Source organism: Nyctereutes procyonoides, unplaced genomic scaffold (genome assembly GCF_905146905.1).
Source record: "Nyctereutes procyonoides isolate TBG_1078 unplaced genomic scaffold, NYPRO_anot_genome, whole genome shotgun sequence".
NCBI classification, from domain to species: Eukaryota; Metazoa; Chordata; class Mammalia; order Carnivora; family Canidae; genus Nyctereutes; species Nyctereutes procyonoides.
In genome coordinates this window covers 1,085,956-1,230,134 of record NW_026575045.1, presented here as the reverse complement: position 1 = coordinate 1,230,134, position 144,179 = coordinate 1,085,956, and the positions used below count along the sequence as shown (strand labels likewise).

At 39.8% G+C, this 144,179-nt stretch overlaps 2 protein-coding genes and 4 non-coding genes across 6 annotated transcripts; 1 reads left to right on the top strand and 5 right to left on the bottom strand.

Annotated features, from left to right (window-relative positions):
• Nucleotides 1–61,232: 61,232 nt before the first annotated feature.
• On the bottom strand, nt 61,233–61,334 carry LOC129509308 (U6 spliceosomal RNA). The gene has a single exon (XR_008664330.1). It is a non-coding gene; the product is annotated as a U6 spliceosomal RNA (small nuclear RNA).
• A 5,203-nt stretch (nt 61,335–66,537) lies between these two features.
• Nucleotides 66,538–69,229, bottom strand: RPS12 (ribosomal protein S12). The gene is made up of 6 exons (XM_055324724.1): nt 69,143–69,229; nt 68,980–69,030; nt 68,737–68,853; nt 67,583–67,685; nt 67,053–67,154; nt 66,538–66,630 (listed from the first exon to the last, which is right to left on the bottom strand). The coding sequence occupies exons 2-6, from the start codon at nt 68,991–68,993 to the stop codon at nt 66,568–66,570; spliced, it is 399 nt and encodes a 132-aa protein (XP_055180699.1). The 5' UTR covers nt 68,994–69,030; nt 69,143–69,229; the 3' UTR covers nt 66,538–66,567.
• LOC129509310 (small nucleolar RNA SNORA33) lies at nt 66,765–66,894 on the bottom strand. The gene has a single exon (XR_008664332.1). It is a non-coding gene; the product is annotated as a small nucleolar RNA SNORA33 (small nucleolar RNA).
• Nucleotides 67,238–67,314, bottom strand: LOC129509311 (small nucleolar RNA SNORD100). Its single transcript, XR_008664333.1, has one exon. It is a non-coding gene; the product is annotated as a small nucleolar RNA SNORD100 (small nucleolar RNA).
• Nucleotides 68,435–68,508, bottom strand: LOC129509309 (small nucleolar RNA SNORD101). The gene has a single exon (XR_008664331.1). It is a non-coding gene; the product is annotated as a small nucleolar RNA SNORD101 (small nucleolar RNA).
• Nucleotides 69,230–84,038: 14,809 nt separating the features above from the next.
• SLC18B1 (solute carrier family 18 member B1) lies at nt 84,039–108,052 on the top strand. The gene is made up of 14 exons (XM_055324667.1): nt 84,039–84,211; nt 85,281–85,420; nt 89,629–89,724; nt 90,391–90,464; nt 91,934–92,081; nt 95,090–95,246; nt 99,340–99,476; nt 101,120–101,221; nt 102,143–102,234; nt 103,558–103,653; nt 105,206–105,280; nt 106,547–106,640; nt 106,738–106,787; nt 107,019–108,052. The coding sequence occupies exons 1-14, from the start codon at nt 84,169–84,171 to the stop codon at nt 107,089–107,091; spliced, it is 1,377 nt and encodes a 458-aa protein (XP_055180642.1). The 5' UTR covers nt 84,039–84,168; the 3' UTR covers nt 107,092–108,052.
• The last annotated feature ends 36,127 nt before the right edge of the window (nt 108,053–144,179 follow it).

The window sequence follows — 144,179 nt, the reverse complement described above, 5'->3', positions numbered from 1 at the left end:
GAATCAGGCTAATCCAGGCTGTAAGGAATCAGGCTAAGATTGTGGCGGTGAGAAAAGGGAGGAAAGAGCAGCCCGGGTGACTCAGCAGTTTAGCGCTGCGTTCAGTCAGCCCAGGGTGTGATCCTGGAGACCCCGGCTCGAGTCCCACGTCGGGCTCCCTGCATGGAGCCTGCTTCTCCCTCTGCCTGTGTCTCTGCCTCTCTCTCTCCCCGTGTCTCTCAAGAATAAATAAATAAATAAAATCTTAAAAAAAAGAAAGAAAGAAAAAGAAAGAAAGAAAAGGGAGGGAAATACATTTGAATGTCACATATATTAGTGACAAGAAAGAATATTAAAAACAGAAGGGAGAAAAATAAAAATGAGTCGATTTTCAAACTTGAATAACCATGAAAATGGTTAAAATACAACTAAAAGAAATCCTAGTCCTAAACATTCTAAACTATATGCAGAGTGGACTGGTTGATAAGAATTTGGTCGTTAAACATGGAATTTACCTTGGACTACTGAAATTAGATTTTAAGAGTTCCATTTTTTCATCATTAAATGCTCAAATAAATGCAGGAGACGCCTTTGAAATTACCATGAGCTGTAGTAATCTGGGAATATTAGGCATAAATTATACTCATTTAAACAATGAACAGGGCCAAATGCCATGAATATGGAAAGATAGTGATGCTTCACTAAATCAACTCTGGGTGAGAATGAGCATATCAGAAAGCATCAAATATTGGGCCAAATCTTTCAGCAAACTTGTAGATTGTAACTATCTTGGGGTGATACACTAAAGTAAATGGTCAGTCTTATCCTCATAATCATAAAACCCACAATAAATGGACAAGAATTCATAAAACTGAATACAGGATGTTATCATTTATGACCATTTTGGATGTACCACATCGTATTTGAATACAATCGAAATCCATGTTTACAAAAATAAACATTTTAATCTGTATTTTACCTTTAATGACCAATTTCTATACACAATGATTTTCTGTAAAATTTATCAGTTTAATCCCTTTCTAGTTTTCAAAGTAGTACAGTCAAATATTTCCATTTTTTGGTTTTTTTTCAAGTTTAAATGAACTTATTTTCAATATCATTTTATAATATAAATCACCAATGAAGATTTAGCTACTTTATGGGATCCATAACAATATCAATTGCTACCTAAGCTGTTGTGGGTTTTTTGTTTTCTGGTAGTGTATGTGTCTGTTACTTGCTCAAGAACAATATCCCGGGCAGCCCCGGTGGCTCAGCGATTTAGCGCTGCCTGCAGCCTGGGGTGTCATCCTGGGGACCTGGGATCGAGTCCCACGTCGGGTTTCCTGCATGGAGCCTGCTTCTCCCTCTGCCTGTGTCTCTCGCTCTCTCTGAATGAATAAATAAATAAATCTTAAAAAAAAAAGAACAATATCCCATTTGATCCCATTTCGCGCATCTAAATTTCAGTTAGAAAAAGAATTGTGTGCAGATTGGATATTCATTCATTTTATTTTTGTTGATTACTTACCAAGACTACATTTTTTCTGAGTCAAAATGTCAGAGTAAAACCATCCTACAATGTTGAGACCAAAACTTTCTGCTTTGTATGATGAGACATCCAGAGAAGAGGCAACCAGCAATGGGAAACACTTTGTGAGTTATCTTGGACACAGGTAGTGTCTAGTGTAACAGCTTGCTTTTGCTAAAGTAACAGGAGTCATAATTTCTTCAGCAGCAAAAATCACCTCATTGGTCTGATTTTTAATTTTCAAATATTTTCTCATCATTTAAGAGCACCCAAACACTATTGATCTGGCAACAATAGGAGAAGCAATAAACTCTTACAAAACTTGCTTCATGCTATAATTTCCTTTTTTTTTTTTCATGCTATAATTTCCATCAGAAACTTCATCCTAATCCTCTGTGATTGTGTTACATGCTCTCCATAAAGACTCATTTACCCAGCCTAGATGCTTGATGACTTCTGGGACAACTCTACACTAATTATTGTATGAGCTCTGAATTCCACAGGACCAGGAAAAGTGCAAAAGTAAATTCATAGATTGCACTACTTAAGGATCAGCTGGGCATGGTTCATACTACAGTAAATTGTCTTAGAAATCTCTTTGCCCTACTTTCTGAAAACCTCCTAGCAAGCATAATGCTCTCTATGACTTTCACCATCTCAATTATTCACGTGTCACTGGTAAAACTTCTTGAATGTATTTCTCGTCTTTGAGACATAACAAGAGAATATAATGTTTCCCTAGTATGAAGAAATTGGTAGCATGATGGATGAAACTTCAGGAACATTATACTAGCTGGTTGTTTAAGCTTTAATAAAAAACACACTTGGGTCTTCCTTGCTAGATTTGAAACTTACCATGAATTTCCCTGCAAGGAAATTTAAATACCATTTTTGGTACATTTGGATTTTTAACTGTATAATTTACTCAGAAAAGTGGATATTTTCTAATGCTCACTGTTGTTGAATTTTTAAAAACCCTAGAATAAAAAACATAACTTGAGGGGCACCTGGCTCAGTCAGTGGAGTGTGTGACTCTTAATCTCAAAGTTGTGAGTTTGAACCCTACATTGGGTGTAGAGATATTTAAAAATAAAATCTTTAAAAAAATAACTTGTTTCTGAAGCTGTATACAGTATTTTTTTAAAGGTTTTATTTATTTATTCATGAGAAACAGAGAAAGAGAGAGAGAGGCACAGACACAGCAGAGGGAAGCAGGCTCCATGCAGGGAGCCTGACATGGGACCCATCCCAGGTCTCCAGGATCACACCCTGGGCTGAAGACGGCGCTAAACCGCTGAGCCACCCGGGCTGCCCTACAGTACTTTTTAAAATGTAATCCATATTTAAATCATTTCTCATCTCTCTTTTTTAAAAGTTATTGATTATGGCATCAAATGCTATTTTTAAAAGTTATTTCACACATATAGCAAGTGCTACATTTTAATCCAGGTGAAACAGTCCCTCTGTAACTCAATTTGTAATAAGTTCTTGAGCTGGTCAAAGCTTGGGAGTTGAGACAACCAAAATGAAATGTATTAAATTAAAAGAAGTGTTAAGTACAATTATAAGCAACTAAATGAAAAACAGTTTTTAAAAAACCAACCTGATAAAAATAAAAAAGGCCTTTAAAAAAGTATTTTTAAAATTTTCTTTTAAAGGCTTTACTTCTATTCTCCAAATCAAGCCTTTTGATCTGTGATGCAATTCTTGCTAGCTAAATGATACTACTTGTGATTTAGCCAATATTTGTAGTATTATGATGGGAACCCTGAAGTGTTCCAGATCCAAATACGATTCCAGAGGGCAGGAAGGATAATCATTTAGATGCCAAATCAGTGATGAGAACCAATCTTGGGCATTACAAAGTCATTCTTTCCATGTTTAATCCCAAGAAACATTTGAACAATGACTTTTCTTTGTTTGGCAACCATTTACATTAATTAAACCTTATTTAAGTTTAATTAATGGTCCCACCTATTATTTTAGTTCATGCCTTTCATACAGAGATCATAAGCAATTTCAATAAGTAAAAGATCAAGCAAAAGCGTTCATATAAAATTATTCACATTGGGTTCAAAATTATTAAAGATATTAGATGATCATTTTATCCAAATGAATATACTCGTTCCTTTAAAATACTTTATTTTAATGTGTAAAGATAAAAGAAATTACGTTCAACTTGTTAGATGATAATGAACATGCTGTTCACCAGCTTAAGTCAGCTCAGATCTAAGACACTTGTGGTTTTTTTCCCAATCAGCTCATACCCAAGAGGGATTGTCATGGCAGCAATTTGTTTCAGATTTACTCTGTCATATCAGCTATTGATGCTTGAGACCACCCTTATCTGAGGTAGAGAATGGAGCTTTTTGTTGAGAGGGGAAAAATGTTTATTATTTTTTAAACCATCTCATTTTTTTGTCTGACACAAGTAAGAGTGCTGAATATACTTCTACCAAACTTGAGTGCATTTTAAAGTACTGTTCACATGCACCTGTTTTATGCATTTTGGGTTCTGAAGAATTTTGATTCCACTGATTAGACTGAAAAGGAAAAGCAAAATTTCAAAAACCTTAGTTCTCCCCACTCAACATGAGAGAAACTTGGGCTGAGAACCAGGAAAAAATAATAAAGGAATGAGGTTTGGGATGAAATTTTTTTTAATTATATGACTGGATCTGCTGTGCCAGCATTTCGGGAATTTTTCTACTCTCAATTTAAATGTCATTTTATTTCCAAAAGCTTTGTATAAGAGCAGTATTTAAGTGTTTACCATGTAACACGTTCTTCAATGATATTTTCACCTTTCATCTGATCAATAATCATTCTCAAAATTTTAATCTAAGATAGTCCATGTTATTGCATATTAGCATTTATTAACTAGATGAAATTATTCTACTTTGACTTTCTCTTCTCTCCACCTATGGATAATTGTTTAAATGTCTGAATGCAGTTTTCAAATATGCCAATTCTATATATTTGGTATCTATGTTTAGCCTAAAAGTCAGTGCATAGTGACTAAGTGGTCAGGCTCTTGGGCCATGTATTAACTAGGTGATCTTGGACACAAAAGTTAACCCCTCTAAGTCCCACATTTCTCAGCCTCTAAGGGCAACAGATAATAATGCCTTCCCCATAATGCTGCGTGAGGATTATATATGATGCTATGATGATGTTTTTAAAGAGTTTAGCCTACTGCCAGGGGTGTGATAAACTCTCAATAAATGCAAGTTGCCTTTGTTACTTTTGTTTCATGTTGGTTTTACATCCACGGTTCAGAAATTTCTCTAAAGCTCCTTTGGCACATAGTAGGGAGTCTTAGATGATAATTAATTCATTGTTTCCAAAGAGGATGCTTGTTTTGATTAGAATTCCTTTGTTTGCAAACAACAGAGATCCATTTAAGGTAATTAGGCAAGAAAGAAAAGGAGGAGGAGGGGGAGAAAAGGGGAAAAAGAAAGAGAAGATTATAAGAAAGTACAGGAATGTCTCACCGAATCCAATTGCAGAAACGCAGCTATGCCTCCAGAAAGACCGAGTGGAGACTGGGAGGCTTCTGGGAGCCAGGGGATTGCTTTGTTTCCATTTCTTCACATTGGTTCTCTCAGCACATCCACTTTCTTCTCTCTTCTCCTTTCTTCTGTTTGCAGTTATATACACCTGACAAAAGTGACTATATCACACCAAGATCACACACCAACTGTATTCAGGAGACTAACCCAGACAGACACTGAGCTCTTTTGCATCCTAATGGATATTTCATCACAGCAACAATATGGTGACCCCAGCTTGGGAGCACATATCCATCTCTGAACGAATAAGTTGTGTCAGGGCCAGAGACTACCCAGGATATTCAAGCCTGCTTTGAGAGCACCTCTAGGAGTACATGCTAGAGAAGAGGGACCAGGGGGGATGACCAGACAGTGCCCACTACAGCATCAACTCTAATAATAGAAACCCAGTCTTGTATACTCTTATCTCCTCTAGAATGCACAGCCCTGTTGAGGGTTTGCAAAAATGTTCAGAAGTGGTTGATTTTAATTGTCATCAGTTTTCTATCCAGTCTTTCTTTTCTGTTCCTAGTGGACTTGAGGACATATTTCATACTTGAGGACGGTGACTCAATCACTTCCCTCAACCTGTGCTTCCCCAACTGAGTGATTCTCATATTCTCTCAGTGTTCCTCCTACTTGTGTCTTCCTAGTGTCTAAGAATAGTTTTTAAATTTTTGGTAATGGCTTCACTAGTGATTTCTTTCTTTTTAAAAAAAAAGATTTTATTTATTTATTTGAAAGAGAGAGAGCACGCAAGAGCACAAACGGGGAAGGGAAGAGGGAGAAGCCGACTCCTTCCCCGATGGAGCAGGGAGCCTGTCCCAGGACCCTGAGTTCATGACCTAAGCCAAAATCGGACACTTAACTGACTGAGCCACCCAGGCACTTGTCTTTTCACAAAAGAACTAAGAGGAGTATGTTCTGACTACAACTAGTCAATGCAGAACAGAAAGAAATTGCCTTCACTACCTACTCCATTTCTCAAACTGTGCTTGTATTTGTAACCATCTGCTTTTTTAATGCTCTCCAGAGGATTTTCTCCTATATTTGGACAGTCCCTAATTCTATTTGTGTGGTCAACTCGTCATCATCTTTGAGTAACTGAAGAGGAATTAGGGTTTATATCTCAAAGATAAAAAGAATCACACACTTACACATAAACACACAAACACACACACACACACACACACAAATCAAACAATGCTCTGCGGTAATATTGCCAGAGATTGTTATTCTGGGGTTGTTATGTGGGTAATGTGTAAAAGCAAATTAGTAGCTGGCAAATTAGATGATATACTAACAAACTTGAAAACAAGAATTCTCAGCATGAAGAAAGAGAGATGAAAATTCTGTAGTCCTGTGGAAACAAGCAGTATAAACTGAAATTTTATCATATATATGTGTACATGTGTCGTGTGTAATGTGTAATGTCTAGAGTTTACTTAAGTAATGTGGGAAAAGGAAGGTAAATTGGAGTGTGGTTGAAAAAAAATTGGCCATGAATTGATCATTATTTAATCTGGATGTTGAGTACAGAAGAGTTTCCATGCTGTGCTCAAATGTTAGATATATTTGGAATTAATAAATTCCATAATAAAATTTTTTAAAAGTGAAATTCACTATTCAACAAATTAAAATGCAGTGTGACGCAATGAACGAAACTCTACACAAAATGGTGAGAAACCTAACTGCGTTCTAGTCTCCTATTTAAAATATAGAGGGCAGCCCCGGTGGCTCAGCAGTTTAGCGCCGTCTTCAGCCCAGGGCGTGATCCTGGAGACCTGGGATCGGTCCCATGTCGGGCTCCCTGCATGCAGCCTGCTTCTCCCTCTGCTGTGTCTGTGCCTCTCTCTCTCTCGCTGTGTGTCTCTAATAAATAAATAATCTTTAAAAATAATAAAAATAAATAAAGAAATAAAATAAAGAAACAAGATGCAAGGCCTAGAGCAACTCATTTAACTTCTTAAGGTTTTGTTGATTCGTTTGAAAACATGGAATATCATTTATCAGCCTCAGAGTAGAGAATAAGCCAAATTTTCCACAGAGTTCACTTAAAGCCTTCAGGACTATTATTTTATAAACATCTCCAAATTCAAAGCAATTTTTATGATTGACATTAGATTTTAACAGTACAAACTGAAGTGTAATGAGCCATTATCCACTGTATTCAAGTATTAGCCCAAATTATTCATACCAAAGATTGGAAAAGCTTATACTCTTAACTAAAAAATATGGTTATCAAATAGCAGACCATTGTTACTTAATCACGAAATTAGGTTGCTGTTGGTATGTTCAGCTACAACCACTATTTCCTCAAAGTCCAAGCCTAAATTAGTAATGTAGAAAAAAATTTCAACAATATCTGAGCAATCTTCATTCTAATCTTAGAGTAATATAGTAATCATGACCAAATCCAAATATAATATAAAATATAAAAAATATTACAATGTACTCTTTCAGAGTGGCATTTTCCAGATCAAATTTATAAACATCTTTTTAAAAATCTCCATTTCATAAGATAATTATTAAAAAAACTCTCTTAAGGGCAGCCCGAGTGGCTCAGTGGTTTAGCGCCACCTTCGGCCCAGGACCTAATCCTGGAGACCCGGGATCCAGCTCCGCATCGGGCTCCCTGCCTGTGTCTCTGCCAATCTCTCTCTGTGTGTCTCTCATGAATAAATAAATAAAATCTTAAAAAAAAAAAAAAAGATACTCTCTTAAATCAGGCCCAAACTCACCCATAGAATGTGGTAAATGCTTCATCTTTCAAATTTCTCAATGATATATTTCTGCATCTGCTTGGATGGGTCTATAGAGGAAGACTTGGGTTATTGGATTTTCTCCTACTTAGTACATTACATTTACAATAATCAGGAAAATTTGTACTTTTCCAGCCATCTGAATTAAACAAAACAAACAAAAAAAAATTTAAGATTATCCCTCATTCACATACACACTCATTCAGCAAGCACACACATGTGCAAACATACACATTTTAGTTGTACTAAATTTAATGTGAAATTTTAGATTACAGTCTCATTTATTGGCAATTCTGGGAAAGGGTTTTAGCTTAATCCTCAGTTAATGAAACCCTTGCCAGTGAATTTCCTTTGTCAACACTGCATTTAATGTATAGTGCTTCATACCTGCTAGATCATCAAAACCCACAAAGCAATTAGGCTCAATTGGAATGCAAAAGTTGGAAGGAAGGAAATTTTTCTAAAATTTTACAAAATGATTATGCTCAGAAATTACACGGGCTGACTCTGTAAAAAAAAAAAAAAAAAAAAAAAAAAAAAAAAAACTAAAACTATTTTTCAGGGATGCCTGCATGGCTCAGCATCTACCTTTGGCTCAGGGCAAAATCCTGGGATCCAGGATCCAGTCCCTTATGGGGCTCCCTGCATGGAACCTGCTTCTACCTCGGCCTATGTCTCTGCTTTTCTCTGTGTGTCTCTCATGAATAAATAAATAAAATCTTTAAAAAAAAATAAAACAACTATTTTCCAGCTTCTATGTTTTGCTCTTAAAAGTAATGAATCCTTATACTTCAAACAAAATAAAACATTTCTTAGAAATCATGCCTGAGGGATCCCTGGGTGGCGCAGTGGTTTGGCGCCTGCCTTTGGCCCAGGGCGCGATCCTGGAGACCCGGGATCGAATCCCACGTCAGGCTCCCGGTGCATGGAGCCTGCTTCTCCCTCTGCCTGTGTCTCTGCCTCTCTCTCTCTCTCTCTCTCTCTCTCTGTATGACTATCATAAATAAATAAATAAAAGATTAAAAAATATTTAAAAAAAAAAAGAAATCATGCCTGATTGATATATGGTTCCTTAAAGAAATGCAATCAGGTCAAATACTGGCTCAGAGAAATCTGGCACAGCCACTGTTCCTTCTTTTGCTTTTTCAACCTACACTCATACATAGAAATGACTCCAAAAGTGTTACAGCAAATGCCTACTCAAAATTTAGGGAAAGCACATAGGATAACCAAATATTAAGGTTAAAGAAAGATATCATATATGATTTTTGCATTACCCATTTTCAAATAGATGGGCTATTATAACATTCAGTAAATACAAAATGCATATCACAAGGTCTCTTTGGAGGTATAGGAGGTATTTCCAGATTTAGCATTGTCTTTCAACATGATACCCCAGATTACAAAAGGAGAATTCCAGCTGAGGATGGTAACAATCACAGAAATAGGGATTACAGAGATCATAAAAAGCAACAACACATGGCTGTTGATGTCAAAAACCTATGATGAAGCTGAAATTTAAAATCTTTAAAGAATTATTTATTTATTTATTTATTTATTTATTTATTTATTTATTTATTTGAAAGAAAGAGAGCAAATAGGGGAAGAAGCAGAGGGAGAGGGACAAACAGACTCCACACTGAGTGCAGACCCCAACATGGGGCTTGATCTCATGACCCTGAACTACTGACCTGAGCTGAAATCAAGAGTCAGATGCTTAACCAACTGAGCCACCCAGGCATGCCTGAAGTTTAATTTATTGAATAGTATACAATATAGCTGTTTAATCATAAAGTATCATGAGAATTCCACTCTGAACGCTTCAAGAAAATAAATCCATAATTTCTACAAGGTATCATTTCAAAACAGTAAATCTCAATTTCTATTCAGAATAAACCAAGTACCTAGCTATAGGACCTAAAGTTTATAGGAAAGTGGTAAAATACTACCCATATTTGAATTTGGTCTGTTAGGGTAGCCCCAGAGGCCCAGCAGTTTAGCGTGCCTTCGACCGAGGCCTGATCCTGGAGACCTGGGATCGAGTCCCACATCGGGCTCCCTGCATGGAGCCTGCTTCCCCCTCTGCCTGTGTCTTTGCCTCTCTCTCTCTCTCTCTCTCTCTCTCTCTCTCTCTCTCTCTGTACCTCTCATGAATAAATAAAATAAAGTCTTTAAAAAAAAATCTGGTCTGTTAAAAACCTCTCTTTTTGTATTTCCATGAATGGTTTCCTTATTTGAAAGCTGTATGATATTAAAACACGAATTTTAAGTAGTCCAGCCAAGTACATTTTAGAAATTATTGAGTCTCATCAGTTTGATTATTACCATTTTTATCAGAAGAAAAACTAAGCAACTGCATAATTATGACCTTAATCCAAAACACTGTACAATTTTAGAGATATGATTACCTTGAGTGAACTTCTTCAAAGCTTGGCTACATATACACAAAATCCAAAACACTCAAAGAGCAGAAAATCCAGATGGAAGCCAAACCCCCAGATGTAGAAGAAAAATGTCTGTGAGCTCTTCACAGGAATTGGCTTAACCTCTTAGACAATGGTATTAGGTTTGACAACGCTATTCTGCCCCTTTAGAAATGAAACAAAATATTTATCTCTATGACCTCTGGTCTTGAACTTACCAGTTCAGCTTGTGAAGAAGGAATCTCTTTTATTTCCTCTAGCTGTACTAATATTAGTAAAAAACAAAACAAAACAAAAAAAACAAAAAAAAAACCCACAACTTTTTAGATTCATAAAAAGATGTCATGATAAATATGACTTTGACCTATTATATAATATCAATAGAAAGAAGAGGTTCATGTTCCTATGTTCACTACATATATTTATAGCAACTTATATTCCAATAAGGATATTAAATTTAAAAAAAGGGATCCCTGGGTGGCGCAGCGGTTTGGCGCCTGCCTTGGCCCAGGGCGCGATCCTGGAGACCTGGGATCGAATCCCACGTCGGGCTCCCGGTGCATGGAGCCTGCTTCTCCCTCTGCCTGTGTCTCTGCCTCCCTCTCTCTCTCTCTGTAACTATCATAAATAAATAAAAATTAAAAAAAATAAAAATAAATAAATTAAAAAAAACCTATTCATCAAAAGAGAAAGCAGATGGAAAGTGAAAGCCCTTTCTCCTGAAATATGTGTGTAAATAGTCTGTCATCACCTGACTCTGTCTGAAGGTAGAACTGTTTGTGACATATCAGGAGACTTCCCAATGTAATCAGAATATCCTGTCCTTTCATATAGCTGTTAAGAATGGAGTCAGAACTTTTTCCCTCCTTGAACTGGGAAAGAGGGAATGTGGCCCACTCCTTCTTTACAAGAATATTTTGGAATATATAATAATGCACTGATTTAAATCTTTGCAATAGGTGTTATAATATTAAGAGCCCCTGAAGAACCTTGAGATTTTGTGGAAGTAAATCTCCATAAATTATAATGAGGTCAATTCTCTCATATTTTGAAGGGCATGAGTGAAGGTTTATAGAATGAGATGGAGCAAAGGGAGTCCAGGCCTGGAGGCAGTGATTTTCAAGTGTTTACAACACTTCTGCTCCATTGACAGAGCAAAGCTAAACTTACAGTCTCTTTAAAATATGAGACTTAAGGTTATTATTACCATAGTGGGTATTCTCTCCATTCTTTTACTGCTCCCTGAAACCATTCTTTCAGTTTATAGATAAATTTGCAATATTTTAAAGAGAAAGGGAAAAAGTCACAAATAGACCAATTAAAGCAGCAATTTCAACAGATAGCACAAACACCATTTGGATGCAAGTATATACTCAGAGAAGAAAGTAAAAATTGGGATTTTGTAAAAGCATTTATTGGAGACCTGGAGGAGTGAATGAATGAATGAAGTTCACAAAATTGGCTCTAAGCTTTCAAATGACAGAAGTATAAATTCAAACATAATAAGTTATAAGATTCACCATCCATAAAATTAAAACATAACTATTTGGGAAAAGCACTCATTAAAGTGAGGCTAGAGAGAAAAGTTTCTGATAGATTCCCATAAGCAAGACTCCTATACACTGTAACAAACAGCATCTTTAATGTAGATGTAGGAACAAGGTTAATAAGGCCATCTTTTTAATAATCAAAGCTTCATGCCAAAGAACAATTCTATGAAAGCTATCAGGGTGGATCTGGGCAGAAGAGAGAGTAGCAATAAATGTTGAGCAAGACTGTGGCCCTCTGTGGCTCCATCTTGGGATGATATTTAAAATATCTATAACTGGGTAGACAACACATATATCAAGCAAAATTCCACTCATATTTATATAAACTCTGAAAATAATTAAGTGGCATTAATATATAGATTAAAATGTCTACTGAGTGCCAAGAGTTATTAAGCAAGAAAAATATGTAACTTTAATAAAGAGTTCAGAGGATGACTAGAATCTCAGTGAAAATATGACATTCCTTATATAATAGGAGAAATTTAAGATATATCTTAGCATTTATATAAGAACAAAACTTTTGCAATGATTCCAAAATTAGACAACAGAAAAAGAAGATAATGATGATTAGACTTGTCATCTATTAAAATCCATTACAAATCTATAATCATGAAATTTCTGTGGAACTCATACAAGATCAATGGAACAGAGACATATCTTGGAACAGATCCTAATTAGTATGTATAAGAACTTAATAAATGTTGGACAAAATTTTTGAAGTAAAACTTTTAAAATAAGTAAGAAATTCAAGAAATGTTTATAAACATTGCTGAAAGAAAATAAGCTATTTAGAAAGAAAAATGAGCTGAGATGGTTAGCAGTCACAACACAAATTCCAACTGGATATAAAAGTGTATCATTTTAAATAAAATGATACACTTCAAAAAGTAGAAAGTATAGGGGAAAGCCATTTAACTTCTTCATAAGAAAAGCCTATTTAAAAATTTGTAATCTTTAATAACTGAAGAAACACAAAATAGATACACTATGGAATTTTTATAAATTAATTTTTATTGGTGTTCAATTTACCAACATACAGAATAACACCCAGTGCTCATCCCGTCAAGTGTACCCCTCAGTGCCCGTCACCCATTCACCCCCACCCCCCACCCTCCTCCCCCTCCACCACCCCCAGTTCATTTCCCAGAGTTAGGAGTCTCTATGTTCTGTCTCCCTTTCTGATATTTCTCACACATTTCTTCTCCCTTCCCTTATATTCCCTTTCGCTATTATTCATATTCCCCAAATGAATGAGAACATACACTGTTTGTCCTTCTCCGGTTACTGTGGCCAAGTTAAAAAAGGGTGTTGCCTGAGTTCTTCTCTGGGATTTTGATGGAATCTTGTCTCACATTTAGATCTTTCATCTATTTTGAGTTTATCTTTGTGTATGGTGCAAGAGAGTGGTCCAGTTTCATTCTTCTGCATGTGGATGTCCAATTTTCCCAGCACCATTTATTGAAGAGACTGTCTTTCTTCTAGTGGATCGTCTTTCCTCCTTTATCGTATATTAGTTGAGCATAAAGTTCAGGGTCCACTTCTGGGTTCTCTGTTCTGTTCCATTGATCTATGTGTCTGTTTTTGTGCCAGTACCACACTGTCTTGATGAACACAGCTTTGTAGTACAACCTGAAATCTGGCATTGTGATGCCCCCAGATATGGTTTTCTTTTTTAAAATTCCCCTGGCTGTTTGGGGTCTTTTCTGATTCCACACAAATCTTAAAATAATTTGTTCTAAGTCTCTGAAGAAAGTCCATGGTATTTTGATAGGGATTGCATTATACGTGTAAATTGCCCTGGGTAACATTGACATTTTCACAATATTAATTCTGCCAATCCATGAGCATGGAATATTTTTCCAACTCTTTGTGTCTTCCTCAATTTCTTTCAGAAGTGTTCTGTAGTTTTTAGGGTATATTTTGAGAACCATTTGAATGGTAAATGGTTCTCCAACCTTTTATTTTCAGGTTGTAGGTGTCCTTCTGTCTAAAATGAGTCTCTTGTAGACAGCAAATAGATGGGTCCTGTTTTTTTATCCAGTCTGAAACTCTGCGCCTTTTGATGGGGTCATTAAGCCCATTCATGTTCAGAGTTACTTGAACTTCTTCTTAAAGGGGAGTTTTAAGAGTCCCCCTTAAAATTTCTTGCAGAGCTGGTTTGGAGGTCACATATTCTTTCAGTTCCTGCCTGTCTTGGAAGCTCTTTATCTCTCCTTCCATTTTGAATGAGAGCCTTGCTGGATAAAGTATTCTTGGTTGCATGTTCTTCTCATTTAGGACCCTGAATATATCCTGCCAGCCCTTTCTGGCCTGCCAGGTCTCTGTGGAGAGGTCTGCTGTTACCCTAATATTCCTCCCCATGAAAGTCAGGGACTTCTTGTCTCTTGCTGCTTTAAGGATCTTCTCTTTATCTTTGGAATTTGCAAGCTTCACTATTAGATGTCGAGGTGTTGAACGGTTTTTATTGATTTTAGGGGGGGATCTCTCTATTTCCTGGATCTGAATGCCTGTTTCCCTTCCCAGATTGGGAAAGTTTTCAGCTAGGATTTGTTCAAATACATATTCTGGCCCTCTGTCCCTTTCGGCGCCCTCGGGAACCCCAATTAAACGTAGGTTTTTCTTCCTTAGAGTGTCATTTATTTGCCTTAATCTGTCTTCATGGTTCTTTAATTGTTTATCTCTTTTTTCCTCAGTTTCCCTCTTTGCCATTAACTTGTCTTCTATGTCACTCACTCGTTCTTCCACCTCGTTAACCCTCGTCGTTAGGACTTCTAGTTTGGATTGCATCTCATTCAATTGATTTTTAATTTCTGCCTGATTGGATCTAAATTCTGCAGTCATGAAGTCTCGTGAGGCCTTAATGCTTTTTTCTAGAGCCACCAGTAGCTGTAGAATAGTGCTTCTGAATTGGCTTTCTGACATTGAAGTGTAATCCAGATTTTGTAACTCTGTGGGAGAGAGGGCTGTTTCTGATTCTTTCTTTTGAGGTGAGGTTTTCCTTCTAGTCATTTTGCTCAGTGCAGAGTGGCCAAAAACAAGTTGTATTGGAACACGGGGGAGTATCACTGGTCCCTCTAGCTGGTCTTCTGGGGGAGGGGCCTGTTGCGCTGATTCTCAGGTGTTAGCACTTGGGGGAGCTGCTCTGCCCCTGCCTGCTGCAGGGCTCAGCGGGGGTTGTTTACCCCGTGAGGTCTCAGGAGGAACAGTTGCAGTTGCTATGGCAACTCTGGAAGCCTGGATTTAGCCTCCGCAGGAACTACGGGGCTCGGGGCTCTCGGCTCTCCGTCCGCAGGGCCTGGAGGCTCCGGGGCGGGGCCGCTGATCTGCTCAGCTCCGGGCAGGAGCGTCCTCGCTGTCCTGGGCCCTCCCGGCCTCTGCCTGTCCCGGGGGAGGCCGGATCCTGGGCTGTGTCCCGGCGCCCTGTGCTCCGGGGCCTGTGTTGTTGGATTTGCGCTCCCGCCCCGCAGCTCCCTCCCTGGAGCCGCTCCCGAGCCCCTCCGAGCTGCTCCGGTCGGTAAATTGGATTTATGGATTTAAAAAATTAAGGAATGTAACAGACATTTGAGGGATAGTAGAAATGCAAGTAAGAACTGGTTATTAGATATCATGGAACTGTTCATTGTCTTGGATGAATTAATAGTATTGCAGTTATGTAGGCAAGTGTCTTTATTCCAAGAAATCACACAATAAAGAATGTATCAGGGGGATCCCTGGGTGGCTCAGTGGTTTGGCGCCTGCCTTTGGCTCAGGGCATGATCCTGGAGTCCTGGGATGGAGTCCCACTTTGGTTCCCGGCATGGAGCCTGCTTCTCCCTCTGCCTGTGTCTCTGCCTCTCTCTCTCTCTCTCTCTCTCTCTCTCTCTCTCTCTCTATCATAAATAAATAAGTAAATCTTTAAAAAAAGAATGTAGCAGCCAAGTGTCTGAGTCGTTCTGTCAAATAGTTCAACAATCACGAATAAATATCTCTCTTATACACACACACATATTCATGTACATGCATATATATGTATGTATCTTATTTATGAGAGAGAAAGAGAAGGAGAAAAAAAGTGACAAAATACTATTAGCCAGTGAATCAAAGTGAAGGATATAAAGGGCCCATTGGATTGTTCTTTAATTTTTACAAGCTTGTAAGTTTTTAAGTAGAAAGATGGAAGGAAAATTTTCTAGTAACAATAGACTTGAAGCTAAAAATGCATAGCATCTAAATGCAAAACAAGATAATGCTTCTGAATCATTTGACAAGTGGTTATACACTTAATAAATAAAAGATTCATAAAAATTAATAAGGAAAATATTAGGACCCTAAAATGAGCCAAGTATGTAAACAGATGCTCCTCAAAAGAATTCTAAGTGACTAATAATATAATAAATATATGAGAAAAAATTGTCAACTTCACTAGTTACAAATGAAAACAGAATGCTATTTCCCCCACAAAAGTTAACAGGTGTTTTTTGGGTTTATTTTGTTTTTAATGATTATACTCAATACTATAAAGGTGCAAGGAGAGACATCTTTTTTGGTCTATAGATTTGTAAAATGGAACATGTATTCTGGAAAGAAATTTAGAAATGGCTTCAAGAACATGAAAATGTACAACCTTTGACCAAGTAATTCTTTTTGTAGTAATTAATCCTATGGGAATAAGAGAAATTGGGACAAATATCATATCATTAAAATGTGCATTATTACATATTGCTGTTATAATAAAGTAAAATAAGAAACAACCTCAATGCCCCCTGTTAGGGTGAAAGTACACAAAATGTTTTACTACATAATACATCCATTTAGGACATTCTGACACTATTAGAGTGTTCATGAAGAGTTTAGTGACACAAGAAACTTCGTATTATAACAGTAAGTGGAAAACACAGGGTACCAAGCCACATATTCAGTGGCTAATTCTTTATTAGAAAAAAAAATGATATGGGGATCCCTGGGTGGCGCAGCGGTTTGGCACCTGCCTTTGGCCCAGGGCGCGATCCTGGAGACCCGGGATCGAATCCCACATCGGGCTCCCAGTGCATGGAGCCTGCTTCTGTCTCTGCCTCTCTCTCTCTCTCTCTCTCTCTCTCTCTCTCTCTGTGACTATCATAAATAAATAAATTAAAAAAAATGATGAAAAAACATTGAAAAAACGTTGAAACAGACAAAATATGAACAACTGGTACCTGTAGGTAGTGTGATTATCTATGTGTTTTTTTTCTATTTTTGTATATTATTCCATATTCTCCAAACTTTTCTCCATGAGCCACGTATGCTGCTAGTACAGTACAAATAAAGTTCATCTAGAAATGCTGGAAAAGACATTAATAAAAACAATGAAGAGAATCTTCAGAGTACTCAGGTAAACCCAAACCATGCTGGAATCTATTCAGTGCTAATTTGGTAATATAAATACATATTACATTAAAAGAAATGAAAACAAGCACTTGGGATGGACCTTGGTACCTTGGGGACCAAACATAACTTACTAAAAACTTTCCAAGCAAGTTGTCTTTTCCTGTGTTTTTATAAGAGTTTAAGTATTTCCTGGAGTTTTTTGCTTGCTTGTTTGTTATGTTTCATTTTCTTTTTAATTTTAGATAAAAGGAGTTGAAAGTTGAGTGAGTGTCACTGAGGTGGTAGGGGGAGTCTTGCACTGCTTTTACCTCAAATGAAGCCTTCTGAACACATAATTCCCCTCTGTATTACTCCGTACTTGTAAATTAGACACTTCTCTCAGCTAAACTCATCTTGATCAAATCATAATCAAGTCAATTATTTTAATATAATTTTTTCACTTAAAAAATCAATATACTGGGGAAAACATAAAGATAATTAATTTAAACTTTTTACATGTTTTTATTTTTCATCTCCAAATAAATGTAAAGACTTGAAGTGGAAAAGTCAATCATTTTCTTTGAACATTATTTCCCCACGCTTTCTTACATTCTTTTCAAGAATCTGCCCATCCCCCATCTCAGAATATTCCCACAGGACCCACTAACGGGGCAACAATGGGGGATGCCTGGGTGGCTCAGCGGTTTAGCACCTGCCTGTGGCCAGGGGTATAATCCTGGGGTTCCTGCATGGAGCCTGCTTCTCCCTCTGCCTGTGTCTCTGCCTCTCTCTCTATGTGTCTCTCATGAATAAATAAATAAATAAACCTTAAAAAAAATCACAATCTTTGAATTAAAAAAATAATAATAAAAAAATAAAGGGGCAACAATGCATGTGACCCAAACCCAAGCCATAGTTGATTGGACCATGAGGACGTCTAACCTAAGCAAGGTCTCCTTGAAGACTCTTTTCTGGGAATTTGCAGTTAAAACACAGGAGATTTTCTGAGGTTCCTCTACCTGTTAAGTTACCAGACTGGTGGTCAAAACTACCAATTCAAGATTTTGTTTGTTAATGAACCAACCAACAGAGCTGTCTATGGGGGAAACCAAGATGATGAAGTAGAAACACAAAGCAACATAAACAACGCAACTGGCACAAAGAAAAGGAGGTTGATTAAGGAGCTATGGTTTCTGAGGGTTTTCTAGTTCTTTGTTCCAGCACTCACTCAGGCTTAGCTACACATCCTGTCCATGTTTCCATAAGATATACCCGATGTCTTATTAAAATCCTCTCTCTCTGACACCTAACTCTGGGAAATGAACAAAGGGTAGTGGTAGGGGAGGTGGGCCGGGGCTTGGGGTGACTGGGTGATGGGCACTGAGTGGGGCACTTGGCGGGATGAGCACTGGGTGTTATGCTATATGTTGGCAAATTGAACTCCAATAAAAAAAAATCCTCTCCCTATTTATTTTTAAAAAATGAAAAACAAAAACGCACCCTCTTTATTTAAACTTTAGATGTTATTCTCTTGCTTGCAAACAAAGCATATGTACTTCTCCTTTCTAAATTCCACTGAAAGGCGGGTAAGGGGGCAACCCTCTTGGGTCCCCTCCCTCTTCAGGAGCTTTGTACTATTGTTCAATAAACTTTACTATCACTCAATAAACTTTGCTGCCCACAAAAACAAAACAAACAACAACAAAAACAAAAGGTGGATACGAACTTTTTTATCACCTTTAATAGATCAGGAGCTGTCAAATAATGGAACATTATATGACTGGTTACTAAAGCTCTGTAACTAGAACTTGGATCTGCTGATTTCAGTTCCTTTACTGCTAACTCTTCTCTATTCAGAGGTAAATACAGCCAGGGCTGCCCTAACAGCCTTTGAACATAGAAGACGTCTAGTCTATCTAACATGATGTGGCTGGGTAATTGCTACCTTTGGGTTCTGCTGTGGTGGCATCATATGCAAGGAGACTATAAGTGAACAGTTTAGGTGAAAACATCAGGACCATTTACTGGTCATTCTTCCATCACCTTTATACAAAAAAACTAAGGAAATTGAGTTTTGACATTAACTGTTAATCAAAGTGTAGTGCAGCTTCTATCTTAACTACAGCTCTAGTTTCAGTGTTGAATGGTACTTTTCATCAAGAGAAAAGCCAAAGAAAATGCTTTCTAATTGTAGTGTTACAAATGTCCTGTAAGTTCTATTAAGCATCTTCGATTCTATCCAATAAGGAAAAAAACAGCTGAAGTCAGCTAGAACCTATTCTGTGTTCTTCAATTTCTAAGAGTTTTATATAATTAAAGAAATATAGTTAATTTACTAATAACTATTGTAATAGCTACTATTTATTAAGTGCCTATATTGTGCCAAGCACTAGTCTAGATGCCTTGCAAACATTATTCATTCATTTATTCATTCAACTAATATTTATCTTATTGAGTATAGTATCTGACACTCGCTGCTCACATGTAATATTCACTGAGATTATAGCAATGAACAAAACTGTCCCTGCTCAAAAAATTTCTCTGAATTAATCATCACAATCACCTCACTGTTGTTACCATTTTGTTAAGAGGAAAATACCTGGAAAGGTTACATAATTTACCCAAGGTCACACAACTGGTGAGGAATAGCTTAGGTTTCTTAAAATCTCAGGCTCTTTCCATTTGATTACACTACCTTTCATTAAATCATTGACTATGGAAAGCGAGACATATTTATAGCCAGGATAACACTGCTGAGAAGCTGATAATCACTGATAATCCATGCCAGGACCTTCTCACATATATTAGTTCCTTGATGCATTTCCTATGAATGTAGATTACTTCCCAAAAAGTAATGCTACCATTGAAACCAATATTTCCTAAAAGACTTAAGCAATCTTTAAAATTCATCATTGGATTATCACTGCATTGGAATCCAAAATACTCCACAGTCAATACAAACAATTTTCTGGATGTTTAATATGAGATTAATGCAAATAATTTTATTAGATTAAATCAGGCTGATTTAGTTTTTAATTTAATTCATTTATATATATTGAGTGCCTGTTATTGCCAGACAAGCTTTAGGTGCTGCTATATAACAATGAAAAAAAATCACTACTCTAATGGCATTCACATATAAGATATATTTTGTCTAATGGTAGCAAGTGCAATAAAAATGATAATAATAAAGCTTAGAAGAAAGCTGAGGTGTAAAGGGCAAGAACTCATAACTTTAAATAAGCAGGTCTGGAAGACTTAATTTAAAAGCTGAAATATGAGAAGATTCCTAAAAGAATTGAGATAGTAAGCCACAGGAAGATACCAGCAAAGAACACATCAAGTTCAACGTCCCTGAGGCAGGCATGTCAAACCCATCAGGGGTGTCAGGATTAAAGAAGTGGCAGACACCAGATTATGTAGGGTTCCTTGAGGCCATCACGAGGAGTTTGCCTTTTACTCTGAGTGACATGGGAAGCCATTGGGGAATTTTGAACAAAGAAAGAATATTATGTCTTAATTTCTTGGCAGTATCCCTGGCTGTTATACAGAGAAAGGATCATAGGAAAAGATAGGGTGGAAACAGGGAGACAACTTGGAGGATGTAATAACTCAAGGTAAGAGAAGATGGTAGCTTCCATCAGGAGTAGAAGTGGCCAGATCCCTGGTTATATTTTTATTGTAAAGCCAGTAAGATGCCATCATATTGGATGTGGAGTTTGAGAGAAAAAAAGAAGCCAAGGATGACACCAAGTTCTTCGGCCCACACGATGGGCAAGATGGAATTACCATTTACTGTGGGAGGAGCTGAGGTAAGGAGTTTAGTTTGGGACGCGTTAAGTTCACTTTGGGGCATGAAGAAAGTATTCCAAGGACGTGAGCAAGTACATCAAATACTCCTGAGAGGGTGAGTGATATAAAGACCAGGAACTGACTGAATTCAACAATATGGAGGTCCTCAGTCTTCACTGACTTTGTCAGAACTGTTTTGGTGGAATGAAAGGAAGGGAGAGGTAGGGAAGGCCGATTAGTGTGGGCACACCAGGCATTGAGGCAGGATTGGAGGCCACGAGTAAAGTCAACTCTACTGAGAAATGTGTTTATAAGCAGAGACAATGAGCAAAACCTGAAGGAAAAGTGAGGTGGAGGAAGATTTTTCTTGTTAACAGGTTATGACTGAAGAAATAACATGTGTCTGTGTCAATGGAAATGACTCATTAGAAAGCAAAGTATAGATGTTCTTGCATAAGGTGAGAGGATGAGATAGAGTGAAGAAGTGGTTCTTAGAAGAGTAAACAGAGCATCCACATCAGTATGCATGCTAACATGATTGCAGTCACTCAATATATTACAGGATTTTTATAATTATTCCTATGATATTGTTATTGCAATTAAAAATGTTCAATTTGCCAAAGAAAAACTGCCTATTTTCTCACACAATATAAATTTAATTTGTCAAAAAAGATATTCTTGTTCAATTTTTATCACCACTTTTCTAACTATTCAATAATAAATAATTTGCATGGTTACACTAATGTTTGATGAAGTAGTGATGTATACAAGAATGCTGAGAGGCTCGCTGTAAATGAAAAAGGACATAGTATCCTCCTAGAATCTGCCCCCATGCTTCTCTGCTTGCTCCATGGCACATAGGTAATGAACGAGCTTTTAGGAAATCCTTGGATCTTATCTTCGGCCTCATCCACCTCCTACCCCACTGATGTGTCCTCTATCTTCAGTTAATTCTTGTCCTGTTTCTATTCTGCAGAGGTGGAAGTCCATTCTTAGTTGTCTCAATCTCCTCTTTTTCAACCTACCTCATTGGAAACTTTATACAGTGATATATGTCAACTGCCACGTCCACAGTGTTGCCTCTCAATTGCACTTCTTGCCTTTCTTAATACTCAATTGATGACAAAACATCTATATCGAAAAGTTCTGGAATCACCTCAATGAAGCATATCTAAAAGTAAGCCAATAATCTCTTGGTTTTGCCATTTGTGGCTATTCTGCTGGCCACTAGAGCTTGCAATCTCTGGGGTCAGGGTGAATTTCTCTTTTTATTACCTCCTCAAATGCAAATAGACAACAGAATGCTCTGATTTTTGTTGTTGTTGTTGTTTTAATGCAATTGCTTTTCCTCTCTTATTTTGCCCTCCAGTACTGTGGCCACTTCTCAGGGCACCACTTCTTACCTCCCACCTACAGTGATGTGATCACAACTTCTAAATGGGTTTCTGCCCTCAGTTTCTCCTGGAGCCAAGCTATTCTGCACACTAAATGCCTGGATAATATCATGAAAATGTAGATTTCATCATTTGATTGCTAAAGTAAAAAGCTTTAAAATAAAAAACTTTCAGCAGTATGTTCAAATCCCTCCATCTTGTGGGATTTTATTAATTCACCCTTACTGGTGCCATCGTATTTATCTTTCTCCATTTTATCCTATGCACAGTCTACTCACAACAGGCCAGTCTCTTTACTTTTCTTAGTACACATCAGGTGTTCTTTCCTTGAGTATCTCCCTGCCCAGGAGCTATCCATGTCCAGCACCTTCTTTGTGGTCCAGGTTCAAACACATGCTCCATGAATTTGTGTTTCAATTTCCTTTCTCACGCTCTGACTCCCCTGAGTTTGGCAGCAGCTTCAGCTTTGAGAATCAGGCCTTGAGTAAGCAAAAAAATTTGGGGCACCAGGATTTTGTCAATGACAGAAGTTACAATACAAGCAAAGCTATGGGAAAGACCCAGTGTCCCAATTCCACATTCAAATTCTGTCTAGATTTCAGACCAAAACCATTTCAGAATTATTTTAAAAGATTTATGAGGGGATCCCTGGGTGGTGCAGCGGTTTGGCGCCTGCCTTTGGCCCGGGGCGCGGCCCTGGAGACCCGGCGGCCCTGGAGACCCGGGATCGAATCCCACGTCGGGCTCCCGGTGCATGGAGCCTGCTTCACCCTCTGCCCCTTTCTCTCTGTGTGTGACTATCATAAATAATAAAAAATTTAAAAAAAAAAAAAAAAGATTTATGATACATTAATTATGGCCAATAAGAATTCCTGAGTTTCATATTTCACACCTTACTGAAAACAATCTCGTTATAATTACAAAGGTCATAGATTATTTTTGTTTTGAAGTTTTTTAACACAATCCCCCAAATCAAAGATAAATAAATACTTATTTTGAAAGCACAAGAATTTTATTGGGGGCTCTGTAAATACACATAATAATCTTAATTTTTTTAATTGGAAAACAAGTCACAGTTTTAGAAAGCAAAGGCTGAAGGATCCTATTTTGCAGGTTTTAAAGTTATATATTTTTTAATTAATCATTAATCTATCCTCTCAGCACTTTATCCTCAAGCTATGAATTTGACACTGAAGTGACATTTACTGTGTTATATTTTGACAGTAACAATAATGCACCAATTATTCTCTGTAAAACAGAAAATCTTGCTCTAACATTTATAATCTTAAAAGTATTAGCATTTATTCTCATCGTATAGAAGAAGTTGAATAAATTGTCCATATCACACAGATAGAAGTTCTGGAATTCAGATCAAGTCTGTGTGATTTCAGAAGCCAGCTGGAAACCATTAACTCACATCACTACCCATAACATAGTACTCCTTACTCATTCCACCAATCCAAAATATAATTTTGAGACACTTTTCTACCCGACCTAGGAAAAATTTATCCACAAAAGAACTACATTTAAAAATCTATTTTTTTCCTTATAGTAAATATTGCTCTATATAAACATATGGGTTATGTAGGATGCACTATAGACTACCCAAAAGTCAATAATTATAATATGTGTACATGTTCACTAATTGAGGCCCTGAGTTATAAATTGGTATGGTTTAATTCAATAGAAGGAAATTCTTAGTAAAAACATATTTTGAACTTCAAAAAAGTAGATGGATCCGGTGGCTCAGTGGTTGAGCGTCTGCCTTCAGCCCACCGCGTGATCCTGGGATCCAAGATGGGGTCCCACATCGGGGTCCCTGCATGGGGCCTGCTTCTCCCTCTGTCTGTGTCTTTGCCTCTACCTGTGTCTCTCACAAATAAATAATTAAATCTTTAAAAAAAATTAGATGGATCTAAAATAGTAATGGGACAAGATGAGGGGACAGAAAGACAGATGTGAAGAACATTAAGTAGAAAAGAAAGGACTTGATGCAAACCACAGAACAGGGGTTTTACTGGCCAAAGAAATGTCAGATTTGGTTGAGAGAGCATGAGCAGCTAGCTATGTGACCATAGAGACACATCTAGTGGAGTACCTGGGTGGCTCAGTGATTGAACATCTGCCTTTGGCTCACTCAGGTCTTGATCCGGGGTCCTGGGATCGAGTCTTGCATCAGGCTCCCTGCAGAGAGCCTACTTCTCCCTCTGCCTGTGTCTCTGCCTCTTTCTATGTCTCTCATGAATAAATAAATACAAAATCTTCAAAAACAAAAAAAGAGGTACATCTAGTGCCATCATGAGTCTTATAGTTACTCGAGTGAGACCTTTGTAAGGTGGTTTTTGAGAAACAAACTGCCCGTACATTTTCAATCAATTCTTATTTACATGAAGCAATGTGGTCTAGAACCTTGCTACTCAAAGTGTGGTCTAGCAGGAAGCAGCAATAACAGAATCCCCTGGTAGAGTGTTAGGAATACAGAATCTCTGGCCACGCCATTGACCCACTAAATCGGAATCTCCAGATGATTCTTAAGAAGCACTATTCCTGTGGTCTAACACTGATTTGCTTTGGTTATTTCCTTAGCATGTAACTCTAGGCAAATCCTCTCATTTCGAAACCTAAATTGTGATCCCTTTCACGAAGATGGCGCTGAAGGCGAAGAAGGAAGCCCCTGCCCCTCCCAAAGCCGAAGCCAAAGCAAAGGCTTTGAAAGCCAAGAAAGCGGTGCTGAGAGGCGTGCACAGTCACAAAAAAAGGAAGATCCGCACGTCACCTACATTCCGAGACCCAAGACCCTGCGTCTCCCAGGCAGCCCAAATATCCTCGAAAGGGCGCCCCCAGGAGAAACAAGCTTGATCACTTGCCATCATCAAGCTCCCCTTAACTACTGAGTCAGCCATGAAGAAAACAGAAGACAACAACACACTTGTGTTCATTGTGGATGTCAAGGCCAATAAGCACCAGATCAAACAGACTGTGAAGAAGCCCTATGACATTGATGTGGCCAAGGTCAACACCTTGATCAGGCCTGATGGAGAGGAGAAAGCATACGTTCGACTGGCTCCTGACTATGATGCTTTGGGTGTTGCCAACAAAATTGGGATCATCTAAACTGAGTCCAGCCAGCTATAAATGTAAATATAAATTTTTTAACCATAAAAAAATAAAATAAAGTGGGAAGCATCCCCCCTACTAATTCTGTGGACTGATAGAAGGAACAAAAGCAATGAACTGCATGAAAGCACTTTGAAATCTGTAAAGCACCACTAGAAGTCTCCCTCCCAACAAATGAGTAACGTTGTCCAAGGCAAGTCCAGGGCTCCTGGGCTGCTGCCTGGCTACCTTGGCCGCTTTCCTCACAGCTGCCTCTGCCATTTCTGTGTACAAAGCCTCGGGGAAATGTTTCATTTGGTAAAACAAATGCTCCGTTTTATAAAAATGTCATGGACCTGATTTACCTCTGGAGATTGATGAGGTGGTGCCTGACCCAGCCTCTCCAAATCGGGCCAAGGGATTTGCCATTGCACCTGAGCACCTGCCCCCACTTTGTGACATTCCTGGTTACTCCCTGCATACTCTTCCTGTCCCTCTGGGTGGTAGACTTCGGGGAGGCTGAAGGAAGCAGGCAAGGCAAGAGCTGGTATCTCCTGAGTATGGGCATGTCAGGTCAAAGGTTGACAGGCTCTCCATGCTCTCCAACAATGAATGCAAGAGGTTACCTAGTAGATCTTTCAGTCCCATTGAACACTGTCACCTTGGAACTTTCTAGCCTGACAAGCCTCCTTTAAATACAGTTTTTAAGTGACTAAAAGTTAAGATATTTGTTAAAAATTGTGTTTCACAGGTCCTGCCCTGGGAATGTTTAAGAAAAGGGGTTCAGAGGGCCACTTGTCGGTTAAGCAATCAACACTTGATTTCAGCTCAGGTCGTGATCCCAGGGTCCTGGGATCAAGCCTGGAGTCAGCCTCCATGCTCATCATAGAATCTGCTTGAGATTCTCTCTCTCCTTCTTCCTCTGCCCCTCTCACTTTACTCTGTGTGTGTGTGTGTGTGTGTGTTTATCTCAAATAAATAAATAAATAAATAAATAAATAAATAAATAAATTTTTTTCAAAAAAGGGGGTTCTGAACTCAAGTAAGTTTGGGGTGCTGCACCCCACCCTTCCTCCTGAAGGATCACAAAAAGAATCATATTTAACTTTGCCTAACCATGCATTTTCCAGACTTATTTGACTGTAAAATACTTGCAGTATTACCTACTAATATACAGCACTTGAAACAGTAGTTACATTAAGAATATACTTTGAATATTGCTGTATTTTTTTGTTATAATATTTAATGTAGTCTCAATAAGCACAGTCAACCATAGCCTTGTGCACTTTTATGGAAGTAAGCTATTCTAGATCAGAAGCTTCTCGACTACAGAAACTGTTTTTTTACTTTCTGGCATTTAGCATAGTACACAGCATTTAGCCAATTCTCAGTGAATGTTTCTTAAATTTTACAAAATCAAATAGAACCCATTTTTTTTTTTGCATGAGAAAATACACCCTCACTCTTCACCAAAATGTACATAAGAATACTGTCAACTTAGTCTTCTCCAACTGAGTTTCTCAACATTTGGAAAATATCATGTTTCAATATTTCTAAAGAACCAGAAAATACTTCTTTAAAAAGGCAGGAGCCAATGTTATACTCTATAAAATAGTGTGGAAGGTGAGCTATGAACAGGGCAGCCTCCAGGGACTTGGAATCACCACTAAAAGTTTATAGTCCTTAGTTATCAAACTGCTGGTAAAGCAGAAAATACATCCAGGGGGCCTCAATTGTTCTAAATCACAGCTGTTTTTCAGCATCACATCCCAGGCCTCTCTCTACTGTGTCCTGAGAGAGGTATATTCAATCTGCAAAGCTACCAGAAAAAAGAGGAATGAGGGGGTTGGTGAGTGGAGAGGAGAAATGTGCATTCTAAACTAAAAACAGAAACATGGATGCTTGTGCTAACACAGTTCAAGGAGAGAGCCCTAGGTATGCACGCATAACTTTGAAGTGACCCACAAACATCTCCCTTTAAAGAACATTCTCTATCTCGCCCAGATTGTGTTTCCCATAACGGCAAATAAAAGCCCTTCGGGCTCTGCTCAAGTGAATGATTTGCCACAGTCACAAAACCAAGTAGCTAAATATTCCTAGCAAGCTCAATGTATTTATTGAATCCTGCTTTTAGAGCTTTTTTCAAACCTTGGCCTTGAGAGGATGAGAGAAATACAACTTGGAAGCAAAAGTCCAGTTTTCTCGGGATCAGGTGGGGATTTGACATAAATTGTTCTAGTAACAAAATGCCCTTTGTTACAGGCCCAAGGAGAAGAAGAAATTGCTGTGAGCAAAAGCATTTTCTAAAGACTACCCCAAAGACCCTACTGGCTTCTCCTGACATCTCAGGGACTGCCACTCTATAACCTTCTCTCGTTTCCTTAACCTTCTAGGACATTGCTTTCAAATGCTTCTCTGATGCTACTAATAATCGAACAATATTAACTTAAGTCTCAAACACCATATTTGGTATCTCTTTATTATCTTTACAGATTATATCTTTATTGTCTTTTATAGATTACATTTATATATATTATCTTTATATATTACATTATATCTTTATATATTACATCATCAAACAATGGTGTTTTGAACTGAGTTTACAGATATACCTATTCTCAATATAATATTCATGGAAGACCAATTACCAAATGGTAAAGAAGAAAAGTCCAAAGGAAACTATTAAATATGCACTAAAAAAATGGAAGACCTGGAAAAGCTACTTCATCTCTTGAAACTTCAGTTTCATGAAGACTAATAGAACCTACCATATAGATTATCATAAGGATTAAAGAGGATGTATTTGAAATACTTGACCTCAGGGTGCCTGGAAGCTCATTTGGTTGAGCATCTGACTCTTGGTTTCAGCTCAACGTCTTGATCTCAGAATCATGGGGTCAAGCCCACATCTGGCTCTGAGATTCTCTGTCCCTTTCTTTGCTCACACACTCTCTTTCTCTAAATAAATAGATAAAATCTTTTTTTTAATGTTCTTGATTAAGCAGTAAAAAAATTTTAAAAATAAAATAAATAGAATATTTAGCCTCATGAATGTTAGCTATTACTATTAATGTTGTTTATTGTTTTTATTATCATTATTATTACAACTTTTACAATTAAAATTATTTTTAGTGGATCCCTGAAGACTGTTACTCAGTAGGGATGTACCTGTGTTATATATGGAGAAGTGAAGATATACAGCTAATGTCACAGCCTAAGCTAGAATGAGGGACAAGGTTTTCTGAGTTCTGGGCCTACTCTGAGTTCCATTCTGATCTCTTTTTCAAATTTAACCAACACTGACAAGTCAGCACCTCTGAAAGAAGAATATAGAGGAATCTAGCAACAAGTCAGTCACACCAGTTTCCTGGTGCCCAAAATTATGTGAGTCACTATTCATAAGAGAATTGGATTCATCCAAAACACTCAGCTTGAGTTTGAACATGTACATAAAAATTTATATAAAATACAAAATTATTAAATATATTATAAATTTATATTAAATATATATTACTCTAAGTCATACTCTAAGCAGGAAAAAGATTTTTTTTTTATTTTTTGAAGGTAGAAAGGAAAGATGCATATATTTCCCCCATACATGATCTTTGCTTTATTCTGCATTGTGTTAGGAAATTCAAATAAAAACAACAATATTCTTTTTTTTAAGATTTCTATTTGTTCGTGAAAGACACAGAAAAATTGGCAGAGACATAGGCAGAGGGAGAAGCAGGCTCCATGTAAGGAGTACGATGCAGGAGTCGATCCCTGATCCCGAGATCATGCTCTGAGCTGAAGGCAAATATTCAACCGCTGAGCCACCCAGGTGTCCCAACAATATTCTTATAATAAGAGTTTCTTATTTTGTTTTGTTCATGTTCAGTATCTATCGACCCTGAAATATGGGAAACTTTTGCACAATTATTTTGGTAAAATAAACACAAAGAACTTTCTGAGCTGCTTTATCATCATATTTTATATTCACTGGGATTTTCCCTAGGATTGGAGACCAAATAGCAAATCTTCCACTTGGTACATAAATCTGACTCATAATAAGTTCTCAACACATATACTTGTTAAAATAAAGAATAAACAATTTATTGTCAAAGTACCTGTAAGAGGACCTGTATATGATAGGTCCTTAATAATAAATGATTGTTGAATCGGAGTGTTACCACATCTGTACCAAATGATAGCACAGGATTGTAATTAAAGACTTATAAAACACTTGACCACACTCAAGCAGAGACCTTCCCAGATTTTTACTCCTATGCTGTGATAGGAAGGACCATACATACTCTAGGTGGCCCTTGAAGAGCAAAACAGATATAGCACATTTAACAGTATTTCTTTCTTTTTTCTTTTCTTTCTTTCTTTTTTTTTTAGATTCTATTTATTTATTCATGAGAGACACAAAGAAAGAGACAGAGACACAGGCAGAGGGAGAAGCAGGCTTCATGCAAGGAGCCTGATATAGGACTCGATTCAGGACCCTGGGATCACGCCCTGAGCCGAAGGCAGATGTTCAACCACTGGTCCACCCAGGCATCCCTGCATTTAACAGCATTTCTTTAGGGCAGGATGGTGATTAAAGACCTTCCCAAACACTTCACTTAGAAATACTGCCTGACCATCCTTATAATAACATTGCATTTATTAGGCTTTGAGGTTATGGTGTAAAGAATAATATTTCTTACCCTATATTACAAATGATGTAATATCTTTGGGTTAGAGACAAAAGTTATCTTGGGTATAGTTAAAGCAAATGTGTGTATATGCAAATGTGAATGTATAATGATTGATAGATATCATGTCCAACACATGTATTAGACATCCTTACACATCTTTTGAAAGTATTAATGTTGGAATGAGCAGAAAATTGACTAAGGGCTGAATACTAGTGTGAAAATTGAGTAGCGCTGGATGGAACCAGAGGGCAGGGGTTCTGAAAGACTAGAGAAGAAAGAGTGGATGCAAAACACAAGCACACAATGGAATTTTCTAAAAACAAAATAACTAGTAAAAATATAATCAAACCCAGAAAAGAGAATGGTAAAGTCAGAAGGATATCTGACGAACTAGCCAGGGTATTAGAAGGCTTCAGGTATCATCCTAAACTTGAGAATTAAGGCTGCTCACTACAAGCTCCGCCTGTATGAATTTGATAAGATTACTTGGTTGAAAGTATCCTAAATTAACTGGCCTGGTGGATTTTGATTATAGAAAACCTCTTGATAATGTCTTCCAGGATAAATTTGGAATAAAAATCACAGACGGTGTTGTATCTATTTCCAAGACCTATCATATCGTCTGGCATATAGTAGGCACTTAATAAATGGAAAGAATGAGGAATGTCACCCGGAGAATAGCACATTAAATGCATTAATAGCTGACCGAAATATATCTACCGATCAATGCCTTACTATGGTGTCTGTTGAGAGTGTCTGAGGGCAGAAACCATGTAACTAACATTCTTTGTCTTTGCATCCCAAGACTGAACAAGGGATACACAACAAATATTTTCAGATCAACCCAACCTGGAGGCATATGTCCAGGGGCTTACCACATTTTTAGCTATGATATGAATGAATACCTTAGAGGTTTAAGCTTGTCAAATGTGTGGATGATACAAAGCTTGAAGGATAATTATCATCACAGGAGGTGCTGTAAATACTTAATTCATCCACCGAGAGCCACCATGCATCTTAAATTCAGCAGTTCATGGAAACTATCAGAGCAGTATTAACTGAGCAGAGTCAGAACCATCAGAAGCAAGTAGATACAAAGGTCTTTGAGTGGAAACCATGTTGCCTGCTCTCAAGCAAGATGACTTGAGTTTTCCCCTCTGGATGCTATTTAAGCAGGTAATGAAAATTTGAAATAGAGTAAATGTGTAATGTATCTAAGCATGTCTGATTTAAAATTGTAGGCCAATTTGAAAAATAATGAAAAAAAGTTTTGACAACTTAATCTAAAGGCACATAAAGAAGCAGATTCATGACTGTGTCCAAAAAAATAACATTTGTTAAGTGGCCACCAAATAAAATGTGCTGAGGAACCACCTAATTAAAAAAAATTTTTGATTGTCCTCCAGTGTTGTTGAAATTATAACATAAATAGGCTTTGAAAAGACCCTTGGCTGGGAATGTACCAGAGGGCCATTTGGCACACTTGGAACCTGAGACAGGGACTCAAAAACTAAGAGACTCCACCTTGCATTTGGCAACCATTCTACTTCAAGCACATACAGCCTATCGGAAGGCGGGCTCCTGGGCCATGTTTCAGCAAAGATGCCCATTTTCATGTCACGTGAAGATCACAATAGTAAAGATGACGGCTTCAACTCCCACTTGTTTTTGGTTCAGTTTATTTCCTGCCATTTCCCACAGAATATAAGGATGTATTCAGAGGTAAATTTCTGTTAGAAATAGAAATTTCTGACATAGGCAGAAATGTGCAGAGTTAGATTTCTGACTAAGTAATTTTATCCTCTGTTTTCTGAAAATTTTCAGGATTTTCTCCAAGCTCATAATTTTTCTCGTACATTGTCATCTCAATGTGACAGCAACACGAAGGAATACAAAATTTGAGGGAAGGAAAATTAAAATATTATTTTAAGAGAATAAGGATTGCTATGGAAGAGTTCTAAGGAGTTTAGAAAAATAGTTCAGTGACTACCATTTGGTCAGATCATTTGCCAAAATGTTGACATGAGAGTTCCCTCAAAACTTGTCTAAGTTTCCAAAAATGTCAATGAGAAAATTGCTAAAAGAATAAACAATTAGTTCTATTGCATACTGTGAAGAATAAGGTCAACACCCACCATGCATATTCTCTGTTTATAGCTGGGTAGAATTTAAATTACTTTCCTAGCATTCCTACCTTCTTTTCAAGTATAAACTAACTCAAAAAATTAGGTAAAAATTGATGAGCTAGCAATGTTTCTCTGGCTGCCATACAGTATGGGCAATGAGTTCTAGACTCCAATTTATTGGTTTGTCAGAAAGTTTGGTTATTTTCATCAATTTAGCTTTACATTTAACATTCCTCTGCTTAATTGAAACCATGCAGACACATTTGGTTAACATCCACATTCCTCCGAAAGTATAAAGGGCACTTTGTTTAAAATTCTGCACAGTGTACCAGTAAGTTATATTTTTCTTGCAGTAACAATTAAACACGAAGTTGGCACTTAATAGTGAATCCTCTCTAATCCCCATTATCAATAAGTACAACTCAGCTTTAACAAACATCCAGTCAGCTCATGGGGGAAAGAGCATTACCCATAACTTTGTTTTAATAAACACTTGAATAAATGGTTTTCTGGGGACTAATCCCAGGGTTTTAAAACATGGCCTTTGGAAAATTATGACCATTTTAGAAGCTTATTTAGCTCCTTTTTCTACCTCTTGCCCTCTGGGAAGCCTGCCCCAAAGAGCTGGCAGGAGGGTAAGATCTGAGGGGTAAGCTGACAAGTGCTACAGCTGATTACAGCCTGTCCTTTCCTTTTCAATCTCATTCTGGGAAATTATTATGGATGGGTTTCTGACATGAGTTTAGAGAGTGTCACAGGTTTCTAGGATTTGTACTCTCTGCTTTGGCAATGTGATTCCAAGTAAGCCAAAGATACAATATAAGAATAGCTTGTAGAGCTAAAATACAACATGTTGAGGTTAACTAAAGAAAAAAAATGATGTCCAATCCCTTTTTCCTCTTAGGAAATATGCAAAGAATGAAGAAGGGGTGGGGAGAAGAAAGTGTGATCAAAAGGATGAATTAAAATGACTCCTGACTGGCAGTGCCAAGCTGGGTCATTAGAGATCAGTTCATAGCATCTGTGGAACGTAGAACTGCCCTCTGGTGTTTCTGGATGGTCATCTTTTGGTATTTTTATTGAGCACCTACTGTAGACCACTCCATTAGACACTGTTGCTACACCAGGTGCCATTTTCGTAGCCACAAGAGAGCTCAACAAGACAGAGCCTTGCCTCCCCTATCTTACATTCCATGCACGCCACACTCCAAAGCTGCCTCCTCAGATGCCTGTGTGGCCCATGTGGCCAAGCACTGGGGCCAGAACATCGTTGCTATTCTTGAAATCCCAGAGCCACAAGCAGGGAGGCCACACCTGATGTGAAAAAAGATACTAAAGCCTGAGGGGCTGAAGAAGTCAAGAGAGGTTCAGATGTCAAGTAGTGAGGGAAAGAGTCAGGGATGGTGCCAACTGCAAAGTTAGGAGACATGACAGGCCACCAAGAGAGTTCTCACTACAGAAGTCATCGGTTGGCCTCCTGCCTCTGACTTGCTTGTGCTTCCTCCTTTTGCACAAAACCAGAGCTTTTCTAGCGTGTAAATATGATCCTGTCACCAATCCTTAAAATAGTTTAAGTGACTTCCCATTCACTGTCAGGAAGATTAAAACAAAACAAAACAAAACAAAACAAAACAAAACAGGGCTTGCTGCTTTCTACCTCTGTACTCAATACTCCAGCCATCCCTAACGTCTCTCCCCTCACTTCTGTGCATTTGCCCATGCTATTCCCCTGAAAAGAATAATCTCCTGCTCCATCCTGCTCTTCCCACCTTCTTGCCTGAAGGTACTGGAATTTCAGGTCTTCATTTAAACATTACTTCTTCCAAATGACCTTCCCTGACTCTCTAAATCAGAGTTTCTCAGAGAGCAGGCCTGCAAAGCTTGTTTAAAATATTTTGGGCCCACTCTATGTTAACTGAACTAATTCTCTGGCCTAGGGCCCAAGAAATTACATTTTTCAGCAAGCATTTTGCTATGATAATATATCATAATGTTTCAAAATCAGTGACTTAGACTCCGGGATGATATAAAAAATAATAATAATAAACCATACAGCACAGTCACCAACCAATCAAAATGGACATAGTGACCAACCAGAAATTTGCCATGACCAGTCTGAGTGGATTCTGGCTATCGATCTCTCATATTTGCTAAAATGTACTAACAATAATCAGCTGCCCCTATGCTATGTTTCATTGTGTCTGCCCTTCCCCTGGCCAGGAGTATACTGGCTGATATTTGCCGAGCACTTCCTTTGTGCCAGGTATTGTTTTAAATACTTGTCTTCTATTAACTTTCAAAATAATCCTCTAGGTTAGGTGTCACTATTATTCTCGTTCGCAAATGGCAGAACTGAGACAGACCCCAGAGACATTAAGTAACTTGCCCAATGTCACATAGCCAGTAAGTAGCAGAGCTGCTTCAATGGTCTGGCTCCAGAGTCCCATCCTACATGGTACCAATCATGGTGTGTCTGAGGCTTTCTTTATTGCTAGTCTCATCTGATTTCCTTACTACACTGTGATCCCCACAGGGGCTAATCTGATACATAATAGGCTGTCAATAAATGGTGGCAAGTGAATGAAATCATGCTAATTTCACTTAAGATAAAGAGGAATGAGTGGGTATGAGGCTGAATGATTGTTTGGACTATGTCCTAGAGTTTTGAGGCATGCTTTCAAAGAACTTCCAGGACAAGGAGTTCCTTGGGAACTGGGAAGAATTAAGGTGTGGCAACCATCTGAAGCCACTGAAATTCCTGCACCTAAAAAGCACCAGACACCAAATTAGTTTTTCTGCTCTAAGCATTTTCATCCAAAGTGATGAAAATGAAATTGACACGCATGCTCTGGGCAGGTAAAATCACGTCAGAAAGATTACAACCAACAGACAGGCCTCAATGTTCCATGGAGCTAATTTCTTTTTATTTTATTTTCTTTATTTATTCATGAGAGAGAGAGAGGCAGAGACACAGGCAGAGGGAGAAACAGGCTCCATGCAGGGAGCCCGATGCGGGACTCGATTCCAGGACTCCAGGATCACACAGGTGCTAAATCACTGAGCCACTCAAGGATCCCCTGGAGCTAATTTCTTAGAATAATCTTTCCGGGATGCCTTGAGTGGAGCCAGTAGAAGCCCCCAGCCTTAGTAGGGAAACTAGTTGTGTCATGCAGATCTACCACACGAAATCAAGACACTAAGTCTCCTTCTCCAAAAGCAGAAGGCTGGGTTACTCTTCTCAAGTTGGAGCACTGTGACGTCACTTTCCACAGCCATGAGCGTTCTTACCAGTGGCCCTGTCTTGACCCTTCCCTAACTGCTACAATGCAGAGAGAATGCTGTCTTCCTTCAACCAGGTGCCCTTTCTACCTTTTCTGGGTCTTGCCAGCCCCACATAGAACTCTTGTTGCCTTTCCTATTTCCAGCTTTGCTACTCTCCAAGCCAAACGGCATTTCTGCTAAACAATTTTCCTAAAACCTTCCTTCCATCAAAATGCCACACTTTAAAAATTAAACCATATGTCAATAGTTCACCCTTAGTATGAAGCTTATACTCCTCAAACTGACTTTCAAAGCCCTATGTAATGTTTACGCCTATTTTTGCCAAAGTTCCTCACCATCTTCCTGAATATTACTTTCCTGTCATCAGGAAACCTACAAATACCCCTGTTCTTCTTTCTGCATAATCTAGTCTAGCTAGTGACACTTTTTCCACACAGGTCTCTTCTCTCTCAAGTCTGTGTAGTTCTTCCTCTTTTCTGAACTTCCATACACTCATCATTTGAGCCAATTCCATTTTCATATTGGATATACTCTGCGTTGACTTGCAGTTGGAGCACCAGCACTCAGCCCACAGCTCTCAGTCCTGTGTTACTCAAGGACTGTAAGACTTTGTGGGTGTAATTCCCACACTGGTAATGAATCTAAAACCATTCTCTTGGTGGCCTCTGGCTACCTTAAAATGTATTCATATAGTTGGGGAAAATATGACAATATTGATTTACTGTGATTCTTTTAATAAAAGTCATCATCATCTCAAGGACAAAGCCCAGAAATCAGTGCACAGTCATACTCTGGTAGACTTTTGGGATTGCAGTGAGATGTGCAAGGAGAGGTACTAACCATGGACCAGAATCAGAAGTTTTGGTAAAATTTAAAAGTTATCGTATGTTCTTCCAACTACCCAGGGAAACCACATTCTTTCCCTTTCCATCCAAAAGGCCCATGATTCCCACATTGGTATCCAAGTTGCAAATCTTTGGGATTAGGTTCTTGTCTCTTTTTTCCCTCAGTTTGCAAAAGAAATGCCTGAAGGATCCAGCTCTGCCTCTCATACTCTGACTACACCTCACCTTTATCCTGGACACTTCCATCCTTGGCCTCTGAGATTTTCCACAGCTAGACTGGACCAGATAATACTATCTGGTTCGCATTTGGGCTTAGTCTCATATTGGCACCCTCCGTGGGTGGAGAAACAACTAGGGACAGGAGAGGTTTGCAGAAATAAAAGAGAATTCACTTTCCTCACTTCACTGGGACCTGTTAGCTTCCAGCTGGCCTGTATCAGCACCTCCATCCCCACCATTTGCTTGCACCGAGATTTGGCACCTGTGCCACCGAGAACTGAGGTCTAAGGCAGTGATGGGAAGGAATATAGTTCATCTGAATAGAGATCTAGAGACAACCCAAAAAACGGACCCTTAACTATAGAGAACAAACTGGTGGGTGGGGAATGGGTGAAACAGGTGAAGGGGATTAAGAGTACACTTACCCTGACGAGCACTGAGTAATGCATAGAATTGCTGATTCACTAGATTGTATGCTTGAAACTAATATAAAACTGCATGTTAACTTTATAGAAATTAAAATAAAATTTAAAATGTTTTAATTTAAAAAAGAATGAATAGAGATTAGGAATATTAGGAATATTAAAACTAGTGAATTAAACTGGCACAAGCAAATATCAAAATTACAGAAGTTTGTTTTGTTGTTTGGCATTTGTTTTTAAGAATAGGTTGTATTGCTTTCAGAACTAAGAAAGAGTTCCTATGAATGAAAAAACTAGGGGAGACTTGTAAGTAGCACAGCGACTATCTGGAGAGGGTCACTTAGATTGCTACAATATTTTTTTCCTGATTCTAAAACGCACATTTCCATTATAATCCTATTCGCTGTTTTTAATCAGTTAGTTGCTCATAGGGAGAGTAAAGATTAGCTGAAAAGTAATCCATGTTTGAATTACCACAGATTTTCAATCTCTGCTCTAAATCAAAAACTTTCACTGTTACCCAATAAGCTGGAAGAAACTAAAAACTCGTTGGCAGAACAGCCAACGATAATCCCAAATGTCACTTTGGCTTTCTGGTGATTGGCCATTCCTGTAAGTCCTGTATCAACTGGAGTCTATGTCAACATTTTCCCTGGCCTACACTGCAGTATTTGCTTATTCCTTTTCAGAAGACAATTCTATTTCACATATACATTTAATATGAATATGCCTTTTAAAAGGCAAATTATTGTAATGAAAAACACACACATTCAAGGAGTGCCTCCGTGACTTAAGTGTCAACCAGCTAGAGTGTAGTTGACATTGATAAGCCATGCAACTTTTGCCTTTCTCGTTTACAAGTCATTAGGGAAGTTCAGTGGAACTTTATCTGTGCAGGGGGCACATTTGAAGACTTACAGTTTGTCAATAATTACACTCCTCCAATGAAATATTTTACATATATTAATGAACTGAATCCCCAAAGACATTCTGATTATACTACTCACTATAAGAATAAAGCCTGGGCACTTTGTCATTGTCAATATTTTTTTTCCTAAGAGAATAATCTTTATGGAAAATATTATTACATGTGCTCACTTCGGCAGCAAATATGCTAAAATTGGAAAATATTATCACACATTTATGTTAGTAACTTAGTTCTGTTAAGGTAACAAATGAATCAGAATTTCTAGTTTCTAAATTGCCCATGTTAGATAGAGGGGCAATTAAGACAGTTTTTGTCAATATGAAAACTTTAGAATGAGGGAAGAGGTTGGAATAGAAGACGAAATGTAAGACCACTTAAAATCTAAAATAAGTGCTCAGCTAATTCATTTTTTAAAAATGCGATATGCATGTTAAGTATCCAGTGTGGATACTTAAGTGGCAGTTTTTCAAAACCATTATTTTCTATACTATATTTTTTTGCTTGGTATTTGTTGTCCACTCTCTATAATCAGGAAATCAGTTATAACATTTAAAAGGATCATACATAACACATTTAAAAGTTTACTGTCTTGAAAATGTAATTCCCTTTGGGAAGTTTAGTATGGCTTTCTTGGATTTCTGCCTTTATTTATATTTTATAAGGGTTACATCCATGAGTGAGGTCTTGGAAATCTGGTAACCAACCAATATTTCATGACACAGTGTAATTCCCTTAGCAATATGATGCTAAAACCAGGAAAGTGAAATTTCCTCCATTGTCTTTGGCTGTAGCTATGAGTTTCCTTTCAAAGAGACCACAAAGCAGGACTCAACCAGTTTAATAATCCTGATAGAACTAGAGTGAGTGAAAGTAATGAGCACAGACGGGGAAGCTGGGGAAAAGTAAAACAGTAAGGAAGTCGACACATGGAGGCAAAGACAATCAGTCACCAGCATCAATTTTATGTTGGTTTATAAACCAGGATATTGGGGAGAGTGGGGGTTGGGAGTAGGAGTGGGGAGGAGGGTTGTTTTTAATATAGTAATTTTCCTTTAGGTTTTCTCTTTTAACCCCGTGGTGTTGAAAGCACAGCTTTCTCAAAGACAATCTGACCTATAGTCAACATTATAAATCACTCCCCTAACCTCACAAGCTGAAGGTCTGCAATGAAGATCTGTAATCAAGACTGTAATTCATTCTTTTAACCACAAAAGTTAAACAACAACAAAAAAACTCTAACATCCTTATGGTCAATTTCTAGAATCCAAATACTAAGATGAAGTGTTTTTGAGTTTTTTTCTCCACAAACTTTATACACACCAACACTACTTGTTACTTCAGAGCTCATATCTTGAACATGAATCCCCACTGACATTTTCTGAAATTAGTAAATGTAAGGCACAAAGTTAGTGAGACTATCATTAACAGTAAGATTAACAATTGGCTTATCCCGGGACGCGGGGGTGGCTCAGTGGTTTAGAGCCTGCCTTTCGTGGGGTGTGATCCTGGGGTCCAGGATCAAGTCCCCTGCGTGGAGCCTGCTTCTCCCTCTGCCTGTGTCTCTGCCTCTCTCTCTCTGTGTCTCTCATGAATAAATAAAATCTTTAAAAAAACACTCACACACAAACAATTGGATTATACCTCAAAATTTAAAACTAAATGAAAACTCTGCTTTTAAATCTCCAATTAATGTAATCAGAGATTTTCTAGTAATCTTGAACTATTCCCATGTGTAGTCTTCACCTCGACCTATCAATATAATAGTACATAGGCTGTTTCTGTGTATCACTTATACAACCAACAATGACCAAGGACAGTCTATGAAGATCTAAGATCCAGAGTTGCCCAAACAAAGTGTCAGAGACACTAGAAAAGTGATAACAGCTCTGAGTAAAATAAATGAATAAATGAATGAATAAAATAAATAAATAAGAAGAAAGATTTGATAGAATTGCAAAGTAACAGTATGGTTCCAGATTTAGGAGACTCTATTGTCGTCATATTCTATATCGGTCAGAATGCTGTTAGATTACCATGACTATATCTGGGTGTTACATTTATAAATGGACAATACAAAATAGGACTCTGTCTTCTGGAGACAATTTTGTCTAGAAACCATGAACTAATGATGAAATTGGCCAAAACTAACTGTTGTAACAATGTGGGAAAGAAAAGATGCAAGAAGACTTTGACAGTATATGTCAAAGATTGGGAGAGGAGACAAGTCTCTATAATTTCACAAAACATAATCAGCACTTGCTAATATTTTACTCCCCATACAGCAAAAATGAAGCTGTAAAGACATGGAGGTGGCTGAGTATAACCACAAGCATGCAGAGACCATGTGATTGTGTGCCAACAGGAATTATGGGATGACTCTTAATTTTTCATCCAATACTGGTTTTGTAGATCACAATGTATGTTTTTTGCCAAACATAACTTCTTATTTAAAAACTTTGGAGATCAAAAAGCCATAAATCACTTAAAAATGTAAATCTAGCATATGTCAAGGTACATATCCAGTCTTTGATGTTCATTGAGTTTATTCTGGGTTTATGATACAGTTCAGTGCATACTAAATATTGTTATAAATTATACACATAAGATAAAATAATAAGGTAAAGAGTCAGACAATAGAGTCAGATACCACTTATATTTTTCAAATATGTTGATAGCAGGCTAGCAATAGTATTTCCTAACAGGTGAAGACTATATTACAGGCAGCATGAGAAAAATAAATAAATATCAACAGCAGGACAGAATTTGAAGTTGACAAGACTGATGGTATCACTAACATGGCATAGAAAAGTTCCATATGCAATTCATGCTTGTATAAAGAGGCCATAAATTTGCTTAGGTTGAACCACACACACACAGATACATACAGAGGAAATAATTCAGATTCCCTTGCTCTTCATTCCCTCTTTGCCATGTCATTAATTAATCCATTTAGTCATTATTTTCTAAACATATATTTATGTCCTTATTATAGAAGGGCATGATTTAAATCCATTTCCTTAGACTCTACATGCTTTAAGAGCATTAATGTCCTCCCACATCAGGCCATAATGTTAAGATTTCATAATTTACTTAATACTTAATATACTTAAGGAATTGCTTGGTGAGAATTGATTAGAAGTTTATAAATTACGTTTTTTGAATGATTTATTTGCAATAGTCCCTTTATCTTCTCCTGGTGATTACATTTCCTCATCCCTACATGTTAGTGACTTTTTGCAGAGTTGAATGCACGCTGAGAAGAATCATAGCAATCATTAGTGTTTAGAATCTGTATAGCATTTTCCATTTTCTCTATCCTCTTACCTTGAGTAACTTTTTCTCATAGCACTGACCAATCCTTATTACAAGCCTGCAATCCTAACCAAAACCCTTAGGACTAGTTGTGTTTCAGAATTCAACTCTTAAAAACATTTTTATAAAGACTTTATGTCATCTTCCCATTAGGATCAGCTCCCCATAATCAAACATTAATATTTCTTCAATGCCGTGCATGGAGATTCACAGGAAGAGCCATAAACAAAGACTACAAATAGCTTCACCTTTCTCCAGGTCAGGTTTTGCTGCCAGTTAAGTTCAAGTCAAGTCAGGTTTTGCTGCCAACTGAGTTAGAAATACCTTTCAGTTCAAAAAGCATTTTGAATTTCAGAAGCACAGATAAGAGATTGTGGTCCCGTAAATATTATTTATCTATTTTCTCTCCATCCTCCCAACTAGAATTTAAGAGCCACAGATATATACATATTGTGTTATCTTCTTCACTCGTGTCTCTACAGCCTAGAATAATAAAAGACCCAAAGAATCAATACATGGCTGTTGAGTGAATGAGTGAATGAGATGGTCTGATGTTAGAGTCCCGCCTAGCTGCAGAACTCCATATTTTATACCAGATCCTCTTTCATAGGGACTTTACAGAATAAGACACAGAGTGGGATACTGTGGATTGGTGCAGAGACTGAAAAACATGACAAAACAAAACTGCTAATGGAGAGAAAAGGCATTAAGTAAAAGCAAGGAAGCAATGAAAAGTGTAAGCAAGCAGAAGCCGTGAGGTAGAAGGAGAGAAGACAAGGTCATCTGTCAGAAGTATTAGAAATAACAGAAAGAGTGATAGAGATATGCCTGTGTCCACATACTAATATCGCTGTTGCACCCTGCAAATCCCTATAATAATTTTCCATAAACTAAATGGTCATTATTTGACTTTATTCCTTGCAACCTGGAACAAACTAACACCCAAGCAAATCATGGAACTTCTCTGAGCCTCAAATCTTTGTATTTTAAGCAATGAGTTTGGAGAGATGATGGCAAAATTTCCTTCCAGCTAAAATAATTGTGTACAGTAGTGGTTCTCAAATATCAATGTACAGAATCACCTGGAGAGATTGTTTAAACCTAGATTGCCAGACCACATCCCCAGAGTTTACGATTCAAGAAGATGGGGGTGGGGATTGAGAATTTGCCTCCCTTAGATGGAGGTGATGCTGCTGCTGCTGCTCTGAGGAGCACAGTTTGAGAACCATTTGTCTACAACACAAACAGCATTTATTTTAAAAGGCACGTGTGAGCCATTATCTACCTATCTAGTGCCCTCTGCAACTTATTTGAGTTTGTCCATCTATAAAGGTATGTCCAAGGATCCCGTCCACTCTTGATATTCAATTTGATTTCCAATCCTAAAATGCAGACCTTCTGGCAAAAACCATGGAGAGAATCTCTTCTCATCAAGAAGCTGATTTCACCATAAAGCTAATTTTTTTTTTAAAGCTAACTTTTTTGAAGTGAAACAAAACTCACACTTAGTATTGTTTCACAGAAACCCAGAGAAAGGTCTCAAGTAAGAGAAATTTCATTCTCTTTGGACCTACTCATGGCCACTTCTTTTCTGGCACCCAGACATCTTTAATTACAAGTGACACAGCACAGCCAATCTATATCTCATTGAGTCACAGGCTTTAACAGAGTTGCTCACTTCCCTGGCAGCAAGTTTTTATGAACTGAAATTTTCACAGAATAATTTTGACTATTCTTACCATGACAAAAGGGAAACTACACAGCTTGATTTTTTTTTCTTTTTTACATTCAGATCAAAATAATCATTAGAAAAAAAAAGTGGTTCAAATGTGGCAGGCTTGAAAGTAAAGCCTTAGAAAATCTAGAACCACTAAATAAATAGAATGACTTTTTTGGACATAATTACACTTCAAAGCAAATAAATGTCATTATTCATTTGCAAAGACAAGAAAATAGGTGTAAATCGCTGTAGCTCACTAGAAAACTTCTTGGAAAAACATTATATTACCAAATGACACGTTGGCAAAGCTGCTCACTCTCTTTCCTGAGGGAGGAAGATTATGGTGGGGTCAGAGATAGCCTGGGGCAGTATTTTAGGTACTTGATCCTTGGTTGATTAATTATCACATACAAATATGGGTGTGACAAAACATATAAAAGGCACTCAAAGTACACATCTGGGTCACTTGCTGCTCTTTTAGAAGTGAACAATGAATCCCTGAAGACTGAACTATGCATGGTACCATAGTCAGGAAAGAGAAGATGGAAAATGAAGGATTAAAAGGTTGACAATGATTTTTTTTTTTTTTTCTGAAGCCAATTTATTTTTCTTTGAGCTAAAAGGTCTCTGCCTCAAGGCTGGTGTAAAACAGCCTTTCCAGGAAGCCACATTCATCACACCAAGAAAAGCGCCCCAGAGGAGACAGCATGATAAATACCTGGTTTCGGGATCCCATAATAGAGTGTCCAGAAATGAGGATAAAAATTTATTCACCTCCTTGAAACCTGGAACTAGCTCAAATAATATTTTTAGTAAAGTTTGCTTCAAAACACTCAACCTATTCATTGGTTTAAGACATTAGATATATTAATTACATGATGCTTCCTCCTATTCTAAGGTTTATAGAGTTGTCCTCTAATCTAGGACACACATGCAAGTTATTTGTTATGGTAATTACTTGCTTTGCAGAGTGTCAAGACCCAGTCCCATAGATCAATGTCAGGCCAAGTGAGGTCTCCTGCAAAGGACAGCATGAACCCTCTCATCAAGGTTAGGCTTTTGAAACTAAAAGTTGGTCCCAGACACTTCCATCAGACTGACTTGGGTTTGAATTTTATTTCCAAACTTAAAATTGTGTGGCCTTAAGTGATTTAACCTCTGGACACTTCAATTTCCTCACACATAAAATGAAGCTAGTTATAAATCATGTCTCAAAGGATGTTTGTGGGTCAAATGAGAGGTATTATGCATAAAGTTTCTACGTCTGGCACATAGTAAATGTTCAATAAATATCAGTTACTATTACTACTGTTATGTTTTATAGTAGAGCTTCTCTTAATGACCTTCAATTAACTGATTTGCCAGATTAATTCACCATACTATCCATTCCTTCTGTTAAACATACATACTGATGCCCATGGCGTTCTAAATGTTGTCAACAGCAGATGACGCCTGAGAAGCCCTACTCCAGCCAGTTGAGTATTATGCTTAACATTAGTCAAATTGGTTTATTCCCGAACCTGATTGTAACAGTTGTAATTGTTATCAGTGTTTTGTATTTAATAAATAGTATGAAACGTAAGAGCAAAAACACACCGTAGTTATCTCTGTGGAAACTAAGTTAAATGCTTCAGAATGATGGAAAAATGATTTCTGACAAATTGATAACACTACAGAATTTGAGACATAATCACAATAAGCTAAGCAACACTGCACATGGATTGCCTTGTAAGTATATTTAAGATCATTCTTTAAAAAAAGATCATTCTACATTTTAAAGATATGGAAGTGAAAATGGTAAAGGAAGCATTTTAGATCTTGCTTACGGAAAAAAGATACTAGACAACTCTAATCCGCAGACCGGTATATCAAGAAAACATGCTGGCCCTACATCAAAAGATTAATATTGGAGTTTATGCATATATTTTTCCAGTTCACATAAAATGTTTGACATATGAATATATCATTCCCCTTCCCCTTTATTTTTTTTAAAGATTTTATTTATTTATTTATTTATTTATTTATTTATTTATGAGAGATGCAGAGAGAGAGAGAGAGAGAGAGGCAAGACACAGGCAGAGGGAGAAGCAGGCTCCATGCAGGGAGCCCAACGTGGGACTCCATCCCAGGTCTCCAGGATCAGGCCCTTGGCTGAAGGCAGCGCTAAACTGCTGAGCCACTGGGGCTGCCCTCCCCTTCCCCTTTAAATGTCATTTTTACAGTAAACTGTACAATACCAGAAGCAAATCTGAAAGTAAACTGTGCACCTAGATTATGATGATGTGTCAAATGTGATTGTAACAAATGTCTCATTCTAGAGGAAGATGCTGATAGTAGGAAGGCCATGCACGTGTGGAGGCATGTATGGGAAAATCCTCTCAATTCTGTTGTGAAGCTAAAACTACTCTTTTAATTAAACCCAAAAAAAGTCTAGAAAGAAAAGCAAATGGCCATTGCTGGTCCCATCTGAATCAGATAAAAGAGCTTCTATAGCATTATACAAATACCCTCGCTCATTAAGCCCCTTCCTGGAGGGTTCTAAATAAATAGGTTAAGGGAAGCAGTAGGGACTAATATTTTGTGATTTACCCACAACCATAGCCAGTCACATAAAAGAGCACTTCCTGTAGTACATTGGACCTAGGACCAAAAAGTGTGGCATGAGGTAGCAAAAGGGGCCACATCGAATAGAAGAAGTTCTCAAGTGCGGGCAGCCCCGGTGGCGCAGCGGTTTAGCGCCGCCTGCAGCCCAGGGCGTGATCCTGGAGACCCTGGATTGAGTCCCATGTCAGGCTCTCTTGTATGATGCCTGCTTCTCCCTCTGCCTGTGTCTCTCCCTCTCTCCCTCTCTCTCTCTCTCTGTCTCTCTGAATAAATGAATGAAATCTTTAAAAAAAAAAAAAGAAGAAGAAGTTCTCAAATGCTGCTCTACCTACTGGCAGCCTCAAAATTATCAGGAGAGTTGTCTAAGAGCACAAATTCCCATACAAATTCCCAGGACCCACGTCCAGTATCCAGATTTCATAAGTCTGGAATAAAACTCAAGAAAATGTGGGGATTTTAAAAGTTTCCTAGATGCTTCTGATTGGCAACCAGATTTGAGAAAGACTGATGTTGAGCAGTACTGTCTAACCTATATATAATGCATGACACAAATGTGAGTCACGTTTTCTGATAGTCACATGTTTAAAAGAATTTTCTAGTAGCCTCAAACAAAAAAGAAAAAAAATCTTAATAATACTTTCAAATCTCTTAAAAGATTTAAACCCCACTTAAAACATTTTATTTAAATTAATAAGCCCCAGATATTACCATTCTAACACGTAATCAATATTGATAAGATATTTTACATCTTTTTTATTTCTATTAAGTGAAGTCCAGTGTTTTTCCCACTAACAGTGCATCTCGTTTTGGACTAGCCCCAGTGCAAGTGCTCCACAGCCACACATGGCTACTGGCTTCCATAACGGGAAGAGCAGATACGGAGCATATGTCTTAGTGACGTGGGCCTTTGGGCCATCTTGAAGATGGCACTATATTTTGATGGCTCACAATTACAGAGTGCTGGAGGAAAAGAGGTGATTAGGAAGGTCAAAAAAAGAAAATGGAACAGTATGAAAAATACAGGACGGGGATGCTTGGTGGCTCAGTCGGCTGTGCATCTGACTGGATTTCTGCTCAGATCTTGAGCTCAGGGTGGTGGGATCAAATGATCATGCTCAGTGGGAAGATTGTTAAGATTCTCTTTCCCTCTTCCTCTGCCCCTCCCCCTGCTCACTCTCTCCCTTTCTCTCTCAAATAAATAATCTTAAAAAAAAGAAAGAAAGAAAGAAAGAAAGAAAGAAGGAAGGAAGGACAGACAGAGGGTGAATATGACACCTAACTCTGGTTCTTGGAAGCTTTACATCCTATAAATCAAAGGAGGGTACATAAAATTCAAAGGGAAACTGGTGAAACTGATGTCCATGTACTAAAGAAGGAAGAAAGGAGAAAGCACTCATCTAGACAATAGTGAAAACTGTCTACCATGCAATGCAGGTGTTTTTTAAGTCCAAAAATAGAATTCCTACAGAGTCCATGTTCACATTTCAGAAACCTGTGGGACAGTAGAGTATGGAATAGAAATGCCTTTATAGAAAAAGTAAACTGCCCAGCATAAAGCAACTTGTAGAAGCCTTCCCAAATGTTTAAGCTGTACATATACTTTTTGTATATACAGCACAATTATGTTAGTGAAAACACATTTTGGAGACTGAAATAATAAATCCGAACAAAGAGCTTAACATAGAACTGATGCACATTACCCTTTGGGAATTCAACTAATTTTTTTTTAAGGATTTCAACAGTAAAATATTCTAACCAGGAATATCACAGCCCCACATGTTGTAAATCAAACAAAACATTTGTGAAGGAAAGCTCCTTAATTCCTCACCAAACACTTGTATCAATGAAAAAACAATCAGGATAGAACAAATTCAATGTTAGAGGTTAATGGAGATGTGTGAGGTATCAGATTACAGACTTTTATTATACAGTATGTAAAAACAATTCTACAGGAGCCCAGAGTTTCATCTCAAGCCTAAAGCTGCACCAAAACTTAAATGTATTTAAATCTAAAATATGAAATACATTTCCTCATTTTCCTCTTATCTAATGACTCAGATGGCACAAAATTAGCTTTTAAGGCAAATATAGAGCATTGGTAAAATTATAATAACTTCATTTAAAACTTGAATTATTTAATATGCATTCACAAATGCATAAAGATGATGGTAGTGATGCTCCACTTGGGGACACATCTTTTACTCATTCATCCAGGAGGCACTTTGGGTTTTTGCTGCTCTGTCAGATTAATTATACTTTTGCTCAGGTTAAAAGTGGTCAAGGCAACTCAGGTTCTAATTAGAAATGAATTAGAATGAATTCCCCGGGTGGCTCAGCGGTTTGGCGCCTGCCTTCAGCCCAGGGCGCGATCCTGGAGTCCCAGGATCAAGTTCCACGTCGGGCTCCTGGCATGGAGCCTGCTTCTCCCTCTCCCTCTGCCTATGTCTCTGCCCTTCTCTCTGTGTGTCTATCACAAATAAATCTTTAAAAAAAAAGAATGAGCAGTAACTTGACAATATTAACATTTAGTTTTCATATTCACACACACAAGTCACAATGGCTGTATGTTAATGATTTAAAAATTAATAGATTCTTCTGTAACTCCTTTAGGGAGAGAGATCCAAAAGGTGTTTGAAATCACAGCAATTAGAGACACCTGGGTAGCTCAGCGGTTGAGTGTCTGCTTTCAGCTCAGGTCATGATCCCAGGGTCCTGAGATCGAGTCCTGCGTCAGGCTCCCTGCATGGAGCCTGCTTCTCCCTCTGCCTCTCTCTCTGTTTCTCATGAATAAATAAAATCTTAAAAAAAAAAGAAAGAAATCACAGCAATTAGTTTTTAGCCAAGTAAACAGATATTCAGTGTATTTATTTCTTTGATAGGTTTAATAGCTGGCTATTAATTGACAAGAGCCAATTAACATAATCAAATCCAACCAAAACAATAAACAGTTATGGGGGAATCCCTGGGTGGCTCAGTGGTTTGGTGCCTGCCTTTGGCCCAGGGCGTGATCCTGGAGTCCCGGGATGGAGTCCTGCATCAGGCTCCCTATGTGGAGCCTGCTTCTCCCTCTGCCTGTGTCTCTGCTTCTCTCTCTCTCTCTCTCTCTCTCTGTGTGTGTGTGTCTCTCATGAATAAATAAATAAAATCTTTTCAAAAAAAACAATAATCAGTTAAATAAGAAGAAAAGTATTAATGTATTAATATTCTGGTGTTTTGGGCTCTCACTTTTCAGTAGATTAACATTTACTTAGTCATTTAACTAATGATTGCATGTTCAAAATACAAAGCTCTCTGTTGGGTGCTGCACTGAGTTACATAATAGAAAAAATAATCTGTTCTTTATGTTCAATTTATGAGCACTGTGTATACGCACAAATACAACTGCAGATCAGTCCACACACATAGGAAAAATTATGCTTATTGATCCCCTGAGAGCCCAGCCACCACTATCTCTGAGACAGATGAACATCAGATTTTCTCCCAGAAGTCCCTCTACCACTGCAGCATTGGTATATAAATTGTTTCCAAAATTCTGCATCATCTCAGGTTTATTTTATTTTTTTCCTTCTGTTTATTTTGGGTCCCTCTGTCCACCTAAGTGCCCTCTCACTTATCCTCCACAGATGTCTTTCCCTTCAGAGCTATTTTGACACTGGTGAACTGGTGATGGCCTGTTTGTTCATCTTATTTGGCAAGTCAATATCACACAGGAATGACAGGACATGCTAAATAAGTGTAACAATGAAGGAGACATTAAGGCTAGAGGGTATAGATGTCAAGGAAATAGAAAAGGTAAACTATTATCATCACCTTTCTCTGAACCTTTGGCTGGTGGGAGCCTAATATTGAGGAAAGAACATGTATCCAAATTCATTTCCCTGCCTTTGTGGGATTGGCAGGGACTTGGACCACTTGACATCAGGCTACTTGAGCCTCTATTTGCAAATGTAACTCAGTATTCTCTGCTGGGTGTTTTACATTGAACCTCAGTCTCCTCAGATGTTTTACATCTATGTACAAATTCCACACGACAGTTGGTAATCTCCTCAGTCCTCTTTAGCTCTCTAAAATTATTGCTAGAATATCTTGTGTCCCTGTATCAGTCTAAGTCCCAGTGGGAAGTAAGTGGCATACTCAGATTATTTGAGCCGAGTTTAATAAAGAGATTATTTATTTAAAAGGTGAGCTCATTTGGAGGAACAGCAAGGAATGATATAGGATCCCAGGACTAGCAAGAACAGAAAGCTGTCACTACCCCTAGAGAGAGTAGGGACAACCCTGATTGTCTTGTAGGATGGGGGTGAAGCAACATGGAGCCTCAGTCTGAGCACCTGAACCTCACCTGCTTCCCACCCTGCTGGCACCTCTCCTTGGTGTGGCTAAAGTGAAGTAAATGAGAGAAAAAAAAAAAGGAGAAAGATCATAGAGATAGCCAAGTCAGAGAATGTAAAGCCTTGTAGGCATTTTAAGGACTTTTACTCTGAATGAGATGAAAATCCATGAAGGAATTCAAGCAGAGAAGAAATTATATAACTTAAGTTGTCAAAGGCTCCCTTGGGTGCTGTTGGGGAGAATAGATTGTTGGGCTCAAGGGTAAAAACAGGAACCCTGGTGAGAAGGCCACTGCAGCTGTCCAGGTGGGACATAATACTGACACGGATCAGAACGAAACAATGAAGGTGGAAAGAGATCACCTCTTATTGACTATATCTTGAAGGTAAAAACGTTAGGATTGGCTGACAGAAGTGAACCAGAAAGAGAGAAAAAGAGAAAGAGAGAAGGCAAGGATGACTCCCAAGTTTTTGGCCTGAACAATTAAGAGGGTAGAGTTGTGATTTACTACAGTGGGGAGGAATCAGGAGTGGAATGAGTTTTTTTTTTTTTAAATTTTTTTATTTATTTATTTATGATAGTCACACACACAGAGAGAGAGAGAGGCAGAGACACAGGCAGAGGGAGAAGCAGGCTCCATGCACCGGAAGCCTGACGTGGGACTCGATCCCGGGTCTCCAGGATCGCGCCCTGGGCCAAAGGTAGGCGCCAAACCGCTGCGCCACCCAGGGATCCCTGGAATGAGTTTTTGAGGAAAGTTGAGAAGCTTGGTTAGAGGAGCCAGTCAGACATCCAAGCAGAGATATCAGGTGAGCAGTTGGATGTAGGCTATTTGGAGTTCAGGGGAAAGTTCTGTTAAAAAGGTAGAAATTTGAAGCCCTCCACAAAAGTATGGGTGAGACCACCAAGATAGTAAGTGTGGATAGAGAAGAGACCCAGGGAATGAAACCTCTGTTCTCCAACATTTCGGTCAGAGACAGAATGAAGAATTGTAATGTAGACCAAGAAGGAGTCAAGGAAACAACCAAAACCTGAAGACAAGTAAAGGAAGTGTTTCACATGAGAGGGAGTGATCAACTCTCAAATGCTACCGAGAAGTCAAGAAAAGGACTGAGAAGTGAACATTAAATTTAACAAGTGATTCACTGCTGATCCTGAGGAGAGAAGTTTCAGGGAAATTTTGAGTGGATACTGATTGGAGTGGTTTCAAAATGGACTGCAAGGAGAACTGAAAACAGGGAGGTTAGATACTCCTTTGGGTAGTTTTGCTCTACGTGAGAATTAAGAAAGGGTGACAGTAGCTAAAGTATGTGGGATCATATACTTTGCCTATTCACTCTGTCTCTCTCCTGGATGTCTCCTCTACCTCAAATTTTCATCACCTCCTCCCTCATCTTGATTCTTCTGGTTGGTGACCTTGCTTTTTTATTTCATTGAAAGAAAACAGAAATAATCAGAGAGGAATGTCAACTTGCCACCACAATTTCTAACCTCCAGCCTGCAACATGAACCCAGTTGGTTTGGTTGCATGCTTTTCTGCAATGGTGTTCAGTTGTATGAGTGTAGGAATGGACCAGGTTCACTTGTATTAACCTGTATTGAATTAACAGTACTGTAATAAGCAGGGGTGGGGTTTTGCTATGTGAGCATGATGAAGGATATGAGGACAAGGATGAAATAATTATAAGATTATAGCTGTGATACATTCCATTCTTTATGGCCCCTCCGAGCATAAGAACTGCCTTACTCTCTGAATCTCTCATGAATAAATAAATGAACTCTGGGCAGCCCAGGCGGCTCAGTGGTTTAGCACCGCCTTCAGCACAGGGCGTGATCCTGGAGACCCAGGATCAAGTCCCACGTTGGGCTCCCTGCGTGGAGCCTGCTTCTGTCTCTGCCTGTGTCTCTGCGCCTCTCTCTCTCTGTGTGTGTCTCTCATGAATAAATAAAATCTTTTAAAATAAATAAATAAATAAATAAATAAATAAATAAATAAGTGAAATCTTAAAAAAAAAAAAGTAACACATTGTATTGAACATGCAGTACATTAAGTAGTATGCAGAAATGGATGCCCTGCTTGACAAATGCTGTTCAGAGGAATGGCTCCACATAGCTACAACCAATGCTCTTAACATGCATGATATCTATGGAAGCACAAAGCCAGAGTTGAGAGCTGAATTCAAGAGCAGGAATCTGAAAGACATAAACTCCCATTAGGCAGAATAGTTTTCTATAATCTTACTAAATAATCTTTAGACCAGCTTCTATGAACCCCTTAGGACTGGGACCCTAATAAAGTCCATGGCCTTCGAAACTATTTATAAAACTTTTCTGAGAAGGTTACACAAATAAATTGTCTCAAGCACGGTGTAACTAAAAGTCATAAACCTATTCCTTAAAGGATATCCAAATTTTTAACAGATTTTAAAACTATCTTTATATAACCAAGGGCTTTGCAAAGAAAAAAGTAATCTAATTGTATTGTGTATATGCATATAATTTTCTGTGATGATTCTGTATCATCCTCATACCAACCCACCACCATTTATGTTCTGAACACGGCTAAGCACCTTACACATATTATCTCATCTAATCTTAATTTTAAAAATCTATAAGACATTATTAGTGTTCCTATTTTAGAGAAGAAGAATTGGGGTTTGTATAAGCTAAATGATTTCTCTAGGGTCTCACAATGACTCACTGGCAAAGCTAGGATTCACATGCAGGCCAATATGGGCTGAAACAACTAGTATGCGTGTACACGCACACACACACACTTTAAGTGACTGTGTTCCCCTGAGTTCTCATTTTCAAATGAATCGACGATGAACACCATGTCAACTTCTACTATCCAATCTGATGCCCAGTGGCTGGTCCTACAAACACACCAAAAACCTCTGTCAAGGGATCCCTGGGTGGCGCAGCGGTTTGGTGCCTGCCTTTGGCCCAGGACGCGATCCTGGAGACCCAGGATCGAATCCCACGTCGGGCTCCCGGTGCATGGAGCCTGCTTCTCCCTCTGCCTGTGTCTCTGCCTCTCTCTCTCTCTGTATGACTATCGTAAATAAATAAAAAAAAAAATTTAAAAAAAAAAAAAAACCTCTGTCAAATCTCATCCTAAAGTTCTTAAGAACTAAATTCTTAGTACATCAAAAGGGATGAAAACTAGCAGTATTTTTTTTAATCTTTTTTTTTTTAATTTTTATTTATTTATGATAGTCACAGAGGGAGAGAGAGAGAGGCAGAGACACAGGCAGAGGGACAAGCAGGCTCCATGCACCGGGAGCCCGACGTGGGATTCGATCCCGGGTCTCCAGGATCGCGCCCTGGGCCAAAGGCAGGCGCCAAACCTGCTGCGCCACCCAGGGATCCCAACTAGCAGTATTTTTGTTCACAATTATTTAATGAGGAGGCTCAACATATTGAAAAAGGTGGCCTGGGTTTTAAGGTTAGATATTCCTTCCTACTACATAATTGAGGCTAGGATAAACCTCTTCCTGAGTTATGATTAAACATCTATGGTTTTCATTTATTCAAATTCACACTCAAGCCATTATTTCTGATATAGTAACCCTGTCAGTGACATAAGCTGCCAAGTGGTAGACTAAATTTCAAGTTCACCTTTGAGTCTCTGGTCAGCCCATAAAAGCTATATATATGTACTTGTTAACCTTGGATTTTAATGGAAAAAGAGTTAGCATATTAATAAAATGTTCTGTTTAGTACACACAGATAAAAATTTGCCATTGTGGAAGGGTTGCTTTCTAAAAACAAAACACAAAACAAATAAAACTAAATAACCACAACAACAAAAACCAAGCATTGCCTAAAGCAGATCCTATGGAGACATGAGGAGACTAAAGCTCAGAGGTTAATGAAAATGAGCAATAGAAATCCATATTTAAAAGGTAGCATTTTTTAAAATATCTCCTAAATGACTCTTAAGTAAACAAAATTTTATGCATGTATGTATGTATTTATGGAGAGGGAGCCAGAGAGAGCATGAGCAGGGGGAGGGGCAGAAGGAGAGGGAGAAAGAATCCCAAGCAGGCTCTCTGCTCAGCATGGACCTGGCACGGGCTTGATCTCATGACCCTGAGATGATGACCAGAGCCAAAATCAAAAGTCAGGTGGTCAACCAAGTGAGCCACCCAGGCACCCCTAAGTATAGAATTTTAAAATGAAGGTTAAAGCTGGAATTCAACTCTCTAATTTCCAATGATCCTTTGAATCTTTTCTTTCCTAACCAGAGTAAAAAGACCTACCATAGGTAGCACAAAACCTTTTCTAGAGGCCTTTGTTTTTTCTTCTTTGTTCATAAAGCCAATAAATTTTGATTCTCCAGGTACTCTTCCAGTAGCTGGTTAAAAGAAATTCCTGAAGAGAGAAATTCCAAGTTCAATTATATATAGAATGAATGTAAATATATTTACAAATATGTATCATTTTAAGTATGTCAGTAAGATATATCCAGGTTGCACATTACATGTTTGTTTCCTTGAAGTTGCCTCCTCCAAGAAAGGTACCAAACTGAATACTGAAAAGAAGCTGAGGTCTTGAGACCGGGAGACCCATGGTTTACCAATCTAATGGCTTTTCTCCTGCATTAACCTTGTAGCAAAACAGAGTAGCAGTTCCAGTTCTGTGCATTTATGTCTTTTTATGGACCTGAGATCCAGCTTCCTTGTCCATCATTATTAAAGTCTGTTTAGAAACTTGAGAAGAAATAAGGAAGATACATGTTTAGTGTTCTTAGAAAATTACTTCTACATTAAAAAAAAAACAGAAATTAGAAATCTCACAGCTGTAGAGCCAAGTTCTTCGCTAGGCTTGTACAGTTTTCTAAATCCCATAAAAAGCTCAACATCTGACCCATTTCATTTTTACAAAGGAAGGGACTATTACACTGGAAAATATGCGTAAAAATCTGCAGCATTCAGGGGCATTAAACAGTTTTATTTCACATTTGTTTCCTATGTATCTTGCTTGATAGACACACTGTAGCACCTGCTGCTAGAACTCTGCTCTCCATCTTCCAACCTCCTCTTTTCAGAAGGGATTAGACGCCTCTTCTCGAACGTCTGAAGTCATGCTGCCATCTCCTGTTCACTGCGTAGAATGTAATGAAATCACCCTCCAAAGGAACGCAAAGGCCTGCAAAGGACAAACCCAACCAACTAGAGAATGCTGGCTCTTTCATACATTTCTTCAGCCAGTAGATTAAGACCACTCTCATTCAAAGTGGCAATGCTATAGTAATCTTGTTTTAAACTTGGTATGTTTTAGATATAAGTTACTGTAGAGAAGTTTGGGAGTTTTTATCTACACATTAAATCAGTAGTTCTGAGTTTTCTAAATATTGCTTCCATATGACCTAAATTTTGATGTGCTTTTTTTTAAATAGTAATTCCTGTTACTATTTTTTTAAGAGTTTATTTATTTATTCATGAGAGACACAGAGAGAGAGAGAGAGGCAGAGACACAGGCAGGGGGAAAAGTAGGCTCCATGCAGGGAACCTGATGCAGGACTTGATCCCGGGACTCCAGGATCACATACTTGGCCAAAGGCAGGCGCTAAACTGCTGAGCCACCCAGGGATCCCTTGATCTGTTTTTTCAATGCAAACACGAATAAAGCATTTTAAAACATTAAAAATAACAATCACGTATGTTGAATTTTAATATTAGCTAACGTGTTCTCAGGAAATTGATTTCTCTTCAATGATTCCAAATTCAGAAACCCTCATAGAGATGAGAGTAGGTGGAAGACAAGTTAACATTGACAAAAATTAGTTTTATTTTGGAGTTTTACCAAACTACAGAGACAAGTAGGTAAATAAACTTTGCAGATTTTCTTTTCATTGCTAACCTTTAGTATCTGAAAACATACCCGGAGGGTTCCATATCTCCAAAAATTAGTTTTTCTTTCCCTCTTGTTATTGCCATGCAAACCATTAACACCTGATGTATTAGTGTACTTGTCTCCCCAGATTTGTGTGGGTGGGAAATGCATTCTGGTCTAGGATAAGAACCATAACTTAAAGAGATCATTAAGAGGTAGGTTCTTCTCTACAAATATTAGCAACATTCTGCCAACAGTATATTAGAAGAATGGACACTAATCCAGGGCCATTTTTTAAAAAGAAAAGTCCAGTTCTCCTTACCAATCAATTATAGATGGCAGTCCTCCTCCTTTAAAGTTATTTATAACTGCTTCTGAAAATTAAAGCTTATTTCTTTATTTAATGACAAGGCAAAGACACTAGCTGTAACCTTTTGTAAAAATACATTCTCATTATTCACTTTGAGATGGGTTTTATTCAAATCACTGTTTTCTGGACCAATAGCTCCCCTTCCCTTCTATCTTTTTTTAAAAGACTCATCGTTGAACTTATTGGTTCACCTATGTTCTGAGGGCCCCACAAAGGTCTCTGTTGTAGATCTCCGGTTCCAGAGACATTACTCCTCTATATCATGTTGTTGGCCTGGATAATATGGAACAAGTGCAGATCAGGAAAACAGTTCATGGACAAACTCAACGTGCTGAGCATTGCAAAAGGAAGACTTGTGAAAGATTATGCACGTACATTTCGGTTTTGTATAAACACTCTTCCACATCTATACATTCCTCTTGTAGGAGCCGACTAAATTGCCATCATTAACTGTTTTTTCAGGCTCTAACAAGTGTTTATGGATTTATAGGATGTTTGTGGTTTTCATCACTGATAGTTTTCACTTACACATTAATTGACAAACAATCCTATGTATATTAAATACAGAACATTTTAATCTGCAACAAACTGACAAATCTGATAATCTCTCAGTTTATACACATATCCAAAGGCTTCTTGGGGCATGTCCTAGGATTTGCGACTCTGTCTTTTCCGTTGGAAAATGAGGGAATCAAACAAGACCATTTCTCAGGTCCTTCTATCTTAAAAGTTCAGATTCTAACTGCAAGTAGAGTCTGCAGTGGGAAAAATCTCGTCACTTCAGGCCTGAACTCCAGACCCAATTCTTTCCGGGCAAGAGAACATCTTCTCCAGAAATATAAGGAGAAAGTAGCAAGGTCACATTTTGTTCGGCACACATAGTCACTTCAAAAAAGTAACACAACCAGTAAATGTTAACAGAGGCAAGGTAGCTATTGATAGTCAGAAAATAATGTACCACAATTACCATTATGATTACTTTAGATGATAGTATTAAAAAGATCACTTGTGTCATTGTGTAGACTACTAAACTTCCCTAAATTTTATATCATTTAGCAATAAGCTAACTCTAGGAAGTGATCGTGATAGGTGTAATAGAAATATACCTCTTTTTTTGCACTAAATTAGTCTTAAATAGAGCCCAGAATGATGTTAGAGTCCCTTGCTGGTAGACCCCCTTCAAAGGACTCATATCAGACACGAAGCAATTTGGGAATTGCCTACAATGACAAAATGATAGAATAAAAGGTCTGTTAACTCCTTGCACAGTTGTTTAACTCATATTATCAAGGTAACAGGCAATAATCAAAGAATCAGAATTACAGGGCTAAAAGGAACAGTTTATATATCCACACACTCAACCCTACACAGATGTTTTGCTTCTGTTCCATGTTATTTATTTATTTTTTTAATTAGAGAGAGAGAGAGAGCCCAAGGGAGGGGGGATTGGGGCAGAGAGAGAGGGAGAAGCAGGTTCCCCACGGAGCAGGGAGCCTGGGTGTGGAGCTCAATCCCAGGACCCTGAGATCATGACCTGAGTCAAAGGCAGATGCTTAATGGCCTGAGCCACCCAGGTGCTCCTGTTTTTGTTACATGTTATTTGTATGTTGGGAGGATTTTGCTTGGTTATTTATGTTTCAATTTAGATAAAGCAATATAAATGTTATTAAATGTACTTTTTCCTTAAATAAGAAGAGTTGGCATCTTTCATCCAAACCGACTCTCAACCTCCAAATTTCAATGCATTGCAAGGAAGACACAGTTAACCTATATAGGTAGGATATAATTTTTTTATTTTGCTGCTCAGAGGAAACATTTTTTAGCACACAAGCACAAGTCTGAGGACTGGCAATGATTATGAGCACTTTCATTTCAATAAAACATAATTACAGTTGAGACTGTGAACACCAGGGAAAACAACTACTGGAGTTCAAGCCAATGCAATAAAATTGGAACTGGTCAGCTGATATTCAACTCACTTATATGTATTTTCAACTCATGATTTATAACGTTAAGTGATTACTGACCTTCCAAAAATCAAAGGCAAATGTTGATATTCTTTTTTTTTTTAACTGAAGAAAATAATTTGTGGAGTAAATTAATAAATGCTTCCTACTAATTTATAATAACATAAACATACTCTTCTCTCCCTCTCCAGCCCTCCTTCTTTGTCTTCTTCTCTCCCCAACCCATGCCCACCTCCTCCTTCTCTATCTTTCCACCTACCTCCTCATTCACACTATCTGGGAGGAAGAGTTTCCTCTGCCCTTCAAGATCCTTTCAGTTGGACTAGTAATCAGTTAGACTAGTAATCAAATTAACCTAAGACAGATTAACAAGAGAAAATAAAATTTCATTTCATATGTACAGGGAATCCACACAGACATAGAAATACCAAAGACCAGCAAAATTGGGTCTATATGTCATTCTGAACTAAGGAGAAGGGGATAGCGGTCTGGGTCTTCAAAGGGAAGGAATGCAATTCACAGAAAGATGGAAAAGAGTAAATGTTTGGTAAACGAATGTTTGCTGGGCCACTGGGGAAGACACTGGGGAGGAGCTTGATCAGACAGGCCTTGCTGAACTCCTCCCTGTCTGCCATAGCCAGTTCACATTATAGTGTAGTTATTTGTGGTGATGGCTCCCTCTCTGGAGCAGGTCCTCCATCTCAATCCTTCATGGGGGCACCTGGCTGGCTCAGTGGGTTGCCGGTTGCCCACCAGACCCTTGGTTTTGGCTCAGGTCACGATCTCAGGATCATGATGGGCTCCCTCTAGGGCTCACGCTCAGTGCGGAGTCTGCTTCAGATTCTGTCTCCTTCTTCATCCTGCTCTGCCCCTCCCTGCTCATGCTCTTTCTCCCTTTAAAATAAATAAAATCTTTTTTAAAAAATAAATTTTTTTCAGATGGCTGTGGAGGAAGTAAAGAACTTCTCCTGAATCTACTAAGGTTTGGTGGTCTTTAAGTCCAGTAATCTTCATGCTAAAATCTCCCATCTTGGGGCAGTCTGCCCTTGGCCCCCTACACCTCCCTCTTTCATTTCCTATCTCTATTTTTTTCCCCATTCTGCCCCCTCCTTCCTCTTCTTCTCTATCCCCCAACCCCCAGAAATACAGCTTGCTTTTAAAATGTCACCTTCATTTGCCACAAATGAACAGAACACTTATTTCAAATTGTCATGATGCTAGAAAGTCCTGAGACGCATTTTTCAGGCAGATTTCTGCTTCATTAAAGGAACTGTTACCCATTGTTCTCAAGCTTTGAGAAGAGAAAAGCACTAAGTGGTTTTACTAAAACAGAGAAGCCTCTTTGAAGACCAACTCATTTCTTACCTGTTTGATTTTTACTGCAGCCCAAATATCACGTTGCCACTGAATGTCAGCCACACCTACCTCCGTCCTGCATTCTATTACCCAGCACTGCAGATGGCAGCCAGGCTCCCTGCAGTGCTTTGAATGAGCCCGCCGCTTATGACAACAGTAGGCCACAGTCAAGGTCATAACAAGGATGATCTTTATGCCTTGACCACAGTAACTTAAAATCTGAAAGATTTAATATACATTGATTCCTCTCTGTATAGGGCTCTGAATTCTGCTTCTGCACTTCAGCATGGCTCATGTTATACATGTCATCATTTTCATGTTTTAGAATAAAGTTTCTAGATTCTTCATATGTCAGAAATTTAGAATATAAAATTGTGAACTGGATATCACAATGCAGTTGGTGGTGTAGTGTTGGCGGTATAGTGATCATAGCTGTCTTCCAAAATGCAACTTGTGGGCAGGGTTAGAAAAGATTCTAATTTCTTCTTAAAAATTATACGTGTAATCCCTCCTGAAATAATGGCATAACTGCATCACTTTATAATCCATGTGTGGGCAAGTACCTCCCAGCAAGGCACAACATGCCCCCACTTAGCAAAACACCTGCTGATCTCTGGAACTCACCAAGTATATCTGAACATCAAATCCAAAAGTGAAAACAGTGCTTTTAATTTGTAGCCTTTTGTATGTTAATAATTTATTTTTGTTCTGAATCTCATATTTATTTATGTGCATTTTGTTACTTTTAATCTGGTAGCAGCACTGTGAAACATCACAGGCCTTTCACTCAGTATTTCTCTAATAAGCCAACCAGGTACAAACAGGATTTTTATATCCATTTGTAAATTTTAGTTGGGGGCAGTTGAGTTGAGAGAAGGAAAAATAAAAAGACAAATACTACATTTGTGTAAGGTTTAATTCACATCACTTGTACAATACTGTGCTGTTGGCATGTGTCTTAATAAACAGGCTTCAAAAAGAAATTATTGCAATGTAAAAATAGTTTCACTGAATTCAAGTACTTTTTACTGTTCCCAGGTCTCAAAGTGGCTTTTTAAATGATTTTTTCAGACTCTTAGAGCTCTGTACCCCATATTGTGATAGAATACACTTCCCTGCCCTGCTCCCAAGAGTGGAGCTGGAGTGAAGGGAGGCTGAGACAGCTTGGCACCATTCTAGTCTAAAAGAGGCCCACCCTGAGAGATTCACTGTTGTTGCCAGAATAAAAGGAACATGAGAAATTGAAGTAGCAAAAGAGGCTGTGGAGTTTAAGCCCAAAAAGAAAACCCACAAATTAACTAACCTACTAGATAGATAGGCAGGTCAAATCTGTTTATCCAAGAGAAAATATCCAAGTGCCTACCACACCAGTACTGTTCAAGGCCAGAGACACAGCGCAGAACAAAGTCAATGCTTCCATGGAGCTACCATGTGAACTGTAATCTCCAAAATACATCTATTGCCGTGATACTCTCCAAATTCTGCCCATTTTCCACAATCGGCCTGCTCTGAAAACTTCTGGCCTTCAGGTGGCTCTAGACAAATCTCAGTGTAGTGGAAGAGGAGTTTAACAGAAGCATACAACTATGGACTCAAAACTTTCCTCCAGGAATGTGTTGCAGAGTTTCAATTTCTTAGTTGCATATAAAAATAACCGCAGTTACCTCTACTGACAGCTTCCGGGGACATAAGGAAAACCACCTCCCTGGCCAGGGATCGCAGATTCTGCAATAGCAAGGCAAAAAGTGAATGCAGCCTAAGTAGTAAACTAAAGCCCAACAATATTAGAGCGGGAGCAGCTTTCTCTACGGGGAGCCTGCTATAGTTACTGCTGCTTCACAAATTTGCGTGTCATCCTTGTGCAGGGGCCACGCTAGTTTTGTCTCTGTTCCATGTTAGGGTAAGTGCTGTGGAAAGGAGCAGTGTCCTTAGTGCTTGTCTGACTGGTTTGCAGACAGGTCCCTCACCAGGCACCAGCTTCTTACTGCCCTCTGCTGGCTAAGTCTAAGTTCAGCCTTTTTAAGCTTGTGTTTTACCCAATTGCTATTTTACTGGACAAGTAAATAAATGCACTTGTTCACAAAGCATTGTTCTTTTTAACTTGTATATTAGTGGTACTTAATATTAACCCCAAGAGAGCCCTATACCATTATCTCATTTCCTTAAATAGGTTTTATTACAAAAGCAATACATGTTGAAGGAAAAAAAGCAAAAGGTAAACCAAAATATCCACCTTTTCAGAAACCACTAAAACCTTGTTGTATATCCTTATATTTGTTATTGGTTTTACAAAATGTGGTCCTATTGTACATTTTGAATATTCGTTTAAAATACATTAACAAATGTCCTTCATATTGTCTATGTTTTAGGTACCATGATATCCCATTATATAATTATACATTTTACTTAATCATTATTATTATTAGACAATAAATGAGTGCTCTTACCTAAGGGCATTCTGAACTGATGTTGTACAATTTTTTTCCTTTATCATCAAAAATTGAGAAGTTGGGGCACCTGGGTGGCTCAGTCAGTTGAGCTCTGCCTTCGGCTCAGGTCCTGAGATCCTGGGATAGAGCCCCGCATCAGGCTCCCTGCTCGGCAGGGGGTCTGCTGCTCCCTCCCCACCTACTCATGCTGCCCAATAAATAAAATCTTAATAAAAAAAATAACTGAGAAATTAACATACAACCTCTTGGGTTGTCAGGACTACAGGAAGATCACTAGTGTCTCTACCTCTACATATTTCACATCCAGTTTAGTTCATAAAGAGACTTGAAAGAGATCGGTTTCCTACCTGTAATAGTACTTCTCTCTTCCCTCTTTGGCACTTTCTCTTTCCAAAGCCTATTTGCTGTGGAAATCAGCAAATTCGGAATGCAGTGATGATGGTCAAAGACCAAAAGCAAAGGCATACTGAAGGGATGCTTCATGCAAACCAGGAGAAAGCTGAGAAAATTGTCCCTTTTGTATAGATAAGGAATCCTCAAGATCACCTTCCTCATTTCTAAGTCTTTCCAAGCAAAAGCCAAATTGTAATGCAACTTCAATCAGCAGACTGTGGTTAGGTAATAGAGGTTTCAGATAAAAAGCTGGCTGAGGGGCACCTGGGTGGCTCAGTGGTTGAGCCTCTTGCCTTCAGCTCAGGGCATGGTCCCAGGGTTCTGGGATGGAGTTCTGCACCGGGCTCCCCATGGGGACCCTGCTTCTCCTCTAAGACTCTGCCTCTCTGTGTCTCTCATAAGTACATAAAATCTTAAAAAAAAAAAAAAAAAAAAAAAAAAAAAGCTGGCTGAAACACCTTTCTTGTGATAAAGCAGTTTGAATTTAGGTGTGCTTGTGCTATTTGAAACATAATCCAGGTTTTAAAAGGACTCACAATTTTTTTCCCTTCGGTAGCAAGCACTAGTCCAAATCCTTGTGAACATTCGGAGGCAAGACTATGTAACCCAAGTCCCAAATACAACCCTTTGACAACCCTTTGAAAGATTAATCTTCAATTTTGACCTCCATGATCCCTCTGCCCCCCAGCACCTGGCCAGCCACCAGAAATGAGTCATACTTTAACCAATAGATTCTCTACAGGAAGGTGAGCCTAGTGGTTTCTCTCCTTAACCATCAGTGGAGCCATGATGCCTCCACTGCTCTTTCTGGAATTTACTGCCTACAGGTTCTGTTCTGGCTTGTAGATTGAGCTGAGGACCCTGACTGGGAAGACAATGCCTCACCCCTCTAGGCCTGCCCCATCACCAGCCTGGAGTCATGAAAGCTGTCCCCTTATTTCCCCTCCTTAGCTAAATATCTTTATCTTCCTCCTCTAGGTCTCAAGAGTACAGCAAAAAGTATTAAATGCTTGAGCATATCCCTTGAACAGAACCTAATTCTATATGTATACTCACCTAAAAAGAAAAATTCAAGCTCCATCTTAAGGGCTAGATTAGTCTTCAAACTGATACTCGCACTGTTCTAGGACTTGTAACACTTCTGCGTGCATAATGGCTTCACTGCTTCCACAATCTAGTTAAAAATTACTAACAAATTCCTGTTTTTTAACAGACACTTAATACAGCCCTGTTAAAATTCCTTTGTGGATGTCCTGGTTCTTTTTTAAAAGCACTTAAAAGTGGCTTACCAAAAATACATGTAATAGAAGTTTTAATAAAACCAAGACCAAGCAAAAATGAAAACAGAGGTAAGGACAAAGAAAATGGGAGGATTTTGATTCGGAGGTTTCTTTTTTTTTTTTTAAGATTTTTTTTTTAATTTATTTATGATAGGCACACAGTGAGAGAGAGAGAGAGGCAGAGACATAGGCAGAGGGAGAAGCAGGCTCCATGCACCGGGAGCCCGACGTGGGATTCGATCCCGGGTCTCCAGGATCGCGCCCTGGGCCAAAGGCAGGCGCTAAACTGCTGCGCCACCCAGGGATCCCAATTTGGAGGTTTCTTATAGCCAAAGTGAACAGGAATGTCCAGGTCTCACTGACTGACCATAGGAGCCAATTAACAGTATAAAGTGCTTGGCTTAGGTCCATGAGAGGTCAAGATTCTGAGACCAACTGGTTTCACAGACGTATTTTTCCCAGTAAAAAACGAAGACAGCTGCTTCTGCCTTGGTACTTCAGCATGGAGGAGCTCCGCTGTGAATCCCATGAAAGCTGTAGACAGGTCACAACCATTAGGGATGAAGTTACATTTAAACTGGGTTTTGAAGTAGACTGCCAGGTAGGGAAAACTATACTTCAAGCATAAAGCTCAAACTCCTGCTCTCCGAGCTGTGTGGATGTTACCTTAAGTGAGCATCAGTTAGCGGAAAGGCTACTGTAGCAAAGAGCTTGAGGACCATGCAAGGTCCTCAAGAGAACCCCAGATGCCAATGCCCTGAAAACTGGAAGAAAATAGAGATGAATGCTTGGTAGAGAGCCTGATACGTTAGTTAACTCCTCTAATGAAAACATTTTAGGGTGATTACGTTCACTTACTGTATACAAAACTTGTTCAAGTGGGTGTTCACAAGGCGCTCCCTAGAATGTATCATTTGTCTACCATTGATCAAAAATAAAATGAGAACTGATTTAGAAATAAAAGGAATCTCAAGCTGCAGTAATGTCCCAGGAAGGCTGCACAGAAATGGGCCAGAGCCCAACTCTGGTTCTAACACAGTGCAAAGGGAGAAAAAGACTGAAGAGGAAGTGTGGATGCACTCATTTATGGATGGCAAAGCTATATGAGAAAATCCCCCCCCCCAAAAAAAAGAAAACCCCAGCAAGGGGGAAGAGGAAAACGCTGTGATGCAACTGGATTTGACCATATGAGGTCTTTTTGGTCACACTGACATTTAGAAGACAGAAGCCAACAGCAAACGAGAGCATGGATATCATCCAGAGTAGCAGCATTTTGAGTAACAGCCACAGTAGGGTAGTACCTATTTTGAGAAAGATGGATCAAGGACAAGAGTATTCCTAGAAGAGATTGGGTTTTCTCCCAGGGGACAATGGAGATGCAAAGATCAAAAAACCATGTTGGAATGCCTGGGTGGCTCAGTGGCTGAGGGTCTGCCTTTGGCTCAGGGTGTGATCCTGGACCCCGGGGTTCCCACATCGGACTTCTTACATAAAGCCTGCTTCTCCTCTGCCTAGGTCTCATGAATAACTAAAATCAAAAAAAAAAAAAAAAAAGCTGCACTGCTGATCTTAGTGGGACAACAGAATACTGAGCAGTTTTCTCCATACTACCCCCAAAAGGAGTCTAGTGAAAAAAATGAAGAGTGCTGTACTTGGCCATTCTCCCTAGCACGAGCTTCAGAATTCCCCACAAACCATGAAGCCTCAAAGTTGGTAAAGGTTCTTGCTATTCCATCAACATCTTCCAACAGTGCCAGATTAACAGAATAAAACTCAATGGTGTGCTTCACAGATGTTGACACAAACCAGAACTCAGAGCAACAGAAAGCTCTTTGCTTAGAAATTCGATAGCTCAGGTTGACATTAAATGGTAAATGAGGGATCCCTGGGTGGCGCAGCGGTTTGGCGCCTGCCTTTGGCCCAGGGCGCGATCCTGGAGACCCGGGATCGAATCCCACATCGGGCTCCCGATGCATGGAGCCTGCTTCTCCCTCTGCCGATGTCTCTGCCTCTCTCTCGTTCTCTCTCTGTGACTATCATAAATAAATAAAAATAAGATTAAAAAAAAAAGATCTCAAAAAAAATAAATAAATAAATAAATGGTAAATGAACCCCTGGGTACATTATTTAGGGCTTTAACTCTATACAGCTTCTGAGGCCATTCAATCCACCACAGTAAATCTACCAGGCAGAGAACAGCAGTTTTCAGGGATGGTAGAGGCTGCTACTTCTCCAAAGGCAGACTTTAGTAAAGGGCTTATTCAACAAAGTGAGCATTCAAAACCAGATCTGGCTCCGGTTCACACATGTGCCCCCTCAACTAAACAGCAATACTGGGAAACTAGGGTAGAGATTCAAAGTGCCCCGGGCAGCAATTTGGCAGGGTTTAAGATTACACTATTAATCCTACGTGGCTAATTCATGCTCACAGTAACTTGGTCCAGGCCTGAAATACATGGGTAATCACCTTTCCCTGGGATTGAGACTTGAGCGTATCAAAGCACACCCTGCCTCTGTGCTTAATTAACATTTATCTAACACCAAGGGTTAACAAACCCAATGGACAGACCTTTTCTAATAGGCATGTCCCTTATTAATCACTTCTGGCCATCCTCTACTATGTCCCATACCCTAAATCCAATCCTGCCCATATCTGCAGTTTGACTTCAACTTTTTCAACCTGCTGCCAAATTGTTAAGACTGCCAAGGTTAACCACACTGACCAGCCTCGGCCCATTTCCTCTAGGTCCTAGGCTGCCTAGCCTTAGTCTTGATCAATGACATCTAGGAAACCTTGGCAGTCACAATCACTGCAAGGCTAGCTATCTGTAAGTCATTGTTTTCAGTTACCCACACTTTAGTGGTTGGAGTAGGCTTTCCTTTAGAAATCAGGAGACGTAGCAGGTTTCCAGTTAGTTACTTTGCTAATTCTACAAGGATTATCTTTTGTTCGTCACTAACAGAGACCTTATTTTACTGCCCCCGAATAAACAAAAAGCAGGTGAGGAACAAAAACCAAGTTTTTTATTTGTTCATTTCTTGCATTTGAAGTATTCCTCGATAACATCTTTCGCCTGAGATTCTTTGCCATAGTCCTAAAAAAATAAACAAAAACCATTTTTTAAACATTTAGAAACTCTACCAAGTTGTTAGCACTAGTTATGGTGAAGCTTTAACAAAGTTAAAGTCAGCTTGTGTCTTAGGAAAATGTTTCCCAACACTTAAAATTTCTTATAGCCATTTTCAGGGACCTTAAGGACTTCAGTGTCTTTAAGGCTCGTAACATGGCATTACTATTGCCAGCAATTTTTAAATTTCTGCAGAAACATATTCAGGTAAGCAGATTCATTGGCTGGCTTAATTGCAGCCTATTTTCCTTTTCTGAAAGGTAGAAAAGGGATTTTAAATATTGAAAATCACAAATTTCTTTATGACTTTCCTGACTTTTTAACAATTAAAACCCTACACACGCAGCTTCCCAGCACAACATTCATCCCAGAGAGAAATACTGACTTACCTTAACCACCACACAACTGCAACCAACCACTTTACGGGGTTTTCCCTCTCTGTCAATTTTACAGAGGCCTACCCATTCCCCTAGTTTCTTATTGTCATCAACCTATTGAGTGGAATTAAAAAAAAAAAAATCACTGGATTAGTTACCAGACATGAATACTGACAATAAATCAGACCCAAAAGGTAGCTGTGATCAGAAAGGGTGACATGGCAGTTTCCTCACTGCGGTTCAGTAGAGGGAGCCAGTTGTCATCATGTACAGCACCAATATCACCTAGAATATGCTCTCACTCTGCACCAACACCCATAATTAGCAACTCCACAGGAATATAACATTTCCGTAACTAGCTTCAGCACAGTCCAACATACCAAGTATATGTGATGTTCCACACCAGAAAGCAGGGACACGCTCTTTACAAAATTTACTGATAGGATAAAGTAGCGTTAACCCAGACAACTCTAAGTGGCTCAATTTTCATTGCACTAAGGTATCTCTTAACAATTCAGATAAATCAAAAATGGGTAACTTACCTTAATCAGGTTGATTTGGTGTTCAGCACAAAGGGCCTCCACCAACTTGACATACATAGGCTCATCACAGTTGGATGCAAGCACACAAAGATGGGCTTGGCGCCTGAAATGCAAAATCCGATAGGAGAAATCTTAATCTCAGGTCTGAATCTACTCTCTTGGCACTTTATAAGGGAGGTATGTATCTGTGCAAGGACTACAAGTGGCAAAACAAGCAACACCCCCCGCTGGAAGATACAACTCCTTCCGTTTGCGGAACCTGTTAAAGAGCACACGTCCATCTACAGGACCGAGCTTTCAGTGAACTCCCCAATACGAAGTTTATGTACCATTAGTTCACAAATTTTTGTCATCCTTTCTTGCAAGCCAACCACACGTTTAAAAGCTGTTGTATGGAACTAACCACGCTTAAGAGTTGTTACCGGTTACTGGCCCAGGAACACAATACCGTGCGGCACCACCACTGTACAAATACTGCAGGGGAGTCACACCAGGACTTGAAGGGCTTCCAACTGCTCTTTTCAGTGGATTCAAGTGGCCAGTCTACACCAGAGTGAGCTGAACAGACTTAAAATTACTTAAGAACTTCTTAAAGCGCACTAAAATCCAGCTCAAATCGTTAACACATGCAGTTGTTTGGGCCAACGTAGCCAGCCCCAAAACTAAGCACAGTCACAGCATCTCCCACGTGTTCGCCTCCATAGCTACTGCCTTCTCAATTCTCCCAACAATCCAGCTACTTCCACAATAGCTTGAAACCCCCTACTTTAACTTCACACTTCAACCTTGGCGAGCTGCCAAATGAGGACTCCTAGCTGTCCTTTAAAGCGAAATTGGTCCCACGGGCTACAGGTCTGTCAGACTGTTAGTGTCTCACTCATGCAGAGAGTGGAGGGGTATCCGACGACTCCAGTCATCATTCAAACGCTGTAGGCTGGCTAGGTTAACACCGAGTGCTGACTCCCACTCACAACAGGCGCCCACAGACTTTGTGGGCTGTACGGATCCGAGCTCTGATACCTTTTCCTAGGTTTCCTGTAGGACGACGTCACTCAGAGCTCTTGTGCTAACACCATGAACTTGACGCTTTCTTCCCTCGGCTGCAGTTTTGCTCCGGTTCCAACAACCCACAGTATTGAGACTGATACACGTACTTGTCTAAGGCTTTGGCAGCTTCGCGGATTCCACGCGCTAGGCCGTCGTGGATGAGGGCGGTCTTCAGCACCTCTTGTAAAGCGGTATTAACGTCCATTACACCTCCAGCAGCAATGCTGAAATGCACCAAACCGAGTCAAAACCACCAGCGAATACGCTCGATCCTCCTCTGCGAGGAGGCGGCCTTGGGGCGCTGCGGCCCACCCCGAGCCCGCACCACGACCCCGACACCCCGGCCTCACCCTTCCTCGGCCATGGCGGTGGATTACGGGTGTAGCCGGATCTTGACTGCGCTGTAACGCGGACACAAGCAAAAACACCGGATGACTCAGCAAATCAGCCGAAACCCAGCCTTGGCCAAAAGCAGCGGGAGCAAGACCACGACCCCCACCTCGCCCGACTCACCAGGAGCTTCCGCCTCCGCGCGACTCCGCGGCGGCAGAGAAAGAGGCCGCCGGCGCGCGCAGGACGGTATTTAAGGGCTGCCCAGGACCCCACCCCCACCCCCACCCCCCCGGGCGCATGTGCGCTGCCTTCCCTGGCGGAGGTGGCTCCGGTGGTGCCAGGCCGGAGACTTTCTGTTTCCGGGTTGAGGCGGCTCTGAGCCCGGACTCAGCGCGGCCGGTCGCCGACACGCGGAACAGGCACCAACGCGGGCAGCCTCGCCGCGGCCTCCTCGCCGGAGGCGTGGCCTGCGGAGGCCCCGAGGGCTCGTCCTACGGCGCGCGAGGAGGCCCAGCGCGCCCCTGCGCCGCCGGCTTGGCGCCGCGGCCCCCGAGTTCCCGAGTCACTTCTAACCTGGGCCGCGCCGCGCCGCGCCGCGCCGCGCCGCGCCGCGCTTTTCCGTCGACCCTGCTGTCCGCGGCTCCCCGCGCGGCGTGCTCCGCCTTCTCGCCTCGGTCACTCGGAGTGTCGTTTGCAGGGGATGCTGGCCTGTCGTGGAACGGAAGCCAGCACCAGGCAACCGCCGCTTCACCGCTGACGTGTTCGGTGAAGCGGGACCTTGGGCGGTTGGTTACGGTTTCTAAGGGTACTTGGTTCTAAGTGGAGTCTCACTCTTTTTCTGTTTCTGCTTCCTAACGGCAGGCCCCGCGCAAATCAGGATCCAGTAGGTGCAGTTGGTACGCCCACGGTGTGCCCGACTCGGGACCGGAGTGTAGTGCTGCGCCCCGGGCCTCCGGACGCCCGGCCTAGCTTTGGCCTGCGGGACGGCGGGGCTGGGGAGGGGCCCGCGGGGACCCGGCTTTAACCGGCGGCCGGCAACACTTTGAGTTCGGCACGCAGTAGCCGTTCCCCTGCCTCCACTCCAAAATGCGAATACGTGAGCTGCGGCTGCGCGGCCTCAGCCCCTTTTTCTTGACGTCCTCTCCCGACCAGTCTCCGCGCCTGCGAGCAACCAGGCGTTCGGTCGGAGCCCGGACGGTTCGCCGCGGATACGGTGGCGGTGAGCGGATCCAGGGAGAAGAGGAGCTCAGCGAAGAAAGAACTGGGTGACGTGGGGGCGGGGCGGAACCAACCAGGACGGCAGAGACCACCGGGATTCTGACACGTCTGTATAGTTCGTGTCTGTCTTTTTGGATGCTTACGGGTTTTTCACGTTGAAAGTGTTGAGCTTCTAGTTTCTGTTCACGACTCCTCCTAAAAGGCTGCTCACTTAGTTGTTGAGTCAATTACCTTTTAAACTTTTGCTTTAAAAAAAGCTGCGGGATGTCCCCAGTAGCCACACTGGGGAAGGAGCCTCGGTGTCCATCGACAGATGATGGATAAAGAAGATGTGGTCTCTGTGTACAATGGGATATTCCTCAGCCATTAGATACGACAAATACCCACCATTTGCTTCGACGTGGATGGAACTGGAGGGTATGATGCTGAGTGAAGTGAGTCAATCGGAGAAGGACAAACAGTGTATGTTCTCATTCATTTGGGGAATATGAATAATAGTGAAAGGGAATATAAGGGAAGGGAGAAGAAATGTGTGGGAAATATCAGAAAGGGAGACAGAACATAAAGACTCCTAACTCTGGGAAACGAACTAGGGGTGGTGGAGGGGGAGGAGGGCGGGGGGTGGGGGTGAATGGGTGACGGGCACTGAGGGGGGCACTTGACGGGATGAGCACTGGGCCTTATTCTATATGTTGTCAAATTGAACACCAATAAAAAATAAATTTATTTTTTAAAAAAAAACCTGCAGAGTTTACAAGAATGAGATTTATTTCTGCCACTCTCACAGTTGCGGGAGGGTTAAGATTTGAACCAAAGATTAGAGTACCTAAAGGCCACAGGGAAGGTACAAAATGGCATGGGGCTTACAGAATAGGGATGATGTGGAAAGATAAAGATGGATTTGAGGCTGTGGCAGCATTTGAAATGGGAAAACAACAAACGAAGGGGTTCTAAGGAAGGATGAGAGAAAAGGAGAGGGCATTCTGATACCCTCCTTGGCTTTTTTGGAAGCTATCATACTACACTTGCATTTTCAAGAAAGAATTTGGTGGTTTCAGCAATTTCTAATTATCTAAAGTTAATAAAAGTTAATGTGCTAAGCATTAGATTTCATCTTAGATTTCCTCCCCTCTCCTTCCCCCAAAACAAATCTTAGATAGAAGGCAGAGAATTTGGTAAGTACTCAAGAAACATAAGGGGGGGAAATAATCTTTTCTAAGCAATGTATCTATACAGAGGGAAAACAAGTGCATCTTACGTTGTTCTTATCTGTCTTCTAGCAGCTGGTAATCTTTTATGTAGACTCAGATATCATGGGCCTATACCTTAATATTTCGCCTTCTAAGCATCTTTTCTATCATTTGTAAATTTCTTTCCTTAGCACCAGACCTACATATTTTTTTGAAGTTCTAGCATATGGCTGTTTCTAATCCTAGGTATACATGTAATGGACACTGAGGTGATTCAGGGGTTCTTTAATATAAATTCTCCTTGTTCAGTTGTTTAGGGTTACCTCCTCTCAATTTTGGATATTGCCAAAAGTGGAAGACAATATTACATAGAGACTAAAGGCCAGAGTCACTCTTATACCAGCACATTATAATACTTATAGAAAGTGCACAAATGTGCATCTGAAATACCCATGAAAGGTAGATTCTGAAGTTTGTTTTAGGAACAATAAATAATAATTTTTATTTTAAAGTTATTATATTTTCTCCCTTGATTGTCCTTGAGACCCTATGTGTAGTGGTGGCATTAGCCCCCTTGAACAAAGTAAGGATGTAAGCTTAGAGAGTTGTTCAAGGTCACACAGCTAATAAATGCAAAAACTGGTGTTTGAGCGCAGTGGACTTTAAATCTCATGGTTCCAACCCCTCTCCATTTGAGTGACTGCCCAAATGTGGATGATCACAGAGTTCAAAAACTCTTCGCGTCTGAAGTTGGGAACAATGCATCTGGTTCTACTTCACTGTGCTAGAAAGTTGCATACATGGAGAAAGGGAGTATTGGAGTGTGAGGCAGAAAAAGAACGTAGAAATTTGTGTTCCAGTCCTAAGTGTAGATGTTATATTAGTTTGCTACAACTGCCATAACAAAGTATCAAAACCTGGGTGACTTAAACAACAGAAGTTATGGTCTTATAGTTGTGAAGGCAAGTGGTCTGCAATCACGGTGTCTGCAGAGTTAGTTCCTTCTAAGGCTGTGAGGGGGAATCTGTTTATTCCCTTCTCCTAGGTTCTGGAGGTTTGCCAGAAATCATGGTGTTCCTTGGCTGTGGCAGCATAATTCTGTCTTCATGTGATGTTCCCTCCCTCTGTAGCTGTGTCTAAATTTTTCTTTTTTTATAAGGATACTAATTATCTTTTTATAAAAGATTTTATTTATTCATGAGAGACACAGAGAGAGAGAGAGGCAGAGACATAAGCTGAGGGAGAAGCAGGCTCCAAGCGCAAGGAGCCTGATGTGGGACTCGATCCCGGATTCCAGGATCAAGCCCTGGGCCAAAGGCAGATGCTCAAACCTGAGCCACCCAGGCATCCCGATACTAATTATATCTTTTTTTAAAAGATTTTATTTATTTATTTGAGAGAGTGAGTAAGAGAGAGCACAAGAGGTGTGTGGGGTGACCAGAGGAGGAGAGAAAAGAAGACTCCCCACTGAGCAGGGAGCCCATGGACTCGGAGATCATGATCTGAGCCAAAATCCAATGCTTAACTGACCCCAAGGATCCCAGTTAACCTTGAATTAAGGGCTCACCCTACTCTGGTATGACCTCATCTTGACTAATTACATCTAGAACAACCCTATTTCCAAATAGGGTCTTGATATAAGGTGCTAGGGGTTAGGACTTAAACATATGTGTTTCAGGTGAACACAGTTCAGCCTAGAACAGATGTCAGAAGAGATGCAGGACAGATTAAATGACAGAAAAGATCTTTGAGTTGAATAGCAAGAAGACCAGAGCTGGGAAGAGAAGCTGGGCTAGGCCTCATTAAAGATTTTTTATCTTCCAGTGGTGGGGAGCAGCTGAGCGAAGTTCACATTTTAGCTCACTCTGTGGCCTTGGGCAAATTACTACTCTGAGCCAGCAAAATCTTGATAATAGTATAATATTTTGTGAGGATTAAATGTGATGATGGTTGTTTAAAGTGTTTACCACTGTGCCTGTAAATATAGTTGTTTATCTTATAGAGAACTTCATATGAAAACATATAGAAACGTTCTTAAATATTACTTTCTCTTGCCCTAAACTGCCCAGCACTTAGTACAGTGACTTGCATATTGGAATCACTAAACTATTGTGTAGTAAGTGAACACATCGAAATAAGTTTAAAGGAGCAACTGAGTATGAGTAGATGGCATACCTAAAAGAAAGCCATGTTGAGAACTACAGATAACTACAGAACTAGAGCTAGATAAATAAGCATCTCTTGGGAATTAGTGGCAGGTTTCGGGCATCCCAGAAAACCACATTTAAAAGAAAAACACATTTAATTTGAAAATGTTTAAAATGTCCCTACTTTTGGGGATAGAAGATAAGACTAATGGATGAAAATGGGAGCTGAGAAATAAGATAAAACTCAGGAAATATTCCTGCTGCAGCTCAGGAACATATAGGTCTAGTCTTGCCTTGTGTAGTATGTGGCTTTAAATATACTGTAGAAAATTAGTTGTAGCTGAAGAAAGGTTTGGGCCAAAGAAGATAGAATTCTATTATTTCACGGGAAGAATCAAAGGAGAAATAAAAGTTGGTAAGAGGGAAGAAAATGGAAAAGAATATAAGAAACTAGATGAATAAGAATGGAATAAATTAATAAAGACAGCGGGTCATAGCTTGTAAAGTTCATATGTAAGGAAGGACTTTAATTGGAAAACCTAGCTTATTAAGGGGGAAATGGTTACAGGAGAGAATGGAGCTAGATGATTGAAAAGCTAAATAAGAAGCCTATGTTGTTAACAGCTTACATATTTTGAGGATTTTGTGCGATGCTCATCTACCTTTTCATAAGTCTTACTAAGAATGTTTTCTAAGTCCTTGTTTTTATTGCTACCAGATGCTGCCCAGAGCCTTTTGGGTGCTGTGGCTGCTTGCTACGGGGCTGATTCAGAATTTGTGGGAACTAAACATACTGAGGAAGATAATTAGAGATAATACTTAAAATTTATTGATAAGCTAATTATAAATCAGCAACATAGCTAATTTATAAATGAAAAAGAGTAGTGGCTAATAGAACAAATCCTAAATTCATGTTAAATGCATTCCCTTGGGGTATAAGGAGGACCTGAATTTGTAGGACTCCAGACTCCAATGTTACTTTCTCTAGACTAGTTCTGCTGCTGTGTAACATTTCTTTTGAAAAATGGATCCTGATGCTCTAAAATGTGTTTGATAACCGCAGTTTTTATTAGAGAACCACTGGAATAAAGCCAGGACCACTCCCGTCCTTAGAACTAGAGCTGCAATAAAGAGAGAAAAAACTCCTAGTCACCTAACCAGTTCTAACCCCAGCAATGAAGTTAAAGGGCAGACTGTTGATTCAAGAATTCTTTATGCTGATTTTCCTCTATCATTTTTCATTGTGTAGCTTTGGTCAAAACACTTCTAGTCTCTGATCCTCAAGTGCCTCATCTGCAAAATATAGTGGGGAATTGAATGAGATGCTCCTAAAGACTCTTTTTATTTGGACATTCTATGCTATCATTTTGCAACAAAAGTTTTAATAATAGTAAATGCTGAACACTTTGGCAGTCCGCTGTATCCATTTTCTGGTATCATATGACTTCAGCACATGACACTGAGTTATAACTGATGCCAACTTCCCTCTTGTGTATCCAAGTTATAGATGATCTCCTTATTTGTAAATGACATTTGTTGCTTTTTGTTGTTGTTAAAGATTATATTTATTCATGAGACAGAGAGAGAGAGAGAGAGGCAGAGACACAGGCAGAGGGAGAAGCAGGTTCTGTGAGGAGCCAGATGTGGGATTTGATCCAGGCATTCAGGGATCACGCCCTGAGCAGGTCAGGCAGATGTGCAACTACTGAGCCACCCAGGCATCCCCAGTAGTTGCTTTCTTATATTAGGACAAGAAAGCATATTCATTGTAGAAAATCTGGGTAATACTGTATCATTTACAGTTCTTTGCATACAACTGAATGACCAACATTTTAAAAAATGCATCTACTGATAAAGTATTGAACGGCTCAGAGAATTAGAGGGTTTACTGAACAATCAGGTTTGAGGAATGGTAGAAACAGGATAGTTTTAGGGATCTTGGTTATAGCAGCTCGTGAAAAGTTTCATAAGGCAGTGCTTCTCAAACTCACTGACTATCTGGAGATTTCTCACCCAACCCAGCATAGGTTATTAGTTAAATAAAATACAACTACTAGGAACTTCTGTAAGACTAACTACCTTGCAGATAACAAAAGTAAGCCTAAAAAAATTTTTCAAACATCTACCTAAAGATACTGAACAGTAACCAAAAGTAGACAGAACTTGAGGGGGCGGCAGACAATGAGGATGATGATCAACACTTGAAAAAAAGAATGGCAGTGGCTAACCTCCCATTTTTGTGGCTTCTAGTATAAGGACAGACCCTAGTCAGTGCCACATGGGGTAACTAATTGTCAAAATTTTGTTTTACTTCTTGGAAAACTAGAGGGCAGAGTTTAGAGCAACCACAGCTACTGGAAATGGAGGGGAGGGGGAAAATCCCGGAAAAGAGAGACTCCAAAAAAGGAAGACCACCATTCCACATATTAACTCTGCCTAAATCTCTGGCTGGCTTTTGACCCACACTTTCATGGGGCAGAATCTTAGCAACGTTGCCAAGGCTAAACAAATGCACATAAATTTCAGCTACTTCCTATGGGGGAAACAGATACAAAGTTTAACTCTTCACATTTTAAAAAAAAAATCAGTGTCCTTTGAAAGAAACCAACAGAATCCAAAGTCCCTGCAATGTATTATTCATGATGCCCTTGATATGATACAAAACTACTACATGTAATAAACAGAAAGGGCAGCCCTGGTGGCCCAGCGGTTTAGCGCCACCTGCAGCCCGGGGTGTGATCCTGGGGACCTGGGATCGAGTCCCTCGTCGGGCTCCCTGCATGGAGCCTGCTTCTCCCTCTGCCTGTGTCTCTGCCTCTCTCTCGCTCTCTCTGAATAAATAAATCTTAAAAAAAAAAAAAAGAAAGAAAGAAAGAAACAGAAAAACATGACTCTTACACAAGAGAAAAGGCAATATTGAAACTGAGTCCAAAATAATCAAAATGTTAAACTAATTTTAACATGCCTGGGTGGCTAAGTGGTTGAGCATCTGCCTTTAGCTCAGGGTGTGATCCTGGGGTCCTGGGATCCAGTCCTGCATCGAGCTTCCCACAGGGAGCCTGCTTCTTTCTCCCTCTGCTTGTGTCTCTGTCTCTGTCTCTCTCTGTGACTTTCATGAATAAATAAATAAAATCTTTTAAGAAATGTTAAAATTGCAGACTAGAATTTTAGCACGTATTAAAATGTACTCAAGAATGTAAAATAATAATTCTCGGGGCAGCCCGGGGGGGCTCAGCAGTTTAGCACTGCCTTTAGCCCAGGGCCTGATCCTGGAGACCCACATCAGGCTCTCCACAGGGAGTCTGCTTCTCCCTCTGCCTGTGTCTCTGCTTCTCTCTCTCTGTCTCTCATGAATAAATAAATAAAATCTTTAAAATAATAATAATTCTCATAATGAACGAGCAAATAGGAAAAGCATAAACTATAAAAGAGGATCAAAAGAAATTTTAGAAATGAAAAATAGGGATCCCTGGGTGGCGCAGCGGTTTGGCGCCTGCCTTCGGCCCAGGGCGCGATCCTGGAGACGCGGGATCGAATCCCATGTCGGGCTCCTGGTGCATGGAGCCTGCTTCTCCCTCTGCCTGTGTCTCTGCCTCTCTCTTTCTCTCTCTCTCTCTCTCTCTCTCTCTCTGTGACTATCATAAATAAATAAAAATTAAAAAAAAATTTTGGAATTGAAAAATAAAAATTTTAGAATTGAGAAATTTATTGGAAGAGCTAGCAGTAGACTAAAGTTGACAAAAGAAGGATTCAGTGAACTTTAAGCTAGATCAGTCTAAAATTATCCAACTGAAGAACAGAGAGAAAAACTATTGAATTGAAAAAACTAAATTGAACTGCAATGACCTGCGGGACAAAATTTAAAAACCTAACATATGTATAATTAAATACGTATTTCTAACATACATGCAATTGGATTGCCAGAAGGAGACAAAAGAACGAGATAGAAAAATATTTGAAAAATGATGTCCAAAAGCTTCCAAAATTTGATGAATCACATACATTTACAAATTCAAGAAGTTCAGTGAACCCCAAGAAGTATAAATAAGAAAGAAGGAGGAGTTAAGATGGTGGAGAAGGACTTTATATGCCTGCTTCAAACCTTGAACACAGCTAGATGATAATCAAATCATTCTGAACACCCAGGAAATCATTTGAGGACTGAGAGAATAAACTGCCAACTAGAGAGAGAAAAGAGGCCACACTGTGGAAGGTAGGAAGGGCAGTGATGTGATTTAGGGGAGAAAAGAATGATGGGCGCTTGGAGAAGCGAGAGCCCTGATCACAGAGGGGAGAGAGAGAAAGGTAAAGCAGCATTCAGGGGATTGCATAAGAAAAACACTTTCCGAAAACCAATGGGTAAGTGAGAGGGGCTGATTATTGCAACTTTTTACAAGCAGTGTAGCTGAAGGGCCGAAGTTTTAGAAGTCCACATCATCACCAGCGTCAAGCCTGGTGGCCACAGCAGTGCTCCGGGAAGGAGAAGGAGGACAGAAACCGGGGAGTAGACAGCATCCTCTGAGGATCCCCTGGGTCATGCTGGGAGAGATAGCTCTCCCCTTCTTGGAGTGTGTCTGGGAGAAGCAGCATTGCCTCTCAGAGAACTAAAGAGTGGGAGGGCTCCACTGAACTGCCCCATTTGTTAGCATACAGGAAGAGATGCCTGAGGATAGCCAACCTGGAAGCCAGCTTTTTGCCATGCTTTAGCAGAAACTCCAAGTCCTGGAGCAGTCTGGCAACTGCTATTCTGCAGACAAACCACTACCAACCACAGCAAGGACAGACCATCCCCTAGAGGATTGGCCTGGGTCCACACCATGCTGGGTCCTTACAATTTGGAGTTTTGAAATCCAGCCATGCACCTGAGATAAAACACAGGAGCACTGTGTGCCACCAGGCAGGGGGACAGTGTAGATACAGGGTGAAGGCAGGGATCTGATGGACTCCTGGGACACAGGAGAGGAGATTGTTTGCTTTTCTGTGGGGGTTTCCTGAACAGCAGTGATTGTGAACATCTGTCTCTGAGGAAGAGAGTGGGCCAACCCCATTTTCACCCCTCCCATTAAGACAGATGGATTTCAGGGAGCAGCACAGTACACACAGTGGAGGCTCTGCAGGTGCCTTTTTTTTTTAATAATAAATTTATTTTTTATTGGTGTTCAATTTGCCAACATACAGAATAACACCCAGTGCTCACCCCGTCAAGTGCCCCCCTCAGTGCCTGCCACCAAGTCACCCCCACTCCCCGCCCTCCTTCCCTTCCACCACCCCTAGTTCGTTTCCCAGAGTTAGGAGGTGCCTTTTTTAATAGGGCTAGTGTGGTTAAGAGCCAGAGCAGTAACAGCGCCCCCCCTCCCCCACACACAACCAATGCCACAGAAAAACAAACAAATATAAGAGTATATTATGAAAAATCATACGCCAACAAACTGGGCAATCTGGAAGAAATAGACAAATTCCTAGAAACTTAAAAACTGCCAAAACTGAAACAGGAAGAAATAGAAAAATTGAACAGATCCATAACCAGCAAAGAAAGTGAATCAGTAATCAAATATCTCCCAACAAACAAAATTCCAGGGCCAGATGGCTTCCCGGAGGAATTCTACCAGACATTTAAAGATGAGTTAATACTTATTCTTCTTAAACTGTTCCAAAAAAAATAGAAAGGAAAGGAAAACTTCCAAACTCATTCTATGAAGCCAGCTTTTTTCCGAAACTAGGCAAAGACCCCCCCTAAAGAGAATGCTAGGCCAACATCCTTGACGAACATGGATGTAAAAAATCCTCAAGAAGATACTAGCAAATCAAATCTAACAGTACATTAAAAGAATGATTCACCATGATCAAGTAGGATTTATTCCGGGCTGCAGGGATGGTTCAATATTTGCAAATCAATCAGTGTGATACACCACGTTGATCAAAGAAAGGATAAGAACATGATCCTCTCAACAGATGCAGAAAAAGCATTTGATAAAATACAGCATCCATTCTTGACAAAAACACTCAACAAAGTAGGGATAGATGGAACATACCGCAACATTATAAAAGGTATATATGAAAGACCCATAGCTAATATTCTCAATGGGGAAAAACTGAGAGCTTTTCCCCTAAGGCCAGGAACATGGCAGGGATGTCCATTTCATCACTGTTGTTCAACAAAGGACTACTAGAAGTCCTAGCCTCAGCAATCAGACAACAAAAGCTCACCCAAATCAAAAGAAAGATGTCAAACTTTCACAATTTGCAGCTGACCTATGTAGAAAAGCCAAAAGACTTCACCAAAAAATTACTAGAATTGATACAAGAACTCAGCCAAGTTGCAGGATATAAAATCAACATGTGGAAATCTGTTGCATTTCTATACACCAAAAATAAACAGCAAGAAAAGGGCAGCCCGGGGGGCTCAGCGGTTTAGCGCTGCCTTCAGCCCAGGGCCTGATCTGGAAGACCTGGGATTGAGTCCCACATCAGGCTCCCTGCGTGGAGCCTGCTTTTCTCCCTCTGCCTGTGTCTCTCTGTGTCTCTCATGAATAAATAAAATCTTTAAAAAAAAAAAAAAAGCAGCAGGAAAAGAAGTCAAAGAATCAATCCCATTTATAACTGCACCAAAAACCCTAAGATACCTAGGGATTAGCCTAACCAAAAGAGGTACTCTGAAAACTATAGAATATTTATGAAATTGAAGAGGACACAAAGAAATGTAAAAGCATTCCATGCTCATGGATTGGAAGAATGAATATTGTTAAAATGTCCATACTACCCAAAGCAATCTACACATTTAATGCAAACCCTATCAAAATACCACTAGCATTTTTCACACAGCTAAAATAAACACTCTTAAAATTTGTATAGAACCACAAAAGACCCTGAACAGTTAAAGCAATCTTGAAAAAGAAAGCAAGGCTGGAAGCTTTACAATTCTGGACTTCAAGCTATATTACAAAGCTGTGGTCATCAAAACAATGTGGCACTGGCACAAAACAGACACATAGGTCTGTGGAACAGAATAGAAAATCCAGAAATGGACACACAACTATACGGTCAACTAATATTTGACAAAGTAGGAAAGAATATCCAATGGAAAAAAGACAGTCTCTTCAGCAAATGATGTTGGGAAAACTAGACAGCCACATGCAAAAGAATGAAACTGGATTACTTTTCTTACACCATACACAAAAATAAAATCAAAATGGATGAAACACCTAAATGTGAGACAGGAAACCATCAGAATCCTAGAGAAGAACACGGGCAGTAACCTCTTTGACCTTGTCTGTAGCAACTTCTTTCTAGTTATGTCTCCAAAGGCAAGGGAAATCAAAGCAAAAATGGACTGTTGGGACTTCATCAAGATAGAAAGCTTCTGCACAGTGAAGGAAACAGTTAACAAAACTAAAAGACAACCTATGGAATGGGAGAAGATACTTGGAAATGACATATCTGATAAAGTGTTAGTATCCAAAATCTATAAAAAACTTACCAAACTCAACACCCCAAAAAACAAAGAATCCAGTTAAGAAATGGACAGAAGACATGAACAGACATTTTTCCAAAGAACACATCCAGAAGGCCAACAAGAACACGAAAAATGCTCAACATCACTCAAAATCAGGGAAATACACATCAAAACCACAATAAGATACCACCTCACATCTATCAGGATGGCTAAAATTAACAACTCAGGAAAGAACAGATGTTGGTGAGGAGATGGAAAATGGGGAACCCTCTTACACTGTTAATGGGAATGCAAAATTTTTGAAGTTCCTCAAAAAGTTAAAAATAAAACTACCCTACATCCCAGCAATTGCACTATAAAGTATTTACTCATAGTATACAAACAATACTGATTCGAAGGGGCACATGCACCCCAATGTTTATAGCAGCATTATCAGCAATAGCCAAACCATAGAGCTGAAACATCTGTTAATCGATGAATGGATAAAGAAGGTATGGTATATAGATACAATGGATTATTACTCAGCCATCAAAAAGAATGAAATCTTGCCATTTGCAATGATGTGGGTAGAGCGAGAGTGTATTATCTAAGTGAAATAAATCAGTCAGAGAAAGACAAATACAATATGATTTCACTATATGTGAAATTTAAGAAACAAAACAGATGAACACAAAGGAAGGGGTAAAAAGAGGGAAGCAAACCATAAAAGACCCTTAACTCTAGAGAACAAACTGAGGGTTGATGAAGAGGAGGTGGGCAGGGGATGGGCTAAGTGGGTGATGGCACTGGGTGTTGTACATAAGTGATGAATCACTGAATTCTACCCCTGCAACCAATATTACACCATATGTTAACTAACTAGAATTAAAATACAAATTTGAAAAAAAATACATGCATACCTAGACACATACAAGTCAACCATTGAAACTCAAAGAGAAAATTCCAAAAAGCAGCCAGGAAAATAAAAAGGTATGTAACACGCAAAATTATACTGATTTCTCATGAGAAATTATAGAGATCAAAATCAGTAGAATCATGTCCCAAAGAAGCTGAAAGATAACAACTCTCTCCCCATATTCCTATATCCGATAAAAAGATCCTCCAAGAATAAACTTCCCTGAGGAAGTAGCATTTAAACAAAATATTCCATTATAGTTTATAAATAAAAGGGTTCCAAATGTGTTCATATGTCTATGATGAGTATATAAAATTATGAATGGATATTTGCAGTAGGCTAATAATGGCTCCCAAAGATATGTCCACATCCTAATCTTTAGAACTCGTTATCTTATTTGAAAGAAAGGTCCATGCAGACATGATTAAGTTAAAGATCTTGAGATCCTTTTGGACTTTGTCTCAGTGAAATTGATGTTGAACTTCTGGCCTACAAGGCTGTGTTGTTTTAAGCCACCAACTTTGTGGCAATTGGTTACAACAACCCCAGAAAACTAATATAATAGTATTTTCAGCTGTAACACTGAACATGTAAACGGAAGATAGGAAGTAGAAAATGGAAGTGGAGAGAGAGTTAGGAATATGAATGTATACCACGGTACACTTTATATACATGAAAAATAGATGGGTGCAAAACAAGAATATACATCTTATGGAAATACATACAAAAAAAAGATTTGTTTTAAATATGCAAGATTGGGGCACCTGGCTGGCTCAGCCAGTAGAGAATATGACTGTTAATAACAGGGCTGTAAATTTGAGCCCTCTACACTGGGTGTAGAGATTACTTCAAAACAAAATCTTAAAAAAAAAAAAAAAACAAAGGGATCCCTGGGTGGCACAGCGGTTTGGCGCCTGCCTTTGGCCCAGGGCGCGATCCTGGAGACCCGGGATCGAATCCCACGTCGGGCTCCCGGTGCATGGAGCCTGCTTCTCCCTCTGCCTATGTCTCTGCCTCTCTCTCTCTCTCTCTGTGACTATCATAAATAAATTAAAAAAAATTAAAAAAAAAAAACAAAAACCACTAAACCATGCAAGAATGACTGCCGATGGGGGAATGGGAATAGGGATAGAGAGAAATAAATGATAATAGAAATGAAAAATTCAGCTGTAGGACTTGGAAGATAAAGTTGGGAGAAATTCCTATAAGATGGAGCAAGAATAGGAAGAGTTGAAAAGTAGACGAGAAGATGAATAAATAAGAGGTTCACTCTGGATGACCCAATATCTGCATAAGGAGCCGTCCAGAAAGCGAGAACAAAAAAGGAAATGTAATCATCAAAGAAATAATTCCAAAAAAAAAAAATTCTCCTTCATGGCTTGATATTAGATTGGAGAGGGAATGTAAAGTAAATAAAGTTGGAGAAGCTGGTGGAGGTAAGATCATAAAGATTCTGCAAAGATACTTGAAGGAACCTACGCGAGAACTAATCCTTCTGTTGAGAATGGCTCTAACCTGCCCAAGCAATTTTTGCGTAAGCTTTAAGACGCAAGGTAACACCTTTCCCTGGAGAAGCCGTCCTGGACCCAGCCAAAGTGGAGAGTTCTTCCAACACGTTTCTATTACGGAGCTCGCTGCGTGGTAATGAATCATTAACAGGTGTCTGTTTCTTGGGGCGGAGCTACGCCGCTGGAGGCTGGATGGGGCTTATTCGTCTTTGAATTCACAATGCCTGAAACAAAGTGGTGACTCAGTAGTTCTTTAAATTTTATGTTGATCTCGAATCAAAAATTTCCCAGGCCTCAAACATCAGTTGTTGCCAAATAGCAAATAAGGTGAGGTCAAGTGAAGCTTCTGTGTGTGCGCGCCAGCAGGTTGTGATGGCAGGAAGGTGGCGGCCCCTTTTCTGTGTCTGTGTGAGTTTCCTTTCTCACCTTTAGTGGAAAGACATTTAATTCATTTTAAACGAGGGGGTTCACCTACTTAGAACGTAGATTAGTCCTCCCCGACGTCACCCTACACGGAATGAAAAGCACAGCCTATCCGAGGGCGTGGATTATCATAGCAGCATGCGCCTTTAAAAAAAAAACAAAAGAAAGAAAGAAAAAAAACCACCGGCAGCAGCGCGGCCCCGCCCCGGCCCCGCCCCGCCCCCGCCCCCGCCCCCGCCCCGCCCCTTGGGGGGTCCTCGGTGCCGAGGTCGGGCCGAGCGGGCGCCGCCCGGCGGAGGGCTCCTGCGAGGCGGAGTCCGCGGGCCTGGACCCGGGGAGCTGCGGCGCCGGAGCCCGTGCACCGAGCCGCGCATGGACGCGCCGGGGGGTCCAGAGGGCCCACGCCCCCCCAGAGGTGACCGAGGGCGGTGCGGGGGGACACCCCTAGTGGCGTGGGTCCTGACTCTCCCTAACGATTGGGTTCGTTTGAGCTCGGTCTGTTTCAGAGAGATTGGGCGAGGCGGGGCCTGGCGGTGGGCTTCGGCTCTGAGCCTCTGCCCTGTCTGGAAGGGGTGGAAGGTCAGAGGGCCTGGGCGAGGTCTCCTGACTGTCGGGGTGCGCTCAAGCACGGACGTGGTCAGACGAAGGTGAAGCGCTGCGTTGGAGCACCTGCTGTTCCCCCTTACGCTTGCTCTTCGTTCCCTCCGCCCTTTCCTCCAAAGCTGTATGAAGGTTCTGGAGACTTCCTCGTCTTGCACAGATTTTTTTTTTTTTTTTTTTCCTGGACTGCAGTGGGAACCTCTGAAAAGTAGAGCAAACCAAGTAAAGTTTTCATACCTACATTTCCTTTTTCTCAAGCTGTTGAATTCAAAAATGAATATTTGCAATTGAGTAACTGACCTATTGTCTTTAAATTAAATGAACACGTAGCCCTGGAAATCAGTATGAAAATAATCGGTGCAAAAGGCTAGTTATTAAGTGTGAAATAGGTGTCGATTTATGTATTAGTGAGACATGTCTTTCCAGGAGCATCCCATTGTAAGTATTCGTTCCCCAGTTGAATGCTTTAGCTTGTTTTTTCCTCACACTTCACTTAACTTCAGTACTACCCTAGAATGCTTAATGAACAGCTAACATGACCTGCTTAGAACATTTTAAGCTCATGTAGCCTATGAAGCTGGTGACTTGAGAAATTATACTGCAGAGACCTCCTTGTTGCCTCATCCTTCTTGAAGGAATTTATTAAAGGTGGAAGAAATAGAGAAGGCAACACAGATCAGATGGTTTGATAAATTCTGCCCTGAAAATGTTTTCAGAATAGTAGTGATGTACAAGCTCTGTGTTACATTTGATCAGATGTGCTATGTTCAAAATAGCCCTCAGTTCTGCAGACATTATCTTCAGAGTGCACAGAAGTGACATTTGGAAACTTCAATCAAAAGTCCCAATTATATGCCTGTAATTATACCATGTTTGCATTTAAGGTGATGACTCTCTGGGAAATACAAGAGAGACACCCAGACAGCTTTCCAGAGAACAGTTCTTTGTACTGATATCAGCAGCTTCCATTAACCTGGGTTCTATGATGTGCTATTCTATCCTAGGACCCTTTTTTCCCAAGGAGGTGAGACATTTTTATGAACTTTAATTTTTTTAAAAAGCCCTATGAATTATTTCATTTTATGGTGTGTAAAATATACAAATCTGCATTTAGTAAAGATGATGCATAGAACTTTGGTAAGCAGAAAGACTTTTTTTTTTTTAAGATTTTATTTATTTATTCATGATAGAGAGAGAGAAAGACAGAAACAGAGAGAGAGGCAGAAGCAGGCTCCATGCAAGAAGCCCAATGCGGGACTTGATCCCGGGACTCCAGGATCATGCCTCAAGGCCGAAGGCAGGCACCAAACTGCTGAGCCACCCAGGGATCCACGGCAGAAAGACTTCTGATGGAATACTTGATGCCAGAGGGGGAAAAAAATCCAGTCAGAAAGAAAATCCTCTTGGGAGATAACTCACCTAAATATAATTGACCTTCTGAGGACTGCTTAGTCACCATGTAGTTTGATAAATCTTTGGTTTCTGCAACCAAAACAAAGGGGGTGGTCTAGTAACTGAGATTTTAGCATTATTGCAAAAGGTCTTTGCGAAGACGGGAAGTTTGTCTCCTGGAGTTTTTAACTTAGTAGTATTTTGGAATTAGGAAGGCTTGGTCCCAGTAAATCCCTTTTTCAGGCTTGAATTTTTTACGGAATCTAGTAGCAGTGGTTGGTGCCAAGAAGGAATTCTGGTTAATATTGGCTAGCTCCTTCCAATCATTGCCTTTTATGTGGATTTGCAGGTCATGACACAGACTCAAGGGGGAATTAACTTGTAGAGAATCCACATGAACTCTGGACGTGGGTGGGCTATAACATGGAAGAAATGGTCCTGGCTTGGCTGAGTTGAGTTTTACCTTGTACTCTTTGCCAAAGCCTCAGGTCTAATTGCACTGACCCCTCTGGGTCCTCTAACTGCCTTAATAATGTGTAGCCCTTTATTTTTTGTGTTACCAAGGAGGATGGAAATGGCTTCTTTGCTAGAGGAACGATGTGACTCCATACCCTTACAGTGCTCTTTAGTTTTCAATGTTTTTTTGCACACATTTATTGCATTTGGTATCTAGCTAATCCAGAATATAGGCAGAGTAGTGAGGATCTCATCACGTTCCTGATGAAGTTCAGTGACTAGTCTGATTTAGTTCTATTTACCGAATGGGAGTGGAAGGGTTAATGGCCTCCCCCTCCAGGGCATGCAGGCATTGGATGCTGTTAGGACAAAAAAAGAGATGTGGAAAACTTACCTCTCTTGTCAATCCACTGGGAGTGAGAAAATATGAAAAAAACATAAGTTGCAGAGTATTTGGGCACCCTTTACCAAAAGGCTGTTCAAATTGTTAGGAGACTCTTAAGAGAAAGGAATGGTTAATTTTGTCATGTGTGAGGGTGGCGAGGGAGGGAGAAAAAGGCTAGTGTTGAAAGAGACTTCACAGGATGAATCCAAGGGGAGTCTTGAGAAATATGTTCTCAAGGTGAACAACAGAGGCAAAGTAAATAGCACGTTCTCTGTGAGGAAAGCAGACAACTTGATGTGGCTTGGGCCTGGGATGGAAGAGAAGTTCCACAGGAGCAAATCTGAGGAGGCAGGGGAAGCTAGAATGCAAGGGTCCTTCCATTTATGCCAAAGATGTCAGCGAGAAGCTATCAGAGATATTTGAACAAGGGACGCCTGGGTTGGTCAGTGGTTGAGCTGCCTTGGGCTCAGGGCGTGATCCCTGAGTGCCGCCCCCCGCCCCCCACGGGGAGCCCGCTTCTCCCTCTGCCTATGTCTCTGCCCCTATGTCTGTGTCTCATGAATAAATACATAAAAGCTAAAGAAAAGAAAAAAGAGAGGTATTTGAACAAGACTGAGTAGCCTGATCAGTTTTGGGTTTTGGAAGATATAATGATAGGTTGAGCCTCTGTAATTAGGACAGAGAGGACCTGGAGTAACTGGAGCAACCAGTTAGCAGGGTATTTCCTGGCTAGCAAGTTAGCTTCTCCTTAGTGGAATACAAAGAAGAACAAGACTGTAGATTTGTGTTTTGTTATTTTGTTAATAATTTTTCCAATCTTTTAAAAAATTGACATGTACTTGACATACATTGTTATATTAGTTTTATGTCTACATCATAACAATTATACAATTCTCTTCATTATATAGTGGTCACCACAATAAATAGTTACCGTCTGTCACCCTACAGTTATTGAAGTATTTTTTACTATATTCCCTATGCTGTGCTTTTTAAGTTTTGATTTAGTTTTTTTGCTTACAGGAGGGAAGGCTGAAGACAGAGGCATGGAAAGAGCATTCTAGCTTTAAAAGACCTAGACACAAAGAGTATCTAGGATCCTTTTCATTTTTTATTAAAATAAAGCCTTGTGGTTGCCAAATGTGCTGGTAAAACTTACCTTTCCTCCTGCATGTATCCTTTCTATTAGCTAGAGCTAATGAGACCAAGGAAAAATAGGGCTCTTTTTAAATTCTGGTGCAGGATTCCTATTTCTACTCATCCTTTTTCTGGCACCCTTCTTCTTTGTCACAGGATAACATGTGAACTAGAAATTGCTTTTAATAGCTATCCTTGCTTTTCTAATGTGAAGCAGGATCCACATTCCAAAAGTGATATTTGGCTGCTGCCATGGAATGTGCTTCTAGGATATCTGAAGTCACCATCCTATCTCCATAGTGAGTGTGGGAACCTGCACAGGTTGGAAACCATCATGGTTTCCTGTGTGACTTTTGCAAGTCTGTGTCCTTTCCTCATCTATAAAATGTAGCCAGCTAAAAATACATCCCTCATTTAACTGTTTGTAGAAAGCATGTAAAATAGCACTTAATAGAGATTCTGGCTCATAGTGAGAGTCCAAATAAATGTTAGTTGCAAAGCTATTGTATAAATAATGCCAGACTCCAGGATTAAATACTTATTAGATCCATTAAGCAAAGAACGTGGATAATGTGACTTGACCAGTGCATCTTCTTTCCATGTCTTCATTGACTTCTTTGATGATATCTTCCCGTTGAGGTACCTGTTGTAGTTTGCTAGTGCTGCAATAACAAAAGTACCACATGCCAGGTGGCTTAAACAACAAATTCATTGTCTAACAGTTCTGGACGCTAGAAGTCTGGGATCAAGGTGTTGGGAAGGTTGGTTCCTTCTGAGGACTGTGGGGGGGGGGGGTCTGTTCAGGCCTCTCTCTTTGGTTTATCAGTTGATGACTTCTCATCTCATCTATCTACTTTTGGTTTGGTTGACCGAGCTTTTGGTGTCAAATCCAAGGAATCATTGCCATGACCAATGTCAAGAAGCATCCCCCTTTGAGGAGTCTGATAGTTTCAGGTCTGACATTTAAGTCTTTTTGAGTCAATTTTGTGAGTAGGTTAAGACAGGGGTCTGATTTCATTCTTTTATTTGTGGATATCTAGTTTTCCTGATGCCGTTTGTTGAAGAGACTATCCTTTCTTCATTGTTTGTGGAACATCAATGGACTGTGTGGTTTATTTCTAGGCTCTCTAATTTGTTCCATATGTTTATCTTTATGCCAGTACCATGCTGTTTTAGTTACTTCAGTTATTTATTTATTTATTTATTTATTTATTTATTTATTTATTTATTTATAGCATGCTAATGGGGGTGGGGGAAAGGGCAAAGGGAGAGAGAGAATCTTAAGCAGACTCTATGTCCTGTGCAGAGCCCCAGTGTGGGGCTTGATTTAATGACCGTGAGAATATGACCTGAGCTGAAATCAACAGATGGTTACCTGACTATGCCACCAGGCACTCTTGTAATTTATTTTTGAAATCGTGAAATGCATTGCCTTCGGTTCTGTTTTTCTTTTCTCAAGATTATAAAGCTAACAATTTTTATGGGTGTGGTGAGTGAATAGCTTTCATGTCAGAAATGATTTTATTATAGCTTCCCTTCCTTCCCCATTCTGCTTGTTTTAAAATGATAATATTTGGGGGTGCCTGGGTGGCTTGGCCAGTTGAGTGTCTGCCTTTGGCTGAGGTTCCTGGGATCGAGCCCCACACTGGGCTCCCTGCTAGGTGGGAATTTGCTCCTCCCTTCTGTTTGTGCTCTCTCTCTCAAATAAATAATAAATAAACTCTTAAAAAAATAAAATGACAATCTGTGAAATTGCTATGTAGATAAACGTTACCATAAAACAATGCTCTGATCTAATAGCTCCATCTTTCCACATGGATGAGAATTTGTCTTTCAAACTTTGTTCCTTTACTGTTTCTTTAAAGGCTGAGAAGAAAGGAGTCAGCAATACAGTTACGGGTATGATCTTTGGATGTTATGCTTTGTTTGACTTGCTGGCATCTTTGGTATTTGGAAAATATGTAAGTATTAAAGAACATTTTAATTTTTATATGTTCATAATGAGTTATTCTAATTTATCAATCTAGAATTTCTATTGATACAGAAATAGCTATCATTATATTTTTTGAATTATGCTACTGTTGATTGTTCCATTCTTATGGTTGACTGATTTTTTTTTTTTTAAGTTTTTGTTTGAATTCCAATTAGTTAACATTAGTGTAATGTTAGTTTCAGGGGCACAATACAGAGATTCAACACTTCGTACCACACCCAGTGCTCCTCACAAGTGCCCTCCATCATCCCCACCCCCATCTCACCTGTGTTCCCCACCCCCACCTCCCTCTGGGGACCATCAGTTTGTGCTCTAGAGTTAGGAGTCTGTTTCTTGGTTTGTGTCTCTGTCTCTTTTTTCCCCTTTGCTCATTTGTTTTGTTTCTTAAATTCCACATATGAGTGAGATTGTATGGGATTGGTCTTTCTCTGACCATAATAAGTTGATTGATTTTTCACTTCTTCCATGTTTGAAGAGATGTATGTTGTCATTCCTTTAAAGAATTATTATAATCTTATATTAATTGTATATATCTTTCCCAAATCTTGTATGTTCTGATACAGTGGATTTGTTTATGTGGATGTAGACTCATAACAGTCATCAATCTATCCCTCTTTTCTGACATTTCTTACAGCTTGTACAGATTGGAGCAAAATTTATGTTTGTAGCAGGAATGTTTGTCTCAGGAGGAGTTACAATTCTCTTTGGGTAAGTCATGTTCCAATACGTTTGGGAGCTTGAACAGATTTTATAATTTACCTTCAGTTTAAAATGTTAATGGATTTTTTAAATCCATCAGAACTGTTGATTGTCTGTTGCATGCTCAGCATGTAGCTATGGGTGAAGGAAATTGGGTGCTTAGAGGATAGAACAAATAAAGGAAGGAGTCTTCTAAGGACTTAACGTTAAGTGGCTTCTGAATCTGTTCATTAGGACTTCTGTCAGTGTGAGTGACAGAAACCTAATTCACTTTTTTGAGTCACGGATATGTTTTGGCTCAAGCACACAGTGCATTAAAGAATCAGCTGGAGGGATCCCTGGGTGGCGCAGGGGTTTAGTGCCTGCCTTTGGCCCAGGGCGCGATCCTGGAGACCCAGGATCGAATCCCACATCGGGCTCCCGGTGCATGGAGCCTGCTTCTCCCTCTGCCTGTGTCTCTGCCTCTCTCTTTCTCTCTGTGTGACTATCATAAATAAATAAAAATAAAAAAAAAAAAAGAATCAGCTGGAGCACATCAGGATACAGATGTTAAAATAATATAATCAGAAATCTTTCTCAAGTTCCTGGTTTTGCTTTCCTCTCCTTGTGCTTTGTTCTGGACAAACTGTCCCCTTGTGGTAGCAAGAATTCTCCAGCGGCATCCATAGGAAGAATTGCCCAGCAGCTCCTCACTTTTCCTAGCTTCCAGTAGATTCGCAGAATGGAGCCACTGGCCTGATCTTGGTGGTGACCCATCCCTGCCTCAAGGGCACTGGAGGTGGGGGAATGCTCTGATTGGCCAGGCTTGAGTCATGTGCTCCCTTGTGTTGTGGTTCCCTCCACTGCTATTTCCTGGAAAAGAGAAAATAAGTGCCAGAGGCAAAATAGCTCACAAGTTCTTAAGGTTTAGCATCCTTTACCAGCCACGTAGTGGCAAATAGTATGGAAGAGCCCACACAACTTCTTGGGAGAACATAGAGAAATGAAAAGAGTATGTTGGGATAATGATGAAGTAAGCCCAGGAAGTCTTCATATCAAACTTTTTTTTTTCTTTTTGCTGACTTTCTCTCTCTCTCTCTCTCTCTCTCTCTCTCTCTTTTTCAGGGAAAGTGGGGGGTCATCTATTTTCTGCATTTTTTTTTTAAAGATTTGAGTTCCACCACTGGGGCATACCTGAGACCAAGAAGTCTTTCTTTTGTATATATTCTTGTCAGAATGATTCTACATATTTCAAAAAGCCCAATTTAGTGTTACTGTGTAGAGGGCCCATTATGTCAGCACAAAAGTGCAACTAAACTGTCATTATGACTCAGATTGCTACTAAAAAAAAGAGAGAGATAATTCCCTTCTATTGAAAGTATAACAAAACAACTAAAAAAAAAAAAAACCTTTTCTAAAGAGATTTATTGTAAGGACTATGGGTGAGATACTACTGTTTTTCCCACCATGCATTTGAAAATTGCCTTGTTTTCTTTCAGTGTATTGGATCAAGTTCCAGAAGGACCAATTTTTATTGCTATGTGTTTTCTGGTGAGAATGGCAGATGCAGTCAGCTTTGCAGCAGCAATAACTGCTTCCTTTTCCATTCTTGCAAAGGCTTTTCCAAATAGTGTGGCTACGGTGTTGGTATGTATTTCATACACGTTTCCTATTTTCCTCTTAGTGTAGGCTAAAATATTTGCCCTATCCAAGTTAATGCTGACATCCATTCTTCGAGATCTACTTTTTTCTATTTTCTGTGTTTTGGTTGCCTTTTTTCCCCAATTACTACTTACAGCAGCAGGCTGTCGCCAAAGTATCATTAGTCTTCTTTAGATCTCTTCCTACGCTTAGAATCCCCTGAATGAGCAGTTTGACAGGTAAATGTGGTTCAAGTATTCTTTTTGCCATTAAGAACAAAACAAAATAAGCTCCCCAGTAGTATTTTGTTGTCTCTCTGTAGCCCAGGCTGAAACTGAGCTGCCAGCATTTCTTGGCTTTAGAAGAGTTATCCCTAATGGTCAAACACTTGATTTACACGAGAGTTCTTCCCCTCCATTTTCCAGATTCATGGAAGGAATCGTAGAGATCTTGAAAGCCTTGCATGCTCTCTTACTTTTTCCCCAATCACTTGATAACATTATTCTGACACACATTCTCATAGATTGGCTAGATGCTAAATACCTAGGATTAGTGACATACCAGATTTCTGTCCTAGCTCTTGGCTACTGCCTCTGACCCAAGCAGGCTGTCTTCTGGCCTCTCCTCTGGACCCATGCATTCCTAAAGGGTCTGTGGCTTGTCTGTAAGACCAAATGCAGCCCTCAGAATAAATAAATCATTGTCCTCTAGACTTTAGGACCTCATCAGCTTAGTACCAAGAATGCCCATATTTACTCAATATTATAGTTTTGGCCATTAAATACACTGCTGTTTAGATAATTATTTCTTCCCAATTTTGGTTAAATATCTGTATCTATAGCCAGCTAGCTGCTTAGGTTCATTTTGGGTTCCTTAGCCATTGGGCATGCAGGAATGGCCACTGTGACAGGTGTAATGCTTACATTTCCCAGAAACACATTTTACAAAAATGATTCAGAAGAACACTAGTTCATTGACATGCTCTCTAAAACAAGGTTTTGTGAGTGAAATGTTAGGAGTACACATCTGTTGTCCTCCAGCTTAGAGATGCCAGTTCACATGAGTGTATTAAGGCTCTGAGAAATCCTGTAGTAAAGATATTTTATATAATTTTCCACAACTCAGTTTGACTATGGAAACACTTTTTGACTCTTAAAGAACTGCTGTTCTGTGGGACGCTCTGGAAAGTGCTGCCCAAGAAATTCCTGTGATGACAGCAATAGTCCATTTGATCAATTTTCTGATTAACAGGGAATATTCATGTTACCGTACCACGTTTCTATATGAAAATTGCAGCCAAAAGCTGATACACCTAACATGGTAGTTGACCTGGATGGCTTCCCTGTACTTAAATGTAGACTTTTTTTTTTTTTTTAAAGGTTTTACTCATTCATGAGAGACAGAGAGAGAGAGACATACAGAGAGAGAAAGAGAGGCAGAGACACAGGCAGAGGGAGAAGCAGGCTTCCCACTGGGAGCCCAATGCGGGACTCAGGGATCCCAGGACCTGGGATCACACCCCGAGCCAAAGGCAGACACTCAATCACTGAGCCACCCAGGCATCCCTAAATGTAGAATTCTTATATTCTTTATGAAATTGAAAGTTTTCAACGGACTACTTTTGTGTCCTCTGTAAAATCTGAGGATATACAGTTGTAAGCCACAGTCTGCTGAAGACTAGATTGATTTAAAATGGTGCAGTTTTATAAGAATTTTTTAATAGTAAAATATTTTCCATAGCACTGTTTTGTTTATTTTAATTTTAACAAAAAAGAATTTTATACAGTATAAAATTCAGAAGTTGCAAAAGGAAATACAGACTATAATGAATGTATCTTGTATATTATTTGTCCTCACCTTCACACTTGTCCAGGCATGCAGTCCAAAATCTCTCTCCCAGAAGGCACAGAGATTATAGGTTCCTTCTGGAGTGATTCCATGTATGTATGAACATGTACACACATACACAGGGTGTGATTCCTTCCTCCTTTGTTTTCTCTACACTAGTGGTAGCATACTCTCTACAATGTTGAGACTTTGCTGATACACTAACAGTGATCCTGAAGATCATTCTGTGCCTGTATGTGAAGAGTTTCTTACTCTTTACTTTCCTTTAGCAGCGATATGTGGTACTTCACTGTATGGAGGTGACATACATCCATAGTTTATTGAGATTGTTGATAAGTATTCAGATTGTCTATATCTTTTGCTGATGCAAACAGTGTGCTACAACACATAAGCTTGCACATATGCCATGTCACATCTTTACAACTGTACCCATAAATTCAATCCTTGGAACAGCATTCTGGGTCAGAGAGTATATGCATTTGTAATATTAATAGATTTGACAAGTTACCTCTTCTGTTCACTCACCAGCAGTGTACGAGTGTGTTGCTTTCCTCCTTTTCTTTGCAGCAGAGTGTTTAATAGGTGATTGGTAAGAACTGGTGTCTTGTAGTTTAACCGTTTGCTTCTTTTGAAAGTGAGAGTGAGCTTTCTTATACATGCCCAAGGGCTATTTGTATTTTGTTTTATGTGTCAAGAGTCTGCTTATAGCATTTTGCTCATTCTCTTGTTGAGTCGTTCATTTTTCCCCCCACCGATTAGTATTAGCTCTCTTGATATATTTGGGGAAATTAGTCCTTTGTTAGTATTTCTTCCCTGTTGCTCATTTGTTTTTTGATGTACTTAACCACTGTTTTTCATATTTTCATGTAACCAGATTTATGAATTTTTTCTTTTGTGTCATCTGAGTTTTATGTTACAATTAGAAAAATTTCCCACCATAAGGATTAAAAAACAAAACAGAAAAAATCTGCCATATTTTATTTTTCTAGTATTTCTATATGTATATGTAAGTTTTTGGCTCATCTTGGGCTTGTGTGGGTTTGTGTGTGTATATTGTGAAGTGGATAGAATTTTTTTCAGATAGTGTCCATTAAATCTTTATTTGTTAAAATTTTTCAAACAAACTGTATTGACTCAATTTTCTTTCCCCCCCTCCCCATTTTTAGGGAAGTCTTGAGATTTTTTCTGGACTGGGACTAGTGTTAGGGCCTCCTTTAGGTGGCTTCTTGTATCAATCCTTTGGCTATGAGGTGCCTTTTATTTTTCTGGGATGCATAGTTCTGCTGATGATACCACTCAACATGTACATTTTACCTAATTATGGTAAGACTGCATTTATTACTCACTTTAAGAATCTGAAATTTAAGTATTTTTATGCCTTTGTAGGAGGCCAATTTAACAAGTACTTTTACTTTATGTAATCAATAATAGATTTGTAGAACACCCTGAAGGAACTTATTGTCTTTTCAAAAATGTTGCTATAGGCAGTTTATATGAATTTCTTTATATCACAAATTCTTTCTAACCTTTAGAACTAAGCAGATATTTAATTCCTCATCATAAAACATCACCATATGAGGTGCCCACGAGATCTTCTTGGACTTAATTAAGTATTCAAAATGACAAGTTATCAAATGCTGCACATGGTAATATCTTCTCAGAAGGCCGTTAGGCAGAAGGGCGAGGTCAGACCTTCTTCCCAGTGGTCATCCCAGGTGGGAGGACACAGAGCTACATTGGGCAGTGATAGGGGTCACCCTGGCTTCAAACCTTCATGCCCCTTATGAATCAACCTATCTTGTAACAGCTCCATGCACATAGCTGCCAAGGTCACTGTGAGGAACATGCCAGAGTCAGCACAGTCAGGAAGGCACAGAGCATGGTGTCCTCATCAGGTGCATGTGGTTCATTGATAGTTCCTTCTCTGTGGATGAAATTTACCAGGCCAGGGCTATTCTTACTACAGTGAGATTGCCTAGTAACATCCTTGGCATTTGACCCTTGTCAGGTGATGAAGGGAACGGAGCTAGAGAGTTAACGTGAAGGCTAGAGAGGAGAGAGCTAGAGAATATAGAGAGGCAGTACCACCCTGAAACGCAGGGTGGTGCTTGTCATCTTTCTGCATGTAAGACAGTGGTTTCTGTAGCCGAGCATCTTGGTTGTTTGGTTCACAGATGAACACTGGACTGATAATCAAGAAACTGGCCCCAGGCCAGAGTCTCACGCATTGGGGAAAAGAGTCATGTCAACCCTGTACTCTAGAGAAAAAGACTTAACTAACTAATGGTAGGACAAGATATGTAGAATTTCCATGATTAGGTGCTGGACTGGCCCCAACATCTGTTACTCCTGGAGTCCTGGTCTGCTCTCCTCATCTCCTCCCTACCCAACCCCCCACAATGTGGTATGTTTTGCAGCCCCCTTTGACTGCCATCAGCCTGGGTACTTGGCAGTTATTTCTCTTCATTTTTGTTATTCCTCGATTAAAATCTCCTAGCATTTTCATTGAACTTAACAGAGTCCCAGTTAGCTATATTTTCAGGAACAAAATGGTTTGGCAGAACTGCTGTTCATCTGTGGAAGGATCTTCTATTTAGATGGAAAACTGGTATTAAAAAAAATCTCCTAGGTTGTTAATGTTAAGACTGTGCATACAGATTTAGGTGTTCCTATTAAGGAATATTTGTTAAAATTAGTGTTTGGGGAGAGCTTATGGATAGAAGCTAGAGAATTGAATTTTTCTTGTATTTTGATGATATTGATAAATTTTGTGTCCTACAAGGTTCCATCCCACTCCTTTGCCTCCTTCTAGACTCATAGACAATGTGGCTCTAGCTTTGGGGGGTTGAAAGTCAACTTTAGTTCCTCCCACTCTCTCATCCTTTGTATTTGCTCACCAAGTCCAGTCTTCTGTCCTGCTCTAAAGAAATATTTCTAAAACACAGTCATGGACATACCAATCCTCTTATTAAAAATCCCGAAATCCATGAAATGAGAGCTTTATCTTGAAAGCCATGAGGAGCTGTTGTGAGATTTCAGTAGAAGAATCACATGATCTGAAATCTCTCCCCATCCCATCTGCTCTGACCCCTCCCCATCCTTCAAAACTTACACTGGGAAGTGTTTCTGAACCCTCTCCATCACCCAACTAAATGCTGATTCGGTAGTGCTGCAGGGATCAGTGTTTTCGCTGCCCCCTCACATCTGATGGGCACTCCACTTCCTTCCCTGCTTCCCCACCTCTAACAGTAGCTTCCTGTGGCAGTGTAGTCAACCAGGGGGTCATGCCCCCCTAAAAGAGTGGATCAGAATTGTGGGGAGCAGAAAGAGAACCCAAGTAGCTTGGAAAAGCTCCCCAGGTGATTCTGCTATATGTATCTTGAAGTAGATATCACCATAGGTTTTCATTACTTGGGCTTCTTCCTCTGGTTAAACTCATTATTTGTTTCTTTGGATGTTCTTACATATTCCTGTTGTGATTTCTCAGTTTTCCCAGTTTGGATTTAGAGAAGGTCACCATTTCTGCCATAATAGTTTATCGTATACCGTAAATCCATAGCCCCTTTTTTATGCAAAAATATATAACTGATTAAAATTGATCTTCTATCATTTGTATCTCAAAGGTAACTAATGAACATCTTTAATAAGCTATTTAAAATCCACACCAAATGAAGTCTCCCTTCTGGCGCTATTGCACCAAGCCATATGGTGGTGTTTGTCCTCTTTCTGCATCTAACTGCACACCTTCTGTAGTTGAGCATCCAGGACTGTGCTCACATTTAGTTCACTGTTCAATATTTGGCTGATGAGTGAGAAACTACCATCATGGTTTAACTTTATCTGTTGTATCCTGACCAAGTCTAAATTTATCCTGACTCAAAATACTTGAACCATTCTTTGTGCATTTTTTTGTTTTGATCCATACTGGATCATTATTCACCAAGAATTAAATGATGAACCATGGCAGGTGTTTTGGAGAAATGAGGATATTCAGGTGCTGATCCTTGCCCTCGAAGAACTTCCTTGTCCTCACCTGGTCAATATCATCTCTGGCCTGCCTCTACAGACTGGTCCCCTTGTCTCCATTCTTCACAAGGCCACAGAGAGGTCTCTTTAAACCACAGCTCTGATTCTTACCCCTTGTTTGGAATCCCTAGCAGTTTCTCAGGTTTCCCTGTATATTTTACAAAGTCTTGCATAAACATGCGCCTACATTATGATCTCTCTGCTGCACTCTGCTGGTGCCCCCTGCTCCAGTCTCCATCCTCCAGCTTTGCTTCTCTCCCTTCATTTCTTCAAACACAGAAAAGTTTTGTTGACTTCTGAGTCTTGGAATGTACCATTCCTGGAATAATCTGCCTGGCTTATTCTTTCTTCCTTCGCTTGCTCATCTTAAGCTCATGCTTTGGGCACCAACGTAGATACTACTGCTTTGGAAAGCCTTCTTTATATGGCTTTCCCTGTTGTTTGTTTGTTTTAAGACAGTCCTCTTATAGGCTCCAAAAGGTTCCCTCCTAGTTCCATCCTAGCTCTCTCCACTCCTTTCTGAAATTTCTCTGAGAGGACAGGGGCTGAGTTTGTCTTCTTTGCCTTTCTTTGCTCCACATTTTGCATGGCACCTGACCCAGCAAAGATTTTGCTCAATAACTTAACTGGAAATCGGGAAAATCACCAGACAATAGTAAACAATGTAAAACGAAATGTAGTTTAGATGCTAAAATGTATGGTAGAGACTGGAAGTGTGGTAGGAAACAGAGGAAGGTAAAATTAGTGGGCCAGTGCCAAACCTTACAGAGTGAATAGAATTTGACAGATTAGCAGGAGAAAAAGGAGTCATGACATTCCTGTTGCTGGGAATAGTGAAGAAGCTGGGTTCCCGCAAGGGGAATGCTTAGAAGTGAGGTCTGTGCTCCGTTGGCCATGAATTCCAATATAATTTATGCATGATTCAGTAGCACCCCCTTTCAATCTGGTGTTTTCTTTGCTATCAGAAAAAAAACTGATGCTCTGTGATGAATTCAGATCCCTTCACAGCATACAAGCATAGTTCCTCAGTAAAGCTTCTGGCTCTTCCCATGCACCAAATCTAACTTTATGTATTCTCTATCCCATCTAGGGAAGGCCTCACTTGCTTTTCAGGTATAACCTAATAGCCTAAGACCCCCCTCTTCTCCTCTCACTCTGCTTCCAGTTGATTCTTTATGAATTTGAGAAACTGTTTTTAAGGAGACTCAATGTGGCTTCTAGGTTTAAATAATTTATATGCAAATATAGATAATATGCAGTTTGAGGCAAACTCAGAGGCGCGGTTATTTTGATTACCAGATAAAGATGGCCTTAGCAATTTTACTTTTCAAAATAGGTCAAAATTTTAATTACTCTGATTTTTAATTTTTTTTTAAATTTTTACCCAAAGACTCTGATCCAGGCGAACACTCATTCTGGAAACTCATCACTTTACCCAAGGTTGCACTCATAGCCTTTGTCATCAACTCACTCAGCTCATGTTTCGGCTTCCTTGATCCTACACTGTCTCTGTTTGTTCTGGAGAAGGTAGGTAGCCTGACTGTCAAAGAGCTCTCCACTGTAGAAGGTGGGTATAATTGCTTGCTTTTGGGCCCTGCTTGGTGGAAAGAGCTCTTGAGTGGCTGTGAGAAGGAGACATGATAAGAACTGCATACCTGGGTAGCATGTAACCTTCCCTCCGCTACATTACTGTGACTGGGGCTCTGATTCATGGTAAACGAAAGAAGCTTTTCATTAAGTGGCCCGAACACTGGTCTCCTTTTCAAAGTCTTGCTGGAGTGATCATAGGTCTGGCTTGGGCATCACCCTGGCTGCTGGACAAGGATACTTTCCTCTACTTGTTCAAATTCCAGTGAGACAGTTGGGGGACTCAGTAGCTCATTTAATGTTCCTCTCTAACAGATCCCCTCTGAGTCCACTTAATTTTTCAGCTATTACATACAATTACATGACTATGGAATATATTAATCTGGGATGTTAGAAAGGAGTCAAGAGTCTGTCTCCATCTTTTTTTTTTTTTTTAATGCTGGAAAATGTTGAATTTAAAAGTTGGATGTTGTAGAAATTTTCTCTTAGATATTTCTGAAAAAAGATGATTAATAATGTGGTAAAGTACATTACCTGATAGTTATACTGAGGAATTAATATGTGTTTATAAAGGCAGAACTCTCATTGCAGCCCATACTGACTTTCTGTGAGGTCCTGGTATTCCAAAAGCACAGTTATCAGAAACACAGCTCATTGAAGTCACTAGAGACAGTTTTGTGTATGTGAAATACCCAAAAAGATAAATGTGGAGACTATGAGTTTAGGGCCTGGCCCTAGATTTCATGGGCTTACTTAAGAAAATTAGTTAAGGAAATTAAGGAAGGTGGGAACAACTCAGGCAAAGAAATGTGTTTGTATCATGCTGGCTGTAGTAACAGTATCAGAGTTGTGTGGTAGCTTACTGTTTGAAAAGCCTTTTGTCCTGTATATATCATCTTTAATTAGATATTAGCATTCCTTTGAAATGGATACTATACCAGTGCACTTCTGTCTGTGGACAGTCAGCATCACCTGGTTGCTTGTTAGAAATGCAAATTCCTTGGGCACCTGGGAGGCTCAGCCAGTCAGGTGTGTCCCACTCTTGATCTCAGCTCAGGTCTTGATCTCATGATCATGACTTAAGCCCCATGTTAGGCTCTATGCTGGGCATGGAGCCTACATAAAAAATGCAAATTATCTGGCCCCATCCCATACCTTTTGACTCAGAAATTCTAGGCCTGAAGTCTAAGAACCTCTTTTTTTTTTTTTTTTTCCATCCCTTGAACCAAGGCATGTTAGCACTTTGCTTCAAATAAGAACCTCTTTTAACAGGTTCTCCGGGTAATTCTAATGTGCCCTAAAGTTGATTAAGTTTATACACGTAAAAAGTGCTATGATTCATAGAAGCAAAGTTGAAGGTTCAAAATCAAATGTTACAAAGCAAGACATCTTGGACTTTTGACCTCTGGTAAGGTTTTTATTTCCCCTTATAGGAAAAGAAATCCATTTATAAACGTAAGATCAAAATTAGGAAGTGTGGGCTCATGGTAGATAATAAGAACTGAAGAAGTGGCCAGAAAAGGTCTATGTTTATTTTAAAAATTACTTAATCACATAACTCTAACACAAAATTTCTTTTACAGTTTAACTTACCAGCTGGTTATGTGGGACTGGTATTCCTGGGTTTGGCATCATCCTACGCCATTTCTTCGCCATTGTTTGGTCTACTAAGTGATAAAATGCCAGTATGTACTCTGCATCTACATTTAAGAATCATTCCTGTATATTTGGACCAATGGCTTTCTGGAACTGTACCTCTGGAACTCTAGAGGTCCATTGATTAGAATTGATATTCAATTTAAAAAATTTCAGCTTATTACTGTATAACTAAGAAATAAAATTATAAGATATTTAAAACTTACACCATGGTGATTTGAGATCTAAATACATTGTGAAAGGGTGCTCTCCATCTAGTTAATTAACACAACCATCGCCTCTATGTTATCTTTTTTTTTTTTTTTAAAGGGCAACAACATTTAAATTCTATATTCAATTTTTGGAGTCAATAAAGAGGTTCCAGTGTCTTCCAACCTACCATCGCTCTGAGAAAATTCACTTTTAATTGCTTCTTCTGGGAAAAAAGGGGTCTGTGCTGAAGTTGCTGACAAACTATTGGATTAGACTTTTTGAACAGAAAAACTCCCATTTAAGACAATCTTCTGTCACTGAACAGATATCTTGCCCCTAGAATTTTCAGCCTGCATTTAAGTAGTTTAAAAGGAATAATTTTATTGGGTACTTTTTAAATAATGTGAATGTTTCAGGTATTGCATCTACCAGGTGGCTCCTTGTGACTGCTTTTTAAATTGTTATTTTTGGAATTGTTCATCATATGCAAAATCTACAGTACATTCCCTTCCCAAGGAATGCTTGTTCTTAGAAACTCCCTATCTTGGGGTATATTGTCCTTGCTTTTTTATTTGCCATGTACCTATTGTCTCTTAAATGTAAAGTTTTGTGTTTTTTTTCAGTGTATTTGGATTTTTTCATGTCATGGCTTGTGTTCTTCAGTGATTTTTTTTGCATCTGCTTTGTTTATGGAGGTGCTTTATTCCAAGAGGTTGTTTGTTTGTTTGTTTGTTTTTGACTGTCCTTCTCTTTACCAGCATCTAAGGAAATGGTTTCTGGTTTGGGGAAACATAATCACAGCAGGATGCTACATGCTCTTAGGACCTATACCAGTTTTGCACATTAAAAGGTAATGTTTTTCCTTCTGTATTTTTGGCTGAATAGCATTAAGAGGTATTAAAGAAATTTTTGGTGTGATGCTGCCATGGCTCTGTATTTTGAACCTTATTACTTCAGTAAATTACCTTGATTTAGGACTACAGTTAATTGTCTGTTAGACTGGCAGCATTTTACCTTACTAGGAGGTAGTGGTACAAGCAAATAGAAATGTCTAAAATCTGTATCAAACGAAAAGAATGATGCTTCTCCCTCTGTGTCTCAATTGCATGATTGTTTGTACTTTATTTTAAAAATAGCATTTGTTGCTACTTTTAGCTGACAGTTCTTACGATATGTTTTTGTTTTTTCTATTCCTTCTTGGTCCTTGAGACTGGGATCAAATCTTTTTTTTTTTAAGACTTTTTATTTATTCATGAGAGACACACATAGAGAGAGAGAAAGAGAGAGAGAGAGAGGCAGAGACACAGGCAGAGGGAGAAGCAGGCTTCATGTGGGGAGCCTGATGTGGGATTCGATCCCGGGACTCCAGGATCATGCCCTGAGCCAAAAGCAGGTGCTAAACCGCTGAGCCACCTGGGCGACCCTCTTTTGTGTCTATATCATTCTTAGCATGTAGTCGCTGCTTGTTAGAGCTTGTTAAATGTAGTTTATTTGCTAAAATAAAAGGTGCTTAAAGCTTTTCAGGTAGTTCTGGGATGGAGTGTAACATGGAAACAGCAAGGATTTCAGGATCCTTCAGATTTGGGTTTGCATCCTGCCTTTGCCACTTACTAGATATGGGAACTTGGGCAAATCATTTACTTTCCAGCAGCCTGCATTGTCTTCCCTACAAAAAAGGAGGTGATCATAGTTTTTAGTTGGCAGGATATTGCTGTTCAGTGGGGAAATGGATGTTGAGTATGTGGCACAGTGCAGGAAATGGAGCAAAATTTGTTTCCTGCCACTTCCCTTTATGCCATTTTTTTTTAGTCCATTGAATTTCAAAGCCAAGTGATTGAAGGAGCAACATTAATATTTAGCCAGTTTGGGAAGATGTTGTATGGTGGTAACCTCTATGTTGACTCTAGGCATGTGATATGTGTGACCAAAGGAACTGAGATATTGTGGTGAATTGATTCCCACTCCTCCCCCCATACCACCACCAAACTGTAAGGAGCTCGAGGGCACTGTCACTGAATGAAGTGGGGTCAGATGGAAATGAGGCAGACCAGTCATGTGCTCTATGAAACAAGCTGCCCTGGGATTCAGCCTGCCTGCCTTAATATGAAGCTTGTGTCTTGTCAGCATGCTAATGTTGTTTTGTTTTGTTCCTTTCTCCAAAACTCTTTTGCAGTCAGCTCTGGCTGCTGGTGCTAATATTAGTCCTAAACGGCATCTCTGCTGGGATGAGTATAATTCCAACTATCCCGGAGATCCTCAGTTGTGCATAGTAAGTTACTTCTGTGCTTGAGGAACTGTGTTGTGAATAGCAGGGGGCATCACACACTTTCTTGAATTTCTCAGTTTTGTAGAATGCTGGATTTTTTTTTTCACAAGACCAAATCTTCATGATTTTATATCACACAATATTGTGATATAAATAGTATATACAATAGTTCTATATCAATGACAGTATATGGTAATATTAATCCAGTGATGGGTAAAATGAGTTGTGGATAGAGGCTTGGCTTGGCTTATGCCTAGGAACACGTCTACTTTTGAAAAGCCAAAGCACAATGGAAAGGCCTGAGCAATGTTTCCTTCTCATGGAGAAGGTACATACCAGGGCATACAATGACCAGGCGAAATGATTCTTGTACCATTTCCAGTGCGTTGGGGGATGAGGGTGGTTCCAACACCACCAAGCAACTCTCCAGAACCAGTAGATGTCCTACAATGTAACTCAGTTCTGATACTATCTACCTGGAGAGAATAGCAGATCCCTCATGTGAAGGGCTCTGTCCCCTAGGTGGCCATGACAACCTCCTCAGATTCAATTAATTTGCTAGTGTGATTCACTGAGCTCACAAAACCAGTGTACTCATTAGATTTACTGGTTTATTACAAAAGAGATAAAAGCATATGAATCAACAGCCAGATGAAAAGAGACAAAGGGTGAAGTCCTGATCAAAGGAACTTCTGTCCTTGCGGGGTTTGGGGCTCCTGCATACTGGCATGTATGTGAAAGAGTTCTGGTTCACCACCCTGGAAGCTTTCTTATTCCATCCTTTTGGGTTTTTATAGACACTTCATTACATACTCACGATTGATTCAGTCTCTGACCATTGGCCATGGATTCAACCTCCAGCCCCTGTTTCCTCCTCAGAGGGAGGAATGGGTTCTCACCTTCTAATCACATGGTTGACTCTTCTGGCAAGGAGCCCCTGTAACTCACTTCACAAACATAACCACAGGCACTTGAAATTGCTTTCATCACTTAGGAAATTCCACGGGTGTTGGGGGCTCCTGGCTAGAAATAAGAGGAAGACCAAATATATATTTTTCATTATAAATCACAGTATCACACCTGGCATTTGTCAGGTGGCCACCAGTCTTGTTTAGTAGGCATGAAAATGAAGAACACCAAGTGAACTGGAGCGGGAAGAATGGCGCTAGCTCTGCTGGCTCAAGGCAACAATTCTCTGAGCCATAAGGAGCTGCCTCTGTTTTCCAGAAGTTTCTCCTTATTCTCTTTGCATGTTCATCTCATTTTAAGAATTTCTTCATTAATTATATATTTTTATGAGACTTCATGCAAATGGGTCATGACTCTTAATATCATGCTTTATATATGCAATAAAATTTTTTTTAGAAAACCATGGAGGAAACACAACTATGAAAATTCCTTCAAATTAGATTAGCTTTTCATATTAGAAATGGGGTGTCCTGGCTGTTGGTTTTGTTCAGATCGTTTCCAATCTATTTTAACTTCTCTGTCACATACTCTTTGCTTTCATATAGGTTTCCCCTTTCATAACAGATCTACTCTTGTGTCTCTGCAGTGAAAATGGTTTTGAAGAGGGATTAAGTACCTTGGGACTTGTGTCAGGTCTCTTCAGCGCAATGTGGTCAGTTGGGTGAGTAGACATTTGATTCTTACCTGCAAGATGGAAAATACTATCTTCATTTCCGTGAAGAAATTGATACTGAGAAGTCCAATGGGTTGCCCAAAGGCACCTAATTCATTTAGGGCAGAGTTGGAGTCCTAACCCATACCCTCCAGCTCCCAGGTCGGTGGTTATACCAGTGGTCTTAAAACATCATCAAAATGGTCTTCTATGTTTTTCTTTCTTTTTAAAATTTTTTTAACAGATTTTATTTGTTTATTCATGAGAGACACAGAGAGAGAGAGGCAGAGACACAGGCAGAGGAAGAAGCAGGCCCCCCTCAGGGAGCCCGATATGAGGCTCAATCCCAGGACCCGAGGATTACTATCTGAGCCAAAGGCAGATGCTCAACCACTGAGCCATCCAGGCGTCCCTGTTTTGTCTTTTTAAAGTTCTCTTTCTAAATCTTTTTTTTTTAATTTTTATTTATTTATGACAATCACACAGATAGAGAGAGAGAGGCAGAGACACAGGCAGAGGGAGAAGCAGGCTCCATGCACCGGGAGCCCGACGTGGGATTTGATCCCGGGTCTCCAGGATCGCGCCCTGGGCCAAAGGCAGGCGCTAAACCGCTGCGCCACCCAGGGATCCCTCTAAATCTTTTTAATAGGATCATGTCTCAAGTTTTAAAAATGTATTCACTTCTTCATTCATTTACTTTTTACTCTTTGCTGTACTGAGGGATAGCTGTGTGCTGGCACTGTATAGTATATCTCAATATATATGTACTGAATTAAGTTATTTTAAATACGAATGTGGAGAAGCAGAGAATAGTATAAAGATTCTTTTGAGGGTGTGTCACTTTTAAAAATTTTTGTGAAAATTTTCAGAAACATAATTTTAGAATTGTTTATTTTTTATGAAATTTTATTTTATTTATTCATGAGAGACACACAGAGAGGCAGAGACACAGGAAGAGGAAGAAGCAGGCTCCCTGTGGGGATCCCGATGCAGGACTTGATCCCTGGACCTGGGATCTTGCCCTGAGCCGAAGGCAGATGCTCAACCACGGAGTCACCCAGGCATCCTTAGAATTGTTTAAAAACTTTGGACATCTTTATTTTCAGATACAGTTTTTTTCTCCACCCAGTGCTCTGTCTAGGAATTGGCTTTTGTCCTTAGTACATCCACTTCCAGTTTAATGAAGATCATGATTCAGGGATGGTTGCAGACTTTAGGAAGTAGTTATTTTTTTAAAAAATGCTATTTAATATTCTTCCTCCTTTTCATTGTTAGTGCTTTCTTAGGACCAACCCTGGGTGGATTTCTGTATGAGAAAATTGGTTTTGAATGGGCAGCTGCTGTACAGGGTCTTTGGGCTATGACAAGCGTGAGTAGTCAGTCTTTTATTTTTATCTTCCTTACATTTGTGGAGAAATGTGACTTGGAGAATTGACATTAACTAGTCTTCTTCACTTGTGTTAAAGGGAGTGACAATGGGCTTGTTTTATCTGTGGGAGCACTCACAGAGAAGAAGGTATGGTCAATTCCTTTTACCTTTAAAAATCAGCCTATGGGAGTGGAAAAGAAATAACCATCTCCTACCCATTCTTCCAGTCAGGAGATTTCTGGGCATTCTAAGCCTCATTACTTTGTAGATACATTTGAGGGGGAAGGTAGAGTGTAGTACTGGGTTTTTGTTTTGTTTTGTTTTGTTTTTTTTAAGATGAGGAATATTGAGGTTCTGTGCTTTTTTCCTTCAATGTAGATCTAAGCTCGAAAATATCCTGGGCACAGAGGAGGAACGGACTGCCCTCTTACCTGATGCAATCCAGCCTTAAGAATCCTGGGTCGATACCCATTGGGAGACGGATGCTCCTGGGGTGAACGTCAAAGTTGAAAGGGTTTTCTTAACATTACGCACAAAATTCCATGGACTCTCTAACAGCATCCTGAAAGTCTCAGCATATTTTTGGATGATCCTGTGTTAGGCTGCCCTAAAGAGCTGGACTGCTAAACCAGCCATATTTGCAACATGAAGAATGAGAACAGTTGTAAAATCAGCAAAAGTTTGTTTTTTTAGGTGATCAAACTTGGCCTTAAAGAGGTTATGGACTGTAGGTCTCCTGTTTTCTCTGTTTACTTTTTATTTTAAGTGCACTAATTCTGTGAATGTACCTTTTCTTTATTAACAGGAAAATAAATGAATTAATTTGATATGCTTAAAAGTAATATAAAGATTACTAAAAATGGATAGAATAATTACTGTGAAAATCAGTTTTTAAAAGACATGCTTTCTATGTGTCCTAAGATTTTTGTTCTCGCTCAAAAGATAAAATTCCTGCCTCTTGTGCAAAAGCTTTAAAATTCCCAGGCTCTCAGCTCTTCTAGAAATTTTGTTTGTGTGAGAGGTATAAAAATAACATTACTTTTGACTTCCCTTTTGTAACATACTTTGGATTAGGACTTGGATTTATAAACAATGATTAGTATAACATTATTCATTTCCTTGAATGTCCCTATTTCAGTTCTACTATCTTTTTGTTGTTGTTGTTGTTTTTATAAAAAACATACTCCTCATAGATGTATACTATTCCCAGAACAAGTGAGCCCGCAGGAATGCTCATTATATTTGAGGGAAGGTGTTCATCTGACTTCATGTGAAATTCATGCCATTGCTTGAAATGAGTGAATCCTTATCATGTCATTCTCATACCTTCTGGTGTGTTTTCATGCTGTGGTAGCCACATTTACACTTTTTTAAAAAAAATAAATGGTTTTATCTATGTATTAATTCAAAAACTTGTATTGAATGACTTCTCTGACGCTCTGCGAGGTACTGGGAACTTAGCTGTGATAAAAATAACACAATGTCTGCCTTATGTCTACTTATATTCTGGTGAAATGGACAAACTATAAATGAACACCAGAATCTCCCATTATTGCTGTGAAGGGAAAAACACAGTGATACTCAAGAGTAAGTGGCTGCAGTAATTAGGTGTGGGGTCCTAACATAGATAAGACCTCTCCATGGAGGTGAGACTTTTGAACTGAGTCCTAAAAGGATAGAGTGAGGCAGTCATCCTGAGGGAAAGCCTTCCTTTGCGTATGCAGAAGGGATTGACATGGTCAAAGATGACACCGATGCTCATGTGGCTGAAATCTAGTAAACAGGAGGTTTGGGAGGTAGAGAGGAGCCAGCTTCTCAGCAGGGGATGCCAGAATTTGACTTATGTCTCAGGAAGGCCATGGTCTCTGCTTGTGCACTTGAGTGGGGATGCAAATTAGCAGGGATAGAGGGAGATCTGTGAGAGCCTTGAGAGAGACACGGTAGTTTGGACCATGGAGGCGGTGGTGGAGATGGAGTGTAAAAGATGTGTTTGGAAGTGGAACCAACAGGACCTACTCCTGTGAACGGAGGGAAGAGGAATTCAGGATGACTGGAGATTTTGGCTTGAAGCTGTGGGTGCAAGATGGTGCCTCATAGTGCAATGGGGAAGAATAGGAGTAAAAAATCCTGAAGGGGCAAAATAACCCGAGATGGGATGCCCTTTCACACCACCAGAATAAAAAGAAATTCAAAGGGTGATGGAGGTGGTAATGACAGCGGGCAACCATAACTGTTTTGGAAAACTGTGCGACATTCATTGCCAGAATTGAACCTTCACAAATCCGTGAACTCTTATTGCCCTCCTCCCTCGAAATCTCTTTGTTGTGAGCACTCCAGAGGGTGGTCCAGTGCCTGCGTGCATGAGTAGCGGGTCACCCAGCCCTCTGCCCACCCACTTCCCAGGACAGAACCAGGACTGGGGGTGACCCTGACCTGCTGCACCAGCCCTCAGACCAGTGGCCAACCTGCCAGGGAACACCTGGAGTTCTCACCGCTGCTGCACGGGCCTCTGCTACAGCAGGGTGGTGGTGGGTGCTGCTGCTCCCAGCTGGGGCACAGCACTGAGCTCCCCAGGATCCAGCCCGAGCCCTGATATAGCTCAGACCACCAGTGCTGTTGACTGTCAGAGATCAAGGTCAACGTGAAGATTCAAGGCTTTCTGGTGAGAGGTTTTTGCCTCCATTCCTGAACACATTGCTTTTAATACATGCCGACAGACAACTTTGTACAAAGCCAACTCTGCCCCTTCCTCATTTTATGATTTTATAAGTACTAAAATAGATGACAAACAAAATTAAAAATATGGGTAAAGATAGAGGAACTTTGAAAAGGTAGGTCAAAACTACCAGGAGAAATCACCGTGTGCTTATATTTGTATATATTCGTATTCTTCTAAATGTAACAAAGGTACCCAGCTTAAAAGAAACCTTTTTTTAAAAAAAAATGAGACAATATAGAATTATAATAATAAATAAAAGGTATAATATATATAATATGCAAAGTAATCCAGAAGGAAAATAAAATAAAAAGGGCAAATAAAAATTCACAAATAGTTTTCCAGAAACTTTTTTCCTGATAACTGCTGATTCACATCCAGTTGACAAAATACACAGAAATAATACAGAGACCAAGTTTACTCTATACTCAGGTTCCCCCCAGTGGTAACATTGCAACACTCCAGTATAATATCAAAACCAGGATAGAGTCAAGATACAGAACATCCCAGCCTTCATACTGCTTTCTTTCTTTCTTTCTTTCTTTCTTTCTTTCTTTCTTTCTTTCTTTCTTTTTTTTTTTTAAGATTTTATCTATTTATTCATGAGAGTCACACACAGAGAGGCAGAAACACAGGCAGAGGGAGAAGCAGGCTCCTCAGGGAGAGCCCGATGCAGGACTCGATCCTGGGACCCCAGGATCATGCCCTAACCTGAAGGCAGACACTCAAGCACTGAGCCACCCAGGTGCCCCCTTCACACTGCTCTTTTATGGCCATGCCCACTCCCCTCTCACCCTCACTCCCTCCTAGGCAAGCACTGATTTGTTCCTGTGTTCTATAATTTCATCATTTCAAGAATATTGTATAAATGGAATCTTTAGTATATTCCCTTTTGGGGTTGTTTTTTCTCATTCGACCTAACGCTCTTTAGATCCATGTTGCATGTACTGATAGTTAATTTCTATATGGTGATGAGTAGTATTCCATGGTATGGATATACAGCTTGTTTATTCATCCTTTTGAGGACATCTGGGTTGTTTCCATTTTACGGTTGTAACAAATAAATCTGCTATGCACATTCATGTACAGGTTTTTTGCAAACATAAGTCTTTACTTCTCTGGGATAAATGCCCAGGAATGCAACTGCAACTGCTGGATTGCTTGATACTTAGTTTCCCTCTGCTCCTAAATAACCCATTTCTTTTCTTTCTTTGTTTCTTTGTTTCTTTCTTTCTTTCTTTTTTTTTTTTTTTTAAGATTTTACTTATTTGAGAGTGCCAGAGACCATGAACAGGGGGGAGAAGTAGTGGGAGAAGCAGATTCCCCACTGAGCAGGGTCCCTGCTGTGGGACTGCATCCCAGGAACCTGGGATCATAACCTCAGCCAAAGGCAGATGCTTAACCAACTGAGCCACCCAGGTGTCCTAAATAAATGAAACCTTAAAAAAAAAAAATACATGGGCTCTTGGAGACCTTGCTAGAGTTTTTATTAAAAAGAGAGAGAGAGAGAGAGAGAGAGAGAGAGAGAGATGAAACAAGAAAGACTTTGTGGAAAGAGACAGAACAACAAGAAAATAGAGAATGTGGATTTATTGACATTCTTTTAACTAGTTATTAGTCAGGAACAAGTAGACCTCTGATCAGCAAGAGTTAAAGATGAAGTTCAGAGATGCACTGGGCATTTCCTTCATAATGGGGTCTCTGTCTTGTGGACCTGAGGCAATAATAATAGAGCAAAAATCAGTTAGCACACATTATCCCCATTTGGCAGGTGAGGAAAACCAGCACATAACCTGCTCACAGTCGCACAGCTAGAAGGTTGCTCAAACCCAGACATTCTGGCTTCAGGGTCTATGTCCTTAACCATGACCCCAAACCATCATGACTCATAACTATAGTGAGAAAAAAGTCATGTCACTTAACAATAATTAGAGGCAGGACCGTACAGAATTTAGTTATTTCTCCCTTGAGGAAAGTTCTAGAGTAGATCTGTGTAACAATAAAAAAAAATGTACTAAATAGGAAGACTACATGAATTTAAGATTCCTTGAATTTAGGCCTTGAGAAATAGAAAACACCCAGCTTCCACTGCTCTGTGACTTCTGGCTATTTGGTCATCATTCAGTAGCAACCATGCAATCCCACCCTGCCAGTGTCAACCCAGCTTCTATGACTGCTTGAAAGAAAACTCCAGAAGTCAGATTTGTCAGGTGAAGATAAATACTCCCTTTCCTGGTGCTTGACTAAGGGAGAAGAATTCTCTGCCCAGCTGCTGCTCCCAGAAAAGGTAAAACGAAACTGTAAGTCGCGGGTGACTGGAGGAAGCTCAGGCTTTGACCAAAAACCAGCAGATGGGATCCAGGAGAATGCAGGGCTTCACTTAGAACCTGTGGCCTTAGGCCTCGGACATGCTTTTCTATGTCCCTGCTCACTGAAAACAAACAAGGTGAATCACGGTGAGTTCTTGTGCCACCTTCATATTCCTCGACAAAACCGTAGGTGCGCCGCAGCTTGACGCTTCTATTTTTTTTCTTTTTCCTCTGGAAGTTTCTGAGCTTTCAGTTTCATTTTTGTATCATATCCTTTCAAATGCATGTTTCTTCAACTGCCTCATGAATTAAACAACTGATTTTGATCCATTGCTTTTGCATTTGTTTTAGTCGTGGCAGTCATCCTGAGTTTGAATCCAATTGTGTTGGTCCATTCAGGCTGCTGTAACAGAATGCCGTAGACTAGATGGCATAGAAGCAATAGAAATTTATTGCTCATAGTTCTGGAGGCTAGGGAGTCCAAGAAGAGGGCCCCTGCAGATTCTATGTCCAGTGAGAACCTGGCTGCAAACTGCCAAGTTGTCAGTTTGCCCTCACCAGGCAGAAGGGACAAGGGAGCTCTTGGGGGTCTATTCTAAGCGCAGGCGTCCCATTGGTCAGGACTGCACCCTCCGGACTTAATCACCTCCCAAAGGCTTCACTTCCAAATATCATCATACTAGGAACCAAGGTTCTGCATATGAATCTGGGGGGCGGGAGGACACAGATGTTCTGTCCTTAGCACCAACCGAAAGAATATTTAAAAGATCCTGTTGGTGGATGCAATGAATTTTTGGCAGAGTTGGATCAGAATGAAAGTTAACAATTTGCAGATGAAATCAATAAGAGAGCCCATTTCTGCTTTTCCTTTGCGCAAGTGGGGGCCCTTGGTGTGGGAGCATGCTCCCTGCTCCCGGCAGTGCAGCAGCATCCCATGGGCCTAAACTTCTGAGAGCAGGAAGCACCAGGGCAGATTGAGCCACATGAAATGGCCAAAAGCAGCTAGCTAGTAGCAATTCCTGTGGCATAGCTCTGTCCGTCCAGCAGGCATCCGAGGAGCCCTGGGCCAACATGGGTCATTATGATCTGATCCTCTCTTGACTTCAGTTGCATTATGGCCCCGAAGAGGTGAATGCTCACACACGTCCAGAGCCAGAGATGCACTGGTTGAAGTTCAGACTGGCTCTGCTCACACAGACATTTCCTTTCACAGAGGCTTGCAAAAGGACACATGCAAAAATCTGGTGTGGGTGCAGGACAGAAACGTTCTTTATCGCCATGCCCTTTTTTGGGGGTACAGTATCTTCTTTTTTTCTGGCACACAGTATCAAGAGAAACAGTTTTAAAAGAAGGGCCTGGAGATCTCTGGGTGGCTCAGTGGTTGAGCACCTGCCTTTGGCCCAGGGTGTGATCCTGGGGTCCCGGGATCGAGTCCTGCATCGGGCTCCCAGCATGGAGCCTGCTTCTCCCTCCTCCTGTGTCTCTGCCTCTCTCTGCCTCTTTCTCTCTTTATATCTATCATGAATAAATAAATAAATAAATCTTAAAAAACAAACAAACAAACAAACAAACAGAAGGGCCTGATTTTTCTGTTTCTTCTTTTTATTTTGACAAGTCATCCTTGCTGCCTATGAGGAAATGCAGGCAATAAGCATACATGCTATTTCTAACACTGTATTTCTTAACTCTTTTATTATCATTTCATACCTGGGAGAGAGACCAGACGCAGAGGTCCAGTAGCTTGTGTCAGAGCCTGGAGCTGCTCCTTGCCTTCCTGTGGCTGAGTTCCTTTGCTGTACCTTTGCTGTACCTCCACCGCCTCGTGAATGTGCACCTGCCGGGGGGCTTGGCATGCCTTCCTGTTCATTCCTTCCCCATCAGTTCTCCAGCACAGTACCCCAAGCGGACAAGAGTGGTTTTGCGAGCTTATCAAATAACACTAAGCAGTCAGGATCATTACATTACTCAGTTGTTGCCCCTGTGTGTAACTACTGTGACCCCATCGTAATCTTACCGAGGACTTTGGTTTGTCTTTGCCTTTCAGAGTAACTTTGAGAAGGCGATAGAACAGGCATGATTACCTGAGCTCTTAGGTGAGAAATCGGGGCTCAGAGAAGGAGAGTGCAAAGCAAAAACTACCCTTCTATTCTTCTTCCTTATTACCGAGGTAAAACCTATCCCAGTTGAACACTGTTCTAAGAGACCATCAGATGCACGAATATTTGAGGTATGACCAATTTTTATAGTGAATATTTGACCAAATAATTATCAGTCATTTGTAAGTTTCACCCTCGTAACAAAATCCCTTAACCACAAAATGGTAAACTAGAAAGTAGGCACTATTTGCAGTGAATTATGATTAATCAATGTTCCTTGTGACAAGGCAATGTTTTATAACCGAGCTAAACTAAAGCAGTTAACGCTTACTTACTCAACCACTTTTATGAACATGAAAATGTAAACTCTGGAAGTTCTAAGGTTGTTGTTTTGTTTTTGTGCAAAGAAAAAAAGCACTGGGACAGGACCCATGGAAGGAATAGCTGTCTGGAAGTTCTAGGTCTTGAATTGAATCTTTTACTTCTAAAGATTTAAAACACTCTCAACTGCCTCTATAGCAAATGTTTGTAAAGATGATTCCCTTTATCTTTATATTTCAAGGATCTTTCTATATTTAAGTTACTGTTTTCCATGCCTTTATTTTTGTTACTCATGTCTCAATTTCAATGAGACAATTTTGAAATGCTGCAGAGAAGAAAGGGAGCTGGGTCATAATCTTGACCTCACATCAAAAGCCATTGCCTTTTTCTCCCTGCAGCCAAAAAACCCTATTTAACATCATTTCTCTCTTTTATAGCCACAAAGAGAGGAAAATCATCCAGGAAATTTGGGAATGCTAAGACATGAAAGACAAATATGACTGTTTCTGCTCCAACCTTCAAAAAGAAAAGACTGTAGCTCATCTTCACCATCTTACCTGACTGTTTCCAAGCAGTATTCCAAGAAGTATTATTAATTGATGAGTTAAGTCACATGGAAGTAGGTCATGATCCAAATAATGTTTGGAGAGATGGAAGAACTTGAGAGTCCTTAGGGTGGTCACTTTATTTTTTTAAAGATATGTTTATTTATTTTGGGGGGAAAGGGAGCAGAGAGAGAAGAAAAGAGAATATCAAGCAGACTCCCTAGTGAATATGAAGCCCAACTCAGGGCTCTATCCCATGACCCTGAGATCATAACCTGAGCTAAAATCAAGAGTCCAATGATTAACTGACTGAGCCACCCAGGTGCCCTAAGGTGGTCACTGTAAATTATGTTCTTTAAAAGACTCCCACATCCAGACACTTGGATGCAAACATTGAATCAGAGCACAGACACATGCATGATAGCTTGGATATAAAGGAGAGATTCTGGAATCAGGAGTGAGAAGTTGCACACCATTCTCTAATTACCGCAGGTTCCTGTCTTATAAAGTGTGGGCATCTTATTTATATGCTCTCTAAACTCTAAAGGCATTCATAATCTGCTATATAGGAATATCAATGACCTATATTAATATAATAATTATATATAATATATAATCACATACTAATAATCTATTGTACCATCTGCTAAAAATTCATAAAAATATCTATTCCCTTATGTTTTTCACTAAAGGGTTTGACCATTTTTCTCAAAATTATTTTTACTGTTCTATATTATAGAGGTAAGAAGTTATTTCTTAAATGGAAAATCCTAGTCAAAGCAGAAAATATGAGTAGACCTGTTTATAATCCTTACCTTTACCAAAAACTTTATCTCAGTGTGACAGAAAGCACGGAATAATTTTATTTACTTGTTGCTACTCTACTGTGCTCTCTAAAAAGTATTTGAATGACTTTTACTAAAAGGCCCAAATTAAAACAACAACAACAAAAACAACAACAACCCACAACCTAAAAAGCAACTAGAAAAATCTCTTCCATTGTAGGGTTGGGATCAGAGAAGGGACAATATGGATGTCCTAGGAAGGTATCTGAGGTCACATAATGTATGTGTATTCTTCAAACAGTTTTATGTGATGAATTTGCCTTTAACAAAATGAAAATTATATCTTATCTGGGTTATAACAGAGGTTATCTTTATGATCATTAGCCTGACATACTTCTTCCTTGTATCTGCTTGGGAAAGAAAGAAGAGAAAGAAAGGCAGGCCTTGCGGGGAGGGCGGGGAGGTAAGGAGGAAGTAGTCTAGTTCCCTGAGGGCTGGGGCTGGCTAAGCCGCGGCCTTGATGCCTCCTTGGCCTACCACCAGAGAGCAGCACTTGCACAATCTGTGTGTAGGGTGCTAAGGATTCAGCAGTGAACAAACTAAACACAAAATCATGCTTCCATGGAGCACATGTTCTTAGTCTTTATTAGCTAAGTTGGAGCATCAATTTGGGTGAATTTTGTTCCGGATATTATATTGTAGTGTATTTTCCTAGTAGCAAATATTATAAAATCGTTCTCTTCTAAAAATAAACATGATGTAAATCATTTAATAGAACAGAAAAAAATTTGTTACTTAGTTATGGTAACTTAATAAATGAAATGCTTATTGTATTATGATGTTCCTCAGAGTTAATTTATTTTCTTTCTATCAGGAGAAGGGTACAATTGCATCATATTTGAATTTTTGGTTTTTTTTTTGGAATTTGATCAAATCTTATCAATAGTACGTGTAGTACAATCCTCGTAATACTTTCTGATTGTATTCATTGAACTGCAACATTCTTTTCCACAACAGTGCTCGGACATAATATTCATAAGATTATAAAATAAAAGCCTGTTGGCTGGCAGCTAGTTTTATGTTATATAAATGCTTCCTGCTCTAGAAATACTAAATTAATGTATGTTCACTTTCAGAATTCAGACTTTGGCCATGATCACTTTGTCTCTCCAAATCTTTGGGCCAAGTGTTGCCCTAATGACTCTGCACGTCAGTGCTCTGGATACTTTTATGGCTGCAGTATATGAACATGCTGTTATATTGCCAAATAAAACAGAAACACTTACGGGGTGCTTGGGTGCTTCAGTCGGTTGAGTGTCTGACTCTTAATTTTGGCTCAGATCATGAGATGGAGCCCTGCCTTGGGCTCCGTGCTGAGTGGGGAATCTGCTTGAGATTCTCTCTCTCCCTCTGCCTCTGCAAACTATCTGTCCTGCTATGCACATACTCTCTTTCCCTCTCTCTCTAAATAAATAAATAAATAAAATCTAAACAACAACACAGAAACACTTCTTTTTCAGGACAATTTCCTGCTCTTTATAAAGAAGAATATGGATTTCCTTTTTTTAAGATTTTATTTATGTATTCATGAGAGACACATAGAGAGAGGCAGAGACACAGGCAGAGGGAGAAGCAGGCTGCCTGCAAGGAGCCTGAAGTGGGACTGGATCCCAGGACCCTGGGATCACGCCTTGACCCAAAGGCAGATGCTAAACTGCTGAGCCACTCAGGTGTCCCAAAGAATATAGATTTCTAAAGAGAGTGATTAAGCAGGTAGCTTGACAGGTATTCTTTTTTTTTTTCTGCTAATCATAATTTATGGGATGGAAAGGAGAACTAGCAGAAATATGGAATGTTGAATTGTCTATGTTACATATGAAGAAGTAATTTTGATTTCACTTGTTTTGAATAGAATGCTCAAATTATTGTGATTCTGGAAGATGGAAATTTACCAGGGAAACAAATCCTTTTTCCTAATCTGAAGGATATCCCAGACCCTCAGGTGAATTGGATTCCATGTTGGGACCTCACAGATATGTTAACTATCCTTGTTGTTTGTTCAAAAATGCTATAGTTCTCTAAAATGTGCATATTCACCACAGCAAGATGATGAAAGCTGAATTATCTCATATGCGGCATATAATATTGTTATATATATTTGGCATTCGTTGAAAAGATTTGTGCTTTGATACCATTTAACAATAATTTATAATTGAAAATTTTTATTAAATTTGGAGAACATATGTGAACAAGATATGTGAGGCTACGATTAGAAGCTAAGGAGAAGAGAATCTCATGGAGTTAAGTAATAAATTAATTTCTGAAGTGGATGGACAGGGAGTTGTGTCTGGAAAATATTCCAAGGTTTCCACTGATGGTACCACACTTCAACCTCATGGAGTCTCTCTGTTCCAGAATCTACCTCCTAGGGAGAAAGACATTCTTGTAAAGCATAAGACCTCATGCTTTGAAATTTTGTGTCTTCCTTGGCTTGTAAAGGTAATTTTCCTGAGGAAAAATAATCTAGAAACTTTCTAATACAAAATATTTAATATATTTAAGTGCATATCGGCATGCTCTCTCTACTGTCAAATCCTTTCTTACTCTCTCTTGCTTTCTCTCACTCTTTTACCATGTTCTTTCTGTTTTGTTAGAGGACTATGAATACCATATTTTTTATGGCATACCTGGTTATTCTGACATTTATATAAGGGTTATCAGAAAACAGCTTTTCTTAGCTCTGGAGAGACACAAAGAGGAAAACATTGGGTGATGTGATAGTAGACAGCTAATTTTCCCATCGTTCTTGTCCCGAGTTGATGCTTTCTATGGTGTTTGTAAATTTTCTTTTGTGCCAGAAAAGAGGTCAATAGCTGGATAGTCTTCCTCATAGAAGTTTTGAGAATTGGGACTACTCATTTGTTTTTCAACTTATGGTAGGATTAAGTTCTGAATTTCTGATTGAAAACAACATATGTTATAAATTTATGGACTAGTGAAAGGTCACAGTAGCTATGGAAACTAGTGAAGGTTGAGGGACAGGGTTTTTTTTTTTAAGATTTTATTTATTTATTCATGAATGACACAGAAGGCAAAGACATAGGCAGAGGGAGAAGCAGGCTACATGCCAGGAGCCCAATGTGGGACTGTATCCTGGGTCTCCAGGATCAGGCCCTGGGCTGAAGGTGGTGCCAAACCACTGAGCCACCTGGGCTGCCCTAGGGACAGGTTTTTACATATGGTTAGTAAATAGCTCCGTCACGGTCCTATAGTAGAAGGAATGAATTTTGACAGAAAATAAACTTTTATCATCACCCAAGATAGTCACATTTGATTCACTTACCTTTTCATTCATTCAGCCATTATTTATTAAGCACCTATAATGTGCCAGATACTATTCTAGAAATAGGAGATATAGTGCTTAATAAAATGAAGTTTATGCACCCCCCCATGGCTTATGAATATTTAGTGAGAGAAGATAGAGGTAGATAAACTCACTTATATAGAATGTTGTACGGTGATCCGAATAGATATGTTTTAGATGTCAAGGTGACAAGATTTGTTGCCAGATTGTGGGAGTATGAGAGAAAGACAAGCATCAGGACTGACTCCTATTTTTGGCCTGAGCAACTGGAGACATGAAATTGCAGAGAGCACTGAAGGAATAGCGAGTCTGGGATGCAAATTAGGAAACCAATTTTGTGCATCTTAAGTGTAAGCTGCCCTTTAGACATCCAACATTATTCCATGTTTTCCTTGGAAATTTACTTCCAATTACCAGATTCATATACTTCCTGTAGAGTTCCTGCTGTTAACTACAGCCAAATCTACTACTAACTTTGGAGGGCCTCTATGAGTTATGTCTTCAATAAACAAAGTTTTCTGATTTTATCCTATGCATTTGTTACAGTACCACCTCTGTTCTGAACCTCAGTTTGATGAATGCCCCTGCAAAGCCAGAGTTACTGACTTTCAAAACTGTCTTTGGAAGGTTGGTATTTTCACATGCCTTAATATACTCTTCCATGATTCTGCTGTGACTCTGGTGGAAAATTTTCATGCGGATACCGTACTGTTTTCCATAGCTCGGATAAATGGCTTGTTCCTTTTGAAATCTATTGAATTCATTTGGCGTGGGCTGTAAGAATGTGTCCAATAAAAATCATGTCAGCCTACTTTTCAAGAACTACCAAATATAAAGATTTTTATATTTTGTTTAATTATTCAGAATGCTAACAAATAATTCTATTATATTCAGTTTATTTGAAATGAGACCATTAAACATCTGTTTTAATTTTCTCCAGTAGAGCATAGGAAAAGTACTTAAGTGTTCAGTGTAATTAGAAGCTTATCTACTTTCTCAATATGACTAATATGGTGACATAACCACATACTCAATTCTGTTGGGAAAATGGCAGTGCTGGTTTTGGTTTTATTTTTAAAAGACTTCTAGGGGATCCCTGGGTGGCGCAGCGGTTTGGCGCCTGCCTTTGGCCCAGGGCGCGATCCTGGAGACCCGGGATCGAATCCCACGTCGGGCTCCCGGTGCATGGAGCCTGCTTCTCCCTCTGCCTGTGTCTCTGCCTCTCTCTCTCACTGTGTGCCTATCATAAATAAATAAAAATTAAAAGACTTCTATTCACTGGCAGCAATATCTATGCACCACACTCTCCCAAAATTTACCCTTATGATATGGAAACAGAGCTGGGAAATATCCTCCTTTTGGAAGTGATAAATTTTAAAGAAAAGAATGTGAGACCTAAAATTGTTTATATCTACAAGACTTTATTTATATCCATTATAAATTCTTATAGCCCTTATGATATTGGTAAGTATAATAATGTCATTTTACAGATAGGGACACAGAAGTTCAGGAGTTAGATAAGTTCTTCAAAGTTGATGCAATTAACAGAGAACTCCCGATTAGCTAATTATTTGCCCCCAGTCCAGCTGACTCAAAAACTTGACCCTTATCCAAGACAAAGTACTGCTTATAGAAAAGTGGAAAACAGCTAACTTTTTACTCCTGTGGAATACCACCTCATATTATAAAAACCATCACATTTGATATACTTACCACTTAAATGAACTTCTCAGGACAGAAATCATGCTTACTCATCCCGTATGTATTTCTACTGTAGCACAGTGCCTAGAACAAAGAAGCTGAATGAATTGCAAAATCTCTAAGAACAGAGAGAATGAATGCTCACAATTCTCTGTATTTGGGATCCAATCGATCTATGGATCCTAATGAAAATATTTCATGGATCAGATCACACCTCCAATACAGCCATATCTGAGTCGAGATTTAAGTATTTTAGCAATGTATAGAACATATTAGTGAATTAGTGAGTGCACCATCATTGGAGATGACGTAAAAGCAATTGCTTATAATTGACAGGTGAGGAGGTAGGTGATATAAATATCCCCTCGACTAGTGAAAATACCAGCAGGAAGCATGAGGTTGGAGAGCAGCAGTGTGCCTTGCTGTCAAGTCCTAACTCGTGCCTCATGGCTAGGAGACTATTCGTCATTTGAACATCTCACGGATTTGAAAGGAATCCAAATGTATTGGAAATGATGACAAAGTGATAGTATAAGAAGTCCAGTGGGAGGATAAAATGTCTAAGAAGGAATGAAAAAGGCATAAGTGAAATAGATGCCAGGGAGCTTGTGGGCCTTCAGAAGTGCCACTTGTTCTGCTTTCATTGCAGTCTGAGGCTTGGATTCACCCAGAGAGAGGAGCCCAACATAATCAAGGGAATCAGGCATTATCCTCAGAAGTTTTTTGTTTCCTAGGGTGAATATTTCTGTCAGACCTCATGTCTCCCCTGGTTTTGTTGTGATTATTGTTGTTTGTGTTTTTTTTTTTCTTCCCTGTTTGTTTTTTTAAAAGGAACTTTTTACATGTAGTTTGGGTTGGAGATTACCTTAGCTCCAAGGTGTACAGTATATCACCCAGGCCTAGACAGTCACAGACTCAATCCACTGCACTAGGAGGCTACATAGGGCTGAGCACATGATTAAAGCCAGGATTATGAGTGTGGTCCCTAGGACTTTTGATAGAATGGCTGGAAAGGAAGCACTCTCTTCCATGATCGGGGCACAAAGAACATATGAACCTGGGAACCATCTTTTCTGCAAATGAAGAACATTTCCAAGGATGAGGACAAGGAAGAGCTAAACCAGAGAACTATGAAGACATCATTTAAGCACCTGTATCGAGCCATCCAGCCGGGTGAAACCAATATTCCTCTAGAGCTGCCAGTACGTGAGCCAAATAGTGTCTCTTCTTTTTTGTTCAGTGTTTGGACTTGGATTACTATCAACTGGATCAGATAATCTAATCAATTGGATTACTATCAACTAATTTTTGTGACTTTAACTCTGCATAATGAGTTATGCAAAACCTCTAAATGCAAAAACCCTGTGCAATGGTACGATTCTTCTGCTGGTCTTGGATATAATAACCTCAAAACACAGTGGGTAGCAGGAGCTCCATAGAAGACAGTGTTTGGCTTTAGTCCTGTGGAAGATAAGAGAGACAGGAAGCCACACTGGGCTAAAGAGCCTACTTGGAACTTAGAAATATCAAAGCCCTGTTTGAATTTCCTTATGATACATTCACTTATTAAAAAACAAATGCATATTCCAAGTTATTTAAAAAATTACTATGGGGCATGGGGGTGGCTCAGTGGGTTAAGCCTCTGACTCTTTTTTTTTTTAAGATTTTATTTATTTATTCATGAGAGACACAGAGAGAGATTGAGGCAGAGACACAGGCATAGGGAGAAGCAGACTCCATGCAGGGAGCCCGCTGTGGGACTCGATCCTGGGACTCCAGGATCACACCCTGTGCAGAAGGCAGGCGCTAAACAGCTGAGCCACCCAGGGGTCCCAAGCTTCTGACTCTTGATTTCAGTTCAAGGTTGCAGGATCCAGCGCTCTGCACTCAGAGGGGAGTCTGCTAAGATTCTCTCTCTCCCTTTCCCTCTGCCCCCACACTCCCCACACTGCTTTCTCATGCAGGTGAGCACACATTCTCTCTCTCAAAAAAATTATTATGAAAATATTTCAGATACACAGAAATTATAAAGGACTGCATAACAATCACCTGTGTACCCACTGGCCAGTTTATGAAATGAAGCAGATTCCCCCTGTATCCCCTTCCAATCACATTCTCCTCCTTTCCCTGGTCACTTCTCTGGAGGAAATCGCTATCCTAAGATTTTTCTAGATCATTCCCATGACTTCTTGGTAGTTTATTAAATATGCATATATTCCTACTTATTATTGTTTTGCATCTTTTAGAACTTTGCATATGCATATTTATCACATAAAAATACATTGTGTTTCTTATTTCTATATAAGAAATTGTGAGCTTAATCCAGGTAATTAAGCACCGCTCTAATTTCACACATTTTTCACTGCCGGATGGTGTGCAGTTATATGCATGTACTAGTTATTAAGCTATTGTCACTCAGCTCCAAACCCACCTTTCTACATTATTCGTGATGGTGTGCTAGGTAGGACTAGGCAAACCTATTTCTCTTTTGCCATCTCGCTCCCTCTTAGACTCTGATGATAGGGGGCCTAGAGGAATACAGAAGGTTGGAAGGGGGGAGGGCAAGACTTTCTGTTCATTTACCTAATCAGAATTGTCCCATCCACCTGGCAGCTGTAGTTTGCTCAGGTAGGAGATGCTTCTAATTTTCAGTTCTTTCCCATTCTTAAAGACCCAGTGTCATTGCCTTTCTTCAAAAACTCCCATCACCAGCCATTGCCTCCTCCAGAGATTTGAGTCCTACAGCTCCCTGGAGGCCCTCCTCTCAGGACCTAGCTCCTCAGCTCCAGCTAGAGGGCACACCCTCCTTCAGGGTCGGAGCCTCATCTCCACAGGCTCCTCTGGGAAGCTTCTAGCACCTAGCACCCCCTCTTCCCTCTCTTTACCAACATCAGGAGTGATAGCTGCTTTCTGCAGTTGCCCTCTTTGTTAGCCAACAGTTCCTTCCATGTCCTTCATTCATCAAATATCTCTTTAACCAAATCCCTCTTTTAAATTATCTTGAAATAATTGATGTGGATTCTGTTTTCCTGGTTGCATCTCATCTGGTATATTGGTGAAGACAATATTTGTGTGTCCTCTCTCCTCTTGATGAATATGGTGAGCATGGCCAGGCTGGCTGCCCTGAAATCCTGGGTAAACTCCATGATGTAGTCCTAAACAAAATGTGGAGAGGTGGGGCATGGTGGTCCCAGGCATGCTGTCAGGGCCTCTCCTTACCACTAACAGCAGAAAAGCAAAAGGCCCATTGTCTGACTTCCTCTGAGCTGCCATATTCTTTACTTCACAAGGATTGTGGGAACCATGAACTTTGGATGCACATCTGTCACAATACAGGCTTTGTACACGGAAGAAAAACATGGCACAGAAGCTACAGGAAAGGGATTCTTCTGATGAGGATGAGGTTTTCAACAAGGGACCAGGAGAGAAAGGTGATGCCCCAGCAGAGAAGCCTCAGGCTGCAGATTCAGCTGCTGAAGACCTGGGTGAGGAGAGCAACAGTGAACTCCACACTGTCATCGTCCTCAAGTGACCTTGTCCTGCCTCAGGCTGTCTATAAAGCTTATTTTCATTTTCTTTTTATTAATAAATTATTTGTTATTGGTGTTCAAAAAAAAAAAACAATACAGGCTTTGTGCCCACATGTAAGCAGGTGTCTATATGATTTCTCACTACAGAGCTGAACAAAGAAGCAACATTAGCTGACTCAGAGTCATCATTTTCAACTGTCTTTGTCCCTGGACCTGTTTCTGTGGTTTAGCCTGTTCAACAGATGCTTAGGATTTCTAATTTTTGATTATTTATTTATTACAATTATTATTCCTATTAATTCCTATTATAAATAAAGGGTGTTTCTCTGAACATCCTTGAAGATGTCTTTCTGATCTTAAGTCAAAGAATTTCTTGGATGTCTACTAGATGTCAGGCAGGCCTTGTGTAGGATGGTGATAAGGAAGAGCATGAAAGTTCTGCTTCTTAAGGATCACAGTCTAGAAGAGGAGACAGAGAATCACTATCATCACCATTATTCATAACCATAGTAGTCAAATTTGAACACTTAGAAAATGTCTCACACTGTGCTAAGCATTTTTCAAGCATCTCATCTAACAGTATAATAAAAGTCATAGAATGATAATGCTGTGATAAGTATAAGGGCCAGGAGTGGGTCCATTTTACCTTGGAAGACAACAAAGATCTCAAAGGCCAGCTGGGGCAAACCAGTCAGGGCATTCTAGGTAGACTTTGTCATGTGTGCAAAAACACGGAAGAATGGCATGCTGTAAAGAGTCCAGTAGATAAGGGCAGGGGAGAAGGAAAGCAGGAAGACGAAGGAGAAACAATAAAAATAGGAGGTGAGGGCCAGATCATTGAAGCACAAAGGATGTCTAGACTTCATCCTGAAACTAACAGAAGGATGCATTGAAGGAGTTTAGAGTAGAATATTACCATGAATTAAATAGTTTTTTAAAATAACTTTAAAAAATAACTTTAGTGTTTTGGAGGATGGAGCAGATGGGAGTGGAAAGGGAAATCCCAAATGCCATATAGGAGACAGTACTCTTGAGGATAGCGGTGGCAGAAATGCCCCCGAGGACATGCTTGAGCAACCCTAAGGAGACCAGTACAACTGGAGCCACATGAACATGGGGGAAATTACTAGGAGTTGATGTTAGAAGTAACGGTAGGCTGGATCATAGTGAGACTTGCAGGCATTTCAACAACATGGCTTTTTACTCATTGAAAGGTATGCCATTGAAGGATTTTGAGCAAAAGAGTGACACAGTTAGTTTTATATTTTAATAGGATCCTTCTGATTGCTGTTGGGCAAAAGTAGAAATAGTGGTACCAAAGCCAAGTAGAAGGGAATTGGGGTAATTCAGGCCAGAGATGATGGTGGCTTGGCCTGGGATTGCAGTAGCAAAAGATCTTCTGATTGAAAGTAAGTAGAGGGAGAGACAAAGGAAGAAGTAGGATAACTCCAAGGGCTTTGGCCTGAAAAACTAGATGACTAAAAGCCATTAATTGAGATCTGAAAGACTGCAGAAGTGTTGGGAGGGGAAGGTTAAAAGCTCAGTTTTGTTTATGTTGATCTGATATGTCCTTATTGAGCCGAATGCAGGTTTTGAGGAGACCTTGTTGGACACAGGCATCTGGAGTTCAGGGAAGAGGTCTGAGCTACAAACATAAAGCTGTGAGTCACTACCATAGAGATGGTATTTACGGCCATGAAATGGATGAGATCACCCAGGCAGTGAGTGCAGTTTGGAACAAAAGATTTCCAAAAATTGAGATCCGGGATACAGTAATGTTAAGAGGTCAGAGATGATAAGAAGGAGCCCATAAATAAAAAAAAAAAAAAAGAAAGAAAGAAAGAAGAGAAGAAAGAAAGAAAGAAAAGAAAGAAAAAAGAAAGAAGAAAGAAAGAAATCCAAAATAAACAAGTACAGAAACCAAGAAGGAGGAAGGAGAAAAGCAAGGAGATTGCAGGGGAAGAAAACAATTGAGAATGAGGTACAGCTGTGCCAACATGTCAAGGAAGACAAGATTGAAAATTAACCAGTGGATTTAGTCAGGTGGATATCAACAGTGCCCTTGATAAGAGTGAAATCGTGGGGGCAAAATCTTGATGGGAAGAAAGGAATTAAAACAGAGAATGTACATAACCCTATAAAAGGAGTTTTGTAAAATGGAGCAGAGAAATGGAGCAGGAACTGCAAGGGGGTGTCAGATCAAGACAATTTCTTTTTAAGATAGGAGATATACAATATTTGCGTGGTGATGATAATAATCCAATAGACAAAAATTTATGGAGTAAGAGAGCAGAATCCTTACAGCAATGTCTTTGGGATCCAGGGTACAGGGTAGAGAGGGACATGGCAGTCATTTAAAGAGAGAGGAGGGGAAGCAGTATTGAGAGGCACGGATGCTGGCAAGTGGGTTGATGCTGCTGGAAGCTTGCAAAAGTCTCTTTCTAGTTGAATAAACAGCCTTGGAGTTCAGGAGAGAAGTTTGAGCTAAAGATAGAGACATGTAGTTATCAGTTCATAGCAGGTAGCTGAAAGGTTTGAAGCAGAAAATACATCTGTGAGGGGGGAGAAACAGTAAAATAAGGAATGAAAATACCATATCTTATCAACAATATGGCTACTGACATAAGTACATTTAAAAGTTCAGAGAAGAGAAAAGCAAGAAAGACTGGAAAGATTTGAGGTAAAGGGACAGGATTTATTGAGAAATCATTCCAGGATCAGAGCAGTAGTGAGTATATTAAAGTATAGTAATCTGAGTAGTCTAAGCTAAGAACAGGAGAACGAAAATGGGAGAAAGTGGAAGAAAGCTCTGATTGCCTTGATTTGATATATATATGGGAAGCATTTTAGTCAATGAGAGCAATGGTTAAGGGAACTTTAATGGTTTACAGTATTGATTGAAGGTTAAGGTGTTAGGAATGGAATCAGGAGACTGATGGAGAGCCTATAAAAGGAGTTCTTGGCCAGAGTCAGGACCTTGATAACACAAATGGAGAGGAGGATTAACAATGGATATTGGAAATAAAGACTTGGGGAGAGCCAACAAATTCTTAGAGATTTTATTCTAGAGTGCTTTCCTCTTTAAAAAATGGGAATAAGTCTTGCATATTTTAAAGCAGAATTATATTTAATACAAAACTCTCCTTAACCTCACAATAATTTCAAACTGTCATTCAGATCATGTACAAATACCTTGCTTAAATAACTTACACCCACAATCCTTATTCCTTAGACACATATGAGCAAAGGCATTACTAATCACATTTGGTAACACTTAATCCAGGTCTCTGTGGATTTTTTTTTTTTTTGTGGATTTCAACATAATAAAAACTTGGTACATTTCCTGGAATTGGTAACTGGGAGAGTAGAGGAGAATTTCCATATTTTCTTTTGATTCTATTCACACAGTCAGGTGAACCAAGACAAGACTGAGAATTTCAACCTGAAATATGAAAATAGTTTCCTTCTTCTCATTACTAAACGATCTAGCAGTTTTAGAATTTCTATGTCACCCTCAGATAATTTTTTCTGAAATTAATTTGTATCTGAAGGACATTATTTCAGGGCATAAGGCCACATGGCCAGCAACGGTGGGGGGTAGAGGGGTGGCTGGGAGAAGGAAGGAATATTCAGATATGGAAAACGTTTATTGGAATAGAAGGGTTTTAAATTCTAGAACCAAACCAAACAAACCGAAGATATAAATCTCCAATTTCCAAACCTACTGGTTTCCCTATGTTAGGTGAGGATTAGAAAGGATCCCAAATAAAAGGGCACTAGTATTAATGACTCTAGAATGAGAGAGGTAAACCTTAAAAGAAACTCTATGTTTTTTTTTTAATTTTTATTTATTTATGATAGTCACACACACAGAGAGAGAGAGAGAGAGAGGCAGAGACGCAGGCTCCATGCACCAGAAGCCTGATGTGGGACTTGATCCCGGGTCTCCAGGATCGGGCCCTGGGCCAAAGGCAGGCGCCAAACCGCTGCGCCACCCAGGGATCCCTCACTGTTACTTTTTAAAACTGAATCTGAACTTCTTTGTTTTCTTGTCTGAGAAATTTAAGTAATAATTAATTAGCTGTAGTTCAATCATAGCTTTCTTAGGGGAAAATCTGGATAAAACTTAGGAAAGGTTTATGAAGTTATTTTAGGTGTATTTACTTTTTAAAATAGTTTATATGTAGTTCCTTTAAAAGGAAAAACCTATGCATTAAAAAGTAATTTATTTTGCTAATTTAAAACTTACATGCATCTGTTCAGAACTATATTGCACAAAAAAAGGGAATACCTTTAATCATTTTGACATTTGAAATTGATTGGTTAGTCGAGTCCAACGCTGCAATCTAGGATGTGAGTCAGTCCCACCCCAGGATTTTCACCTTAAAAACAATATTGTCTGAGTTTTGCATGGTCCATGTTTACAGTAACTATATAACTATAATTCAATGTTTACTTGATTAAGGGTTTTTTTTCCAGGGCAGGAAGGACTCAAATTTGCAATAATTCAAGAGGCTGATACTAAAATTTACTCTATTTGTCTAGGCTGATAAAACTGATTTTCTTAGGGGAAATGTGTCCTGAAGCCTGATAATCATCAATCTCAGATGAATTATTTTAAACCGGGAAGGTAGGTGACCAATGAAATTTTAGCTTATTGGAGTCTTGAATTTATTCAAATGGTAAGCTTTCAGCTCTGAGTTATAAAAGGAGAAATCCAATATTTAATATAATGGCAATATCGTTTTAAAAGAAAACCAGCATTTCTTCCCTAGTAATATTTATCCCTAAAGGGGATAATAGAGGGCTACATGGTCATCCCTATGTATTTAAATACTATCATTTAGAATATAACACATCCCATATTTCCATGGGTTTTACCCATGAAAAACTAACAGAAGACATTATAATACATTAATTATTTAGAAAAAAATAAGAGAGAGAGAGAAAGAAAAGAAAATATGTAATAGTTTTATTGAAGGTCTTAGTGAATTGAATATCAGTGTTAACAATATTGCCCTGTTTTTCTTGAGGGCAAAATATTACCACAAAGGTTTTGAAGCAATAGTCATAAATCTGTTCTTTCTAATCAAAGATTAGCTCATCAGCAGTAAAGGAGCTGAGAGATGATGGAGAGAATCCAATGGCCTCTAAAAGCAGTAAATCCATCAATTTCTTGGGTTGTCTTCTTGTAGCTACAAAATCCGTATTGGCCATTATTTCTTTATTGAGCATCTACTTGGTTGGAGGAACTGTGCCTGGTACAGTATACATATTATCTCATTCAATTTATGTAGCAGGTATAACTATTTACATTTTAAATATCAGGGAAAAAAGGAGGCTTAAGGTTTCATATTGGTTATTAGCATGGCAGGAATTCAAACACAGACATTTAATTTCCATTTGAGCCTTGCTAACTGAATAGAGTCTCAATACCTGGATGCACCATATTATATTTGAAATTACCAGTGATGGTGAATCTACTCCTTTGAAAATATTCTGGTTGCTAAGATTTTTATCTTTTCTGCTGTCTCTCTATAACTTTAGTCTTTGTACTGCCTTTATTATACATTCATATATATGACTCACCACCTTCACATTAGAGCCTTTGAGATATTTGAAACCAACTATCATTCCACCTATCTCATCACCTCAATCCCTTCTTATTTCTGGGATAATGCTCGCAATGTGGATGGATTTGGCACTACTTTGAGAAAGATGATTATATTGTGTGTGAAATTTAAATCTTTTCTGATTTGATTCTTAACCTAGATCTTGTGTTCTAAGTAATTGACAAATAAAGTATCATTTTGGAAGATTAGAAATCACTGAAATATAGTAAGTTTGAGGCAATGTCTATTAAACTATGTTTGGCTACACTGTGGTGCAACAAAGACTCCGCTGCCTGGCCAAGGACAACTCTATCTACATTGTGGTGAATATTGGGGACAAGAAGCCATGCAATGCCAGTGACCCTCAGAGTCCCCCCCCACCCCAGTGGTCATTACCAAGACAACTCTGGTGTGGTATCTGAGTCTAAGGGTAGGTTGATGGCACGCTACCATAAGGTGAGAGTTTCTTCATTTGTTTGTGATAAGTATGTACATTCATTTGTTGTTATGAGTGTATTTCTTAATTATTTCATTTTTTTAAAAAATTTGTATTTATTTGAGACAGAGAGAGACAAAATGAGCTGGGGGGGGAAGGACAGAGGGAGAGGGAGAAGCAGGCTCCCCACTGAGCAGGACTCGATCCCAGGACCCTGGGATCATGACATGAGCCAAAGGCAGATGCGTACCTGACTGAGCCACCCAGGTGCTCTTGCATTTCTTAATTATTATGTTTTAGTTGAAAAGGGGGTTTCATTTACTTTGGTCATATATAAGGATTCTGAGTTTGAATTAATCGTAAAATAGAATATGGCAGAATATTGAAATAATGTGATAACAGCCTCACAAAGATTTTAACAGTCTCTGAGAAAGAAGGTGAAATGTTATTTTATCCATGATTTAATAGCAGGGTTAATTTTTTGGCTCAATTCACTAACATTTTATTTATTTATTTATTTATTTATTTATTTATTTATTTATTTATTTATTTTAGGATTTTATTTATTTATCCATGAGAAACAGACAGAGAGAGAGAGAGAGAGAGAGAGAAGCAGAGACACAGGCAGAGGGAGAAGCAGGCTCCTTGTGGGGAGCCAGATGTGGGACTCGATCCTAGGACCCAGGGTCACGCCCTGAGCTGAAGGCAGGCGCTCAACCATTGAGCCACCCCAGCTGCCCCATTAACATTTTATACTAAGTTTAGTCATTCATTCTATCAAGACTTGTCTTTTTTTTTTTTTAATTTAAGTAAGCTCTATGCCCAACATGGGACTTGAACTCATGACCCTGAGATCAAGAATTGCATGTTTTACTAACTGAGCCAGCCACGCACTCTCCATTAGAATTGTTTTGATTGCAATGGTGGAAAACCCCAAATGAAATCTACTTAACACCTCCCCCATGGAATTTCCTTATGTATCTGAAAAACTATAAATCACAGGAAGAGTAGGTCTAGTTTCAGATGTAGTTGTATCCCTCAGAGGCTTTAAAGAGGTCAGCCATTCCTCTACTTCTCTTAGATCTTGTTCCTGCTTTTACTCAGATTGTCCTTTTAGAGGCCACGTAATGCCCAACATAAAACTCTCATTCTATAGCAGCAAAATCCAAAGGAAGAGTGCAGTTTTTACTCCTAGAAAAGCCTCATCATGCCTTGAGGCCACTTAGGCTACATGCATTCCTTGAATTGATCACTGCAGGAGAAAGGATAAGCTACCATCTGAGAGTAGGGTGTGTAGGAGCAAGTGATCTTCACTGAAGGGGAGGGGGTCTTGCTAGAATACACATAGGTACACATCAAGCCTAAGAAAAACCTGAGCAAGTACTCCTGAGCCCAGGCGAAGTGGAGTTTGGAAGCAATAATCCAACTGGAAAAATCATTAATGGCTTACAGATTAACAAGGTTTAGTTATTACATTGTCTAAATTCACTTTATTATTTTTTCTTTTTTTAATTTATGATAGTCATCACAGAGAGAGGCAGAGACACAGGCAGAGGGAGAAGCAGGCTCCATGCACCGGGAGCCGGACGTGGGACTTGATCCCGGGTCTCTAGGATCGCGCCCTGGGCCAAAGGCAGGCGCTAAACTGCTGCGCCACCCAGAGATCCCCTGGCTCAGCGGTTTAGTGCCACCTTCGGCCCAGGGCAGGATCCTGGAGACCCAAGATCGAGTTCTACATCGGGCTCCCTGCATGGAGCCTGCTTCTCCCTCTGCCTGTGTCTCTGCCTCTCTCTCTCTCTTTCTCTGTTTCTCATAAATAAATAAATAAAATCTTTAAAAATAAAGAATTCAGTGATAATCTGAAATTTATAAGGTTCAAAATTTCAACCTGTAATATTAAGACAGAAATATTCACCTTTTGAATATCATTTAAAATAATGGACCTAGCAAGGGAAACAAAAGCAAAAATGAACTATTGGGACTTCATCAAATAAGAAGCTTTTGCACAGCAAAGGATACAGTCAACAAAACTCAAAGACAACCTACAGAATGGGAGAAGATATTTGCAAATGACCTATCAGATAAAGGGCTAGTTTCCAAGATCTATAAAGAATTTATTAAACTCAACACCCAAGAAACAAACAACCCAATCATGAAATGGGCAAAAGACATGAAGAGAAATCTCACAGAGGAAGACATAGACCTGGCCAACATGCACATGAGAAAATGCTCCGCATCACTTGCCATCAGGGAAATACAAATCAAAACCACAATGAGATCCCACCTCACACCAGTGAGAATGGGGAAAATTAACAAGGCAGGAAACCGCAAATGTGGAGAGGATGTGGAGAAAGGGGAACCCTCTTACACTGTTGGTGGGAATGTGAACTGGTGCAGCCACTCTGGAAAACCGTGTGGAGGTTCCTCAAAGAGTTAAAAATAGACCTGCCCTACGACCCAGCAATTGCACTGTTAGGGATTTACCCCAAAGATTCAGATGCAATGAAACGCCGGGACACCTGCACCCCGATGTTTCTAGCAGCCATGTCCACAATAGCCAAACTGTGGAAGGAGCCTCGGTGTCCATCGAAAGATGAATGGATAAAGAAGATGTGGTTTGTGTGTACAATGGAATATTCCTCAGCCCTTAGAAATGACAAATACCCACCATTTGCTTCAACGTGGATGGAACTGGAGGGTATTATGCTGAGTGAAGTAAGTCAGTCGGAGAAGGACAAACATTATATGGTCTCATTCATTTGGGGAATATAAAAAATAGTGAAAGGGAATAAAGGGGAAAAAGAAAATTAGTGGGAAATGTCAGAAAGGGAGACAGAACATGAGAGACTCTAACTCTGGGAAATGAACAAGGGGTGGTGGAAAGGGAGGTGGGCGGGGGGTGGAGGGGACTGGGTGACGGGCACTGAGGGGGACACTGGATGGGATGAGCACTGGGTGTTATGCTATATGTTGGCAAATTGAACTCCAATTAAATAAATAAATAAATAAATAAATAAATAAATAAATAAATAAATAAAATAATCTGATTAATCCTCTGTATGCCTGCCACCCAGTCTGGTTTTTGCAATCTATCTATGGCATGAGAAGGGGTGGAGGGCTCTTTCCAGGGTGCTGTAAATTCCTTTTAAGGGTGGTTTCCTCTTGGGGAGGGGGGCCTTTGTCTGCCTGTCTTCCAACTATCTTCATCAGCCAGGGTAGGGTTATGGAAAATTAAAAAAGAAATAGTGATTGTGGATGATGGCAACTGATGTTCTCTTTATTTACATGGTGTAGAACACATTAAATTAAACATATTAAATAATACATCTACAGCTTATTTTGTGGGTATGTTATTTTAAGAAGTTGTTATGACAAGACCAATAATGATAATATTTCATGAGTTTAAAGTTTTTATACATCATTCTTTTACCCACCTGTGCCATAGTTTACTCACTGCACTCTCACCCAAATGTCTCTCCTATTCGACCTTTAGATCTGACACATGGATCTTCTGACACCAAATCCTGTACACATGTTACTATTTTAGATCGAGGTTGTCAGAGAAGGCCTCTGGGCTGGGAAGCAAAGCTCTGCACTGGAGTTAATCCTTTCCTTTCTTTGATCAGGTTTCAAGAGATGGCTGTCTGAGGAGCGAGAGCAGAGCCTCTCTGCCTGTCTTAGTTATGGCCCTGTATGGAAGAGTGTTTGAGAAGGACCCTCTGCATTTAGGGTAAAGACCTGGGAGATCATAATGATCCCCTACCACAGGCACACTTCCGGGATTGCCACGGCAAGAAAGGGAGAAAAAAAAATATGCTTCATGTCTGTTTAGAAGAGATGTCACAAATTGGCTGCAACAACAAACTTAAGATTTAAAAAACATTTTATGTATTTGAGATAGCAGAAACTGATTTGTGGGACCTGCATTTATTCTCCATGTAGACGCAATGTAAGTATGTGTAAGTATGGGTATGTAGAGTAGAACATGTATTTAAATGGAGGGGGGGTTAGAAAATTCATTCTGTGTTAACTACTCTAATGTGTACAAATGTTTTTCTGTCATTTGGAAATACACAGGGTGAAAGTACTATGCAGAAGGTAGTTGATCCTAGTTGGTTAAGATACATGAAGTTAAAACAAAGTAATTATGAACAATTTTATTAAAAATTAAGAATGACTTTTCAACTAATTAGAATTGTTCCATTATCTCTTTATTCTCCTCTTAGGTTCTATGTGTATGGAAAGTAGATACTTAGAATGGGAATAAAGAAGAAAAAAAAATCTCCTTCAGACCACACCCTGTTTCCTTCTGAAATTATTCTGTGCAAAATTTATCCAAGCCATGGTTAAGGCCCTTGGATACTTAGATCTGTTGCAGTCTGTGCTGAGAGCTTCCTTAGAAAGGGCCACCCTGTCATCTTTCCCCTAGTCACCGTTGATCTCTCAGCTCTGGGACCCTTTGCTCTTTTTCTCTCTGTTGGTCACCGATTAACTCTGAGAAGACACACACATGAAAGCAGGGGTGATCTCTGGTTCATGTGGAAGTGGCTGAGCATAGCTCTGAATTGAGGACACCTTTTTCTCACAAAAGATATGGCAATTCCTCTCTTAGACTTTTCCCAGGTGTTTATTTCCATTCCATTTAATTCAACACAGTTCCCAGAGGCTGGAGATAATCTGGGCAGTGGACAGTACCCTTAGCTGTGCTGCGATCATGTCTGGATCCTCTAAGGGCTATGACACTCAGATCCAAAGATCGTTAACAGTGCTGCAGACTCCTCTCTTTGTATGGGACATGGGCACCTCCAGTCCTAATGGTCTCATGCTGGTTCTTTCTGGGCTTCTTTCCTCTCTCTCTTAGACAGTTTTCTGGTGACTGCATCAGTGCCTGGTGGCCTCAACCTCCTCACCATCCCTCATCACCTCGTATCCTACGTAAACAACCTCTCTCTAGCACCAGGAACTACACAATCACCTGGTCCTGTGGGCTTCTCAGTAACTAGTCACCAAGACTAAACAATCAAGCTGTTTCTCTGGAAGCTGGTTTGATCCTTATCTTTTAATACTATATACTTTTTTATTTCTTTGACCTCTTTTATCTCTTGCCCACCCGTCTCCCCCAGCCTTCTAATTTTATTTACCATGACTTAACAAATGAGGAGCTCTGACAGATGCAATCCTCAGTGTCTTCCTCATCTGCAGTCTTTCTTTGGAGAGGGAAGTCATTCTTCTGGCTTCAACTCGTATTTCACAGGTGAGCAGAAGTAACTTTCTTTTTATGGGAGCTAGTTCAAGCCACAGAGTAATGGTTAGGGGCAATATTTAAAAAAATAAAAGTTTATTAAGTCCTATGGCAAATAAATAAATAAGTGGAGTAGTAGGGACTATCATTCAAGTTTCTAGAATTGACCAGGAAATTTGAAGTTGACTGGTTAAACGTCACATTTCTGGGTATTGGAACTGCAGTTAGGTTAGATATTAACTTGGGTTTACTAATTTGGGATGTTAACCTAAATTATGCCATTTGGGGCCTGTAGTTTTCTTTTTAAGAATCCTCTCCTTTGGGATGCCTGGGTGGCTCAGTGGTTTAGCAACTGCCTTCAGCTCAGTTTGTGATCCTGGGTCCTGGTATCGAGTTCCACATCACACTCCTGCTCAGTAGGGAGCCTGCTTCTCCCTTTGCCCATGTCTCTGCCTCTCTCTGTGCCTCTCAAGAATAAATAAGTAAAACATTAAAAAAAAAAAAAACAATTCCCTCCTTTTGGTCAGACTTTTAGCTTAACTGAGAGATATGATCAAAATGTAAGGCATGAACGCCACTGTCAGCTACTGCTCTGAAGTTCTTGAAGCTTTTGTTGATCCCTTGCGTGGCACTCATAGGTCACGATTTCTTCCCTTTGTCTCTGTGACATTTATGGGTTATGAATTCAGGTTTACATTCTTTAACTCAGTCATCCTTGGTTCCTTTTCTGGTGTTCTGGTGCACTTAAAGCTTTTGAAAGAATATAATGCATCAGGGAGGTAGTTATGATTACTATAAGTGGGATAATTCCCAATATTTGAAGTGCACTTTGAAGCCACAGTCCCTGATGCAGGATCATTGAGCACAGCAGTCAAAAAAGAATTCTTGAGACATTTTATCAATACATGATTATTAACCTAGTGTTTGCCTCTGGTTTTAAGGGATACTGTTTTTTTGAAGTATATGGATTGGGTCCTTTAAAGTCACTTTAACTGGCTGAGCCTTAAGAGCCCCTCCAGGGACATTGCAATCCCAGTCCTTTGGTTTTACTTCCTTCCAGGTTTTGGAAAGGATATCAGGGTACGGCTTTAATTCTCCAAGTGTTAAAGCAAATAAGCCATTCTTCGCTTTGGTAAGAGCAAATCTGCTCCCTAGTTTATACATTAAGTCTCATTCAAGTAATGGGGTGGGACACGATGAAGGGACTAGAAAAACAAGATTGACCAAATGATTTTTAAAAAAAATATTTTATCTATTTGAGAGAGGGAGACAGAGATAATGAGAGAGGTAGCATGAGGCAGGAGAAAAGTGAGAAGCAGGCTCCCCACTGAGGAGGGAGACTGACACAGAACTCAGTCCTAGGACCCTGAGATCATGACCTAAGCCAAAAGCAGATGCCCAGCCTACTGAGCCGCCTAGGCACCCCCACCAAATGACTTTTGTGTTTACAAGTTAGAGGCACTGTCTGAGAGCATGTTTTAGTTTCCCCTCTATGACAACAATTTTATGGTTAGAAAGACAAGAAGGGCCTGAGTGCTAAGAACAGAGTAAAGTGTTGGGCAGCCCGGTGGCTCCGCGGTTTAGCACCACCTTCGGCCCAAGGCCTGATCCTGGAGACCTGGGATTGAGTCCCGCGTCGTGCTTCCTGCATTGAGCCTGCTTCTCCCTCTGCCTGTGTCTCTGCCCCCCTCTCTCTCTGTGTCTCTTATGAATAAATAAATAAAATCTTAAAAAAGAAAAACAGAGTTAGTGGTTCCTGTATCAATAAGGAAATTGATAAACTTACCTTGCACATCCAGGGTAACTTGGGGCTCAGTCATCTTGATATCAAAGGCAGCTGGACCAGCCTAGGGCCTGCCATATCAGTTCCTCAGGTTCCTGCTCTCAGTTGGGGAAGTAAGTTCCTCTCTTCCTTTTTTTCTGGAGATGAGGACAGTCTCTCTTCCAATGATCTTTCTCACAGACTGGACATGGTCCTTGTAGAGAGCATTTATTTGGACATTCCTTGCTCCAATGTCTGATCTGGCCAAACCTATGGCATGGGGTCTTATGTGGTCCTTTATAATGATACTGGCTTTTTCCTTTTTTTTTTTTATCGTTTTTAATATTTATTTATTTATTTATTTCATTTTTTAAAGATTTTAATTATTTTTTTAAATTGGAGTTCAATTTGCCAACATATAGCATATCACCCAATGCTCATCCCATCAAGTGCCCCCCTCAATGCCCATCACCCAGTCATCCCCACCCCCCGCCCACCTCCCTTTCCACCACCCCTTGTTCATTTCCCAGAGTTAGAGTCTCTCATGTTCTGTCTCCCTTTCTGATATTTCCCACTAATTTTCTCTTTCCCCTTTATTCCCTTTCACTATTTTTTATATTCCCCAAATGAATGAGATCATATAATGTTTGTCCTTCTCCGACTGACTTACTTCACTCAGCATAATACCCTCCAGTTCCATCCACGTCGAAGCAAATGGTGGGTATTTGTCGTTTCTAATGGCTGAGTAATATTCCATTGTATACATAAACCACATCTTCTTTATCCATTCATCTTTCGATGGACACCGAGGCTCCTTCCACAGTTTGGCTATTGTGGACATGGCTGCTAGAAACATCGGGGTGCAGGTGTTCTGGCGTTTCACTGCATCTGCATCTTAATTGCTGGGTCATAGGGCAGGTCTATTTTTAACTCTTTGAGGAACCTCCAGACAGTTTTCCAGAATGGCTGCACCAGTACACATTCCAACCCAGTGCAAGAGTGTTGGCTCCCCTGTCTCCGCATCCTCTCCAACATTTGTTGTTTCCTGCCTTGTTAATTTTCCCCATTCTCACTGGTGTGAGGTGGTATCTCATTGTGGTTTTGATTTGTATTTTCCTTTTTTTTTTAATTTGTATTTTCCTGATGGCAAGTGATGCTGAGCATTTTCTCATGTGCTTGTTGGCCATGTGTATGTCTTCCTCTGTGAAGTTTCTGTTCATGTCTTTTGCCCATTTCATGATTGGGTTGTTTGTTTCTTGGGTGTTGAGTTTAATAAGTTCTTTATAGACCTTGGATACTAGCCCTTTATCTGATATGTCATTTGCAAGTATCTTCTCCCATTCTGTAGGTTGTCTTCTAGTTTTGTTGACTGTTTCTTTTGCTGTGCAGAAGCTATATATCTTGATGAAGTCCCAATGATTCATTTTTGCTTTTATTTGCTTTGCCTTCATAGGTGTATCTCGCAGGAGGTTGCTGTGGCCAAGTTCAAAAAGGGTGTTGCCTGTGTTCTCCTCTAGGATTTTGATGGATTCTTGTCTCACATTTAGATCTTTCTCCATTTTGAGTTTTATCTTTGTGTCTGATGTAAGAGAATGGGCTAGTTTCATTCTTCTGCATGTGGCTGTCCAATTTTCCCAGCACCATTTATTGAAGAGACTGTCTTTTTTCCAGTGGATAGCCTTTCCTGCTTTGTCGAAGATTAGTTGACCATAGAGTTGAGGGTCCACTTCTGGATCCTCTGTTCTGTTCCATTGATCTATGTGTCTGTTTTTGTGCCAGTACCACACTGTTTTGATGACCATAGCTTTGTAGTACAACCTGAAATCTGGCATTGTGATGCCCCCGGCTCTGGTTTTCTTTTTAATATTTCCCTGGCTATTCAGGGTATTTTTTTGATTCCACACAAATCTTAAGATGATTTGTTCCAAATCTCTGAGGAAAGTCCATGGTATTTTGATAGGGATTGCATTAAATATGTAAATTGCCCTGGGTAACATTGACATTTTCACAATATTAATTCTGCCAATCCATGAGCATGGAATATTTTTCCATCTCTTTGTGTCTTCCTCAATTTCTTTCAGAAGTGTTCTATAGTTTTTAGGGTAGAGATCCTTTACCTCTTTGGTTAGGTTTATTCCTAGGTATCTTATGCTTTTGGGTGCAATTGTAAATGGGATTGACTCCTTAATTTCTCTTTCTTCAGTCTCATTGTTAGTGTATAGAAATGCCACTGACTTCTGGGCATTGATTTTGTATCCTGCCACATTGCCGAATTGCTGTATGAGTTCTAGCAATCTTGGGGTGGAGGCTTTTGGGTTTTCTATGTATATTATCATGTCATCTGGGAAGAGGGAGAGTTTGACTTCCTCTTTGCCAATTTGAATGCCTTTAATGTCTTTTTGTTGTCTGATTGCTGAGGCTAGGACTTCTAGTGCATGTTGAATAGCAGTGGTGAGAGTGGACATCCCCGTCGTGTTCCTGATCTTAGGGGAAAGGCTCCCAGTGTTTCCCCATTGAGAATGATGTTTGCTGTGGGCTTTTCATAGATGGCTTTTAAGATGCTGAGGAATGTTCCCTCTATCCCTACACTCTGAAGAGTTTTGATCAGGAATGGATGTTATATTTTGTCATATGCTTTCTCTGCATCTACACTTGATCTTAGCCAAAAGGTGGGAAATGATGCTTTCTCTGCATCTATTGAGAGGATCATATGTTTCTTGTTTTTTCTCTTGTTGATATGATCTATCACGTTGATTGTTTTACGAGTGTTGAACCAACCTTGCATCCTGGGGATAAATCCCACTTGGTCATGGTGAATGATCTTTGTAATGTACTGTTGGATCCTATTGGCTAGCATCTTGTTGAGAATTTTTGCATCTGTGTTCATCAGGTATATTGGTCTATAATTCTCCTTTTTGGTAGAGTCTTTGTCTGGTTTTGGAATTAGGGTGATGCTGACCTCATAAAACGAGTTTGGAAGTATTCTGTCTCTTTCTATCTTTTGGAATAGCTTTAGTAGAATAGATATTATTTCTTCTTTAAACATTTGATAGAATTCCCCTGGGAAGCCATCTGGCCCTGGACTTTTGTGTCTTGGGAGATTTGTGATGACTGCTTCAATTTCCTCCCTGGTTATTGGCCTGTTCAGGTTTTCTATTTCTTCCTGTTCCAGTTTTGGTGTTTTGTGGTTTTCCAGAAATTCGTCCATTTCTTCTAGATTGCCTAATTTATTAGTGTATAGCTGCCAGGTGCCCATCTCAGTGGGAGCTGGTGAGGCCCCTGTTCTCTGGCGGCCCCACCCTTCCCAGGCACAGGGTGACACCAGGAGGAACAACAACACTGGCGGTGCCCAGCTCTCCAGCCCTGGAGTCAGCTCCCACAGTAACTCCCACAGTCTCCCAGTCTGCACTGGCCTGGATGCTCCGGGGGCAGGGGGCGCTGACCTGCACAGTTCAAGGGCGCTCTGTAGCAGGAGAGTCTTGCTGTCCTGTGCCCTCCTGGCCTCTGCCTGTCCTGGGGCAGCACAGGATCCTGGGCTGTGTACCCTGGCTCCCTGCCGCTGGAATCAGGCTCCTGGGGCCATGCAGCCCCCTCTGGCCTCACTCCAGCCCTTTACCACACTCGGCCCACAGTCTGTGGAGCGCTGTCCCTGGAATGCACCTCCTCTGTTAGTGACCCTGGAAACCTGGAGGCTCCACTGCCCTTCCTGGGATCCTGCCCAAGTTCCCTGCGAGCACCTTTCCATCCAGGAAGATTTTTAAAGTTCCTGCTTCTCCGGGACTGGGCTTTCCTGTCCTGGAGGCTCTCCCCACCTGGCCTGAGCCTGGCTCCTCGTGCGGCCCCTCCACCACTGGATTCTTTTTTATTTAATTTTTTCCCTTCTTCCTACCTTGTTAGAAGCGGGAACTCTTCTCTCTGTAGCATTCCAGCTGTTCTCTTTAAATCTCAGGCCGAATTTATAGGTTTTCAGGATGATTTGAAAGTTACCTAGGTAAGTTGGTGGAGACAGGTGACTTGGGGACCCTACTCTTCCGCCATCTTGCCCCCCTTCCCCCTTACTGGCTTTTTCTTTAGCACCAAGTTAGTCTGGCACTGAGGTGAATTCACAATGGCAGCAACCAATATTTGAGCCTGTAATTTAGCTCTCCATGTCTTTTCTTGTCTTAAAACCATCTCTTTTAAAAACTCCAGTAGCTACTACTTCTAGTAGGCACTGGATGGTGGGTTGAGGATCTAAAGTTGTTTTAGTCAATTTTCAGCAGATTTAAGGTGCCGACTCATTTATAAAATGCATGTTTAATATAGCTGTTCCCTCAGGTGAGGCTGGATCCAGATTTATATGCTCAGGGATAGCTTCTACCAAATGACCCCGAAGTAGAACTGGATTTTCATCAGCTCCCTGAGTAATTTCCTGAATTTTAACAAAGCTTTAGAGAATCCTTTTTGCATTCCTACTATTAAATAAGTGATCATATGGTTTTGAGTTTTCCTTCCCTGCCTACCGTCTGGATAATTCCAGTGCAGTTCAGTATTTGGGACAGCAGTGATCCCTACCTTATAACAATCTATCTCTGGCTCTAGTTCATCAGCAAATTCTTGAGTCTCTCTGCCCAGATAAGGTTTTTTTACTCAAGGGTACAACCACGAGTTAATATGATATATATCTATATCTATCTATCTATTATCTATCTATCTATCTATCTATCTATCTATCTATCTATCTATTTATCTATCTATCATCTCTATATATCTATTTATCTATACACACACACATACCTTGCCAGATGAAATCGACCATAATGGATCATTGTTGAAAACCCTTAATAAATTGAGAAGGGTTTTCAGAATATCATCCAAATTGATGTATTATCTGAGTTAAGTCTGCCATAGAGAAGGAGACATGGACTCTAATAGTGCCCATTTCTCCATTAGCATCCTCCTTAAGGGGATGTAGTTGAGATTTAGGGGGAGTTCCCAGAAGATAGGGGGTCTTGAGGTTTGTAAGAAGGATGGATGTAGTAACAGAGCCAATATCCCCTTCGTTTGAATTGGCCAGTGATTCCTCTGGCAGTCCAGGTTTGTTAGGAGGAGGGGGCCTATTTAGACAATCATTGTCCAATATGTCAAGAGGGGCTTTATTAACATAGGGGGTGGCTAGGCACATTCTGCAAGAAACCCTTAGGTCAAGATCTTGATTTAAGGCCAAGAAGGCCTGGACATAGGGCACTTTAGTCCATTTGCCTTATTTCCTGCGGAAAAGATATAATTAGTATATAATATTGAAGTTTATTATTCCATCATTAGGCCATTTTTCCTGTCTCCTAAGGAGTATTGAGACCATGCATTATTGCAGAGGATGAGTCTTTTCTTTTTCAAATCTTGAAATCCAAATTGTTTCCAATGGGTTAAGAGGTGCCCAAGGGGGAGTTCTTGGGGACTTAAGAGAAATATCTCATGTTCCTATAAAAATGGAAAAGTCCATTACCGTAATTCCTCCTCCCCCAACTCCTGGGTGGTATCCCATGTAGGAGAATGTCAAGGGTTCCTAGTTCAATACAACCAGAGGCATTTTGAACACTGACTTATTTACTGGACTGATAGTGACATCCCTTCGCTTCCCTGTGGTTTTTCCTTGGACACAATAGATGCTGGTGACCAAGAGAGCTTGTCATTTTAACCCATGAAGTCATTAAGAATTTGCAGGAGGTATCTCCCCTCTACTTTAAGTAGTCAGTAGGGGACATAGATGAAGAATAATGAAGATAGAAATCCATCATGGTCTAAGGAACATTACAACCATGTAGTCTTTAAATCTGACTTCCCCAGGAAACAGTCTCCAGGAAACAGTCCCTGGTTTAGAAACAACACCTAAATTCAGTCAGGTACTGGTTTCAGCCACCTCCAAGCAGAGATATTTTGACCAAAAGTGGCTAGGTCAGAGATGTGGAGGGGATCATACTGGACCAATGAGGAGGAAAACTTACATGGGAGTCTTAAAATGGGCAACTGTCTTAGTGACTTAGGTGGCAGTCCCGTGCCCAAGAAAGCTTTGTACAAGAATAGGACTAAAAAGAGGGCATCAAGTTTCTGAGTCTTATTACCATTCCCGCTAAGGTACTAGCTTCCAGTCATAAGTCAGACTTTTGTTCTTTCCTGAACAGCAGCCACAGGCTAGATGACTGCAGTCTGAGCAATTGATGTGAAAGTAATCCAATAAGACCTTACTCCTTGAAAAGTCCCTGAAGTGAATGTAAGAGGTGAAAAGGGAGTAACTCACCAAGTTTGCACCAAGGTTCAAAGTCCGGATGAAGGAAGATGCAGATCCCCACACACCTAGGTGATCAAAATTATGATGTGGGGTCATTGAGTGCAAAGATCAACAAAAAATTCTTGAGGTGCTTTCGATGCAAAGATGTGCTTTATTAATTTTAAAATGTGTTTGTATGAACTGTTTGTTTACATTTCTTTAATAAAAAAAACACACACTGTTTTGTGTTTGCTTGTAGAAACTTAATCAGCATTTTGAACCAGGTTAGCTTTTTATTTTGTACTTAAAATTCTGGTACTGACACTTCACAGGCTAAGTATAAATGAAGTTTTTGTGTGCACAATTCAAGTGGGCTGTAAACTGTTGGTATATCAGTGACACAGTTCTGAACTTGTAATGTATATGGCATGATGTATTTTTATCTTACAGAATAAATCAATTGTATATATTTTTCTCTTGATAAATAGCTGTATGAAATTTGTTTCTTGAATATTTTTCTTCTCTTGTACAATATTCTGACATCCTACCAGTATTTGTCCTACCGGGTTTTTGTTTTCTGTTCTGTATGATAGTATCTAATGTTGGCAAAAATTGAGTTTTTTGAAGTATGCAGAGTGTTATGGGTTTTGGAATTTGTGGACACAGATTTAGAAGATCACCATTTACAAATAAAATATTTTACATCTATGAAAAAAAAGAAAGAAAGAATGGGCAGAAAGAATGCACTTGTGATTGTGAAGTGAATTATATATTTTGGAGTTGGCTGGGGGGAAGGAAGGGTCAGGTATAGAGATAACTAGAAATCTCTAAAGGGTTTTCTGTATGTTGAAGAAGACTTATAGAATCCTGGAG

Coding starts and splice junctions, on each gene's coding strand:
- SLC18B1 (XM_055324667.1), top strand. CDS start 84,169: ATGGACGCGCCGGGGGGTCCAGAGGGCCCACGCCCCCCCAGAG. Junction 85,421..89,628: donor GACCCTTTTTTCCCAAGGAG/GTGAGACATTTT, acceptor GTTTCTTTAAAG/GCTGAGAAGAAAGGAGTCAG. Junction 106,788..107,018: donor GAGCACTCACAGAGAAGAAG/GTATGGTCAATT, acceptor CCTTCAATGTAG/ATCTAAGCTCGAAAATATCC.
- RPS12 (XM_055324724.1), bottom strand. Junction 67,155..67,582: donor ACCAAATCAACCTGATTAAG/GTAAGTTACCCA, acceptor TCCACTCAATAG/GTTGATGACAATAAGAAACT. Junction 66,631..67,052: donor GCAGTTGTGTGGTGGTTAAG/GTAAGTCAGTAT, acceptor TTATTTTTTTAG/GACTATGGCAAAGAATCTCA.